This window comes from Malaclemys terrapin, chromosome 8 (assembly GCF_027887155.1).
Source record: "Malaclemys terrapin pileata isolate rMalTer1 chromosome 8, rMalTer1.hap1, whole genome shotgun sequence".
NCBI classification, from domain to species: domain Eukaryota; kingdom Metazoa; phylum Chordata; order Testudines; family Emydidae; genus Malaclemys; species Malaclemys terrapin.
Genome location: NC_071512.1, coordinates 48,201,506 through 48,305,305, shown reverse-complemented (window position 1 = coordinate 48,305,305; position 103,800 = coordinate 48,201,506). Strand labels below are relative to the sequence as shown.

Sequence of the window (103,800 nt, the reverse complement as noted above, 5' to 3'; positions counted from 1 at the left end):
AAGTCAGTGGCTAGGAACAGAACCTACATCCCCTGAGTCCTAGCCTGGCATGCTATCCACTGGACCGCATCAGTAACTGTTTCCCAGTGTGCTGCTTCAGATCTAGCCCATGCCTAAGCCCCTGGGTTATCCAGCCCCTTCCCTCTCCCAAACTCTGTGCCAAATGCATCCCAGTGTGACAGGATAACACACACTCGGCTCTGATCCAGGCCGATCTCTTATATATTATTTTAATTTATTTTTTTGCTTTTATTGTGAGTGAAAAAATAATTTAAACCGATTACATGTACAGGGGGAAAGGGTCTTGTTAGCGCTCTGATAAACTGCAGCGATTCCACAGCTGGCAAGGAGAGGGTCTGATGAGTCAATTCGTCTCTGTACAAATATTCCCACCTAAAAAGATCTGAGGGTTTATAAAGCCTCTCTCTTGATTACAAGTTGTCACAGTACAGGACAGGGGCAAGGAGACTGGGCAGGAGCTGATGTGGGTCCACGATATCCTAAACTGTCCTCTACCATCTCTCTCCCAGCGACAGGGTCAGGTAATCTGGAGTGGGGTCTCGAGCATCTCCATGAGAAAGGTGTCAATGGGCGTGTCCCCGATCAGCTTGAAGAAGAAGAGGTGCTCGAGGCATTTCAGCCCGATGGATCTCAGCGCCGGCAGCCGGAGGAGGAGTTTGGCAAATCTGGAAGAATATGCCATGGAATCACAGAAGTTAGAGATGGGAAAGGACTATTGTCATTATTATTCCAGTAGAGTGTAACCAAGATCAAGGCACCACTGTGCGGGGGCTGTACAAACTCACAGTAAGGTGCATCGTCTGCTCTGAAGAGATTACAATCTAAAATAGACAAGATATGTGAAAGAAAGGAAACAAAGAGGTGAAGCCTTTCCACCCAAGGTCAGTAGCAGAGCCAAGAACAGAATCCATGTCTCCCGATTCTCAGTCCAGTGCCCTATCCATTAGCTCACACTGCCTCTTCTACATGTACATCCCTGTACAGCCATAGCATTGTATCCCTGTCAATGTGTCCCCCACACTGCTACACAGAACTGAGCAAATAACTGATTTTTTTCCATTTCAGGGGGTGACTTGAAAAATCCGGGAGAAAAATTCAGTTAGATTCAAACAGAAACTGATTTTTTTTCAGTTTCTCTCTCCCAAAATCAGTGTGTGTATGTGTGGTGGTGGTGGGGGGGGGGGAAAGGGGACGAGACACCCAAAACAATACCTTTTTTTTGACCTGAAATGATTTTGTTGTTTTTCTTGGGTTTTTTGTTTCGGGTGCTTTTCACCATTTTTTAAAATAGTGAAATTTCAAAATGAAATGCTATTTTGAACCAAAAAGTCAAAACAAAACATTTTGATTTTTCTTACATTTTTTTCAGCCAATACTATTTGCCGATTTTGACCTGAGTTTGCAAGGAGTTTCAGTGCCCCAAAAAATGCAATCTACTATTTGCCGAAAATATTTCACTACATGGTCTAGTGTTCTGTCCAGTCTAGTTTTAAATAAGACAGGGATTCTATGACGTCCCTTGGGAGATTATTTCACAAGACAAATACATCTGGAAGCTGTCTGATGCTCACCCTACATTTTCCTTCTCATAATTTCATCTCACAGTGGAAAAGCCTGTCACTTAATTCAGCTGCTAGTTCCTTTGCTCCTCTGTTTAATCTGATCAGAATCCCAGGGACTTAACTCATCTGTGTTAAAAGCACTACAAACCCCTCTCTTTATTTGGAACATTTTGGGCAAATTCCAGCAGCTGAGCAGGATACATGGGGACAGCTGGATGGTGGATCTTCTTTCTTGCCTGGTAAAAACCAGCATGTCTTTGGAGAACAAAAGGGGGAGAAATTTTTATCCTACATTTTCAAACCTCCAAGGCAAAAAAGAGTTTGGAGTCTCCGCCAGCGAGGGCTTGAACTAGTGATCTAGAGCTAAAACATGCCATTGAAATCATTGTTGAACTCTGTTTAAAAATGGATGGCCCCTAAAAAACCTTCATAGCTTATTATCATCCTCCTCTGCCCACATGCTTCCTTTATATTATGGACCAAACATGGCCACATTTACAGCTGACTGACCTTTATCCATGTCCCACTTCCTGTCTGTAGCACACAAATCTGTAGCCAAAAATCGCAATGCTGGCAGCTTAAATAGCAATGTGATCTGTTATGTGCACCAGCATTTCTAGAAACTAGCCAGGAGAGGGTAGTGTTGTACAACCCAGGAGAATGAATTGCAATGGGCTCCTGTAGTGGTTTACATGAAAGCAAAAAGCCAAAGGCAAGAGGACAGTGCTCGTGTAGAGGACCAGAGATAGGATCAGGTGGGTTACAGAAATGTCTTCTTTCCTTGAACCAGCTATGATTTTTCATCAGAGAAACAACAAATATCAGCCAAAACCAGACTTTTTTTTTGGTTTTCAGCCAAAAATTCTCCAGTTTGGGGCTGAAATTTTGCTGAGACAAAGTCATTTTATTCTACTGAAAGTGTCGGTGAAATGGAACAATGTTTACTGTTCATCCAAATTTCCAGCAGGGAAAAAACATTTTCTAGCCAGCTCTCCACAGATTCCTGCACTCCTGTCAGAGGAGGAACAAAGAATTGCTTCGGAACTGCGATTGGTGCAAATCTCACTATTCCACACCCCCAGGGAGCGTGCCACATGTGTCTGCTGGAGACAGAGATGCAGCACTGTGCTACTCAATATTTACCTTCCAGGTTGTTCAGGGTACTTCTGCTTTGTATATGCTTCGAGAGTGGCATAGACCTTTTCTCGCAGGGACTCCACCTCGAAGGGACTGGACAAGCCCTTGGCATCTGGACCAGGGAGAAACCCAAAGCAAGAAGGAAATCATTGCAGAGTTGACGTTTCATACTTTGTTTGGTTCACAGCTGAACAAGATGATCAATCACTAGAAAAGAGCTGGAGATAGCTCCTGTGAGCTGGCAGCAGTCTCTCCCCTCCGGCAGACTTTCTTCATTAACATTATCTGTCATATTATACAATGGCACCTAACAGCTTCCCCAGGGTGTTAGGTGTTGTACATACACATCGTTAGGGACAGTCTCTGAGTGTGCATTATGCTACAGTCTTTAATGATACGATCTCATGCTGCCTCATTCCGCGCACAGGCTGGACAGAATCAAGGCTGTGTGTGAAAAACCGTAAATCGGATATTTCCTGACTTTCAAGTGCTTCCCTTTTGCACCCTAAATCAGGTTCTTTTTATGTAGATTTTAGCATATTTACATATATTTGTACACACACACACACAAAGATAATATCTGTCTATCTATTCCCCACCACACTGAAATGATCTTAATGGGTTTGGGGATTGAACCTACCGTTCTTTCCCATACAAAATAGCAGTTGCTCTGGAACATGAAGTGATCTGAAGTATGGCTGTAATTTCCAAAGTGATGAGCCCACCCCAGGCTGCCCCGTGCTGCTCCAATAGAGCCTGCAAGTGGACATAACTGGTCTCTGCAGGTAGCACAGTTGGTTCTGTTACAGGGTACCGAGATGGCCAAGGGAACAGAGGGCAACAATTCCAGCAGCACAGTACCCCAGCCACCACACTGGGGGGAGTGCTGTGGTCTGATGGAGAAAGCACTGAACTGACAGCGATGAGAGCTGGCTTCCATACCTGGATCTGCAACCTTGGACAACTCTCTGTTTCTCCTCCTGTCTCTCTAGATTCTCAGCTCTGCCATGTGTACGCATACAGCACCTAGCGCAGTGGGACCTCACTCTAGGTTGGTGAGATATTGCATGAAAGAAAGGTAAGAGTGCTACCTACCAAATGCCCAGTACCCTGGCATGGAATTCGGCCTCCTCTTCCACAGCTACAGAATGTACGATATCATGGAAAGGTTCCTTTGTGAGCAATGCTTTGGGTGCAGTACTGAGGTAGGGCACAAGCTAGGTTTCACCCAGAGCCAGAACATGTTCTTTGTCAATGATTAGTTCCAGGGTTGGATTACCCTTTTGTGGCCCCTCCCCCCACTCCACCCTGAGGCCCCACCCCCGCTTGACCTCTTCCCCCTGAGGCCCTGCCTGCCTGCTGCTCACATGGGGCGGGAGGGAAGAGGCAGAGAGGAGTGGGGCCCATGGTCCAGGCAATGACCCTCTTCTGGCACCCTGGCACCATTGTAAACCTGGTAATGATTAGTTCTTTTTCTTTACAGATTCAGTGAAGGTGGATGTAGCTCATAAGGCTACTACAGTGATTCACTGATACTGAGATTTAAGCACATTCTTTCCAGGCACCTGGTAACCTAGGACACAACATTTTTCCGGATTTTCAGGACTAGATGCTTGTTTTTGTCAGCAGTCCAAGGAACTAACTGGTAGCAACTTGCAGGGAGGGTGACATGAGATGTGTTCTTTACAATACAGGGGTTAAAAAGCCAGCTCCTGCGCGACCACTGGAGCTAGCAAACGGGAGTTTAGAGCGGCAGATACACATAATAAACATACTGTAAGGTTAGGCCAATGCCCATCCCCCAAAACAAAACAAATCCCTGCAAGAGTACAAAGACTGCAGGGAGACATCCAGCAGCATTGTGGGCTATCCAGTGTATTGCGCTGAATGCAGCAGGTATGATATCTGCCTTGTGGGCAGGTGGTGTGTGTGTGCATTCGGTGCAAGCAGCTCATGGCCCTCAGAGACTGAGTACAGGCTCTGGAGACCAGAGTGGTTGAACTGGAGGAGCTGAGGAAGACAGATAGGTACACAGAGGAGACTTTCAGGGTCACAGTAGAACGGTCCTACCCCCGGTCTGACAGTCTCTGTGCTGTTGAGGAGGATGAAAGTCTTGGGGAAGGAGAACATAAAGGTGGAGCAAAGAGAAATAATCCCATAGTTGGGACCCTCCTTTCAGGTGATGTCATGGTATCCTCTTGCACTGAGTATACCCTCTGGGGAAGGGGACCCCTGTTATGTCCCGAGTTGATAGGGACAGTCCCAATTTTTGGGTCTTTTCCTTATATAGGCTCCTATTACCCCACACCTCCTGTCCCAATTTTTCACACTTGCTGTCTGGTCACTCTAGTAATGGGGGTATTTTATTATTAGAAATATCGATAGTTCAGTTTGTGATGACCAGGAGAACCGCACAATGAATTGCCTGCTGGGTTTGGATTGTGCTCATGTCTGTATGTATACTGATCTTTTAACCAATACTCACTCTCTTTTCTTTAATAAATTTTAGTTTAGTTAATAAGAATTGGCTATAAGCGTGTATTTGGGTAAGATCTGAAATATTCATTAACCTGGGAGGTAATGTGTCCAATCCTTTGGGATTGGTAGAACTTTTTTATATGATAAATAAGATTTTCAGTAATCCTCATCATATTTGACTTGGGTGTCTGGGTGGAGGCCTAAGGCTGGGTTACTTTATGGGAAATGTATTGTTAGCTTCTGGGTAACCAGTGAGGTATTATAGAAGCTGTTTTGTGCTGGTTTGGTAAATCTAAGTATTGGAATATCCACCAGCTTTGGGACTTGTCTGCCCCATTCTTTGCAGTTCACCCTAATTGAGTGACCTCAGTTGGCTCCCCTGGGACTCCGTCACACCTGTCCATGACTTTTACTAAAAATACCCATGACTAAATCTTAGCCTTAACTCACAAATCTATCAGAATTCTTTGAGGGGGTCAAGAAACATGTGGCCAAGGATGATCCAGTGGATACAGTGTACTTGGATGATCAGAAAGCCTTGGACAAGGTCCCTCACCAAAGCCTCTTAAGCAAAGTACACAGTCATGGGATAAGAGGGAAGGTCCTCTCATGGATCAGTAACACTCACTTTTGTCAAGCCATATTAGGGCTTACATCTCTTGGAGGTTGCAGCAGCCAGATGGCAACGTGATCTCAACATGCTCTAAAGAAATCAGAGCAGTAGCATATGCACCATATTTAGCCACTAGAGGGTGACATATTCCTATACCCTTGAGAGAGTCTGATCTTCCTCCTAGTAGATGGTAATGGTGAAAGCACACCTTGTGGTGGGACACACTCACAGACACAGCATAGTATGGATGACCATAACAATAAGATGCATACTAATCCAGAAAGCATCTCCCCTGGATGTTGCTGAATGCCAATAAGAATTATTAGAGGGGGCCTTTGAGGGTGGTACCTGAAAGAACCTTGAAGCATCCATTACCACCAAGACTTACCTGGGTTAAACAGGACAATGGCTCGCAGGCATCCCAGCTCAGACTTATCCATCTGCATGTCTTTCATTTTAGACACTAATTCTGTCAGAACTCTGAACATCGGAGACACAAGGAAACAGACAGAGACCGTATGGATGGCAAGGTCTGCATCTAGCATTAAATGCAACACCATGGTGATCTAGGGTGGAATGCTCCATAGATCAGCGCTGGCAAAGCACTCAGATGACTCTTGTGAGATTACAGATTTATTGGCATAACCATTCTCTAGGCTGGTGCATTCAGGCATGGCCCAGCTGTGGGGTCTGCATTAGCAGCAGCTGAATAGGAGCCTAAGAAACATGGTGATCTAGCTTGGAATGGAAGCTGCTATCATCTTTATTATGGGGGCGACCATGGAGATGACATGGGGGGCAATGCTGCGTACGTGGCTTGTGAAACACCTGGGGACAAAGGCCCAGTGTCAAGGGGAGATGTTAGCAGGAATACGTGGCAGGTCTCCCTTAGGCGTGACCTTCCACGGAGGGGAACTGATGTCACTCTAGCTGATGGCAGAGAAACGGAGGCAATACCTGTCGAAAATGGAGCCCACGCCGGCACTGTGCGCGCTGCTGCGGTGCACATGTAAGCCTGTGGCGAGCAGGATGCCGTCTTGCACGGTCACTGAGCGATGGGAGAATGAGGCAATGAGCAGCTCATTCCAACCTGCAAGAGCAAGAGACAGGTGCATGTGCGATGCCAGCAGCTCCCCACTGAAACACAGGGCACTGTCCCTTTAAATCAGGGCTGCATGCAGGGACCAGTGCAGGCTCCATTACACCAGCCTCTTTGCAGAGATGTAATGGGAGAGGTGTCTTCGGCCCCATGGCATCTTGGGAAATCCCAGCCCTCCCGTGTTATTAACAAAGGGCTGACAGGGAGTCTGGGGGCAGGCAGAGAGGGGGACAGTGAGGAGTAGGCTGCTGGAACATGTGGGGGGCTGGAGACTATGGGGGAGCCCCGAGGGAGAATGTGAGGCCAGGAGGCTGACAGAGAGGAGTTGGGAGGGACGGACAGGAGTGTGATAAGGAGATTCTCCACCCCCAGGGCTTAGGAGAGGACTAGAAGGGCAGCTCCCTCCAGGGTTGGCTCTGGCTTTTTTGCCACCCCAGGCAAAAAAGCCTCTGGCCGCCCCCCGGTGGGGAGCGCAGCAGGGGAGGACGCCAAGCCCGGCCACAGCCCTGCTCTCCTCAGCCGGCCGGAGTGCCAGGAGGAGGGCGGAGAGCCCGGCCATGGCCCCGCTCTCCCCGGCCGGCTGGAGCGCCGGGGGAGGGCAGCCCCGCTCTTCCCGGCCAGCCAGAGTGCCAGGGGGAGGGCGGCGAGCCCAGCCGCAGCTCTGTTCTCCCCAGCGGCTGGAGCGCCGGGGGGAGGGCGGAGAGCCTGGCCGGGGCCCCGCTCTCCCCGACCGGCCGGAGCACCGGGGGAGGGCGGCCCCACTCTCCCCAACCGGCCGGAGCGCCAGGGGAAGGGCGGCGAGCCCAGCCGCAGCTCCGCTCTCCCCGGCGGCTGGAGCGCCGGGGGGAGGGCGGAGAGCCCGGCCGGGGCCCCGCTCTCCCCGACCGGCCGGAGCACTGGGGGAGGGCGGCCCCGCTCTCCCTGACCGGCCGGAGCGCCGGGAGGAGGGCAGCAAGCCCGGCTGGGGCCCCGCTCTCCCCGACCGGCCGGAGCGCCGGGGGAGGGCAGCAAGCCCGCTGCGGCTTCGCTTTCTACGGGTAAGCGCTGCCCCCCTCCAGGTGCCGCCCCAAGCACATGCTTGGTAGGCTGGTGCCTGGAGCCGGCCCTGGCTCCCTCATGCCGGGGCCGGGGAAGGCAAGCAGAGCCCTCTCTGAGCAGCCAGCGTTTCTGCGCACACAGGTAGGGATGAACTGGACCCTGAAAATGAAGATAGTAGGCATCTCCCGAGAGGCGCACGACTCAGAAACCAGGTGAAACCAATGGCTTTCAGGTTGACGGGGCGGGGGGAATCTGACTCATGATTTCTGAGCCCAACGGCTGGCGAAAGGACAGCCAGGAAGGGACAGGGGCAGGTTTCCCAACAGCCCAGAAAACACAGAAGAAGCAACAACAAAAAATGTTTGGAAAAAAAAAGTCTGCTTCTTCCTAAAATCGTGTCCCTACAATTTTCTCTTATCCTTGTACTAGAAGCTGTTTTTTCGTACAGGGGAAGGACACATTCCGTAGCTCCATTAACCAAACAAAATACACTTTAATGAACAAGGAAAGAGAAGGACTGAGCCATATTCTGTTAGCTGCCAGTCTTGCCCAGATGACATTAGTAAGTTACTGGGGCCCAATCCAAAGCCCCTTGAAATCAATGGGAAGACTCCAATGGGCTTTGGATCAGACCCTTTGCACACCCCTTTAGCACCTCACAATACCTGCATCACTAGCCCCAAGGCTGGTGGTTTATTGCTAAAGCCCAGTTTTCCAAGCTCTGCCAGTTTGGCTCATGGCACAATTAAAGAGCTCCTGTTTTATTATGGACCTTGCAACATTGCTATGTAGCACCAATACATGAGGGCACTGACACTAGAACATGTCACCATGGTGTTTGGTGCTGCGTCTTACCACAATTATTTTGTTCCCCAGGACAAAGCCATTAGGTGGCAGCCCAAGGATATCATTGTGACATACTAAAGCACCCCAAGGGGCCAAAAATCAGCAGACATCTCCAAGGTGCTGTAGGAAGAAACGAAGGAATAATACAAGATTCAGATAAACAGCAGCATTTGGGGATGCTGGGAACCAAAGAATTTTACCTGCCCGCAGAAGAATCACTTGGTCTTCCAGTGTCAGCTCTGAGAAGTGGGGGATTCGCTTGGCCCATTCAACTAAGGTGAAGAGCTGCTTGTCCGCTGCATGGCATATATTGGTGACAGGGTCATTTGTCTAAGGAAGGAAAGATATAAAGAAAGAGAATGTGCCACTGAGAATTTCAGCAAATCAGTGACAATAATCTTGTTCCCTGCAGCCAATATTGTGTCAGGTTAATATTACTCAGAATCACCATCCAGATGATCAAATCCTTTGCCAGCTACAATTCAAAATGTGCGTTTAACATTCTGGTTTATTACTAGGCTTGGCAGAATGAGATTTATATTTTTTATAATTTTGACTCATAATATCAGTTTATTTGTAAGCATTTTTTATTATTTTTATCTATTTAAATTTTCACAGTTGCAGTAAATTATGGGGCATCAGACAATGGGGGAGTTAGACAATAATTATTTAATATAGTCGACATTGATATAAAAAGCTAAAGCTTTATAACTGTTAAAACACAAATTGTCAACATCACATGTCAAAACATACTATGCAAATATCCTTAAATGAAACTCTAAAGTTTTCAAGCAGCTTTTTCCTTCCTTTGCCAATCTGAAATTTTGATCATCGATGGAAATATTTTTTCATCAGTCTGTGTGTGTGTGTACGGCAAAATTAACCTTTATTGACTTTGATAAAAACTGAATCCTTCCAAGCCTCTTTATTACCTACCCTTCTCAGGTGCCAGTTCAAATCCAGCCAAAGTTAGTAGCTGATTACAAACTGTTCCCTGTTTGTTCAGTGTCCTAGTTCTCACTATACCGTCCACATCACCCCACCATTGGCAGTCCTGGCCAGTGGTTAAACAAGCTCAACAGTCCTGTTCTACTCAGAAAAATGAGTTAATGAAATCAGACATCTTTCATCCAAATTCCACCCGCCATCTCACAGATGCCAATTTAACAGAACACCTGTGCTCCAGACACTGCAGTGCCCAGACCAGCAGGGCACACCAGAGCATGGTAGACTTCAAGATCGGCCTTACTTATTATTAAACGTTGAGTTGGTTGAAAAAACAGGGAAAAAAATTCACACCTGTGGTTTGCGACTTTCTTTCCACATGATTTTTTGTAAATAGCTGGTCGATGACTGTTGATGATTCTGTAAAAACTTTCTTGGAAAATTTCTACCTTTTTTTTTTAAATCAGGATTCAAATTTTTAATGAAAACTTCCATTGAGAAACTTTAATTTTTGGCCAGTCCTACTAAACAGTCTGTCAGCCACAGCAACTCAATAATGGCCATTGAAAAGTGACTCTGCTGCAGATCCCGGAATTAGTTAACAATCACGTTGCTTTGATCTGGAGCTGCCACAAACAAGATGCCCGTCTCACTCCCAGCGGTGGTTCCTTCCTGGATATATAGCCCCATCAATCAGTTACCTGCTGTCGGTTGTAAATACAGGGTAGAACGTTGCCATCACAAGGTGCAAGTGGCTTCATTGAACCTGATCCACATGCAAAGGCATGACTTAAGCAGACACTTACCGAGTTCTCAGCATTCACGTCGCTGTACGATTCCGTCTTTGGTTCAACAGCCAGTTCAGCTTCTAAAATCCTCTCCACAGGCATATCCTCATTGCCATTGCTCGTGGACTCGGCTTCATTCTCGCTGCGCTCTCGGCTTCTCTGTCTCTCCTCTTGCACAGCTGGAACACAGAACAGTCCTCTGTACCATACGGGAGCTTGGGAATGCTTCCCATCTTTCTAACTGAGCAACAGCAGGGGGACTGATCCCTCGGATAATACCCCACCCACTACTGAAGAGCTTGGTGAGGAGGATAGGAAACAAAACAGAGGCAGCAAGATGCAAGTCTCCATTGACATAGTAATACTGGAAGCAGACTTTATGGGCCTGATTGATCATTACCACACACCTTGTGTCATCAGGGTGGTGAAGCACTGGAATGGGTTACCTAGGGAGGTGGTGGAATCTCCTTCCTTAGAGGTTTTTAAGGTCAGGATTGACAAAGCCCTGTCTGGGATGATTTAGTTGGGAATTGGTCCTGCTTTGAGCAGGGGGTTTGACTAGATGACCTCCTGAGGTCCCTTCCAACCCTGATATTCTATGATTCTATGATCATTAACACCAGTGCAACACAACTGCAAAATATGACCATTCGTACAAGGGTGATGTGTTATACATGCCTGGCAGTGGGTTTAGAATGACTGTGAAATGTGCCGGGCACCACTCAATCGAACTCTTTTGGTGAACAGAACCAGGAGAGGTTTTAATTTGGCAAGCCTGCGTCATGTCCGGATTTGGTTTTGCAAACCCCAAGCCAGGCATGATTTGAACAAAAGGCCCACTTTTATCTGAAACCTCAAAGTTGTTGGGGGTTGTGAGGATACGGGAGAGTTCAGCTAAATGACTCTCACTTGGGGCCATCGCTGTTCACTAGAACGTTGCATTGGAAAAGCAGCCCACAAAAGTCACAGAGAAGCAGTTGTTCGAGAAGTGACATGCTGTTATTCCTGCGGGGTAGTATGAGAGCAGCAGCCGGCAACCCTCCATGGAGCAAAAGCAGAAGAGGATGCATTTGCAAATGTCAAGGATCCAATGGGGAAGTTTGTCAGGGCAGCTGCCTCAGTTGGTTGCAGTACGTCAGGCACTTGGAATCCATCATTTAAAAGAGTGCGGCTCAGCCTTTAGCAGTCAAAGAGCAACTTGGTCACTGAATAGACCCTGGGGAAGTACAAGAGAGTGAAGCAGGTTGAGACTGCAACCCACAAACGTACTTTATGTGTTTACTGTAGCTCAGCAAACAATACACTCATCAAACCTGCCAAGTAAAGGTGACAGCATGAGCTAAGCAACACAGTATCAGCGGCTAAATTAAGTGAAAAGTGCTAATACAGATTCAACACGCCTGTCTACGTGTCTCTCTTTCTGGATTTAAATTGCCACGCCTGCCATTACACACTGATTTACACAACAGCTAAGGATAAGCCCCAATACTGAACAACCCAGAGCTTTAGAGAAGAGCAGATCCAGGTTCAAATTTTGCTCATGGTCTCTCTCTCTAGTAAGCTGCACTGAACATCCCTGAAATTTGGGGCCTTAGCTCCAAAATGTGTGATGCAGGGAGACCCTCTGCTAGGACCAGTGTCATCCAGATTGGAAATGCGGTGTACATTTTTAACGCTGAGAGTAATTTACCACTGGGACAATTTACTGAGGGTTGTGGTGGATTCTCCATCACTGGCAATTTTTAAATCAAGATTGGATGTTTTTTCTAAAAGATCTGCTCTAGGATATTGCGGGGGCAGGTCTCTGGCCTGTGTTACACAGGTGGTCAGACCAGATGATCACAATGGCCCCTGCTGGCCTTGGAATCTATAAATGAAACTGGCAGAAAATGGGAAAATTTATTTCTAGATAATTATATCATCTCACAAACATTGTACTGAGTGAGCATTAGCACGGACAGCAGCGGTTCTCAAACGGCTCTCCAGGGATCCCATTCACAGGGCCACCAGAAATCCCAGGAGTAACCATCAAGGAGAAGGTGGGGCTTGTGAAGAAGAGTGGGAAAGGAGGTGCTCCATGATTGTCCATCTTATGAAAAATGAATTCCATCTCTCAATTGAGGGCAACTGCACATGTATTTCCCCCTAGTGGTTCAGCAAGGGAGCCCACTCTCAGGTTTCTGGCTCCTTTGGCTGTCAGCTCTCTTGGGCGGAGACACACATCTCACTCCCTCCTGATTAGGGTATGTCCAGGCTGAACTACTCTGTGAATTCAACCAACAAAGACAGGCTTCCTCTACAGACCTACTCGCCTTCTCTTGTGGGGTCTGATAACAGTGTAATGCCACAGATATAAGTTACTCCCACCGCACTTCCTATGCATGTCTATTTTATTCTTAACATAAAAGTACCACAGAATCCAAACATGGGAAGTGGGGGTTCTCTTTTCTGATATTCCCCCACCCCACTCTAGGAAATGCTAAGAGATGGGCTTCCCAAGGACTATCACAGAGTCTGGTCTGTTTCTACGGTTGTCACTCAGTGTTAATTTCCATCACATCTGTCCTGATGCATCAGCTCTAAACATGGCTTAAACCTGACACCACGTGGTCCAGTGTGTCAGGAAAGATCTCCTTGGAAGCATCTGAAGGTCTGCCTGTGTGTAAAGGGAAATGTTGCCCGAGGATATTTCCAATAAAGTGCCTGATAATGGATGACCCTCAAAACGTTCATTGGACCAGGATAGTTTTGAAAAATACCTGAAAAAATCTGGGTGCTCAGCCAAGCATTATTCAAACTCTTTGCCTCTCCTGGATCTGCATAATTGGGCTGGGAATTTCATAAGAGATGTCTTTCTGAGATAACCCTTTTCCATCTCAGCTGAACATTCAGAAATGCACAAATATTTTTATTAAAGGCATTTTTAAAATCAAATGTATGAAATCTTTTAAAAAATCTTTAAAGCTAGATATTCAGCCTGTGCAAATTGACATAATTACAATGAGGATGGCCATGGAAAATCTATGGTCTAAGATTTGGCGAAAGATTGAGGCAAAGGTTTGCTTCAGTTCTTATTTATCCAAATCAGTTCTATCTTAGATATTTAGATGACCCTCATCCCCACAGTACCTGAGCACCTCACAATCTTTAATGTACTTTTTCTCCCAACACCCATTATATTATATTCCTGTTTTAGACAGACAGACAGACTTGCCCAACTAAAGTATTTCTCTTGAGCAGTCTAATCTCAATGTCCGTTGGGCAGGGACACGAACGCCTTTACTCTAAAGGAGAATGACATAATCGGTGTGACATAAAACAATGTTAATGATAATTAAATGGCGCCCTGGCTTTGATTTTGATGTGTGTACACTGGAAGATGAGATCTTTTCACACGTGACCCTGTAGGCAGTTGTAGCAAGAGCATCAGTGTGGGGCGGAGCAGGGCTGGGCTGGGGATCTGGGTAGCTGTCATGTTATGACCAGATTTTTATGTTAACATACCACATTTTTCTGCACAATTACTTTTCTGCAGAGATGAGGCTAATGAGGAGATTTCCTGCAATGGGCTTTAGTGAGGTCCCCTCCAGCACTCATGGGCGAGGTGGTGATGCATAGTACCCATTCCTCACCCCTTTTGGGGGGAACAAATGAGATGTAACTGCTAATCTGCATGGCACGGGTTCCAACAGAAGTGGTGCTGTCACTTGGAATCAGCTCTGCCCTGACCTGCTCCTATGCATAATTGGCAGGTGTGCTAACTAATCACATGGCTCTGGCATGCCGGAGCCCACATCCATGAATAGCCATGGGATGGTAAAACTGGTTTCAGAAAAGCTTGATTCTGCTGGCTTTCCCTTTTCTGGCTGAAGGTGGGTCAATGGACTCAAGATCCTCCCTTTAACCCAGCAGGAGGGGAGTCCTGGAAGGAGGGGCTACATGAGTAACTGGAGCAGCCCGAGGAATGAGAGTGTAAGGTCCAGCTGGTATAAACCAGCATAACTCCTCTGTAGCGAGTGGAGCTCCAGGCTCCCCAAGTGGCTCAGTAGGAATAAAAGCCCTCTCTCAGCTCTCCGCCTTGCTCTGAAACGATCTGTGGCTCGCTTTGTTTTTTATTCCCGTATGATTTTGCACTCCTGGGTTCATGCACCAAGGTACCATGAAAAAGCCCATTCTCACGGCATTTCTCACCCAACCAGGAAGAGGAAGGACATGAAGGTTTACTAGAAAGTCTGTTCTCGTGAGATCTGTAATCAGCTGCGGAGGCCTAGGAGGTTAGCCAGCTAGGATGTAATTCTGGCCCTGTCGACATTAATGGCAAAACTCTCATTCACCTCAATAAGGTCTATCTATCTAAAATGCTTATATGGCCCTTGTCACCAGAGTATCTGAACGCCTCTATCTCTAATGTATTTATCTCTACAACATCCCTGTGCAGTTGGGCAGTACTGTTTTCCCCACTGTACAGATGGGAAATTGAGGCACAGAGCGATCAAGGGCTTGTGTACACAGGGAAATTTACCAGCATAATTATACTGCCATAGTTATACTGGTATAACTGGCATAATGCTCTCTGTGAATATTCCTATTCCAGAATAGTAGTATAATTGTACTGGTAAATTTCCCCTAGACAAGAAGCTAGCGGCTTGCCCTGGGGCACACAGAATGGCTCTGGTGGAGCAAGAATGGAACCACAGTCTAACTGCCCAGGCCACAACTCTAACCATTGAACCATCCTTCCTCACTCAGGTCAAGCTTTCACTCCTGATGTGCTGTGATTGCTGCTTATTACTCTAGTTGTAATGGTCTCCCTCTTCCCTTGTGCTTCCCCCATCTGCTTGCTTGGCCCATCCACCTGTGGTCCTAGGTTGTAAACTCTCTGGAGCGGGGCCATGTGTACCCAGCAGCTAGCACAGCGGGGCCCCAACTCCTGAGAGAGTTTGGGAAAGGTTCTGATCAGCTTCTGATCTTTTGGATGCTTGGCCAAACTCTGACCTTCCTGAGGTTCACCCATCAATATCTTCCAGTTCTGCTAGGCAGCGCTTGCCTCTGTCTCATGGGAAGCTGCCGTTGCCCCATGAACACCGACACTTTGGGATCCCGTATTCAACTTCTTCCTGTCCCGTAAGTCCTGGAACCTGGAAGCCCCAGTGACTATTGCAGCAAACCCCCGGCAATCTCACAGATCCTCCAGAGGGTCCTTCTCATGCTGTCTGTCTGTGGAGTTTATTCCTCCAGCACGCAGCCTGCTGTTAGCATTATAATTACTTTAAAAGAAAGCAGCAGCAATTTCTAACTCCTTGAAATCACTTGGCACCTGGCTGGTGTGGAGAGCTGTGCTTGGAATTAGGTTTTGGTTCACAACTGGCAGCGTAACCTCCCGCTGGCAGTGGCTGCACTAAGCCGCTGAGACAGAGCATCATTAATCACCCTGCAACTGGAGGAGTGGCCTAAAGATAGAGGGCAAAGCTCCAGTTCAGCCTTACCCTCCGTCTGGCTCTAAGGCCACCTCGTCAAGGGCTAGATTGTCCCTCCCCTTGCAGAGGAAAGTAGGGCGAGAGCGGGGACTCTTCTGTGTGCTCCCTTGTGCTAGCTCAGCTGGCTACACTGATTTTCAGCACCGGCATCCTCCAGCCTAAAGAATCACAGGGGGTACTAGAGAGAGGAGGTGGTCAGGGGTGTGGGCCTGCCCTCACATGCAGCAGGCTGCATCCATGCCCCAGCCTCTCACTTACCATGACAACAGCGGCTGGGAGAAGTGCAGTGGCAGAAGACTCATCCCCAGAAGGACAGGAGCATCCTGTCTCTCGTAGTTTGTCCCATCAGTGCCCCCATTCCCGCTGGCTGGTTTAGGATCAGCCCCGATTGGCTCTGAAGGGCAGTAGGGATAATCCTAACCAACCAACCATGCTCTTGGTGAGTGTATAACTGCCGTTGTGAGGCCTGCATAGTCCCTGCTACAGCAGTATCCAGTTCTAACATGCCTAGTCATGCCCTGAGCAGGAAACAGGCTATGCTGTAAGGCACAATTGCCCTTGACACCAGTGTCACAGAGTCACAGCAATCAAGGCCAGCAGGGATGACTGGATCATGTGCTCTGACCTCCTGTATATCACAGGCCACCACCACCACCTGCCCCCGCACACTATACCCCACAACTGAAATGAGACCAAAGTGGTACAGCTGGTCAGTGGTGGAAGGTTGCTCTATCCTTCTGCTCAGTCAAAGCGAGAGAAGAGGCGAGTGTCACAGGGTCTATCAGGCCTTCTCCGCCCCCAGGCTGGAGCCATCAGTGCCCTCACACATCCCACCCAAGGAAAATCCACTCAGACCAGGTGACCAGCAACACAATGTTCCAGAGGAGTAAATACTGACCAGTCCAGAACCAGCAGGCCAGATAAGAAGGCAGTGGCAGGGCTGGGTGAGAGGATTTTCTCCTCAGTTAACCCAGAACCCAGGTCCAGGCTAGGGCCTTGCCCTAAGCACTGCAGCTAAGCTCTTGTATTTTGAAGGATAGTTTTTTCCCTCTTTGTTTAAAGGTGCAGACAGACGAATCCTGAATTGCTGTTTCCGTCCATAGACTGATGCCAAGCATCCCCTGCGCCAAGCCGGTGACCAGAGTTTGCCAACTAAGGTGGGGAACAGCTGCAATACCACATGTGGCCCTGAAGGAGGCACTACCGAGCAGCCCTGCCTGCCACAGGGAGGATAACAACAGGCTTGAAATGTCCAGGATTGTACGGCACCTACCTACTTGTGCGGTGTTGTATAAATACCAGCTGGCTCTGTCTTTTGCCTACACCAGGAGACACCTGTGAAGCTGGCTAGCTGTTCATGCCTACTTTAAAAGGGAATAAATGCTTCTGAAGGTGGGGGTGGAGGACAAATCTCCTTTGAAAGGAGATTCACTGGAGCAGAACTCTGCTCTGGCGGCTCAGCAGAGCTGGGGAAGTGCATGCGGACTCAGTCGCTTTGCTGAAGTGGAAGGATGCTACTCCTGAGCTATTTTTGCATCCCCAAGTATTTCCAGACACGCGCTCTGGGCTGGAGAAGAAAGGGAGTCCTTTGAAACTATAGCAACAGGGTTCTCACCAAAAACAATGGAAAGGGACAAGGAGAACAACGTGCAGGCTCTCACGGGGTCAGATCTCAGCTGGACTGAGCTGTATGGCTCATTGCCTCGTTCCAGCTGGAAGGGGCTCAGCTCGGTGCTCTGACGGCAGCTATTTTTGTAGATAGAGCATGAAGAGTCATCAGACATTTGTGCTCTCAGTGTGGAGAAGTAGGAAAGGGCAGCATGTTCCTTTCGCCCCGTGCTCAGACAGTCTGCAACCGCCATTTGCTTAGAGTGTGCAGCAGAGAGTAACCGTACATACGTGTGAGCACAAATACAGCCCCCCGAGCTTTGCAGGTAAGGGCCTCATCCCCAAATTGCACCTGTACAAGGCTGCAATGCTGGCTGAAAGGACATTGCGACTGGCTAAGGGCCTGATCCAAAGCCCAGTGAAGTCTATGGGAATCTTTGCACTGACTTCAATGGGCTTTGGATCAAGCTCTCTATTAACATTCCTGACTCATGGCCAGATTGTGCCCAGCTGCCTGTATGGCCGTGCAAGGGTGGAGAAGCAGGTGCATGAATTCTCCTCCGTCTTGCGCTCCTGCCCAGTGCCCTAGCCCAGTGGTTCCAGCCCTGCTTGGGGCACAGGGGCTGCTCCCTCCTAGCTCTGCCTGCAGCACAAGGCTCCCCCTGAGGAGGAGAGAAGGGAGAGCTGGCTCAGCACACATGGGGAAGGGATGTGGCACCTCCTGGAGGGGTGGAGCAATGGCCACGCTGCCCCTGCACAAACCTGCGGCTGGTCTAGCTGCACCTCCCTTTACAGGGCTTGCATGAGACACAGCCACCATCACTGCACCCACTGGCTGCCTGCTTCTCTCCGTAACTGCTCCACTCATCCGCGGGACACTCACTAATCTCCCAGACGGCCTGGCTGGGTAACTCCCTGCCCCAATCACTCAGCGCCCTGCAGCTGGATTTCTGTTTTGCACATTTCCCCTTTCCTGCCTATTTGAGCTGGTCTTTGCATAATTAATTCCCCATCTAATTACTTGATTAACTCACCTCATAATTAATTTGTTCCTTAGTCGATCATGCCCCGTATTAGCGAAGCTCTGCCTGCCTGCCTGCCTGATTCTGCATAACTGATTTTCAGCCTGCTTGATTGACAGGAAGCCACCGCTTCATGGTTTCTCTACCTAAGTGATTGGTGCTGAGTCATAGGGGTGATGAACCAATCTGAGCAATGTCCACAATGCCCCTAACTCTCTCATCCTCTGTTGCACTGCCCACTTCTCCTCCCACCCTCTTCCCAGCTTTACTCCTCCCGTGGGTCCTATCTCCCTGTCTCATTCCCCTTCCCTACCACTCCCCATCCCACCTCCACACACTCCTTCACCTTCAGTATCGCCTGACTTAGCCTCGCTGCCCCCTCCAGTCGTTCCCACCTCTCACACGCTTTTCCTCTGCCCCACTGGTGCCTGCCTTGACATCCTCACCTGCATCCCCGCCTCCCTCCATCCCTTCTGCCCCCTCTGGAACGCTCGTTCCAACTCAGATGAGATCAGGGTCACCCATGAGCTTTTCATTTCCTGCTCCTTGGTACTTGCCGAAGCCCTGCAGCCAGGGTCTCCAGCCATGACCCCTCCTTTTCTCACATCCCAAGTTGCCCTCCAAGAACGGTGGGCTTCTCTCCCAATCATGATATTCTAACCCCGTCCCACTCCTCCTCGTCTGAACTCCATTGGACTCTCCTTCCCCACCCCCAGTTCTTTCCCACCACTTAGCTCTTCCCCTCCCCTCCTCACAATCTCCCTCAGTGACCACACCCTCCATGATGCTGTCCCATCTGACCCCTTAGCCCACCTGCCTCCTCATCTTGTGACCGTCCACATGGATTACCTTCCCCCGTCCCTAAAATGGTCCCTCCTGACCTTGTCCTCATTAAACACCACTCCCTCCCTCTCTGATAATGAGAACCAGGCCTGGAGGACAAGAGGGACATTGGGAAAGTCATAGGGCGCTTGAACCTGAGACATCAGTGCAGTGTGTGAAAGGAAAGGCCTAGCCAGGGCCGGCGCTTCCACTAGGCAACCCTAGGTGGTTGCCTAGGGCGGCAGGATTTGGGGGGCGGCATTTTGCCGTACTCGGTGGCAATTTGGTGGCGGGGGTGCTTCCGCTCCGCGTCTTTGGGGCGCTTCGGGGGCGGGTCCTTCACTCGCTCCGGGACCTGTCGCGGAAGCGCCCCGAAGATGCGGAGAGGAAGATCCCCCGCCGCCGAATGCTCTGAGGAGGAACGCTGCCGCCTAGGGTGGCAAAACCCCTGGCGCCACTCCTGGGCCTAGCACAGTCTTATTACCTGCAAGCCAATTTCTACATGTAGAGCAGCCTAAGGGCTGATCTAACATAGGCCTCTGAGAAATGGCTGGGCCACGCAGAGACGGTGCAACTTATGTGGCATGTGCTCAGTGCCTGATCCACAGAGGATGCAAGTAATCTTGCCTCAGTTCCCACCTTGTGGACATAGGTCCAGATCCTCAAAGGTATTTAGGCTTCTAACTCCCAAAGGATGTCCTCATGGGAGTTAGGCACCTAAACACCTTTCAGGCTCTGGGCTTTAGTCCTTTAGTACAAGCTGCAGAGACTCCTGCTTTAGCTCTAATGCTCCCTGGTAATGACTAAACTGATGGTTGTTGCAGACACATACTAGGGGAGGAAACCTCGGAGATGAGTTTCCACTGTGTGTGGGTCTGCCAAGAGGAATCCCTCAGAGCATGAAGCTGTGATGAACCTCGTTATAGATTTTAGACACCTCTGGGAGGCCACCGTCTACCTTCCAGAAAGGAGAGGGCTTGGGTTGCTATGAGAATCAGAACCAGCCAAGGGCTGACACAGCAGCGGAGCAGTACGCGAGGATGCTCTGCCTGGACAGTAGAACCTTTGGAGCAGAACTGGGACCCGTAGCTCCAAATCCGAGATGAGGCTGCGCTTTGGGTGCCTGCGCAGCTATGGCCGAGGAAAGGGTGTGTCCTCAGACTGTCTATAAAGCTCTCCTGAAATACCACCTGCCACTGTCTGGAATCCCACCAGACCTGGAACGTAATGAGGAGTCCACTTCTTCCTCAAACTAACACCCAGCATGTGTATTTATATACCCACCCCAGTGTATATTACTACCTACCTTCTCTCTTCATACCCATAGCCAGGCACTTCTGATAGCGGCAGTACTGGCAGCGGTTGCGCTGACGCTTGTCTATTAGACAGTCTTTGTTATCGCGGCATGTGTAGATAAGGTCCTTTCTTATTGTCCTCTTGAAGAACCCTTTACAGCCTTCACAGCTGTACACCCCGTAGTGCTTCCCTGAGAACACGAGGAGAAGAAGTCACAGATCAACGTACTGTGTTTTTCCCTTAGTCAGAGGTTCCCTTTAAATAAGACCGATGAGGGAGGAGTTTGGAATGGCTCTACTGATGCCGTTTTGGAGCCTTGCTTTTTAGTCCTGACTTTGGGTGGCAGCAGAAATGCTTTTTGCTGGTCTCGGCCTAGTCCCTGTTTGTGCACATCACAAAATCAGCACAGAAATAGGCAGCATTCAGCATACTTAGCAAGGCCAAGAGAGACCCTGGATTGGAATAGTCGGGCTATTGCAGATTGCAGTGGAGGTGCATTAGTACAAATTGTACAAAGTGTCATACTGGAAAAACAGTGAGTGCTGCAGGCCAAGATTGAGGTGCAGTGACAGGTATGGGTGGTGGGGGAGGGGGAGACAGGACTTGGGGCAGAAATGGTCTGGGATATTCCCGCCAGGATTGAGGTGCATTGGTACAATGCTCGCTAGGGGCCCAGACAGGAAGAGCAGCATGTGCTAGAGGGCTCGGTAGAGAGGTGCATTGATAAAACGATAATGCTACTGCTCAGGGGCAAGGTGCATTGACAGAGCTGTGTGCAGGAAATTTGCAAAATAAACCTTGTCGTGTTATTGTGGCATCAGTATTTTCTAGCAAGATCCCTCAACAAACCTCGTTAGTGTTGCTTCCTATGCAAATTTCATGTCACGGCCCAGGGAAGGCTCCCTTTGCTTACAGCTGCTCCACTGAAATAGCGAATCGGAATCATGTACCTGATGATCTGTCCCCGCAGATTGCACAGATGTGTTTGGCCAGGGACCCTGGGCTAGTGGAGGGATAATTCACGTTTCCAATCCCTGGGAGGCCTGGCAGGGGCTTAATGTCTTCAGAGCTGCTGGCATTGTTCATGACACTGAGCTAGAAAAAGAGGAATTTACAAGAGACAAGCCTGATTTATGGTTATTTAAGATTCACATTGCAGTAGTGTCCAAAGATCTAAACATTGTGCTGGGGCTGTCCAGATACATATCGGGACATATTTTTGGTTAGACCTGGTTGGCGTTTTTCCTGAAAAAGTGTTTTTGTTACAAAACAGTCTTTTGTTTAATAACAAGGTTTAAAAAGAAAAAGATCATTGTTGCAATTTTTCATGAAAAGTTTCATGATTTTTGATGAGAGCTGTCTGGAGGGCACCAATTCCATTTGGTGGCAATTTTCAAGGTTTCAAAATGTCATCTGTTCCTCACTGGGAACAAAAACAAAACCTTCTGGACATTTTCAATTCAGGAAAGATTTTTGGGTTAAGGGCTCCAATCCCAGCACAGCACAAACGGGTGGTTGGGACATGGGCCTGGGGGAGACCCAGGTTCCAAGCCGCTGCTCTGCCTGATTTAGAGCCCAGTTCTACATCCTGGATCACTCTAACTCAAACATCTGAATCTGATCTGCCTATACTCCAGCCTCTGGGTTATAGAGTGAGACTCTGGCTACATCTACACTACCACAGTAAGTCGACCTAAGTTACTCCAGCTACGTGTCTACACCGCGCTGGGTCGACGGGAGATGCTCTCCCATCGACTTACCTTCATCTTCTCATTCCCAGTGGAGTACTGGAGTCGACCGGAGAGCGCTCTGCCATCGATTTAGCGGATCTTCTCTAGACCCACTAAATCGACCTTTGGTACATCGATCGCAGCAGCATTGATCCCTCGGTAGTGTAGACATAGCCTCTGTCTTTCCACTCAGAAATGACCACACTCACCAGATTGCCCGGGACCCAAAAAACCTTCCAGAGGAAAACTTAGCAGAAACAAATTCCTCTCCAGGGAATTTTTTTCAGCTTCAATGTAATAGTGTATTTTGACCAAATGAAATTGGGTCAAAAATGTTCCAGCTCTCCTTTTTATTGACATTTTTAAATTTAACAAAATTTCAAACTTTTTCATTCATCGACAACAAGGTTTTTGATATATAAATTTTTTAGCCATTTTAATGCTGTTTTCTCATACAAAAAATGGAAATAATATTTGATTAAAAAAGTGTTGTGAATAATTTCTTTAAAAAATTGAAACATGGCTCCAGTTTGAACAATGCTTGAAAAAAAAACCCCTTTGAATTTTTTCATGAAATTAGTTCATTTTTTGACCCACTCAGGCCTGCACCTTGAAGAAATAAAAGCAAAAAGACACATTTACACATGCACCCCCCCTTAAGAAGTTAATGATCTTGTCAATGTTGCCCCACCTGCCAAGTGGTGGGGGATCTGGGGTCTCGCAGGTCAGCTTCCAGTGGAGGAGAAATTGGCAAATGGAATTCAGGCCTGGCCTAATTGTAACTTGCTTTATTTATGTATATACACCAATCCTGGAACAGAGGTGGTCAGAAACAACATGCAGGCAATGGATAACTCCAAAGCATGGGAGTCTTTAGAGCCATGGTTTTGGTTTGGTCCATTATAGAAATGAAGGGCCATTTGCAAAATTTAGCTCCAAATTCAAATACCCCTAGAGTGTTTGGATGAGCAGGTTTGATTCCTGATCGTGCCCAGCTCTGCTTTCCATCTCAGTCATTTTCCTCCCAGTTCCTGTGAGGTTTGTTATTGTAGGGCTGCTTTTAACTCTAGAGCTGCTGAAATTGACTTTTCTTCTTTTACAGAAAATGCTTTGAGCATGTCTGAATCCTCCTCTTGTTATGGCTCAGCTCAGTTTGAAACACCAGTAGAAGGGAAGCTCTATTCCAGCCTGCAGAGCCGTAGCTCTTTCATACTGAGAACGTAGGCGCATGACAGCCAGTTTACATCCTTCAGTGGATGGGGACACTTTGAATCCATGAATTAACACAGGATAAAGCTCTAGCATGTGTTCTGTCACTTGTGATGTCCCTGTGTTCTCTGCCTGTGCTCTAAACCTGAATTGGTGACTATGGCATTGCTTCAGCTTGCAGCAGATGAGTTTGTGGAATGCACCCCCCAGGCTGGCAGGTCGTCTGTGTAAAATGTGTCAAGCATCCATAGCCTCCGTATCCACGAGACCCAAGCACGGGCGAATGGCAGACGTGTATGCTCCAAACATCAACCCCTCCTCTTGCAACATCTGCAGGACTTGTTTAGAGACACAGGTGTCTCTCGCATCCCTCTGGGGCTTTACAAAGGGAGCTTGGTGCAGCCGGCCTGCTCTCTTCTGAGTGCACTGCCTGCTGCGCCTAGAGAGCTTTCCTTTGTGCAGGTCAGAGTGCACATTCCAGGCAGGATTCAATGAGGAAAATGACAAGCTGCCACAGGAGCAGATCAGTGCGTGTGCAAGCTCCAGGCAAGCGTGCAGACATGGGTGATAATCCGACATACCAGAGGCAAGGGAATTCCCCTGTTTCTAACACTACACATAGAACAGCAGCATGGACACTGTTCTATAGCTGGAATTTAAATCCCGACTCCAAGAGCATCTTAGCATTTAGGAAACTGGCTAAGAGTTTGCTGCTTACAGCTTGAAATGCTAACTGCTTAGCAATGAAGCATTTTATCCATCAGCAGGGCCATCTCCAGGCACCAGCTTGGCAAGCAGGTGCTTGGGGTGGCCACTCCGGAGAGGGGCGGCAGGTCCAGCAATTTGGCGGACGGTCCCTCACTCCCACTTGGAGGGAGAGACCTTCCGCCGAATTGCCACCGCAGATCGCGATGGCGATCGCAGCTTTTTTTTTTTTTTTTGGCTGCTTGGGGTGGCCAAAACCCTGGAGCCGGCCCTGGCCATCAGACAATCAGAGCATTAATTGCTCAGTGGCTGGTGGAGTTCCAGTCCACAGTGATTGTGATTTGTGAATAAAATGCCCTTTCCATGAATGTTCCCTTCTTAAAACAAAAACATTTTCAAATCCCAATTTTTTTTTTTTACCAGTTTTCAAAAATTGCTTGAAAAATCTATTTTATATTCCATGAAAAATGTCAAAGATGAAAAACATTTTTCGGTTTTGTCAAAACTTTTCTGGTTTTCATTGAAAAAATTGAAAATAATTTCCCCTCGTTTTTGAAAACCAAAAGTTTTCCAGGGTTTTGGGTTTTTCAACAAAAAACAAACAAAAAAAGATTAAAAATGGAATGTTTCTCATGAAAATTTCTGTGTTGTGAAAGTCATTTTTCACTGGAAAAAAATGGGCTTTTCATGCCCATGGTCAATTTTGAACTATCGCTGCACATTGCATTGGCAGATGTGCCCGCCCCCACCATAATGAGGATTGAAGTACAATCCTGTTTGTGACTGTGGAAACGGTCTGTAAACTTTTGAACACCTCATCAACCAATGTTTCAAGCAGTGATAGCCCTGCGATACTTTTGCCATCCAATCCATGTCACCCGAGGCAATTAATTAAATCGCCAACCTAGACTTGACAATCTGACATTGCTGTTTTTAAGGAATGAAGGAGAAGACTGGAAAAAGTTTGGCTGAAATTCTTTGACCACCCCTGTTCCCAAGAAACATTCTGCCTGAGAGAGGACTCGCCCCCATGAATGGACGGTAATAAACCCAAGTGTGCTGAGCCCTAACCTCATTCAAAAAGTGGAAAGAACAAGAGAAATTCCAGCAGGCCCCCCGGGTGACTTTCTCCCACCAGGACACTGAACAGAGAGGAATTCTTTATGGTTTTAAATGTTATGTGGGGATTGGTATCCTGATTTTTTCCTCTCTTTGGCTGCACTCATAGATCGCAACAGCAGCAAAGGGCGGGGTAGGTTTTAGCCATCAATGTCTTTGGAGCTTGGTTCCTGCGTGTTAAGTGCAATGATGTGTGATATTTGGGACAACTGCTTGAACCCAAATCCATTAGCAGCCTGCCTGCTGAATCCCTGAAGTCCAGCTGTCTCATTCCGTTAGAGGGAACACAAGTGAAGTGCACTCTTCAGAGTTGCTAACTCAACATGACAGGTTAGATCTGCTGCCCTGATCAGAGAAGCTGCTTCTGGATTTATCCTAGGCACTGAAGAAAGGACTCAAACTCCCTTTTTCCCCCCTGTGCAATAAAGTTTGACAGTAGTTCTGCCCCAGTAAAGTAACAGCAGCAACTTTCATCCTGAAATATCCTACTGTACAAATATAATCATTCACCCGTCACTGAAATGCAGCCACATCTGGGGTGCAGGCCAGCACCTGGTTAAGAACGCAAGGCTATACAAGTATTTAGGCCAGGAAGTGCAGAAGACTCTTCTACTTGAAATTACAGAAGAAATTTAGGCAGGCAGGATGAAATTAACCAGGATGCAATTTGACGAAGACACTATGGCTAACACACTTATGGATGGAACAATATTCTCATGGGCTTCCAAATTCAAAGTGTGGGGCGGTAGGAAACAGGTCTGGAGTGTCCCCATTCCTATACACTGGTTTCCACTCACACAAAGTGTCCACCTTAACCCATACCACCGTGTTGCTTTCCCCAAGGTCCCTGATGACTCTGCCCCGCCCCACAACTCCACCTCCACTCCCAGCTGGATGTCTGGCCTTTCATGGCAGTAACTGTCAAAAATGGCTCTCCTGGTTCTTCCAACATGTTTCGCCCTGGGCCATGCATCAGGCAGGCAGCTGTGTGTGCAGATCCAAAGCAGTGTCCAGTCACTTCCCCCCATTCCTTGGCAGTAGCTGGAGTGAGCTGAAGTTCAAGAAGAGATGTGACAGCCTTCCCCTCTACTTGCTGTCCCTCTGATGCATTCTCTGCCTGTACCTCCTCATGCCAACAAACCCCTTAGGTGGGATTCTCCCCCCTACTGTAGAGTAGGTCTGGAAGCATCCCTGGATGCCACTACCCTTCTGAAAGGCACCATGGGACTTCCAAGAACCTCAAGCCATCAGGACCTTCATTCACAGCTCATCCCAAAGGTGCATGGAAACCTTCAGCAGCTTTAAATCAGCATTGCTGCCATAGGAATGGTACCGAGCTGGCTCAGCAGGGTCAAGGATCTGGCCCCAGATGTTTATACTCTAACACTTGGATGCTATTGTTAGGAGTAGAGCTAGTTTTTTTAAAAAAGGAAAATGCAGAAATGTCACCATTGGGTCCCTTTCCAGGCTTGACAGAACAATTTCATTTTTTCTCATTTTTTTAAATTTTAATATGGACTAAATTCCTAATATTCCTTTTCCCCTCATCTTTTTGCCTCCCCACCCCACTGAATATAATCGAATTAATAATATACAGGTTCGCTGCTTTTCCCCCACTTTTTCATTTGTTCTCTTGCCATTCTCTTGCTGTTCACAAATTGAGGCCATTTTGAAAAAGCGACAGAGGCGCAAAAGGAAAAAAGAACCCCAGATATAATTCACCCCACTGCATTCCACAGGAGAAAAGGGGGAAAGAACATATTTCACATTTTTACATTTTGATTAACAACATTTAAAATAAAACTAAAGTCTGGGGTTTGGAAAATGGTCATTTTTCATGGGGAGGGGGTGAGGGGGGGGAGAGTTTTGACATAAAAGATTCCAAGTAGCTCATGTTAGAAGCAACTTAAAATTTTGCATTTCTGTAGTAATTTGCATTTGAGGATCTCAAAACCCTATAGAACAATCTAATCCAACTTTTCCTTGTTTCTCTATAGTCATGTTCCCTGTACCACCTCCCCCGAGAACCCTTTCTACCACCTGCTTTCTCTTACACTTACAGACAGTTACCTAATATGCAGCCTAAGCTTCCCTTTTAGTTTCAGGCCATTAGCCTTTGTCCTGTCATCATCTGAGCATAATTCTCTTCTTCCATTTATGTTACCTTGAAGCTATTTATACACTGTTATCCTGTCCTGTCCCAGAGCCCTCTCTTTTCTGGAGTATACAAATATAGCTTAGTCAGTCTTAGCCTCTTGAATCTTTATATTATTTTCCATGCCCTTATTTTTAGTTGCTCCACACACACAATATTCTAGCAGTAGACCCACCAAGGATGAGGTGAGAGACACTACCGCCCTCCCAATTTTTACATGTGATTCTACTGTGGCCTCGTGGCTAGGATGCTGAGACTTAGGAGACCTGAGTTCTAATCCTGGCTTTGCCATTGAGTAACCTTAGACATGTCACTTTATTGCTGTGGGCCTCAGTTTCCCCATCTGTAAAATGGGGACAATGATACCAACTTCCTTCGTCAAGTGCTTTGAGATCTAAGGATGAAAAATACAGTACAGGATCTAGCTATGTGTAGTGGGGTGGTTACCTCACTCCTGCCCTTAAGGGCTTAAAACAGCCCTGGGAGGGGGCTGTGGCAGGGGAAAGGCTGGGCTGATTGGAAAGTAGCCACAGCTGTGGCTGGCTTAATGAGGGCCCAGCTAGCCCTTATAAAAAAGCTGTGAGCAAGAAGCCCAAGAGAAGCCTCTCTCCAGGCTGGGAGAGAGCAGGGCCTGGCTGCCGAGAAGCTCAGGGTACCTAGAGTAAGGCAGGGCTGGGGAAAGGCCAGAGGGATGGGGCGCTCTCGGCTGGCAACTCCCCAGGCTGCAGGACCTTGTCCAAGGCCCCATAGAGGTACTGGGTTGTAGATAAAGGCAGCAGGTCCAAAACCCCCTTGCCTGTGATGAGTGGCTTATACTGCAGTCTGCCCAGGGAGTGGGGGCTAGTTGGTGACTGGCAGTAGCCTATGACTGAGGCGAGGTGGGGATAGGGGGTGGGGGTTCCCTGGGGAGGGGAGACCCCGAGACTGAGGGGTGTACTGCCAGGGAGCAGCATCCTAGATAACGGGGCACCCGAATCCTGGGAGGGACATGGGGGCCAAGCAGCAGCGGGACACTGGCCTGCAGAGGACGCTCTGGACTGGAAATAGAGTTAATTCCCTGAGAGACCAGTAGGAGGTGCCACAGGGGTGAGTCCGCATGCTTACAGTAGGATTATACAGCCAAGAATGCAGTGGGAGTTCAGATAACACCCTGGGAAGAAGGTTACAGTGAGAGGAGTGACTGCCTAAAGTCACACAGTGCATCTGTGGCCCAACCAGCACTGTGACCCGAGAGTCCTGCCTCCCCACCCCTCCACTAACAACTTAACACTACTCCCTTTGCCAGGCTGAAGAGACAGAGCAGGATGCAGCTGCGTAACTACAGAGTCAGAGCTGGCAGCACTTGCATTGTGCTGCAGAAAGTGACCCAGGACAGGCTGGAGTCAGGGATAAAGAAGTATATCGCTGAAAGACACCAGAGGACTTAAACCTTCTCTGTTATGAATTGTGGGGCTGTTTGGTGTGTAGGTGAAAGGGCTGTGGAAATGGTGGGTGCATGGAAAACCCCAACGGCTTAGCAAATTCCTTCCCCCAAGGTGTTAGGGGCCCTCTGGGGACTGCTCTGTGCTAGATTGTCCTTGGCCCTGGGACAGGTGTGTCTTAAGGAGGGTAGGCAAGGAGCCATGCCCCAGAGCCAAGAGCAGCTGCAGTCTCTGCATGCAAAAGACAGCAGAAGCTGCTCTTTCCTAGCTATCGGGGGAGGGGAGGCGGGAGAGGAGGGCACAAATGAGCCAAAGATGCAGCCCCCTTAGTGTAAGGCCACTGGGCCTGATTCTCCACAGCACTGCTTTAGCACACTGATGTCATGCTGTCAAGATCAACGGAGTAACACCAGCGTGTCACCAGGGTAGCGCTTGGAGAACAAGGCCCAGTCTCTTCAGTGGCCCTGTTGTGAGCACAGAACCCCCCCCCCCCCGCATCTACTGGGGATACATGATGTGTGGCGATGAATGAGGTGTTACTGGTGCTCCTTCGGGATGGCGTGCACAACTCACCACTTGTGAGTGACACAGCTGCTCCAAACACAGGCTAATAAAATGCATAAACCGTGCCCAGGCCATGTCCTCGCCCCCCTCCCCCCAGGCCTTGATCCAGAAAACCACTTAAGCACGTGCTTAAAGTTAAGCATGTGCTTAGCCCCATTGAAGTCAATCGAACCAGAGATTAGGCGGGTGGGGCAAAAAGAGAGGAACCTAAGCGTATAGCCCAGTACAAGGCCACTTGTGCCCAGCTGTGCCTTTCCTACTGCTGATAATTTGTGTATAGAAGCCTCATAGTAGCTGCTTGCCTGGGAGAATGTGCAATGGGCAGGTAAATTTAATGCTCACTTGTGTCACTCAGCAGCATTTCTCTTCCTCTGCTGTGCCTGTCTCTCTGGGATTTCTCCTTCATGACCTGTCCCTGGTGCTGAATATTAACCCCAGGCTATCTCCAGCCAGTCATTTTCACTTAGGCAAAATACCCTGGACCCGGTTCTCAGTTACTCTGTTCCTGCACTTGGGGCAGAGATGGAGGGTCTCTAAGCCACCTCATATTCTGGATCTATGTGCACATTTGATCCCTGGCGTAAATTAGAGGTGCCTCAGGGCTGCTGGAATTTAAACTATTTCCCATGATTCCCTATAAGCCCCAGGAAGCAGAGAATAACCACAGAGCACTGCACGGCCACTGCACGACCAATCTACGCCAGGGGCCAGGAGTCAGAGCTGGTGTGGATCCCTTAGGCCAGCTCTGAGGATCGGGAGCCCTTAGACCAGGGAGGTTCCCTGGACTGGGATTTTCTGAGGGGGGTGTTGATAGTCCCTTTATACGGCCAGAGTGGCCTAATGGGGCCTTAGTGTAACTGGGAATCAGACCCACCATTGTTGGCATTAAGTTGGGAAGCCCAGTTACCACATGGGGTATTTCAGTCCACTCTTGGGCTGTCTTCACTGGCATCGAAACATCTTCCAAGCCAATACAAAGTGCTCCTGGTCGCACCAGAAAGCATCTCTCATCATCTCAGCACAGTTACAGGGATGCCATCAAGGAGTGTAGGCCGGAAATGGACAATTGGTTTTTAAATAATAGGGTTCACACGAAGCTTAGTATGATAACAAATCAGCAACACCTACATACTTCTTCATGGCTGCCATAAAGCCTCTCACCTGCCAGTTTTAGCCAGGGCATGTATTTAACAATGGACTGAACAAAGCAATCACAAGCATGCTGTAGGGCAGAGGTTCTCAAACTGTGGTCCATGGACCACCATTGGGCCGCAAGCGCCATTCAGATGGCTCCCTCTAAGGTGCACGCCTGGATGGCTGCACACAAGACAATGAAGGGCCACCCACCTAATTAGTGGAGCCGCGCAGGGATGGCTCCACTAATTACCTGCCTGGACTCTGGAGAAGACGCACATGTAAGGTCAGGTGGTGGCCTTGGGAGGAATAGGGGGTAGGTGGGAGGGTGCAGTGAGGTGATAAGAGGGGGTGGGGGAATTTGGGATGTGCAGGGCTGTGGCAGCCAGAGAAAGAGGAAACTTCCCCAGCTCCAGGGCTGCAGCTGCCAGGGAGAGACGGCCCTCCTTCCCAGCCTCAGCTCTGTGGTGGGGGAGAGAACCCCCTCCTTCCCAGCCCCTGTTCGAGGGCTGCCACGGTGGGGGGGAGAAGGCACACCCATTGCACTAGAAAGCTAAGACTACTGATATTAAAATATGAGTTGTGTGCTTTTATATGTAGAACAAAAAAACGTTAATTAGTATTAAGGTTTTTTATATTTAGCACTTTTATCCAAAGTGCTTTACAATAGTTAGCTAACAGTACAAACAACATTCAGAAAGATCATTAAGTGGTCCCCTGAGACTCTCAGCAATTTTCAAGTGGTCCACGAAAAAAAAAAGTTTGAGAACCACTGTTCTACGGTTTGATCCTGCCAGGGCCAATTATAGGCACATAACTAAAACAGGTTGAAAAAACTGGAAAAAAAAATTTGCAAAATAAAATTCCCATTTTTTTATTTGAATTTGAAATTTTGAAGACAATTTTTCATCAGTGTTGCAAATTGTGAATATTTTTGACTGTCACTCTCTGAAAAGTATTATTAAACACAAACACAAGCTGAAGAAGTATGCAGTATGTAATGAAATTAAAGCTGGGCGAAAGTTTTCGAACAAATACTTTATCAAACCAAAAATGCAGTTTTGGTCAACCCAAAACGAGTCACGAATTTGACACAAATAGTTTTGCCCGGCCCCAAAATGGCCAGAGGAGGAGGAGATTCTGTTAATCTTTTACCCCTCCCCTGTGACCAAGAAGCCCAGGGGTTAGAGCTTTCAGCCGAGGTGTAGGCGACCCAGATTCTCAGCCCCCAGCTGAAACAAACCTGATTCCCCAAAAAATTCCAAAAGAATTCAGATTTGATTCAACCCAAACTTTTTTTTTTCATTTTTTTGGAATTGCTACCAAACTGAAAAATCAATTATTCACCCAGCTCTAAATTAAATAGAAAAGGGCCTATTCTCCCCGTCCATATTAATGGGAGTTATTCAGGAACAATCAGAGGGCCTCTTTAGGTCAGATCCTTGTAAATGGCTAAACATGCACAGCTGAAAACTAAGTGTTCAAACTCAGTCATTCATCCCAGAAACATAATGAGCTGTAGCAAAAGAACAGAGTCGCTGGTACCCACCTGAGGGCTGGTGTGCGCCACAAAATTCATGCCAGGAGCTGAAGACAGGGAAACAGAATGAGATCCAATGGATGAAGCGATGACTCTGTATGGCGAGCCTAGCGCACTTGCAGGCGACCCTATCGTGTTCATTGGAGACGCAAGAGTCCTCGAAGCACCCACTGGAGCCTCCATGTAGCTGGGATGGCCATCCACTGAATTCCCTGGGGAAAAGCTTGATGATGAGCTCACCGATGTAGAACTGGTGTGAACGGGGGAATCTAAAAGCACAGGAGAAAAGCCTTAGTAAAGGGCGGGGGAAGGGAAAACAGACCAATATCTTCTCCATATCAGTCATAGTCTGGATCACCCTGTCGGAGTGGCTCATGAGCATGAGTGCCAACCTCAGGGCAGACTGCTACAAACCAGGCCACAAACCCCAAATTGGTTGTGAGTTCTATACTTCGATTTCACCAACCAAGTATCAAGTGTGAACTCCTCAAGCACTGTAACAGCCTTTATAATGGAGTCACAGACAGCCCCCGTGGGTACGCCGATCTGCCTTGTCACCCAGGTGAGCCTGCCTTTGTCATAGATGGTCCCTTAGACCAAAAATCACAAAAATATTCAGGATCAGTCACTTACCCCGGGTCAATTTACCTCATGCCAAAGACTATACTTGTAGCCAATCCGATAGTAAGCTAACTAAAGATTTATTAACTAAACCCTGCTCTACACTACAAAATTACTTCAGTATTACTGCATCGCTCAGGGGTGTGAATAATCCACCCCCTAGCGAGGTAGTTATACCGACCTAAGCGCCCGTGTAGACATCACTAGGTCAATGGGAGAGCTTCTCCCACCAACATAGCTACCACCTCTTGCAGAGGTGGAGTTATTAAGCCAATGGGAGAGCTCTCTCCCGTCGGCTTAGAGCGTCTTCATTAGATGCGCTACAGTAGTGCAGCTGCAGCTGTAAATTTCTAGTGTTGACCTGCCCGAAGAAAAGAAACAAGACAGTTATTTACAAGGTTAAAGCAGGTAAATATATACTCACAAATGAGTTACAGTCTTAGGTTTCAAACAGTGATAGAAACTGTTCTTTATGTTCTTTAGAACTGACCCAAGCTCTCTATGTTCTTTAGAGCTGACCCAAGCTGCCCAGCTGGGGATACCTTGCTTCTCCTTAGAAGTCCTGCCCTTTCCCTAGAAGTCCAAGGTGCACAGGGGTCTTTGCTTATGTTAGGAATCTTTGCCCCTCAGAGTCCAAACAGCATAAGGGTAGTAATTTTTCTTGCCAGGGATTTTTATCCCCTTCCCCCAGAGCTCAACCTGATGGGACAAGGGTTTGTGCAGGTCTCCACTTCTTGGGTGTTGGTGGAGCAATCAACAAAGTCTTTTGGCCACTGTTCCAGGATGACTTGTCTGATGTCTGTGGGCCTTCTTTTCCTGGGCAGGAGGCAACACCTCTTGTGGTAAGCTAGTATCTCACACTCAGTAAGGCTTCTCGTCTGACTGGAGAGTTTGCAGTTTCAAAGCAAACACTTTTGTAGTTACAGAGCAAAACACTTAAATATTACCTTAGAGCATGGGATACAGATATTCCAAGTGAGATTAATGCAGGCAGCAACTCACAAACCGTTCAGAAAGTCCAAACACTAAACACATTTCTGTAAAGCCAATGCCTATTTTAAAAACGCTAACACACAGGTGAGCCAGACTGGTTTCCAGCTATGCGTTTGTCAGTGTTTAATGAGGCCTGTGCATGAGCTGGCACCTGGTCTGCTAGCATCACACACCCATGGCAGTGTATACAGAAAGGATTGGAGCTGCACTGGTTGAGACCATTGGGGCATTTTGTCTGGTACCTCGTCTGGCCTCCCGCCATACCAGACCACACCACTGACCCATCTAGTCTTGCATTTCACCCCTCCGTAACCAAGAGCAGATTGTTGAACCTTCTAATCAGCATCTTTCCTCCTGCAATTCCACATCAGATCACTGGTATCTCACCTCCTGCCGTATATCAGACCCTTGACCCATCTAGTCCGTATCTTGCCTCCCATGATACTGTTTGGGTCATTTGTCCATTTAGTTTGGTATCAAAATGCTCCAGTTTCAAGAGTTATTTCAGACTCTTATTACGACCTTTGCTTTGACTATCATGTTGGAAGATATGCTAAGATAATCAGTGCCAAAAAAGCCGGAATTGAAAACTCACGTCAGTTTGCAAATTATATATCATTATCCTCTTCTGATGAATGAATGTGGTACTGATAAAAGCTCTTTGGTTGACATATCAAGCTAAATCAGTGCAATGGATTCTGGGTAAGATTTCAAGTTACAGTACTTACAGTACCGAGATACACAGAGTCTGAAAAGTACCTTCATTTTTCTGCATTTAAAACTAGAACAAGTTAGCTGTGTTCCTCTAAATCCAACTGAACAACACAAAAAAACAATAAATGGATCTCTCTGAGCTGAACATTTTTGGAAAGTGTGCCATGCTTAGAACAGGCTGATTGATTGGAGGACAGAAGGAATGAGTTAGATAACAGTCAAGGGCCTGTCTCCTGAGGGGAAAGTGTTCTTACTTGGAAACCATTAGAGAATAGGACATTTTCCTTATAATTTCTCTTCCAGCTGAAGAATCACTATATCCCCCACTGAGGATACTGAGGAAGAAACAAGTGAAGTGACTCCCTTAAGGTCACATAAGACTTTGGTAGGAGAGCTCAAATGAGAACACAGAAATCCTGCTTTTCATGCCTTTGCTCTACCTATTAATCAAGACCACCTCTCTTTGCCTTGAAGGCTTCTGTGGTTGTCATTGTATCCTTTTGGTATTTGTTCCTTTCCCACCGGGAGAATTGATCCAAAAAGCAAAAGTAAGAATTGACAAAGACCTTTTCCCCTCCCTGTGCAGAATTAAATCTGAAATGGGTTGATAACAGCAAAATCCAGTCCTCCTTGACTCTGACAAATGTCTTTAATGTTATTCAGGAAGCTGACCTTTTCCCGTCTTTATTGTGCAGCTTCCCTCTGAATCAGATTTGATTGTTACTTCAGGTAAAATAACAAACACTGTCACATAAACAACTTTGCAGCAATGTTAAAAGGAGAAAAGCTGCCTTACTTGCAAAGCCAACAGAAACCAACAGTCATGCTCTAAGCCAGTGGCTCTCAACCTTTCCAGACGACTGTACCCCTTTCAGGAGGCTGATATGTCTTGCATACCCCAATTTTCACCTCACTTGAAAACAACTTGCTGACAAAATCAGACATAAAAATAGAAAAGTGTCACAGCACACTATTACTGACAAATTGCTGACTTTCTCATTTTTACCATATAATTATAAAATAAATCACCTGGAATATAAATATTATACTTACATTTTGGTGTATAGTATATAAAGCAGTATAAACAAGTCATTGTATGAAATTTTAGTTTGTACTGACTTTGCTAGTGCTTTTTATGTAGCCTGTTGTAAAACTAGGCAAATATCTAGATGAGCTGATGTACCCCCTGGAAGACCTCTGCGTACCTTCGGGGGTACACAGACCCCGGTTGAGAACCACAATGCCAGCCATGGAAAATCAGTTGTGACGACCTTTCCTCTATGCACCCTCATCTCTCCACTCAGAGTGGAATACTCTAGGCATGAGGGTTCTGCTTTGAGAAACCAACAGAAGAAATACCACTCCACTGAAAGGTTAATGGTAGGTAATGCAGACCACAGATGGGCCAGCTAGATCAGAAAACATTAAAGATGGAAAATCAGACAGCAAATCTAAGGCTGCTAGTGCGGTGAAGAGAAATGATCACACATTGTGAAATAAGAGTTCAGTCCCAAGCCTTGCTACAGATTTCCTGTGTGACCATGGGCAAGCTCATTTCACCTCTCTGGGCCTTGCTATCCCCAGCTGGCAAATGGGGACAATAATGCTTACCTGTGCCTTACAGGGTTACTGGGAGGCTTAATTCATTAATGTGTGTTAAAAGTATTGAGTCTCGCTGCTATAGGAAATGAGTATCTTGGTCTGATAAAATGATGAAATCTATCTATCTATCCAGGTACTTACACAGCCACCATCATTGCAGTATCTGAACCCCTTGCAAACACCAGTGAATTTATCTTCACATCTTTCTTGTCAGCTAGAGAAGTATTATTGTTCCTTATGCATATATAACAAACTGAGGCACAGGAAGATTAAATGACTAATGGCTTGTCCACATAGGGAAACTGACTCAAACAGCTATTCTGGAATAACTCCCTTTGTGGACTCTTTATTTCTGAATAAAAGTCACTTTATTCCAAAATAATTAGTGTGCTTCCAAAGGGGAGTAATTATTTTGGAATAAAATCACTTCTATTCTGGAATAGAGTGGTCATACAAGCATCTCTTCTACCATAGCTTATTCCAGTCCATTTCCCTATGTAGATGAGCCCTAAGGTCACATACCAAGACTCTAGGAAAGCCATGAATTGAATCCAGGCCTCCAGAATGCCAGTCCAGTGCCTTAACTTCAAGACCAACCTTCCTCCCTTTTGTCCAAAAAATTTACAAATCAGTTTATACACAGTAAAGCTCTGAACATCCTTCACAACACCCACCCATAAATTGTTTTATTAGGTAAGTGAGCCATGGTATGTGCCAAGTATGAGGACAGTGAGGGGACAAACTGGGCCGGCTCCAGGGTTTTGGCCGCCCCAAGCAGCCAAAAAAGAAAGCCGCTATCGCGATCTGCAGTGGTAATTCGGCGGGAGGTCCTTTGCTTCGAGGCGGAGTGAGGGACCATCCGTCGAATTGCCGCCGAATACCTGGACGTGCCGCCCCTCTCCAGAGCGGCCACCCCAAGCACTTGCTTGACAAGCTGGTGCCTTGGAGCCGGCCCTGGGGACAAAATATCTAATATCCTACACTGCAAACACAGATGCACTGCCACTCTTGTAGTCTCTAAGCATGCCTAGATCTGACATGGATCAAACTGATAATGACAATTGGGAAGATCCCAGGTCCAATGTCGCTAACACCTGCTAAAACAGAATACAAATATGTATTTCATGGATCAGGGAGGATTCCTGGGGAAAACGAGATTAAAGTGGACCTCGCTCTATTGGCTGAAGAAATTGAAGATAGAAAATTTAGGGGTAATTGTCAAATTAGATGACCCTACCAAGGGGATAAACTTCCTGGTGGTCATGCAGAAATCATGCACATTAGAATGATGACAGTGCCTAAATCCACAAGACCGGAACAGAGCTGTCAAGCAACGGGATTACATTTGATAAGGTAACAAAATTGGCTGATGCATCCTGTGTGCCAGATGGCAGATAAAACTGGACAAAGAAAGCTCACTGCTAACCACAGTTAATACTCCACATGTAGAGCTGGCTGTACTTGTTCAAAGTAAATGGGCTGAATTTTTATCGAAAAACGCTGTTTTTTCCACCCAAAGAATAAAAATGGTGAAAAAATTGTTAACATCGTCTACATTTTTTGGTCTCCCCTAAAATTTTCTGCAATAATTTTTATCCAAAATATTATTGAAATTTTGCATTTATCAAAAAATCTGGTTTCAGAAAATAAAAACGAAGCATTTATAAGCAGTTCGGTAACTGTTTTTATAGCACTTTTTATTTTTAGTTTTTGAACCCAGTGAAATGGAAACAATTAAAAAAAAATTACAAAATTAAAAACAGAAACCATTTAGATCATCTCTACCCACAAGGGCGATATGGATGCACCTGCTCATTCCTCAGTATTCATTCATCCTAAGAAGTGTTTCAAAAAGAAAATGGACTAAAGACACACTGAGCTCTGTCGGCTACAGCCATTGGTGATGACATACATTGGTGTTGAGAGCTGTGGCAGAGGAAATGCTGCGGAGTGACAAAAGGGAAGAACTGCTCCTGGTACTTTGTGCACCTTTTCAAGCATGCACTTTTTGTAACGCTTATCGGCAGAAGAGCATAACAGCAGCAAAGACCCCACTGTGCATCTGTGGTCATGAGATATTTTGCAGACAGTGTTGCCACCTCTCGCAAATTTATCAAGGATGTCACTTCTTTTTTGAAGTCTCTCAGAGTTCTGTGGGTATGGGGGAATCTCAGCTTTCATGAAAGACCAAAAACTTATTACAACATTTGTGGGTTGTTTTTTAAATTCCAGCTCGTGGTGTCATGTTACTATGTGAGAATCTCTACTTGCATTGCTTAAAAAAGTAACTTTCTAGCTCTCCTGACTATAGAGAAAAGCTTGAAAACATGAACCCTAAAGATTCAAAATCCAGACGGCAAATAAAAAAAAAAGTTTCAAAAATCTCATGATTTTGGGGGACTGACTCATGACTTTTGGGCTGGCAATACTGCACGCCATTAAACGTCTCCGTGCGTGCGTGCATGTGTGTATGAGTGAGCACCCATATAGGTGACTGGCTTCAGAGAACAAGAGAAAAGGGGATCAAGTGAGATCTAGCCAAAGCATCAGCAGAGCAACTGAGGATAAATATGTTGGTCACGTGATTCAGCAGTGGCTATCAAGCCCAACCCTGCAGTGATAGCAGCAATCACTAAGAGGAGGCCACCAGGGACTCGTGTAGAGCTAGATAAGATGTCAAAGATGTTGATTTTACCTCTCCACATTCACATCGCACCTTGCAGGAGTTTTGTCACCACTAAAATCTCCTTCTGAAAGTGTCAGTGTTTCAATCAGACACCCAGCAAGACATTACCTTGACCCAAATGAAAAAACTGATTGCCAATGCAGGCAAACACTGGCGTAATATGATCTCAATAAAGAGGCAGTCGTTCAGGTGGACATATCTAAGAGAGAACTGGTGGCTGCTACTACTGTACTGCAAAACACCACTGGCTTTCTGTTTATGTCCAAGTCTCTGCCATCCATGGAAATACAACTCTGCACAGATTGAAAAGAGCAGCGTGAAACAGCGGTCTGCTGGGCAGGGAGAGATAGCGCTGTGGGGGAGAAAATTCACAGAGAAGTTTTAGCACAAGCCTTTCAAAGCAATCATGGACAAAAAAAAGTACAGAAAACCACCAGCTCGCCAAAGAATGGTATTGCGCTTGCAGAAGTATGACACTGTGGTTAAACACAGAGCAAGAACGGATATGGCAGATGGTTTGTGTCAGGGTTTGACACTATGAAACAGTTGTTCGAGGCCAAGTGTATTTAGCTGAAGAAGAGCTGTGTGTAAGCTGGAAAGCTTGACTCTCTCACCAACAGAAGTTGGTCCAATGAAAGATATTACCTCCCCCACCTTGTGTCTCTCATATCCTGGGACTGACACGCCTACAACAACGCTGCAAATGGTTTGGCTGTGTCAGGCAAGACATTGTCAGTGAAGAAATTGGACTAAGCAAGAGCTCCCGGTGTCTACATGGCTGGAGACTATCAGTGCTGGTTGGTCAAAAGGAAAACAATGGGGGTCAACCACACGTGAGAGAGCTTTAGACACTGAGCAAGGAACTACCCTTCACAGAACTTTGTGGCTGCTCGGACAGGCTTCTGTGGAGCACACGGCAAAAAGAAAGGTTTATTTGGACTCCAGCTGCGTTGTTTGAATTACTGTTAATGCACAATGACTTATAGGAACCTGAAGAATGGATGGCTCAAGGAACTACCATTGGCACCCAAGACCCTGTGACCCACTGTTTCTCATCAGCATGGGGTTAGCAGCAACCAAAAGCTGCTGCTATTAGCCTCTTCAGGTGGCACCACACTGAAGCATAGGAATGAGATCCTTACCCCACTGAAGTCAATGGGAGTTTTGCCCAGCCATAAATAAAGAGAGTAGTCTCACACTTAGGAGTCAGGGGCACGCTTAAGATCTAGTTCCAGCAATACCGCTGACTCACTGTGTGACCCAGGGCAAGTCACTTCACCTCCCTGTGCCTCAGCTTCCTCATCCATAAAATGGAGACAATACTCCTGAGGTGTTAGGCTTTAGCATCTGTAAGGTGCTTTAAGATTCTCAAGTGAAAATGTCATAATTTGTATCACAGTAAGGCCTAGAGGCCCCAGTCAAGATCAGGGCCCCACTGTGCGAGGTGCTGTACAGACACATGGTAGGAGATAGTCCCTGCTCCGAAGAGCTGACAGTCTAAACATACACAGAAAGCATTATTGACACCATTTTACAAACAAGGAGCTGAGGCACAGCGAGACTAACTGACATAACCAAAATCACACAACAAGTAGGTGGCAGAACCAGGAATTGAATATAAGTCTCCAGCATCACAGCCCAACCATCTTGCAAGTGTAGCATGTATAGCATTGTTATGGTGGCAATCACTAGATGGCGCTGTAACACATAGTTTTGCACATTCTTTTTGTTAGCAGGCAAGCAGTGTACTTTCTTTGACAAAACACTGTAGTTGGTTGGCTGATGTAGTTGGTTTGGGGGAGCTATTGCAAACAGCAAGAGTGTTTGTCATTAGCCTTAACCTCTCTTGCTAGAGTCAATTTTTGGTGCAGATTTCTTTGCTGGGACCTGAGTAATGGGGTTTGGGTGAGAATCCTGAATGAGGGGATGGTCTGTGTGCAGTTTGCGACCACCCCTCTTCCAAGACAGGTGTATGTAGCGTAAATAAAACAAATTACACTAGCAAAGTACTCAGGCTCCACATCCCTGATTTTTCCAACAGGAAACTGATCGATCAACAAGACCCTGACACTTGTAACAGCTCCACAGAGGGACAGCAGGATTATTCTTATCCTTCAGTTAGCAAAGAGAAAATTTCAGCCTAGAGGGGATGGGGAGAGTCAAGTGGCCCAGCAAGAAGATGACTTGCTGTAGAGACTATGATGTTATTGTGGAGGTGAATAGACACTAAATCCGGGGGGGGAAAAATCCTCTGCACCAGCACCAGCCTCGAGGGATTGAAATCTCAGCCTTTCCCGACGACTTTGGTACACATGACATTTAAAATAGGCTAACGTGGTCCCAGAGTCTGTCCATCAGGTAATGAAACATGACAAGTGAATCCTGGAAATTCTGCCCGACTGCAACGTATCAGTGTGAAGGGGAAGGGCAGGCCATTGGCTGAGCAAAACAAGAATCCCAGCTCCATTGCAGTTTCAGGGAGGGGAAAGAGCTCAGATCTACCTGCCCCAGCTCTCACCCTCCTACAGGAAAGCCTGGCTTAATTTTCATATTTACTGGACTCCAGATTAGATTTGCAGCCACCCACCAAACATAAGGCCTGATTTTCCCTGACGCACGTTGGTTTCACGCTGGTGTAACTCTGCTGACTTCAGTGGGGTGCCTCCTGATTTACACCAGCATCAGAAAAAGATGAACTGAGCCCTTATCCTTCTGTAGCATTTATTAGCTCAGGAATGGCTGGACACAAGTTACAAGAGCAATACGATGATGTTAACTCTTTAGCGTCTGAATACTCTGCAGGAATACAGCCAGGTATTGCCATGCTGGAAGAGACCACAGATATTCTGGTATCCTGCCTCTGGCAGTGGCCAATACCTGATGAAGGAGAGCCAACGGTGCAATAGTGCACAACATTTCTTCCCATCTCCTAGAGATTAGCTGACACCCTGCAGCACGCAGTCTGGTGACCCTGTCTGAGCATGGATAACTACAAATGTGGTTAGCGCAAGCATAAAAGTATCCAGCCCTTTGTAAATGCAGCTCCAATAAGTTCCAGATCCAGGACTGGGTCTGTTTGTTTATTTATTTTCAGTCATTGATCAAATGTTTAAATGCTGAAGTTAAAGGGAGGTGTTGAGTGAGTACTTTGCCTGTCTTGGAAATTACAGCACATTTGTCTGCCTCAGACAGCAACAGTTGGTTTTGAAATTCATGTGTAGATTAAATACATTGCTACAGCAAAAAGATAGGGGCTGGGGAGGAGATTAGCGATGGCTAAAATCTGCCCTACTGGCAGAAAAATACCTGACAGGAAAGCCAATAAATGATTTTAAACATTTTAATAACATTACAGCTTAAGGCCAGCATGACCTATGGTACCACCTTTACCAGCCAGCTACTGAGACACAGGAAAAGAACAAAAAGCTTTGATTCTCAGGTTTTGTCGGAGGGGAGGGGGCGGGTTTAGCTATTGGTGTGGTGCTGGTGCACCCATGTAAACCATTTGAACCCGATTTAGGCTGCACCAGTGCAAGTCACGATTTACATCAATGCACTCTACGCTGGGAGTTTGCCGCAACATAGGTGTGCTACACAGGTGACTAATCCTCCATATGGACAAAGCAAAGGTGTCCAAATTCAGAGAGCTAAAAGATCAGCCCTTATTCACAAGCCACATTCCACCCATCAGAGGGCAGTCACATGTGCACGCTCACTCACACAAATATCAAACGCACCGTGCACCAAAACAAGCATATAATGCAGGGGCCTGAGTTAGAACCGATTAAACTGGCCAGGTTTGCACACCTGCCTGCTTCTTGACATGTGTAAAAATATCAGATGCCTCTCTCCCAGCCGCTGAGTTTGTAAATTCTAATCTTTGTTGTTGTCTAGCGACCAGAAACATAAATGGAGATTGCTTCCCAGGCACCTTCAAAGGAGTTGAAGCTGCTAAAGGAGACAGATTCAGTCAAATACATGAGCATATGCATATATGTGCTCAGGGATTCAAAAGTACAAGTGTGAGGGTCTTGATATAAGTGCATGCCAGTGGTGTGAGTGGGGCATGGTATGTCTTCTCTATCCCAGAAGAGTCTATAGTAAATGGGAAACTACGGAAATTACAGCTCTACAAGTGAGAAGTCACTGAAAGCTGAGCACTTGACCAGAGAAACAAGGCTTTTTTAGTCAGGCTGTTGTTGTCAAGTTTGCTTTTGCTAATGTCTATTTAACCATTTAATGTCCAATACCTAATATACTCTTGGGAGAAAGGATGGCTGTGTTAAAGATTCGACTGTCCCTTCAATTAAGTTGTAAAAGCCCATAAGAAACATCTCTGAGACTCTCTAGAAGTCCACCAGTAGGTCTAGGAATGACCAGATTTGCCAGTCCTGATATTTCTAAGGATCTTTTCGGGCTCAAGCTCTTTTTAAAAAATCATTTGTAGCTTGCTTCTAAGAGACTATATATCTTGGAAATGGTTAATTTCTATGGAGAAAGAGATCCAAGACTTTGCTTCCCAAGACAACTGTGCCTTATCTGACACATAACTAGAAAATATTTACAGCAGGTCTTGATTCTCAAAGGACCAGAAAGTACTAAGAAAATCCTTGGAGGTGTGCACAGAAGAACACAGTGGGAAGGTCAAAACAAGAAGAGAGAGCTTCTCAGACACAGGAAGTGTGGGAACCTTCCACTGAGTCTACTGCTTGACAGACATCCACCCTTATGGGAAAGTCTTGTAGAAAAAATAACCAGGATAAAACCAATAAGGTGCTATCAAAATGTAATACAGTTCTATTGAAAGGACTTTAAAAGCTAACTGCAATCCAAGAGGAGTTTTGCCATTGGCCTCAAAATGGCCAGGATTTCATCCATAGAAATGAACAGAAAACAAGACATTTTCTATACGTTTTTATAGCCATCCAACAAAATTCTATAGAAGAGAGAAAATTCTCTATTAAATTCTACAGGGTGGTTTTAAAACAATCCTATAGAAAGGTGATTGTGTAAAAAACAATACTACAGGACTAAGGGCAGCATCAATCTCTATGCATCAACTCTACTATTCAATAAATAATGCATACTTCCCATGACAGATGACCATCGCAGGGGGAAAGCGATGTTATACAGCACCTTCTTTCATACACATCCTGGAAATCTGAGTAGATCGTGCAATGGTTAGAAGAAAAAATAAAATAAACTTGAGGAAAGGAAGACAGTTTCCCCAGGTGGTCGTGCCTGTTTGAGTTGTGGAGATATCTGCATTCTCCTTTGGCACCATTAGAAGTAAAATATGGTGCACTGTTGTGATAAGAATATAGAGGAGATCACAGCAGCTCTTATGTGTTCCCAACTCCTTCTCTGCTGGGTTTCCCAGCTCAAACCATGCTAACCCTATTCGCTGAGTTGCCTCCATCTTTTGCCATCTTCCTCTGCTCAGGCCAGAGTTCCTCTCATTTCCCATAGTGTTCCTTTCTCCAGGCTCAGATCTGCACTGTCCCATTGAAAAGACCTGGTCCCCTCCAGCCCATTCCACTCTGAAGTTCAGATCCACTCTGCAGCATCACAGAAGCTGCCCTGCTCAGCCACGTCTCTCCGGCACTCTGAGGATGTCTACACTGCAGCTGGGCATGTGCCTCCCATCACGGGTAGCTGGATTTGTGCTAGCGTCACTCAAGCTAGCAATGCGGACATGGCATCTCCAGCTGTGACTCAGGCTATACCACAAGAGCAGCCATGCAGCCAATCAGAACGATCAGCAAATCTAGGATTTCCTGGCCTCTCTCTTCCTTCCCTGGTTTTCACAGTCCCAAAGGTCTCCTCTCCCTGATGCTATACAGTAGCTGCCTTTTATTCATTGGCTCAAGTGGGTGGAGAATAAAATTCAGGAATCCTGCAGGCAGCAGTAACACATTTGGACTTCATTCCAGAAAAATGTAGGAGGCTGAGCCCGCCTGTGAATTATAGCACAGTGCCAGCTCTGTTGGAGTTCAGGTTGAGCATCGCTTTTTGTAAAGGTCGCCCGTTATAAGCACTCTGAAGTTCACATTCTTAATGGGATTGTCTGGAAATTTGCTGTGTCTCATGTTGGTGCAGAGTAGGAATAGCAGACCAAGTTTGGGATAATTTAAGCAGGGGGTTTCCAAGAAACAGCCCTCTCCCCAAATCAGCTGTTTACAAAATCACCTGGTTCTTCTATTTATTTATTTATTGCATGCACCAGGGGCACAAACTGTGGCTCAAATTTTTCCCAAATTTGATCCCAATTGGGGACTGATCTCAGCCAGTGCGTGGCACCCACTGCCCTTTTGGGGGAAGCAATACTGGAAAAGTCAAAGGGTAAAGATTGTAACTCCAAGTTGGCACAAGCTGAACCGATGCACCTAGACGACTGAAATGCTTATGAGCAGCAAGACTGGGCTCTCTTGAAGCCAGAGGCTTTGCAGGCAGTCTGTTGTGCCAGTAACTGTGTGGCTCAAGGTGACATCCTGTGGGGGCGTGAACCTGAACTGACATTTTGAGCACTGCCCTTGGCAGTTTTCAGAGGACTTGTGCTATGCCTTGGCTACCATTGCACTGTGTGGGGGCAGCAATTTCCCACACAAAAGAGTGGAAACTCAGAGATTTTAAGGTCAGAGGGGACCGCTCTGATCATCGAGTGAGACCTCCTCCAGAAAACAGGCCAGAGGCCCGTCACTTCTGGTTGGGCAGGAGCATCTTTTCTAGAAAGAACTCCAGTCTTGATTTAAAGACTTTCACACATGCTCACGAGTCTACCACATCCCTGGGTAAATCATTTGAATGGTTAATTACTCCATTGCACCTTATTTCCAATCTGAATCTGTCCAGCCACTGCTTCTTGTTATGTCCTGGCCTGCTAGTTACAAGAGGCATCCACTGTTCCGTTACAAATGTGTGGCCACCACCACTTCGAGCTGCAGAGACCAGAGAATTCTTGTCCTTCTGTTCCAAACACCACAACCCTCTAGCACACAAGGTACAAGAGAATCTCTCCTGTGGCTGTAGCATTTGAACGTATATCTATGGCTACTGGAGGTATACGTTATGGAAATCCCATGTTAAAGTATTGATTTTTTAAGAGACTTTTATTGGTATGTGCATCTCCAGCACCACAATGCCCCCTACTGAATTGTTTGCAGCACCGCTGCTTGCAGCGCCTGGGTTTTCCTGGGAGTTTTCCTAGTCAAAGATTGACCTGGCCTAACCCTATTTAACTTGGGAGAGCTGACAAGATTTCAGCCTGAGGCGGCATAGCTGCAGGCCAAGCTAGATGAGTACTTATAAAGGGGACTTTGTGGCAAAGCCAAATAGTTCTCATCTCCGAGCGAGTATGCCAACGAGCATCAGCAGAAAATGAGACAGCCACTGCAGCACCCCTTGGAGCCATATTCTTTATCACATGTATCCTTTTAACAAATAAAAACGTGTACATTTAAAAAACTTTTCCGATCCTCCCAGCCTATACAGTGAGAATGGATGAGTCCATGGAACATCCTTATCACATGAGACGACACCTTGTGTCTAGGAGGATACGTTGCAGCAGGACAGCTAATGGAGTGACCCACGTGGCTGATGATTCTTTGAGGCGTTGTTTGCAAATAAGGCAAATTCCCACAATATTGCAGGGATCGTTGTGGTAAGAGCCTCTGAGGCTGAAGTAGAAAAAAACTGTTTTGTTACCAAGCTCAACAATGGACAAGTTTCTTCTGGGTTTTAGCTGGACTTCAGTCATTCCATAGTGAAACCCCAGAGCATCCACCAAGTCAACCCTCACTTCTTCCCTGAGGCAGGGAAATCTGTCCCTCCCCAAACAGAGTTCAAGGACATGCCACGAATTGGAACATCTCCTCTGTGTTGGTTATTCCCACTTAGAGAAGAATGGGCCCACAGTATCTTTGGTTTAGAGGAATTAGGGCAATCAAATGTAACGTCTTGGCTCCTGCAATGGTCAGGAAGGATTTCTCACCTCCCCCAGTACCTTTACTACCTGAACTGCAAGTTTTCACAAACAGTTGCCTTAGACAAATCCTCCACATCAGCTGGCCATAAAAAAGATCACAGATTAAGGGCTTTGGAAGAGGACAAAAACAATTGATAAGCCAGGAAATTATGGAAAGGCAAAGGTGGTGGCTAGGACACCCCTGGAGGAAAGAACCAAACAACGTAACAAGACAGGCATTGGACTGGGTTCTCCAGAGCAAGAGGTGACAGGGTAAACCCAGGACAACTTGGAAACATACAACAGAAGCAGAAAGGAAACATATCAACATGACTAGGGAAGAAGCTATGAGTAGGTCTACACTTATGGTGGTGTATAGGGTACCGACACAGCATGTCCATATAGCAGGGGTATAAAGAACAGTATAGATGGTGAGGCACAGCTTAGGCAGGAAGAATAGAGCAGAAGGTCCTACAGGCCTGAACCCCCTGGGTGCATACTCCACACAGCTCTCTACATGCCCAAGCAGCGCCCACCTCTGTGCTATTTTTAGCAGTATAACGTCCCGCTGCCTCCTGGCTACCGGAACCTCTTACTGACGCATGTAACTATACACCATAGTGCGTTTGGATGCAATCTGACTTTCACTGTGTCATGTAGCTACATGAACCCTACATGCCACCACAAGTACAGACAAGCTCTATGACCGCAGCAAGAAACTGGCAAAGAACGGAAGGCCTAGGTGAAGGCCCGAGGGTCTGCATGGAATAAAGCAAGTTTATCAGAGAATCTCAACGTACATTACCAACATTGACACATTCAGCCTCCCAACCCCCTGGTAGGCAAGTGTCACCATCCTCATCTCACAGGCAGGCAGCTAAGCTTCAGAGAGACAGGGGCAGGCAAGAAAGAGCTGAGGAGGCATCCTGCAGATCTGAGGAAGACATGGATAGCCTGGTGGGAAGGGGACAGGCAGGGAGCAAAGGGGTTACCACTTTTGCTCCTCAGCCTTGGTCGGGAGACTCTGAAACCAGCTGATAGGGGCCCTCAACTCATCACACACTGCTCCTGAGGGCAACATCACTTGAAGGTTCAGGGGGCCCAACTACATCTCACCTACAGCTGGAAGTGACTGGGTAGACAGACACCTCTGGTTTCCTGACTCCCCTGTCTGCCAGGTGGTGTTGCTGGGTTTTTAGCCAATAGTTAGCATGGAAGCGGCCAGCTTTTGAGACCCCATTTCCACTCTCGCCTGCCAGTCAACCAGCACCTTGCCGACCCTCAGTGCCTTCTCCCTACTCCAATGAGAAACAACTCAAAGGCCCCAGGGGAGAGAGTGCTTAGCCTCTGGCAGGGCTGCTGATGTAGCAGAAGCTGCAAAGAGGCTGACCCAGAGTGAGGGGGTCTAGACAGGGAAGAGGAGTTGAGGGACTGAGAGATGAGGTGGGTATTGGCAGATTTTGGCAGACAGGAACTCATGGATTTGAGGCAGGCTGTATAGTAAGGCATCTACTCCATAATGTATGCAGATTGCATGCACAATTTGTGCAAATGGGATTGGTAAATGCTGTACACTGTTTCTGGCTTTTTCCTGCCACTCTCTAGGCAGACTGGAGGTAGATTAGACAGACTCTGTGGGGTTCTATCCAACAGCAGCACATGCAGCAATTCTGACCACTGCAGCTCTCTCTGCATTGCTACCACCTGCCAGCTTTTGAACTAGCTACCTCTGAATGTACTTGCCCAATCTGCCTCTGGAAATCAGCCATTAATGGAGGTGTCCAGCCACATATCCAGCCACCTCTTCACAGTCCCAATTTCTGGCAGATTAGTTTTGAAAATCTGGCTCCTCGTGGGACATGCTCACTATTGTCCTTCAGTCTTTGGTATTAATGTAAATATTTGTACGCTAAGCAGTTGTATGGTATTGACTCTCAGGATGACCGGCAGCTACGAATAAGATCTAAAGTTCGTGGTTTAATAACAATAGTCCCGATTTGATAGTGTTGCTGTGGATTTTTTTCAGAAAGGACAAAACTGCCTGGCCTTAGCAAAGAGTGAAACAAAAGTTCAGGAGAGGACAACAGCAGTACACAATTTCCATGATATCCTAGTTACACATGCCCTAAATATATCAGGATTACCTTCTTTTTCTGCTTAGCCACTTTGCAATTAGCCTTTCACACCCAATAAGTGGAATTGCACAATAAATGAATTAACTCACAGCCAGAAAAAACTCTGCTTATGGCGGCCAAACAATTACATATGCTGCCTGGGGGGAAAGGTGTGCTAACTAACTCTGGATTACAAGTGGTTTGTAAGTGGCTATTTTATTATTAAACATAAAATGTTCACAATGAAATACCTAATGATAAATCATTCATAATATTTCACACTTGCAGTGCATTTCGCCTTCAAAGACAGTGATTGATTTGCTGATGTATGTAGGCAAAAAATGACATTAAGACAAAGAGATTTCAGGCCGGCAGGGGCAATATGGTGATAATATAGTCTGACCTCCTGCATAACACAGGCTGTACAATTTCACCCAGTGATTCCTGCATCAACCCCAGGTTGAGCTGGACCCTCTCTTTTAGCAAGACCTCCAAGCTTGAGTTAAAGAGTCCAAGCGATGAAGAATGCATCACATCGCTGGGTCAGCTGTTCCACTGGTTAATGCCACTCATTGTTAAAAATGTGTGCCTTGCTAGTGTGAATGGAATACAGGCGATATTAAGGGTGAGAGTACATATCAGTAACCTGAGGGTTAAAAAAAAACATTACAGGGAGGTGGGAATTATCCCCAAAACAAGCATTAGTAACCCAGGAAATTCAGAGCCACAAGAAATCCAACCATGTTAAGGTCTGGAAATGGCCAATTAGGGCCCCCAAACCACCAGACCTTTGCCTTGTAGTGATACCGTGCAATCATGAGGAAGACATTTTAGTGCTTGTGATCGCAAATTAAACCAATTTTTAAAAATAAATTAGGGTGGGTTTTTTTTTCATATTTTCTCTCATGGTGTCGGTGCAGGTAGGGGATATGCATGGGAGGAAGGGGCTAGTAGCAATGCCAAGGGCAGTGGGTGGAGACCAAAAATGTGCATGAGGTCTAGAGGGGAAGAGGGTTGTGTGTTGCAGGGAGAACAGGGCTATACAGTATGCAGGGATGGGGACAACGTTCCTGGAGGAGCCCTCAGAATGCAAAGACATCGGCACTCAGGCACTGGACTTCCTAGGCCCCCACTTCACATAACGCCAGTGCCCCTATCAGAGCCCCCCATCCGCTAGACCCACATACATCCCTGCGTCCCCATTCCATCTCCCCACTGCATCCAACACAGCTGCTTTATTCTTCCCCCATCCCCACAACACTCTCCTTGCTCCCCCTGTACCAGAAAGCAGCACTGTGGGGAGCCAAGAGGAGCGGGGAAGCAGCCATGTGGGGATACTGCAGGGAGGGGGGACAACTAGGAATGTGAGGAGCAGGGCAGAGCAAAGGAGCAGGGCTGTGAAGGCGCAGGGTAGATAAGCGGGGAAGTGTGGGGCATCATCCCTATCCCCCATTTGACGGCCACATGCTTCAGAGGAAGCAGAGCCCAGCAGGGATCCCACACCTGTCAGCCCAACAGCTCATTCAGAGCAGGGCTCCCCTCTGATGGAGCCCAAGAGCCAGCGTATGGCCATGGAACCTTTAAAAAGCTGTGACAATGGGGATTGAGCAATCTGCCAATGAGAACCCGTGACACATCTACAGACCCCCTCACGCTGACTCATTATGACTAATGGAAATGAAGCATGCAAATTAGTTAGGGAAGAAGGACCATGATTGATTAAGCTCCCATGTGACACTGGCCCCCTTAATTTAAAGGAAAGTTTAGAGTTAACCATTATGTGCAAGTCCTATAGAATTTAATAAACAATAACAACTTACTAAAGCAACCCATACATAACACATTGACAATGTGTGTTTGTATCCCTGTGCGGCTGATCCACAGCAGTTCGCTGCTTGGCCCAGCTAATCAACTTGGTGCCTTAGCTCAACTGATAGTAGTCTTTACTGAAGAACTAGAGGGCCAAAGTTTGATCTCTGCTGATGACCAAATCAGGGAATCCTTCCTTACAGATTCCTACAGCAGCAATATAATTGTCTACTAAATGCTATTGGGTGATACAATTGAAGACAGAGAATATTGTTTTCTAATAAATCCTAAAGCCCTATTTAATTTCTATACATCCCTATTGATTTCCTCCCTATTAAATTCCATAAGGCTTTCCCATAAGGGTGTGCAAAATATGTAGAATACAACAAACATTGCTGACAGATCCTTAAATTGCAGCTTTTATGATTCCCCTGTACACACAAAGCCATTGCTTCCTCTTGGTCCTGAAGCTGAGACAGGGTTTTGGAGAACTTTGCTATATGTGTTTAAATAAGCAGTATTGCCAGCTCTCATGATTTGATCATGCTTTGCAATATTTGGTGTGTTTCTTAAAGCCCAACTCCTGGAGTCACGTGAATACATAAAAATCTCAGCTTTCATAATAAAAGTTTCTAATCTTCAGAGTGGTAGAGAAGAGCTTAAAAATATGGCTCAAATGGACCCCATAGGTTCCAAAAAAATAAAGAAGGCAAATAAAAAGAATTCCCAATGTATTGTTTCTTTAAAATCATCATTTTAAAGACAATCATGATTCTGCGGAGCTGACTAAGAGTTTTTGAGTGCTCAGGATTGGCAATACAAGTCAGACACAGTCTCTCATTCACAAATTGTCCCAGCAGCAGTCCAGGCTCCTACCCAACCATGCGCTCACAGGCAGGGAGAATATGCTGTCAAACAACACGCACGGCTCATTGAGTATTCTCTGAAGTGAATTTGCAGTCACTTATAAAGCTTTCCATTCAATCCCCAACTCCCAAAAGCATTTATCTTTGTGTGGGTCTCTCTCTATGTCGGTGTAGAGTGCCTAACACATTGTGAGAGCTGCTAGAATACAAAGAAATTAATAATTATTAATAATGATATTGAGCGCTGTCAAACCCATTGACTTAAATTAAGGTGTTATAAAGACCAATTTCTATTCTATCCTTCAACCACTGCTGAGTTGGCATCACAGTTTATCGTGCCTCAATCGACAGGCGCCTCTCAAAGTGGACAAACAGATGAAATAAACTGGTTTCAGACAATGCTAGTGCTACCTTTTCCCTATCACAATTAAATTCCCTAAAGTATTGAGCTGTTGGTAGGGTGTAAAACACCATTATAACAAAAGCTGCATTGATCTTCGTGGGTGGAGCAAAAATATCTCTCTTCTTCCTCAAACAATTTCATTCACCTTTAAACCTCACTAACAACTGTCGCCCCAAACTCCTTGGCAGCAGAAAGTGATGCCCTGGTGGAGCTCACTTCAGGAGTAGGGCCCTACCCCGTTTTAAACTTCAGCATTTGTTTTATTCATTTATTTGGCTGTGTCACTGTTCAAAAACAAGGGTGTGACTTTTTTTTTTAATAATGGGAAAAGTATGGGCTCCCCCTCCCACAACTCAGAAATGGATTTTATTCTGATTTTCCAAACAAATTTCCCCTTTCTGCCAAAACCAAATCATAGAAAAATTCAGACTGAAAGGGGAATGTTTTGGGCAAGTTAAGGGTGCGTGAAAACAAGGAGACATCATCATCAGCTAGTGTAAAGTGATATGGAGCTATTGACTTCAGTGGAGCTGTAAGCTGGCCTGAGAAGACAAAAAAAGATTTGCTACTTCAACTTGTGAGCCTTGACACTAGCTCATATAACTCTGCTAGCTGAGAAATCGATGCTATGCATTGCTATATAGACACCTCATAGGTGCCCTCAAAGTATGGTTTGGAATCATTTACAGACTTAAGGTACATGTTTGGAGAATTACCCTTCATTAGCAATAATTTGCATACTTATGTTAAATGTTCACAACACAATCTACACTTTCACTTTGTCACTTAATTGCTGATTTTTTTTAAGCAGTCACTAGGAAAGTTTAAGTGTGAGAAATGCTAAATATAAATATTGGAAGAGCCAAATGAAAACCTCTCCAGAGCTTTGTATAATGGAACACAGTGGTCCCCGGCTCCCATCTAGCCAAGACCCTCTCCCATTTAACTCAGACACCTCTTCCCAATGTCTCTATGAAACTCAGATGCCAGGTTGAGAATCCATGGTACAACATATCAGTACATTCAACCCATTAATGGCAATATCTTCAAAAAGTGCCCAATATTTTTGGGCACATGCCCAATTTGAGATGCCTGCTGCATTGATTTTTGTGGATGTCACAAAAATACCCCCCAAAAACATTCATTCACGCATACACTTGAGTGCCCAATTTGAGTCACAATGGATCTGATCCACTATTACTCTGCTCTGCGTATGGTCATTTACTCTAATGCGAAGCAGGTGTAACACACAAATATACTGATCTGGCAGCATTTTATACCCACTCTGCACTAGTATAAGTGCCTGCACCAACTGCAGGGCAAAAATGAATTGGGCCCATTGTGTCTTACGTTTGGCACCCAAACTGAGCGGCTATAGCTGAAAGCTGTCCTTCATCTCCTTTGCTCACACACACAGAACAACAAAAATGATCAACCTCAAGAAATTCAAAGCCTATAGTCCCTGCAAGAGTTCTGATTCCTGCAGCTCAGAGTTCCCCACTGGCATGCGGCATATCACGGTGCATCACGAATTATAACCAAAGTCCATTGCAGACGCCTGCCTCACTTCGCTTGAAGTCCCATTTTGCTACATTTGTGAATGTGTCAGACTATTATTTATCAGTGTCCAGGGGGTGGGGGTAGTTGCGCTGGACAGAAAAGAGAATGTTCTCTATGGGGTTTTTTGAGGAAAAACTGCTGTATTAAAATCATTTGTTTCCTCCAAAAACACAAACAGGTAAAGAAGTCCAATTGGAAAGATAATTATGTGATATTATCCTATTGTTTTGATTAATATCCACCATTCACAGAACACACAAATAAGTACATGCATCTTTCAAATGTCTTGTCCGACCTATGCCAAACTTTAGAGAAAAATTCCTCTCTGACTTGGATGAAGCATGCATAATTTCTAGGCAGACTAGTTCAGTTGTGGTGCAGTTGATGGGGTTCATAATAATAAGACAGTTTCACTCTCAAGCATGTAGAGACCATTGTAAGGTTACGGCTATCTAGAAGCTAGGTAAATGCTTTAATACTTCCCATTCACGTACTCTGGCAATTTAAACGGTCTGTCTATCTAACCCAGAAGGCTAAGATTGCAAGTGCAAGTGTAATACTTACTGCCAAAGCCAGCAGGAAACTTAATGAAGTGAGGATAATTCCCATACATGTTTAATCTTCAGTTCATCCCTTTCTTTTTTTTAATACAACTGCCTCTCCTCCGACTTCAAAGATCCTTAATATTCAGCACGGTCTGGCAAGCTTGGGGCAGTGCTCTGTGATACCATGGAATCTCTGACAATGCCGGGGCAGCTGCCTCCTCGAGTCTATAAGAGATCCTCCAGACGAGAGACTTCATAGCATCTTCAAGACGGTAGCAGCTGCCGTCTGTAATTTGGCATACTGTTGTTCTGCTGCTTTCCAATTCAGCTCAGGGCTGGGCTTCCGCACTCAGCTGTTGCAGCTCCCTGCAAATTCACACTGCACTGTCCTGGTGGCATAATCTACCAGCTAAGAGAACAATCGATGTGTGACAGCACCGGTATAGGTCAGAAATTCAAGGGGAAGGGGAATGAAATTGTTTGGGGGGTTGTGGTTTTTTGCACCAATAAAAAGGTGATGCAGGTTATTGTAACTACTATTATTATTATTTATTTACAGTAGCACCTGCTGTGTGGAAGATTCTTTCAAAACACTTGGGAAGGAACAATCCCTGCTTTAACGAGATTGCACTCCGCAGACAGATGGATAGACAAATACACACAGGTTAGGGGATGGGGAATAATGCATTTCCTCCCCCAAAATTTCAAACAGTTTGATACATATAGGATTATAATTGTGACAGGGAAAAGGTCAAACTCACGGTATCGGAAACTAAAGTTCCTACAGTCCATCCATCCATTGGGTGCCCATCATAATGGCCTCAAGGTGCTAGACACTAGAATGCTAGAATTTGGTTTTATGTAGCACTGTAAGGTTTTTCAAACAGGTTTTACAAAGCAATTATTTATTTATTTTGGATGGGGTTTTCATAGGGGCCTAACGATGTTAGGAATCCAACTCCCACTGAAATTCAATGGAATTTGGGTAGGTAACTCCTTTACGCACCTTTGAAAACCCTGGCCTTGTTTATTTGCAATCAGTGGCTCCGAAACTGTGCAGAGCTCTGCCCATTCACAGACCCTGCCTCAACGTGCTTACAATCTAAGAAGCCAAGCAACACAGAAAGAGTGAGTGATGCAATATTTATATGTAGGGCCCTACCAAATTCACGGTCCATTTGGGTCAATTTCACAGTCATGGAATTTTAAAAATCATAAATTTTATGATTTCAGCAATTTAAATCTGAAATTTCACAGTGTTGTAATAGTAGGGATCCTGACCCAAAAAGGAGTTGTGGATTATTGGGGGGGGGACGGACTGCGGTACTGCTACCCTTACTTCTGCACTGCTGCTGGCAGCAGTGCTGCCTTCAGAGCTGGGCAGCTGGAGAGGGGTGGCTGTTGGCCAGGAGCCCAGCTCTGAAGGCAGAGACACCACCAGCAGCAGCGCAGAAGTAAGGATGGCATGGTATGGTATTGCCACCCTTACTTCTGTGCTGCTGCTGGTGAGCCATCGCTCTCCAGCCACCAGCCACCAATCTCTGGCCACCCATCTCTGAAGGCAGTGCAGAAGTAAGGGTGGCAATACCATGACCCCCCTAAAATAACCTTGCAACTCCCTTTTGGGTCAAGACCCCCAATTTGAGAAATGCTGGTCTCTCCCATGAAATCTGTATAGTATAGGGTAAAAGCACACAAAAGACCAGATTTCACAGTCCGTGATGCATTTTTCATGGCCGTGAATTTGGTAGGGCCCTATTTATACATATTATACAGCATGTGTTAAGTCTATATCTGCTATACCCAACTGCCCCTTAGCATAGCCATTTCCAATTTCTAGTAGGCATCCCAGCGGAGGGTGCTGAAGACGGGATCTGAAGGAGCAGGAGGTAGTAGAAGCAGCAGATGAGCGAGCAGTCACGGCTGGCAGAGTGGAGCAGGCCAGGGTGATGTGTTAGGAGACATAAGCAAGGAGGGATAGAGCTGTGGAGGGCTGTGAAGGCAAAGGCAAGAAGTTGGAATTTGAGGCAATGATACAAGAAAGTGCCAGTGGAGAGATTCTAAGACAGGGTAGGGGTGGCGTGTGAACTGGCCAGAGTGATGGGATAGGAAGGGGATCTTAGATGGTGGTGCAAATGAACTAGAGGTGGGGTGGGTGCGGGGCAGGCCAGAGGGGAGAAGGGCTGGATATTGAGGAGGTTGAGGAAGAGGTTGGGCACGTGTTTTAACTGTATGGCTAGGAGGAAAAGCTCAGATGCTGGGACTATTATGTAAGAAGCAGCAGTAAGCTCTAAAGGTAGCTTGGATGCATGGGTCAAGCAAGGCATCAAAGATGGCTCTCAGGCTATAGGTCTGAGTGATGGCAGAGTTGTTTGTAGCGGCAGGAACTGTGGGGGAGAGAAGAGAGCTTGGGATAATTCAGTTCAGGCCATGTTGCTAGCAAGTGATCTGACAAATGTCAAAGACAGGCTGGGCAGCAGGATTGCACGGAGTGTGGGGAATAGGGTGACCAGATGTCCCAATTTTATAGGGACAGTCCCGATTTTTGAGTCTTTTTCTTATATAGGCTCCTATTAACCCCCACCCCCGTCCCGATTTTTCACACTTGCTATCTGGTCACCCTAGTGGGGAAGTAGATTTGCAGGGTTTCAGTACAAGGATGGTAGCTGAAGCTGCAAGCAGATGAGATCACCCAAGGAATGGAAAGAAAAAGAAAGAAAGAAAGAAAGAAAGAAAGAAAGAAAGAAAGAAAGGGGGCCAAGAACAGAGCCTGGTGGGATAAATCAATGAGCAAATGGATTAAATCAAAGTTACATGACCTTTCGGACATCATGGACCATGCTGGCTACTTGCCAGCTGCCGTAGGGCTGCAACACGGTTACAGACATATTCAGCTTATCAGTCTACCTTTCCCCTCCCCAGAGAGTAAATGAACCGTGTACAATAGACAGGAACACAAGGAGCCAGCTCCTCAGCTCGTTGACTTCAATGGCCCGGTACTCCAGGAGTCCCTGGCTTCTCTCACTCCTTGGATTCTAGAGATGGGCAGAACGGATCTAATTCTTGGATGAAGGATGAGATCCCTATGAGGGTAGCCCTGGCAGAGGGAGGGAGGCAAGGGGGTGCAGTGGACTAATGCACTGGCTTCTGATCATTGGTGGCCCTTGTTCAAATCCTGACAAGGGAAGAGAGGTAACAGGACATTAGCTATTGGGGGATTTATAGGTGGGCTGAGGTACCGAGACAAGCTGACTCGTTTGCAGTGCCCTAGTAGAACAGAATGTAGGATGAGCGCAAGTGTTGATAGGGGCATGATGAATCTGGACCCACGTACCTACTTCTAAAAACAAGCATAGTACAGGCAAGCCAGGCGGGTCAGCAAACAGCACTGCTCCCATCAGGGAAACACATCTTTGGTCACATAGAGTTCCAAGCCAGGAGGGACCCCCAGCTCGTCTGGTCTGACCTCCTGTGTTTCATAGGCCACCCAGGCAACCACCGGAAGAAGATCGAAGGATTAGAATCCTCAGGAGACTAAACTATGGTGAGTCACAGCCAGAGAACAGGAGGGACTGAGGTGTACCAGGGCCCGAGGCCCTCTGGTAGTCAGGAAGAAATGAACCCCACCTAACGTGACACCCTTTGGCCAGTTCTGTAATCAGCGGTGATGGGCACAGCCCTGCCTGACTGGAGAAGAGGTTGTTATGATGCCAGATGGACAGAAAGAGGAAGAGAACAATGGGAGGGAAGGGCAGCCTTGAGTGCCCTGGGTGCAGCTCACAGTCCAGTGCTATGGGTTCACCTCACCAAGGCTCAGCCAGGAGAGCTAGTAGCTACACTGCTTGACCCTGCGGATGCTGTGCGGGGAGACTGCAGAGGAAGGAACACTTGACATGCAAGCAATAGTGAGGGAGAAGTTAATTATATGCAAACTAAACTCGGGCAGACCTGGTGCTGTCAGCCCTGAGGCGTTCTGCAGGCAGGAGAGGGAAAGGTTACTCTTCGCAGTTCTAGTTCTTCCGCAGCCCGCAGACAGCCCCAGGCCCCAGTGTCTCCATTAGCCTTAACCAGAGAGTTTAGAGAAACCCTTTTAAAAAAGAAAACACTGGCATCCTGGCCCTGTGTACTCTGTGCACGGCAGCATCTATTGGTGTGTCTCTTTGGGTATGTGGCGGTGTGTGCGTTTCAGCGGGTATCAGCCAATGCCTGTATGTAACTGTGTGTGTCTGGAAGTGCAGGTGTGTCTGTGTTTGCAAGTGTGCCACTGTGTTGCAGAACAACAAAGGGCTACTGAGATGAGCATTTGGAGCAAAAGGTGTAGCTGAAGATAGAATCCGTGCAAAACACTAATCCTACTAGATCTATTCTAGTTGAGTGGAGTCTATGCTATGGAATAGAAAATTGTATTCTGCCCAGGTTCTATTGAATGCAAAAACATGTCACTCCAACATTAAATCTGAGAAAAACACACACAGAGACAGAACATTTTTTAAAAATCAAGATTTTCAACAATACATCAGCAGTCCCATGGCCTCCTTGTACAGCCCGTTTATTTTAATGTATGTATGTAGCAACATAAATGACAATATAATATGGTTAGCTTTCAGTATGGGGGGAAAAACACAAATATAGGCCTGCTTAAGTGCTTTGCTGTATCGGGGCTATAAAGTGCCACTTGTGTGAAATGCAGACAAGTAAAGGTTCAATATTCCAGAAGAGAGTACATCTGTTTATACGACAGCATTATATTCTATCCCATTCTATACAGAAACTAACATTGTGATGTTTTTAACCAGCACCAAGCTGCTCACAAGAAAGGTCTTTCTCCTGAACGCCTATAGCTTGTAAGGCACCCAGGAACATGGATATGTCATTATTCTATTTTGGTGCGTACTGCTTTGCTTTGTCTCTACTGAATTTTATCTGCTATCATGATGTACTATTTCCTAGCATGGTTCGGTGCCTTGGAGTCCCTGCATCTTCTCCAGTTTTGACTAACCTAACTGATGTTGGGTCATCAGTGAGGGTACGATTCTGTCACGGAGGTCACAGGTCCGTGAGTTCAGACTTCAGTCCTGGGCAGCGGGGCTCAGGGAGCAAGCGCCACTTCCACCCCTTGACTCACCTCAATGGGCCACCCAGCCCATGGGTCAGTGTCAACGGCGCCACGTTACTCTGGAATACTTTATTGTTAAATTGTTACACATTTGTTTGCTGCTGTGACCATATCCTGATTTTTGTACATTTTTACCATGACTGTTCTGTGAATTTTGCCTAGTTTTACCGTGACAAAATCATCTCCATAGTCATCAGCAAGTTTTGCTACCTTATTGCTCATCCTTTTGTCCACATCATTGACAAGTATCTTAAACACCACTGTTCCTAGTGCAGAACCTTAGGCACCCCCAGGGTTGTTCTTCAGCATTTACCGCCACTTTCCATGCTGAGCATTGACCCTGTTCTCTGTCTGGTAAGTGCCAGTCCAGGCTTGTACAGAGGAAGCCTTCGTAGCAGACCAGCAAGCTCTACTTCTCTGGCAACTTGGCCTCCAACTCTTTCCCTCTCCCCGCCTATTTCAATGGCCCTTTCTTACTAGGAGGGGCTAGGCCGGGGGAAATGGGTAGAAGGAGACAGAGCGAGTTGTTGGCCAAGTTGCCAAAGAAATGGAGGTTGAAGGTGGGGCTGGTTGAAAAATCTTCCAGCTAAACTTTATTTGCACAGAAATTTGGGTTTTTCAACTGAAACTATTTTGGGGGGGCTGAAAAGCACCTGCTCTCTGAAAAATCTCCATTTTTCATCAAACCTGAACATCCAGTTCTCAGCCAAAAAGCAAAAAATGTGGGTGTTCACTTGCTGAAAACAGAAACAAAAATTAGTGTGTGTGTGGGGGGGTGTCAACAAAAAAGTCAACATTTTCCATGGGAAAACAACTAACCAACCTATTTTCCAACCAGCTCTACTTTCAGGTCTGCTCTAGAGGCAGGCACTCCCTCTGCCAAAGCTGCTATGGTTTGTCAGAACGGAGCCTGCGTCTGACATGCCATAGGAAATACATCAGACTGCCACTGATCTAGGGACCATACAATTCCACCTACTGATTTCTGCACAGAACCCATCTAATGGGGATGGGGGCAGTTAGCTACAGTGCCGATGCACTTCCTGCTGCACCACCGGAAGGCTTCTAGCCTCATATTTCTCCTGTACAAATACCACCACAAATGCTTCTTTGGGTGAGAGAATTTAACCTTGCGAAGGTCCAAGTTAATTTTGTACATCTGCCTGTGACTCGGAGAACTGGGTGAGTGCTATGTGAGTGGCTCTGTGTTAGAACTGGAAACAAGTCTACTGTGAAACTGGGAAGCATGTGAGGGCACTTGGCTACTGCAAAGTCTAGGTGGTGAAGAGTGCAAGTTGAGGTTGGATTTTAACAGGACTTGAACGGGGTTACCTTGCTTTGGAGAGGTTGCACGAGATCTGTGCCAATTTTTAGTAGTCAAATTGATTTTTAGTGCTTGCATGAGATCTGGGAAACCTTAACTTTAAGTTAATGAAGCTTTAGTGGGGAATTACATTATTGACCAGCCTCGAGCAAAGAGGCTGATCTAGCCAAGCCTTCCTTTTGCTCAGAGTCTGGAAAGAAGGAGAGAGAGAAGAAAACAAAACAACTCTGAGCTCCTTAAAAAGGCGGAAGGACCAAAGTAGTAAGTGGATTACTTTATTGATTTTTAGTGGATCTAGGTTAGCATCTGTCTGCTTAGTTACACACATTCTCTCTCTCTCTCTCTCTCTCTCTCTCTCACACACACACACACACGAAAGCCAGGAGAAATGCATCTCAAGATATTATTATATACTAAGGCCAATATTTTCAGTCTTTAGTGCTCAAAGCCGCCTGTCAGTTCATATTTAGGTACCAGTTAGTTCAATGGAAGCTGCAGATTATCAGCACCACAAAATAATCGGGCCACTTATTTAGGTGCTTGAGCAAGTTTGAACAGACTGGCTTACATCAGTCAATGGAGGTTTTGAGAACAGCAGCATGGGTGATCTAATCTAAGTTGGCCTGACCTGCATTAAATACCCCGCTAACACTGCCCCCTCCCGCCCCCCCACAGCTGCCTTCCCCTGCTTTTCCTTGCCCCCTATGACAAAGGGGTGTTAACGGGCCATTTCACCTTGGATGGTCCATTCAGATATGAGTTAACTACTTATGCTAAACAATCTGTTCCACCTGCTATTTAGCTGTGACACTGAGTACATTTCCCAGACCCAAAGAAGAGCTGTGTATAAGCTGGGAAGCTTGTCTCTCTCCCCAACAGAAGTTGGTCCAATAAAGATCTTACCTCCCCCACCTGGTCTCTCTGCATTAAATAACAAATACTCCAGTATTCCGCAGAGATAGCCCCAAATGCCGTAGTGACACTTCTCGAAGAAACAGCACAAAGAGCTATTGCTGCAGAATAGTGTCAGTTTTGTTCGTTTGTTTGTTTTTTTTAGTAAAGAGGAAGATTCAGGCTCCATCATCAACATCCAGGAAAAGCAAAACCAAAACACTGATCCCAACCTGCAGCCAGTGAAGCTTGCTGTTCCAGCCTTGTGGCCACAAGAGTCCACTGACTTCAGAGCAGCAATGCTGATTAGCATCAGCTGAGGATCTGTAAGAAATCTGGCTCTGAAGTTTGCAGCTCGGGCCCATGTCTAGCTCTGATCCAGGGGATGCTCAAGGCCCCGTAATTTTGAGGCAGATATAGTGTGTCTGATTCTCCACTCAACTCTACCAGTTGTAAGTCAATGTAATTGAGCGGAACATTAGACTCAATGAGTTCCACGAAGTTATTCAAGCAAGACCTTTAAAGACCTTGGGACAAGACCTTTAAAAACAGAGACAAACATCCTATCCCACCGCCTTGAAAGCTAGGATTCGGATAAAGTGTCATCCGTATGCCATCCAACCTGGGTTTGGTTTCCCAAAACCAGAATCTAATTGAGGAGTTTCTGAAGAATTCAAAAAAAAGATCTGACTTCCCCATCCCGTCTCTTCTTAAAGAGAGAGTGGTCCTGTGTGAGTTCATGGAGCTTTTCTAGTGCCTTTGGTGAGAAATATCACATCCCATCAGTGGCTCTACCAGATTCCTCATAAATGCAAATACCCTTCCAGGCAGCTGGCCAATTACAAGAGCCTTTGGGAGGAAATGTGGCGTGGAACATATTGCTTATTTTTATAAGTGGGCTCTATCTTAGACAGGTATAGTACCCCCAACCCTCATCATAGCCCCTCACAATCTTTAACGGGTTTATCCTTGCAACACCCCTGTGCGGGAGGGCAGTGCTCTGATCCCCAATGTACAAATGGGGAACTGAGGCACACAGCAAGTAAGTGACATGCCCAAGGTCACAAAGGAAATGAACCCCTGTCACCCAAGTCCGAGGCAGTGAGCTGACCACTGGACCATCCTTCCCCTCACTCAACCTTCTCTCTTTGTTCTGTTGCTTTCCCATTCAGAGCTCACCCTGCTGCACCCTTGGGAGTAGGGAGGGGATATAAAAGCCAAAGCTGTAATTACTGTCCCCAGGAAGCTGGGGGAGGAAAGGAAGCCAGCATGCTATCCGCCCCTCGACTCCTCAACCCAGGCTTGCCCTTTACCTCACCACTGCCTCATTGAGAGAGATAACTGTTGACATCAAGCTAATGAAATTACCCCCCCCAGCTAATGCAATTACTAACCACAACATGTTCAAACAACAGCCTCACGAATACACCTGCAAACAAAGCCGCCCCCTTCCTCCCAGTACCCTCACCCCACCTCCCTGTCCGCCTCCACCGCAAGCCCACACTGGGCCTGGTAATCTTGCGACACAAAGCTCCTCCTAAGTACGCAGAGCCAAGGACCCACTAGAAGCACTGAACTAAAAACAAGGCCCAGGAGAGACCCTGGGCAGCTCCTACCTTGCAGAACGCACCAGCCCGCGCAGGCAGAAGCGGACACCGAGGGGAGATAATTCCAAGTCCATTTAAACATCAGGGGACCTTCAATTCCTCCCTTCATAATGAGGCCCTGGACACTAATCAGCAGTGTCACTGAATCCTCTTATGTCTGCCTAAGTATCTCCAGCAGCTTTACCCATTGTGTGTCCAGCTGCCAGGGAATTACCTACTCAATCAGACACAGTTGGCGGTAGGAGGTTATTTTGACACACACTCAGCTAAGGGACACCCTAGCTGGGTTTTTTTTACATCTCCATCTGAAGCCTCAGGGATGTGCCATAGCTAGAGATGGGACACAGGGCAGGGAGGGCTGGGGCTCTGAGGTGGCACCAAGCGTCCTTTCTCTTGGGTGCTTGGCTGGCTGATTCTTGCTCACATGCTCAGGGTCTAACTGGTTGCTACATGTGGGGTGGGGAAAGGGATTTTCCCCCAGGTCAGATTGGCAGTTACCTGGGGGGGGGGTCGCTTTCCTCTGTAGTGTGACGGTTGCTCTGGTATCATGCACTTAGGGCTTGTCTACACTTAAAACGCTACAGCAGCACAGCTGCTGTAGCCTATGGATGAAGATGCTACCTATGCCAATGGGAGGGGTTCTCAGGCCAGCGTAAATAATCCAGCTCCTGGGAGAAGGTAGCTAGGTCGACAGGAGAATTCTCCTAGTGCGGTCTACACTGGGGGGTAGGTCGGCTTAACTGTGTTGCTTGGCAGTGTGGATTCTTCACACTCCTGAGCCATGTTGTTATACCAGCCTAGTTTCCTTGTGTAGGCCAGCCCTCAATCATTCCTCTGTCATTGCGGGATGCCTTGGGCACTGGCACACCTCGGTCCTGCCTGTTCTCTGCCTGGGGCATGTAGTAGTCTAGTCTCCATGGGGCTGGAATACTTTAGTCTCTTTTAGGTTGTTGCGTTTAGTGTGTGGGTGCTGGGTGGTGCTGGTGGCCTGTGATATGCAAGAGGTCAGACTAGATGATTTGGTGGTCCCTTCTGGCCTTCAACTCTATGATTGTGTTGCATGGTTAGAGGTTCTCAAGCAAGACAAGCTGCTGAACTGGTGCAGCATGAGCAGATGGGGTGGACAGCCCAGCTAGGTCTCCCGCCGGGGAGCACAGCCATTGGGACCCTGGTACCACATGGGTCTCTGCCCTGGATTCTCTGCCTGCTAGCTGGGATCATCATCCAATAGAGTCAGTCTAAATAAGTTACGATGGAGCACTGAATGAAATCAGTGAATTGCATTTATCCTTCTAAGTTAGTAAAACTCTAGCAAATCTACAGGAAAAGGAAAACCTGTTCATTTTCTGGCCTGCACATGTCCGGACGGGAGACCATGAATAACTCACGATGGTGTGGCAATAGATCAGCTCCATGGCCTTCTGAAAATCTGAGGGAAATTACCTTGCCACTAAGGCATGGCGTGATCTTGAATTCCCAACAGTACAGGAGGAATTCACAGCCCATCATTCATAAATTCAGAACAGATGAACTACATTCATGCCAGAAGAGACCCATCAAATCCTGGTGTAGTGAGGTGGTCACCCCACTCCTGCCTGAGGGGTTAAAAGCAGCCCTGGAGAGGGCTGTGGCTGAGGAAACACTGATTGGGGAAGCAGCCACAGTGAGGTCACACCCCAATCAGGCCACAGCTGCCCCTGTAAAAGGGCTGTGAGCCAGGAGCTCAAGAGGACACTCTCTCGCCTCTTGAGAGAGAAGGACCTGGCTGCCTGGGAAGCTGAGGAGGGTACCTAGGGTGGAGCAGTGCTGAGGAAGGGCAGAAGGAGCTACGGAGCTCCAGCCTAGCAAAGCCCCAGGCTTCAGGCCAAGTTAAGGGCCCACAAAAGGGTACTAGGGCTGCAGAGGGGCAGTCCAGAGATAAGCAGAGGCAGATGGTCCAACCCCCCTTGCCGATGATGAGTGGTTTACAGACTGCAGTCCTCCCCAGTGAGCGGGGGCTAGATGGAGACTGGCAGTAGCCACTGAAGCAAGGTGGGGATAGGGGGTTGGAGGTTCCCCGGGGAGGGGAGACCCAGAGAGAGGGGGTACTGTGGTGGGCAGAACCCCCAAGCAAAGGGCACCGGGGTCTGGGAGGGACCCGGGGCCAGCGGCAGGCGAGGCCATCAGCCGGCAGAGGGTATTCCGGAGCTGGAAAAGAGTGAATTCCCTGGACAACCAGCAGGAGGCACCGCGCCAGTGAGTCGACGCCCCGCCACACCTTGGTGTGATATTTAAGAGCCCCCTGGAGAGGAAATATGGTCTTGTTGTTAAAGCACAGGCCAACGAATCAGGAAATCCGTGTTCTCTCAGAATTCCCGTGGCACGTTGTGTCCCAATTTCCACAGCAGCAACATTTCTACTAATGTTTCTCTGCTTCAGAGCACTGTAAAGGCCAAAGTTTTCAAACCTGGATGCCTAAGGTTCAGCTCTTCAATTTGTCTCTAGGCACCTAAATAAAGGTGGCCTGATTTTTCCAAACAGGGCTGGCCTGGGATCTCAGTGATTCATGGTCTAGCACTTCTAGCAATTTCACCAGGCCATAGCAAACTCTCACCAGGCTGACAGTGGGCTCCGCTGGCGTTCTTCTGGAACGCCGCAATTATCGCCTGCCAGGCAGGTGTTTAGTGCAGTGCTCCCACAAAACCATCCCCTCCTCTGCTCTCCCGTCAGGAGAGGAAAAAAGGAATCGCCAGCACCCTCTATCTCCTTGCTTCTTGTCTTGCTACGACTGCTTCACACTGGGAGTTTACACATCGTGGATTCACGTTCACCTCTGCAATATTCTGGTTGCAGCCAAGGCAGGAGACATGGTGGGAATTGTGGGTCCCAAAGATCACAGGCAAGGAATGCTGGGGAAGGGGGTGGGGATATAAATAAGGGACATCAATTTGGTTGGACTTTGATTTAACCTAGAGGGGAGGAGGCTTGGCTGGAGCACCGCTGAACTAGTCTCTCAGGGGAGGGGAAATGAGGGAAGGGAGAAGGTGTAGTGGGCCACCATTAGCAGCCTTCAATCCTAACTCACCACAGGTGCAGCTCAGCTGGTGGCAGCCACAATGTCATAGCCAGGGCCAGTGGTGACTGACCAAGATGAAGAGGAATGGGTTCATTTCCCAGGTAAACCCTCTTTGATCATAGTGAAACGCTGATGATAAAAAATGACTGGGGTGGGGGGGAAGGGGGCAAGTTTGCTGTCAGAGGATTCAACTACAGATACTTTCATTTAAAAACAACCCAACAAAATAATTCCGTGTTAGGTGAAGGGGGAATGGCTCTTTGAGTCTGCTGCTATTCTGTGCGCTGTTGAAATTAACGACGGCACTCATGGAGCTACTGTCCCATGCACCATCGTTCTGATGGCCTCTGACACGCCAACGTTTTCCTCTTCTCCCTACAGCAAGCAGCCGTTAATACGCTCACCCTTTCAGTTTCCCAGCTCCGTGGCAAGGCTCGTCCGGGGGGCCCCCAGCACACCCCTTTTGACTCACGCTCTGCTTCAACAATGCACTTTTTAATATACTGGAGGGGCAAAAACAACAGGCCCACTATGACGCCGAGATAGCCTGAGGCAGAAAAGCCATTCGGAGCCCAGCTAGAGAGATCTGAGTCAGACACTTTCTCCAGCGCAGAGCTGCCAACAATCCCAGCCTTTGTGAGAGCAGAAGAATTGCAGCCTATGTGCTCCTCTGGTGACTCTTCTTTGCCAGAGCAGAAAGGTCAGCAACAGAAGCGTCATGGGAAAACATGCAGGAGAAAAAAATGTTCCCCGGGAAGGTGAATCAGAAATAGCCACATGGGCACTGTAGAAAATGCCTCTCGTTTTCCAAATATCCATGCACAGGGCTCTGGGCACATGGCCAAAGAACCCAGGCTGTGCATTGGGGTGACCAGGCTGTGCTGGGTAGCCTGGAAACCAAATGCACTGAGATTGAGGGCAAAGCATGAGGATGATTCACTGATTAGGGCACTAGCCTAGGAACTGGGAGCTGTCTCTGCTACAAGCTCCCCGTGTGAGTTTGGACAAATCACTTAGCGTCCCTGTGCCTTGGTTCCCCATCTGTGCAATGCACTTCCTGCCTGTTGTGAGGATAAATGCATTAAAAAAAGGCTGAGAGGTGCTCAGATACTGGGGTAAGGGGGTCCATGTAAATACCTTAGATAGGTAAGATGCAGAACAGCTGTTCAGATAAGCGCCTGGACTGCACTTTCGCCAAGAGCCCATGGCAGAGGTGCCGTCTTTCTAAATTGCCAGGAGGTGTTTGACCGTCCGCTCCACCTCAGGCTCTGCCCCCCCCCCTTCTCCCAAGCCCCACCCTGCCTCGCCTCTTCCCTCCCCCACCCCGCCCGCACCCCGCCCTATTACATCCCCTCCCTCGAGCACACACTGCTCTCCCTCCTCCTCCTCCTCCCCTCCAGCGCCTCCTGCACACTGCTGAACAGCTGATCCAGAGTGAGCGGGAGGTGCTGGGAGGGAGCTGATGGGCGCGGCCCACCGATTTACAGGAGGTGCTGGGAGGAGGGAGAAGAGCTAATGGGGGGGCTGCTGGTGCTACTACTTTTTTTCTGTGGGTGCTCCAGCTCCGGAGCACCCACGGAGTTGGCACCTACTGCCCATGGCCACCCCGAAGCTAAAATCCTGAGTTGGAATGAGGATGCAATAAGGTCAGCATTTTCAAACTCGGGTGCCTAAAGCACCGAAATCCATATGCAGGAATCTAAATAAAGGGGCCTGGTTTCTAGTGGCAACTTCAGTGGGAACTCGGGTCGAGTGCTCAGCACTTTGGAAAATCAGGCCATTTCATGCATGGATTTGGGTTCTTTAGCCATCCAAGTTAGAAAATATTGGCCTATGACCTCTCTGACATCGCTTTGCAAACAGACGTTCCTATCCTGAGTGTCAGCGAGTTGCTCCAGTGTCCCATTTTAATCCTCCTCCAGTGGCGAGTGATCCATGCACAGAGCCTTAGAGCTGGTGAAAAATAATTTTCCACAAAAACAAATTGAAGACAACGAAAGGGTTTGGGGTTTTGTTAATGGTTTTCATGGAAATTTTCAGATTTTCATCAAAAAAACAAACCAAGCATTTCCCGTTTGTCAAAAACCAATACTCTTTCAGTGAAAACCTAAAAACGCTTGACAAAACCCAGACATGTTCTTGTGAAAACTTCCAGGCCGGTCTACCAGACCAAGCTCCTAATGTTGGTGAGGGGGCTTGGTAGAGTTGCATGTACGGCAGGGCCTGGATTTTGGTACAAAATATTCACCAGACCTATGCAAATTCTGTCTTGGCAGGTCTCTCCGTGCATTTATAACCGTGCAGCAGTCTCGGACTCAAAGCAAGAAAGGGAACCTGAGGGGCACAGTATCCTACAATGTCGCCAGAAACTCCTCTGGGCCTTCAGTCCTTCTGATGCCATTTGGTGGCCCTGATGCACCCAGTTTAGATGCAAGCCATTTGCTTGCTGCTGTCAGTCGCTGCTTTTAGATTCCTCTGCAAGCCGGTGAGTGCAAAACTCCAGAGACAACCTGTCATTTCCCATCACATCCATCTGCCTCAAAAGTTCTATTTATACCGAATAGATGAGTGTGGATCTGGGAATTCAAGGTAAGAGGAGTTATTTATGGTTTGAATGGCTACCTCTTCCCTCTCAGGGGAACCAAGAGTGGAGGAAAGCCAACTGGATTAGCTGCCCTGCTGCCAGGCTGTCAATTATTTAGTCACGGCCAACAGCAGTTGAGACCTGCCATCCAGTGAAGCATTGCATGGTTCTAAGGGTCTGACACAACCAAAGGCAAGTTACAGCTTCTAGAAACAAGAAGGAAGCTCTGGTTCTGGGCAGCACATCACAGACGTCTGTGTGACCTGCCATCATGTGCTGATGGGCTTGCCCCAGGAGGCAGCTGTGTGGAGAAGAAAACCCACAAGTCTGTTGGGACCATCTCTTCTTCAGAGTGTGCCACATATAGAGGAGAAAAATGCAAAGAACCGTGGGGACAGTAGCTTATCCTCCCCACTCTTTTCACTCGGTCTCTCTCTCACACACACTTTTCTAGGCTCTCTCCCACTCCTCCAAGTGTTATCCTGCTCCACCACTTCCCCAGCCGGATGCCCTACCTTCTTTCTTCAGCACCACTCCGCTTGCTCTTTACTGCTGATTGGCTGGAGCACAGGAAGAAGGAGGAAGTAAATGCCACTCAAAGACCAGAATTAAAGTGTGTGTGTTGGGGGGGGGGGAGGGAGGAGAGTGTTGGGCACACAGTCTTCCCACAATGCTTTGCTGTCTTACCTAATGAATAATGTCTTGTATATTTGCATAATGACCATGGTCTTCACACTGAGAAACTGTGTCTCCAGTGTGATGGAAGGGAGACAGAGAGATGCTTTTTTTACTCAAATGTCCCAAACACGAGGGCATGCATGCGAGAAAGAGTATCTTCCTCAAACATCAGGAACCACAAAAGATGTCTCATCGAAAAGCAAAGAGGAAAAACTCTGCCCAACCCTGGGAGAAAGGAGAGAGATGAAATTGCACTATGGAGGCACCTGCCCCTGCGTCAGGAACAGAGAGTATCAATAAATGGACACAGGGGATCAAATCCCAAACATGGTGCGTGACCTTGTCCTGGATAGGTCCTACCTGTCTCTGACAGACTGGCAACATGCTTACATGATGGGGGAGTCTATGGGAGGCGGTGACTCTGAAAAAGATGTGGGGGTCCTGGTGGATAATCAGTAGAACAAGAGCTCCCAGTGTAATGCTGTGGCCAAAAGGGCTAATGAGATATGCCTGTTTATACAGTCAAGGATCACCGGGTAGGAGTACAGAAGTTATTTTACCTCTTCATTGGGCACTGGTGTGACCACTGCTGGAATCCTGTGCCCAGTTCTGATGCCCACAGTTCAAGAAGGATGGTGATAAATTGGAGAGGGTTCTGAGAAGATCCATGAGAATTATTAAATTCTGCCATATAGTGGTTGAATTCCTTGAGTCTATCTAATTTGCTTAACAAGGAGAAAGTTGAGGGGTGACTTGATCAGTCTATAAGTACCTACAATGGCTCTTCAATCTAGCAGAGAAAGGTCTAACATGATCCAGTGACTGTAAGTTGAAGCGAGACAAATTCAGACTGGAAAAAAGGCACGGTTATAATAGTGAGAGTGATTACCCATTGGAACAACGTACCAAGGATCATGGTGGGTTCTCCATCACTGACAATTTGTAAATCCTGATTGGCTGTTTTCTAACAGATCTGCTCTGGGAGTTATTTTGGAGAAGATCTCTGGTCTGTGCTATGCAGGAGGTCAGATGATATGATCACAGTCGTCCCTTCTAGCTTTGGAATTGATACCTGTAGAGCTTGTCAAGCCAATAGTCTCACTGATCTGAAAGGTTTCCCCATCCTTCTGTTACCCGGTGGGGTGAGAAGTTATTTGGGAGGTGAGGTGAACAGGCCTCATTCTCTGAAGATGGTTCCCAGGCCTTGGGAGAAAGGGATAGTGGCTTTTCCTAACCGCCCCCTTCAAAGGACAAAATGAGGTAGACTGCCATGCAGAAGGCTATGAGGAAGAAGGGTCCTGGCTCAGGGTGTGACAAACCAACCTTCCTGAGTCATGACCTTTTCTCGGTCTGATCTTTATAGATGCCAGACTCTAGTCTCAGTTCTATGCATGTGTGAATTAGCCCAGTCCTTCCCTTCCCCTATCTCACACCACAGGCTCTGGGCAAATACACATACTCAGCCCTCTTCCGTGCTGCCGTTTGTCTCTTATTGGTGCCTGAAATAAAAGGAACACAAGAAAGCTCAGCCTAAGCATCAGGAGCTGTGGACGCTCTCTAAAAGTGTGTGTGTGGGGGGGGCTCACCGGCACCTGAACTGTGGCCCCACCCCCAGCGTTGCTCCTTCCCCTTCATAGCCAGTATCTTTATCGGGATTTCTTTTATGTCAGAAGTGGCTTCAGGAGGCGTTTTGTGATTTGCACTTTTCCTCACTCTTGAGCGATGTTGGTGATATGGAGCCCATCTTGAATTCCCCATCTTCTGCTGAATGTATAATTTCAATAGACCTGCCTCCTGTTTAACGTAGAATCAAAAATGGCCAAACCAGCTCAAAAAAATCAAGGATCCACATGAATCATTGCTCTAGGCTCCAACCTTTGATTGAGTCTCCAACCCATTTGTAAGAAGCTTTGTTATCTTTTTTTCCTCCATGCACCTCTCTGCACCATGGTGCTCCGATCTGAGTGGTAGGTTAAAACGCCTGTACTTGAACTGGTCAACAATTTAAAAAAAAATATATTTTTCTATAGGGCTTTTTTTTTTTGTCTAAAGTTTTAATGTTGGCCAAAAAAAATCAGCACCCAAACAAATAGTTGCAGTGGAAATGTTCATTGAAATGATTGAGGCTGCTCTGTAGCTGGCTGAAGCTTTACAATTTTTGAACAATTTAATCAACATTTTGAAAAAATAGCACAAGATTTTTTTTTACTGGTTTCTCAGCTGGCTTTACTGTTCTCATGAGTTTTCTGACTCAACTGAGTAGCCCCAAGAGGCTCAGAGAAGCTGGAGCCATGGTTCTGAAACGCAGTGAGAGGGGTGGGCCGCAGCCCGCAGGGCCGGCTCCAGGGTTTTTGCCACCCCAAGCAGCGCAAAAAAAAAAAAAAAAAAAGGCGTGATCACGATCTGCAGCGGCAATTTGGCGGGAGGTCCTTCGCTCCGAGCAGGAGTGAGGGACCGGCCGCCAAATTGCCTCCGAATAATTGGACCTGCCGCCCCTCTTCGGAGTGGCCGCCCCAAGTACCTGCTTGGCAAGCTGGTGCCTGGAGCCGGCCCTGGCAGCCCGAGTAGGAATATCTACACTACTATTTTTAGCCCTGCAGCATGAGCACAGCGAGCCTAAATCAGTTGACTTTGAGATACTCTGCTGCCAGGATTTTTTTGCATTGTAAACATATCAGATGTTACCCAACTGTACCGCAGAACAGTCTGAAATTCACCCACTGATAGTGCCAATGTCAGACTGACAAACAAGCTGGTTTTGCCCTGGGCTTTGCAGTCTGTGCCTCCACGACTTTAGGTTGCAAAAGATCTTCATTCATTCAATCGAACTAGAACAGTGGAAGAACTGTAAACGCATTTATCAATGAGGACCTGCCCTTTTGCTAAGTGCCAGAGGCCCACACATTGAAAGGAGACATACCCAAGGATGAATGGAATCAGATCCAGTCCCAAAGGGGCCTAACATTCAATGAGGTTGTGTTTGTACAAACTGTTTTCGTTGTAGCAATTGCTGTTGCTACAATACCTGATAGATGGCAAGCGGTTAGTTAAATATATCACTACACTTGGAGCGATGCAAAACATCGTTTCTAAGACTGCCATTCAGTTTAAGTTCAAACAGAAGCGAGCAACCAAAAAAAGCTTTTTTTAAAGATATATCTGTGTGTGTGTGTGTGTGTGTGTGTGTATATATATATATATTTTGTTACCGGCTTGGTATATATAGTGGTAGAAGATACAGCAGTATGGCGTGAGTCTGCCCTATGTTTCAGCATTTTGTCCTGAATCTGGTATTCTCAGCTGTGACCCACTGAAGCACGGTGACACACAAATATAAACTGAAATAAAAAGTTCGACATCAGAGCCCTAGTCCTGCTGGACATGCTCACTCTCTTTGGCCCGTCAGTTTGTCTCCATGTAGGGTGTAGTTCCCAACTTTACCTTTAATGACTTTTTCAGCAGTGCTTGCCCCAAGGGGAACTGGATGCTGGTCACTAGCTGAGCTCAATCCTGAGATCAGTTTGGGGCAGACTGAGCCCCATGTGAGTGCATACCAGAACTAAGAACCGGAAGATTTTGATATCACAGGATACACAGAGGGGTGTTGTATCTTGGGGACCCTTTGCTCAAACCATCTCAAATTTGAACCAATAGCCTTACCCCAACCCCATGATGCAGAGTAATTTTCAATACAACCTGCATAATCCTGTGGATCTTAGAGCACCTAGAAAGCTGGCTGTTAAACAGTAAATGAGAACCTTAATTACAGTAGAGCTTCTGCTTCACTATAATATTGCAGCCATCCCCTAAATACTCAGCACACTTTTCATCCTTAGGTTTCAAAGCACTTTACAAAAGTAGGTAAGTATTATTAGTCCTAATTTACATATGGAGAAACTGAGGCACAAAAAGGTTTGACACAAATTCGCCAAATAGTTCCTGGAGGGAAAAAAAATGGGTCTTAGATGCCATTCACAAAATGGCTAGAGGAGGCAGCATCCTTATAACTTCTAGTTCAGTGGTTAGGGCAGTTAGCTGGGATATGGGAGTCATGGGTTCAATTCCTTCCTCTGCCTGATGTGGAGAAGGGATTTGAATTTGGGTCCCCAGTTTACTGAACTTCAGTTCCAACATGCAATGCCTTATTATTATGTAAGTGATGGCAGTGGGTCTCTTGGGAGGAAAGATGAAGAGATCAGTGTTAGCCATGCTGGGTTTGAGCTGGCAATGGGACATCAGAGGGAGAAGGTGGGCCACTTGTGAGTCACCAGCAGAGAGAAGACAGCTGGAGCAATGTGTAGAAGATGCAGTCACCCAGGAATCAGGGGTAGAGGGAAAAGTGGAGGGGGCTGAGGACACAGGTTGGAGGAGAATGTGAGACAGGAGTGGAGAGGAGAAAAAGCATCTCAGGAAATGCTGGAGAAACACGTCAGAGGAAAACGAGGAAAGGACAGACATAGAAGCCAAGGGAGGGCAGAAACTTCAGGAAAACAGAGGGATCGACTGTATTAAAGGCAATATCTAGATCAAAGGAGATGGAGAATGAGATGATGCCCTTAAATGTAGCCAGAAGGTGGTCACTGATGATTTTGGTTAGAGCTGCTTTGGTGGAATAAAGGTGGCACAAAACAGATTGCAGGGGATTTCAGAGGAATCAAGAGCTGAGGAAATCGAGGCAGCAGGAACAGACAGCACTCCCTGGGAGCTCTGGAGCATGTGGTGACATGGAATGTAAGCGGAGGAAATAGCTCTGAGGTGTGATCCTGGGCTGGGTATGTGTGGGGAGGACACAGAATTGGGGAAGGGGGGTGGAGCCATCAAGCCTTGAGGATGGGACTGGTGGTGGACACCATGGAACTAGGCAGGCAGGAGAGAGCTAATAGCCAAAGGGAAACCATGGATGTAGATGGACTCGAGATCACAAAAAGATAGTTCTGCCGATTCAACTAAATCATGGCCTGCAACACCCTCTGCTTTCCCAGTCCTGAGACTCACACAACTGCCAATGCACCTCAATCCTAATCTGTAGCATCTGCTGCTATTCTTGTCCTAGGCCCACATACAGCTCTGCCAATGCACCTCAATCTCAACCTGAAATAACCCTGGTATTCTAGTCTCACAGCCCCCTGTGCTTCCCAACTCCCAGTTCTCTCTAACTCTGCAGGTCAGGATGGAACTGCCTTGGCAGCAACATCCCCAGGTCTCTCTCAAGCCCCGAATGCCAGTCGTAGCACGTTCTACAGTATTTTTCTGACATGGACAAATGTCCACTAAAATGTTCCTTTTCCTCATCACTACACAGCAACAGCACGGACATTTCATTGATAGTCTTGCTCTCTCTCCAAAAGCCCCATGCAGACATCTCCTCTGAGCATCCATGTTCCTCGCCTTCGTCAAGAGCAATCAGCAAGGAAAGGTCAATTGCTTCAATCAATACGCGAGTAGCTGTGAGCTGGACCGTGACTGAAAGGACACACAGGTGAGGAAGAGCCCAGCGCTAGAGAGCTGTGAAGGAGACTTGTATTGACAGAAATGACATTGCCATCAGCTCACTCTCTTTCACGCAAGAGGGAAGTCGGCCTCTTCTGCACTGCGCTCAGAGCTGGGCAGTGGGACCAAATCAGCCCAGCTGGACTCAAGAGGATAGACCACGACTGGCATCGGGAGAGTTCACTAAGCAACACCATGTGGCTTTCTTGGCTCTCTGAAGTGCAATCTGAACTAAAGTTTGCCTTGCTAATCAGAGTCTCCACAGCAGGTTGACAGTAGAGCTGCATGGAGCTTTCATTCTGTTACACAAAAGCCAGACAAGACTTCCATGGTATTAGATTGGAAACTCAGAACTCATCCAAGATTTACTGAAAGCATGTTTGAGATTTGGGAGCCTTCTGCTCAGAGAGGGGCCAGAGCCAAGACCTCAGATCAGAACTTGGGGAACATTCACAGAACATTCTGAACTTCAGCCTTTCTCTAGCACAGTTCTAAACCAGAACCCCAGTTCTGAACTTTGGCCTGCACTTAGGGAAAGCCCATGTCCAATTTTGCTGTAAGTCTGGATACGACCTTTGCTCTTCTGGCCCATCACTGCTCCTGTGTTGAGCAAATCTGGGCTGAGTGTTGAGTGCATCTGGATACACTTTATGCTGCAGCATGCAACCCAGGTGATATTTGTCCATTTCATCTGTTTGGTTTGACTGTTGTAGTTCATTCGATCCTAAACTTGGAACACAGCCCAGAGGGTGCAAACCGCATGAACCAAGAGCAGAAAGAGACTGCTAGTTAACACTTAAGTGCTGGCATTTTCCAGACAAATTAATTCCTCAGGAGCATGTGTATTCTCTCCATAGCATTCAATGGGTCAATTTCTGCTAGATCCTCAAAAATTCTCTTAATTAGGCACCTAATGGCCCAGATCCTGCTTTTACTTACACTAGTGTAGATATCCAGAGTTTCCATGAGCCCTATAAATGGGAAGTGCAGACTCTCACACTGCCCTAGCGGGTCAGGAAGATGCATTTCTGTTGTACCTAGCATTTAACATGTGTTCCCATAGAGGTTACAGATGGAAAAGACTTAGGAGGACACTGTTTGACTCTTCTCTTGGCCAGTGCAGAATTGGTCCCTATGGTGTATTTTCCAGGCCTTCCTATTTGATATCTGGGGACTGCTCCATCCCTGTAAGCCCCTGTAGCGATGTGGGACTCACCCCTGTGGCGACCCCTGCTGGTCTCCCGGGGAATTAGCGTTCCAGCCATTGGAGCGCCCTCTGCAGGTCAATGTCCCGCTGTTGCTGGTCTCGTGTCCCTCCCGGACCCCGTTGCCCCTCTCCCTTGGGTGCTTCCCCCTGGCAGTACCCCCACTCTCTGGGCTCCCCTCCCAGGGGAATTTCCACCCTCTATCCCCATCTTGCCTCAGTGTTCACTGCCAGTCCTCATCTAGCCCCCGCACTCTGGGACCGACTGCAGTCCATATCACTCATCATTGGCAAGGGGGGTTTGAACCTGCTGCCTCCACCTACCCCCGGGCAGCACCTCTTCAACCCCAGTACCTTTTCAGGCCTTTGGCTAGGCCTGCAGCCTGGGGGGTTTCCAGGCGGGAGCTCCCCAGCTCCCTTGCCCTATTTCCCAGCACTACTCTACTCCGGTACCTTACTTAAGTCCCAGGCAGCCAGGCCCTTCTCTCTCTGCACCTAGAGAGAGACTGCCTGTGCTCCTGGCCCACAGCCTCTTTATAGGGCCAGCTGTGGCCTGACTGGGGCGTGACCCAGCTGTGGCTACTTTCCCCAATCAGCCCAGGTTTTCCCCTACCACAGCCTTCTCCCAGGGCTGTTTTAAAACCTTCAGGGCAGGAGCGGGTGGCCACCCTGCTACAGCCCCTAACTGATACAGCAATAATATGCTGAGATAAATTAGGAGCGGCCCAACTTATGAAATCTAGTGGGCAGATCCTCTGCTCTTGGCTTCACTGGAGCTGCTCCAGCGATTTATATCAGTGTAAAATAGGAAAGACAAAGCCTGTAACTATGAAAATAAGAGTTTGGGAGGGCAGTGTCTGGTCTCTGGCAGCATTTCCCCTTTTGCTCTACGGGTTTGACCCATGGCTGTCTTTAATGATCCCTTCTACTAGTATCCAGCGAGAATCATTCACTACAGCATTCAAGTACGAGACTGACAAAACGACACATTTGTCGGATCTGACACTAACTGTGGAATTGAGGATAAACCAATCCCACCTGGATGACTCACTTTAAATACATTAAAAAGGAACTTAAGAACATAAGAACGGCCATGCAGGCTTAGACCAAAGGTCCATCTAGCCCATTATCCTGTCTTCTGACAGTGGCCAATGCCAGATGCCCCTGAGGGAATGAACAGAACAGCTAATCACCAAGTGATCCATCCCCAATAGCCATTGATGGACCTAGTTTTCTTCTCCCAGCTGCTCCACCCTAGTCCAGCAGGCCCTTGAGCCACAGCACATGGTATCTCCCAGGCCCAAAGACCTGTTCCAGCTCCTCTGAGTGGATGCAGCTTCCATGCTTCTTGGGGAAGGCGGGTGGTGCTGTTTTGAGTCAGATGCAAAGTGATCTTCATCTGCTGTTCCAAGCTGGGTCTGGGCATATCCCTTCCATCTTTCCACCTCCAGATGTCCCCAGTCCCCGCTACGTGCACCCTCCTGACAACTTTCTGAGCTTAACGCTCTGCTTTCTCAGCAATTCTGCTGGACATCCCTACCCAGAACAGTAACGCATCCTTCCCCAAGAGGGCTTTCACTCCAAAAGTGCAGGAGCCCCAGCTGAACTAAGTGGATCTATTGGCCAACCTGACTGTATACAGCCCTGAGCACGAGTGTATTTCCCCAAGAGTGTACGCCTTCCTACCAGCCTGAGTGCCTGTCCCTTGCCTGCTACAGCTCTGACCCCTTGCCCAAGTTTGCGCTTCAGAGCCAAGGCCCCACAGAACATAGGCCTCCTCTTTCCCCTTCGTATCTTTCTCCTGCTCTTATCTTCACGCTGATCCTTAGGGCGGGCCCAGTTTCCTCTTCCTTGGTACTTCCTCTCCTTCAAACCCCTCCTCAAATCACCCCTCTTCTGCACACCTTTCCAACAGCAACTCCTCCCAAGTCCCCACGCCACCCCGGAGTTGCTCAGATGCCTAGGAGTGAGCCATTTTGGGTCTGTGTGTGCGCGAGACAGCTCCCTCCACAACTGCATACCGCGAACCGGAGACTGCACCGCTCGCGCCGGCTTTGGCATACACAGCCCCCTTCCCTTGCCATGTGTCTTTCCCCCACCCCCCAGTATACCTTTAACAGTTTGCTGGATTACTGATGGCCACTAAAATAACAAAGCTACAAAAGGAGAGAGGGAACAAATGAGACATTCTGCAGCAATTAGGGCTACAAGGGATAAAGGGGAGAGGAGACTGAATGGACAATGGCAAAACAGAGGACCCGGCAGGCCAGAATCCAGCCGGGTGTGCAAATTACCCTCAGGAGTCCAGGGTCCAAACCCACGGTAGTAAGAAAGCAGAAGGAGACAAAAAGAGTTATTTAAACAAGCACTAGGCAGTCCCTGCTGGGCCTCCCTTGGACTGAGCTCCATCACACTCTCCCCAATGAAGACCTGTTAACAGTTTCCTCTTCACTGAGTCCTTTCAGGTGGGTCTGTGTGTGGCTGGGCACCGGGGACACTGTCAAGCTAGAGTGGGTATGTTCTTCCTTGCCCATTCAAAGGGAAGAAATCCATTCATCTCCCTGGTAATTACTGGCACACACGGGTTTGCACAATTACCCTCTATTTAATTGGTCATCGCAGGCCAACCAGATTGATTGGGCAGAGTGCTGAGGCTTTAACTCTTTTGCTGCCACTGCAGGTGCATGTCACAGCCGCTCGCCAACGAAAGCCTCCTGTAATCTTGTTAGAGAAGCATTTCAAGGTTATCTTGACCCTCCTACAAAATGTTGCTCTAGTTCCTTATCACCTGTGCAACCCTGCAGAGTGGCTGAGGACTAGTACAACTTTGTGTTTTGCTTCTGGATCCCCCCTCACAACCCAAGACACACAGGCCAAACATTTCCAGAGTGGCCTTTGATCTCAAGTGAGATGTCTGGAGCCTGATTTCCCAAAGGTGCTGAGCTCTCACAGCTCCTACTGCCTTCGCTTCAAGTTGTGGGTGCTCAGCACTTTGAGTGTCTCCAGCTCAGAACCCAAAAATCCAAGGCTGCTTTGGAAATGCCCACTCATTCAGCCCGAGGAATGGAGTGGGAGTTAAAAATTAGACACCTGAGGCTAGGTTCTCTGCTCATGTACCCTGGTATACAACAGGAGCAATTCCATTGAAGTTAGAATTACATTGGTGTGAAACCAGAAGAGAATCTGGCTCCTGTATTTAAAAAAACTTTCTATAAGGAAATTTTTCCTTCTGGAACATGCCTATTAATTTCCTCTCTCCCTCTCTTACTAGCCTCTCTCATGACAGATGCATTAATATTAGGGCTGTTGATTAATCGCAGTTAACTCATGTGATTAACTCAAAAAAACTAACCACGATTAATTGCAAGTTTTAATCACACCGTTAAACAATAGAATAACAAATCAATGTATTAAATATTGTGGATGTTTTTCTATGTTTTCAAATATATTGATTTCAGTTACAACACAGAATACAAAGTGTACAATGCTCACGTTATATTATTTTTATTACAAATATTTCAACTGTAAAAATGATAAACAAAAGAAATGGTATTTTTCAATTCACCTCATATAAGTACCATAGTGCAATCATGAAAGCACAACTTACAAATGTAGATTTTTTTTTTGTTACATAACTGCTCAAAACCAAAACAATGTAAAACTTTAGAGCCTACAAGTCCACTCAGTCCTATTTCTTGTTCAGCCAATCGCTAAGAGAAACAAGTTTGTTTACATTTACAGGAGATGATGCTGCCTGCTTCTTATTTACAACATCACTAGAAAGTGAGAACAGACATTCACATGGCACTTTTGAAGCCAGCATTGCAAAGTATTTACGTGCCAGATATGCTAAACATTCATATGCCCCTTCATGCTTTGGCCACCATTCCAGAGGACATGCTTCCATGCTGATGACGCTCCTTAAAAACATAATGAATTAATTAAACTTGTGACTGAACTCCTTAGAGGAGAATTGTATGTTTCCTGCTCTGTGTATTACCCACATTCTGCCATATATTTCATGTTATAGCAGTCTCAGATAATGACCCGGAATGTTGTTCATTTTAAGAACACTTTCACTGCAGATTTGACAAAATGCAAGGAAGGTACCAATGTGAGATTTCTAAAGATAGCTACAGCACTTGACCCAAGGTTTAAGAATCTCAAGTGCCTTCCAAATCTGAGGTGTGGAGCATGCTTCCAGAAGCCTTAAGAGAGCAACACTCAGATACGGAAACTACAGAACCCGAACCACCAAACAAGAAAATCAACCTTCTGTTGGTGGCACCTGACGCAGATGATGAAAATGAACATGCAGCGGTCCACTGTGCTTTGGATCGTTATTGAGCAGAACCCATCATCAGCATGGACTCATGTCCTCTGGAATGATCATTGAAGCATGAAGGGACATATGAATCTTTAGCACATCTGGCAGGTAAATATCTTGCAACGCTGGCTACAACAGTGCCATGCGAACGCCTGTTCTCACTTCCACGTGACATTGTAAACAAGAAGCGGGCAGCATTATCTCCTGCAAATGTAAACAAACTTGTTTGTCTGAGCGATTGGCTGAACAAGAAGTAGGACTGAGTGGACTTGTAGGCTCTAAAGTTTTACGTTGTTTTATTTTTGAATGCAGTTATTTTTTGTACATAATTCTACATTTGTAAGTTCAACTTTCATGATAAAGAGATTGCACTACAGTACTTGTATTAGGTGAAATGAAAAATACTATTTCCTTTGTTTATTTACAGTGCAAATACTTGTAATCAAAAATAAATATAAAGTGAGCACTGTACACTTTGTATTCTGTGTTGTAATTGAAATCAAAATATTTGAAAATGTGAAAAAAATCCAAAAATATTTCTATAAATGGTGTTCTATTATTAACAGCGTGATTAATCTTGTAATCACTTGACAGCCCTAGTTAATCTATTAATGCACAAAACTTTTCAGTGTGAGGCAGCTAGCAGTGCTACACACATACCATATCCCACACAAACATTAACCCACCAAACAGCCCATGCCATCTGCTCCTCCACCCACAAACATGCACGTCAGCATTACCACAGCTAATGTACACCATAGATTACAATTCTCCCCTTGTCACACATCTTTGTATTGGATCATTTTTCCACAGCGCCAGGAGCTGTGGGTGTTCCATGGAGTAGTTGATTGCATTGGACTAAAGTAATTCATTAAAAGGAGGGTGTGCAAAAAGATGGGTAAAGGAAGTGACTAGCATCCCTAGTGGGAAGAGATAAGGTTGTGGTGCATGGTCCATGGTGTTCTGTAATTGTGGTACCAGTAAGGTGTGTGCTTATGGATGGAGGGTATATACGCTTAGGTAGCTTAAGTTCTCATTTCCTTGGTTTCGTGGGTTGTGTCAAGTATGTTGTCTACTGCTTCCAAACAAAGTTTTTGTGTATTAATTTCCTAGTGTTTTTAAACGTTTAATTGGAGGGGGATTGCAATGAGGGGGTGGGGGGCAGATCAGGGAGGGAGAGGGGTAGAAGTGAAGCTGCACATGAGCCCTCCTCTATCATAGGATAAAATCTGACAGAAAAGTGTAGCTGCTGACTTAGAGGGTTTTATGAAAGCTCAGCCCCGACAATCAAGTCTGTGTGCACCCAGCCTGTCCCATTTAATCACACTTGTGTGCACTGCCCCTCCCCTCCCCATCAATCATGTGCGTGCAGCACACAAACATTCAGCTGCAGTTCAAATAGTGAATAAAATTAAGCCTAAACTCAACATTTAAAAAAAAAAAGAAAAGGAAAAAAAAGTCGTCACCTACTTTTTTAGAGGAAAACCAGGAAATTATGCCTCACTTTAGAACATAATCCTAACGATGGAGTCCTGGTCTGTGCCTCCAAAAACCATCACATATCGGGCCAGATTCTTTGGCCCAATCCAGTGTCTTTACACCATTCAAATGGCACCAAGGGGCTGGATTCTGTCCATAAATGTCTAACAGAGGAGTTCCATGGAAGAGGGGAATAGTTCACTAGCACAAACCCTTCTCAGATACCTCTGCTGGCTGTAAGTTACAGCCTGTTTGGTTCTTGATCATTTGCGAAGACAGTTAGTACAAAAGGTACAACATGCAATGAAGTTGCAGGGGAGTATATCTTACTGCCGGGAGCTTTCCTCCATCTGCAGCCCATGCTTCCCAATTTCACTCCATAATCTACCACCTTTGTGCTTCTAATTAACAAGAGCAGTTTTCCCTCTTTCTCATTATAGCATCACTTTTATGCACTCCCGTCTCATCCTCTCTTCTTCCCCATTGTATCACGGAGAGCCTAATACTTCATTCCAAGAGTATTAGGCTTAGGTCAGTTTGCACAAGCATGGGGCAGAACCAGGCTGTGAATTAATCCACTAGGAGGAAGAAGGTAACGAGTTCACAGGCAGACTGCCCTGGTTGTCAGCAATGCCAGGACAGGAAACAGAGAAATGAAGCAGGCTGGCTTCATTGGGCATAGACCCGGGGAGGCACAAAGGGGATTTAAGAATTCTCAGCTGACGCACATCAGGATGGTGCTCTGAGCTGCTCTATGGGGCACTACATCCCCACCCAGACCCAGCCAACATCTTACCGTGCCTCCTCCCAGCACACCTCCCACCCCAGGTCTCAGGAGGGGTCCTGTATCAGACAGCCGTAGGCCTGCATGTCAGGGAATTCTCCCCTGGCCAGCTAAGGGGCTTACTGCTCCTAGATCTTACCGCCGCAGCATACTGGGACCAGGCCAGTGTGGGAAGAATCCTTTAAATAAATGCTAGGGGTCAAATTCTGCTCCCATTGAAGTCAGTGGGGTCGCACCCATGAAAACGACAGCAGAATTTGGCCCTATGCTTTTAACAACAGTGCCAGAGTGGGGCATTGTCCCTTTAAAATCAAGGAAGCAAACTGAGTTGTGAATGTCTTTCTATTTTAGATCCCTCCCCCTCCCCTACCCTCCCAGCCCCTGTTCTCCATACACTCACTCCTCCCTCCCCCAGCTATCAGACAGCACAGGCTGCTCAGAGTGACACTGTCCCAAGGATCAGAGTACGATTGTGTCAGCATCTCTTGTTTAAACAGTTTGTGTGGCTGGGAGGTAGATCTCTGCTCAGGGTCACAGGTGCTGCTGCCAAAAGCAGCAGGACTGTGGAGGAGGAAGACTGAAAGTGGGTCACCGCACTGACCGACCGGCACGCAGGAGAGAAAAAACCATTCTCCTTGTTCCACACCAAAACTTGCTGAGAGCCGAGGAGGCAAAGCTAAGCCGGGAGGGCGGGCCAGTCATCCAGAGATTTGGCTGGGCTTCCCCGTTTATGGGAGGGGAGAGGGGAAACATTGATTTGATCTAATATTATTTAAAAACTAAAAACTCGTGCATTTTCACAGACCACGTCACTCATAAAGGAACGGTGTAGCCACCTGCAAACGAAGCACCACAGCTGTGTGTGAATTTAGACAGATACCCCGGACCAGATCCTCAGCCAGTGTCAATCAGCACCAGCTCTAGTTTACACCTACTGAGGGTCTGGCCCAGACTCTTGATAGCTCAGCTCATGCAGGGGCAGCAAACAGTTATCCAATAATAAGCTTATTTGCGACTCACCTGAGTTTCATTTGCCCCCTGGCTGCTCCTCCCAATCTCTAAATTAAGTTTAAATCCTGGAAGTACAGGATTTCACTTGCGTTAAAGATGACCTACAAAAGGAATTTTTTTAAAAATAATTAGGTTTCTGCCTTTAGTATGGTTATTATTCTTTATGGTAGATAAAGGGGGCCCAAAAGGTTTATTTTTAAAAGTCTACTTTTTTTTTTAATCTTCAAAATATCAGGAATGTCAAGTGGTCTCTCCCCTGGCTTTGTTGGAGGACTTGTTTGCCGGCATCAGACATGTGCACTGTGAGCTCGCATGCTTTTGATGAGTCTTTCACAAAGGCATTCTTTCTCCAGGATGTTCATTAGGCATTGACGTTAAATAACTGTTTGCTAAAACACAGGGAGTTTAAGTTCTCTGACAATCCCACCCTCTCTTGATTACTCACAGTTCACTCTCTTGACTGTTGTAGTGTCATAATTCGTCTAGGTTTTCAATCGCCAGAGAGTTCTCAGTCCTCCTGCTGCTCCCGGCTCAGATCCCCCTACCTGGGGAGTCCCTGCTCCATCAGCCAGTGAGGAGGGGGAGTGTCCCAACTCCAGAAGGGGGAATGCTATCTCTCTTTTTAACAGAGCAAGGAGAGCCATACAGCTCCTTACCTTCACCCCTGCTCAGCACCTGGAGCTTGCAGGGCTGGTGACCAGTTCCATTGGAACAGCACCCCTAGCTTGTTGTGCCTGGGCAAAATGCCCAATCTTCCCAAGGTATTTGGTGCAGCACCCCTCTCTTCTTCAGCTGATGTCAAAGCTCAAGCCTGCAGGTCTTTGGCTCAACTGCTTGCTGCAAATGATGGTCAGGCTCAGGCCTGCAGTGGCTCAAACTTGCTGGACTTACACGAAAGGTGACTCATGCCAGACCTTGTGCTTGCTAGGCTGATTTCCACATAAGGGTCTTGTGAGCTTGGTGGGTCAGCAACAGAAGTATCCAACACTGGTTTGAAGGCGCAACCCCTGCAAAGTGACTGACTCAGCCCCTCTTCCTTGCCAATAGAAGGTCAGAAGGCAATCATAGAATCACAGGGTTGGAAGGGACCTGAGGAGGTCATCTAGTCCAACCCCCTGCTCAAATCCTCTATACTGGCACTGTTCAATGCTTCTAGCTCGCTGGCCTGATGTCAAGGCACAAGCCTTTGTGAGCTCACTGGCTCAATGTCCCTAGCTTGCTGGTCTGCAGCTGAGATGCGGGCCTTTGTGAGGTTGGCTCAGCACTGGAGTAACTCCATCGCCATAAGTGGATTTGCTCCTGATTTGCACCAGTATCCGGGAGCGGAGAACCAGGCCTTTCTGTTCACTTCACTCTTCTCTTGCGTAAGTGACGAATAGATGCACTGGAAGCTGAACTGGCGCTGACTGAGATCCCAGGGGAAATGACTGACTTTCACTGCTGAAAGAAACTGATCTTGGTCCTCCGAAACGCTAAGGAGAGCACGACAGCCTGTGCGTGGCAAGGGCACCCAGAGTTCGGCACAAGCTGCCCTCCAAAGCAGAATGACAGAGGGATTCAGAGTGGAAAATATCCGAAGGGTGCCAGGCACTGTCACCACCAGCCCTGCTCAAAGCTGCCGCATATCTGCACATGTTCTAGCTACAGACATGGAGCCCTCTTTAGAAAAGTGTGTGTTTGCCCGCTGTGTGTAGGTATCACTGGGAGATCTGGCAATATCCAGCCATCTGTCACATGCAAAGAAAGGGGCCCCTTTTATTGGGGCCCGGAAATGCAGCTTTAGTGAACCATGCCATCTCCCCAAAACCAATAATAGTTGCTCTGTTCAACATGAATCTTCACAGCTGTCAAAGGAAAGAGCCGGCAGAATCGGAAACCATGGTAAAAGGTCACTTGGTAAAAGTCATGCCGGGAAGGATGAATGCTTTATTGACAAAGACAGAGTGGAACGGATTAACCTGTAAATCCTTGAGACTTGGTCCTGGGCGCTCTCAGCTCACTCTAGACTTTACGTTAATTCTCTGCTGTTTGCCACACTCCATGATGCATCACACAGCAGTACCTTACAGAAGGGAGTCTAAAACAGTGGTTCTCGCTTGCACCCCAATCAGCACACAGCTGCAGCCCATATGACATCCTCAGGACCAATCAGGTAGTATATATATATAGTGTGGATGTGGCCCACATAACACATAGAGAGTTGTATATGCGTCCCACAATGGTAAATAGCTTGAGAACTACTGGTAGAACAACAAGGGCTTGGGGCCCCTTTCCATCACTGTTGTGTCTCCACTACAGTGCAATGACGACGTAGACAAGACTGCTCCAAGCCACACAGGCAGCTGAACTCGTGTATCCTAGGCAAACCATCCTTCCCCTTAGATAAGCTTAGAACAGGAATTTTTAAACCCACCACACAAAGAAGATAATGTAACAGCTTATAACCACTTCCATCAGCTGATTGTACTAACACGAACTCAGAGAACAGAGGGTTGAGAGAGTTGGGAATTGAAAGATACAGTGAAGGTTATTTCAGGTGTTTGGTTAATATTCAAGGTCTGGTGAACAGACAAGCACCTCAGTAGGATGCATTTGGCCAGGTGGGCTGTGATTTCCAAAGGGTCCTAAGGAAGGGAGGTGCCCACTCCCACTGGCTGCCAATGGGATTTGGGTGCACGAGGCCTCGTCTACACTGAGATGATTTGCCAGTGTGGCTATAGTTATTAGGAAAAGAGTCCTTTTGCCAATATAGCTTATATCAGTTCTCCTGTGCAAACTAAGCTATACCAGCAGAAGGACATTTTCCCCAGGGTAACTGTTAACATGAGGGTTTTTGTTGCCATAGCTATGTTAGCCAAACATCACATCCCTACCCAACATTACTATGCCAGCAAAACTTTAAGCGTAGGCCTGGCCTCAGTGCTCCTTTGAGAAATCCCAGCTTCAAAACAGCATTTCATCATGTATGCCTTCTTCAAGCATCTCTTTAAAGCAACATTCTCCCATGAGGCCTGTACATCTGGGTACTCCTCCTCCCTTAGCGACAGTGTCATGGAAAGCCAAACCAAACCCCAGAAAACACCTTCCCAACCTCAGTCACTCAGGCACAGCTCATCCAAGCAACCACATGGGTCTCACACCCTTGTCCTCTGCTCCCCAAACGCTAACATTTGTTACCTCCCCATATTGTGTCTTTGCTCTGGGCCGGAATCCCTATGAAAGCTAATGAGCATCCTCAACTCCCACCAGCTTCTGTGGGACCACAGGGCGCTCTGCACTTCCTAGGAGTCACTCAGCACCTCACAGGATCAGGGCCTCTAATCATCTCAAAGCAGGGACTTTGGACCAAATTCAGGGATGATTCTAAAGGAGTCTACACTGGTGAATTTACATTTCCCTCTGACCCCATCAGCAAGTCAGTTACACGAATGTACTTAGACTCTCACCCACTTATCAATGCATAACTTTACAGCGCCTTGCACATCACCTCTGCAACCAGCTCACTGAGTCTAGCTGAGCCTGAGAGAAGTGGTTCTCAGGAGGCACGCAGAGATCTTCCAGGGGGCACATTAACTCATCCAGATATTTGCCTAGTTTTACAACAGGCTACATAAAAAGCACTAGCGAAGTCAGTACAAACTAAAATTTCATACAATGACTTGTTTATACTGCTCTATATACTATACACCGAAATGCAAGTACAATATTTATATTCCAATTGATTTATTTTATAATTATATGGTAAAAATGAGAAAGTCAGCAATTTGTCAGTAATAGTGTGCTGTGGCACTTGTATTTTTGTGTCTGATTTTGTAAGCAAGTAGTTTTTAAGTGAGGTGAAATTTGGGGTACGCAAGACAAATCGAACTCTGGAAAGGGATACAGTAGTCTGGAAAGGTTGAGAGCCACTGCCTTGAGGAGTTTAAGGGTTTGTCTAAACTGTTATAAGATAGCATGTGAATTTAAACCGACACAGTTATACTGGTGTAACCCCCTGTGTGGACTAACTTATTCTGGTACAAGAGAGCCTTTTTTCAGTTTAACACATGTTGCTTTCGAAGAGGTTTAAGTAAAATGGAAATAGGCCACTCTTACACTGGAATAAGAGTAACTCTCTTATAAAATCCTGAGCCCTGTTGAAAAAGGAAAATTGGCATCAGGCTGGCAACCAGCCATAAAACTTTGCCAAAGAAATCCATGACATGAGTCCTGAACTTAGAAGTGGATAGTTAGAGAACGGTTGGAAGACCCTAAACTAGACGGATGGATGTCAAAACAAAAGCATTTGATTGGCTGCAAAGTTTCTGAGGAACTGCTTCAAGTCAGGCTGTAATGGAGAAGGATTTGAAGAGCCAGCCCCATAGAGATGGGACTAAGTCTGGAAGAAAAGGATGATGCTGGAATGAGAGTGTCCACATGAGGAATATTACAGGTTTAACTAGATCAGTTTAACAATCCTGGTATAACTGGTAAAATGTTCCTGTATAGATAAGCCCTAAGCTGGTGTCACTCACACACCCAGTGGCTGGCAGAATGGGCTGTATCAGGTAAAGCAACTAACATGAGGGGGTAAGAAGGTGCCAACTAAAGTAGGGTATGGCCAAATTTCAGATGGCAGAGTTCGTGGGGTTCTCAAGCTTTTTCACAGTGTTATTCACGTCTCTTCATACAGTTTGAAGATACCCCCTCCTATTCATAACTGAACCCTCTCCTTCCTCCTCCCGTGCATGAATGATCCAGCAGATCACTTCCTCTCCCATTCGTGATTGTGCAGACCACCTCCCCTCCCATGATTATTGCACTATGAATCATGAATGAACAGACCACGCCCTTTGCCCATTCACAATCCCACTACATCCCTGTGGCAACTACAGCAATTTCTTAGAAGGAGAATGACATAAGGGATGTACGTACAATAAACTTTAATGCCACGTTTTGCCCATTTGTTAGAAAGCCAAATCACATTGTCTATTCTTGCTCTTAATTTCATCTCCCCCTCCCATCTGTTCTGTCCTCTCTTCCCCCATTGATTCCTGCCATATTTGCCTGACTTCTGCTCCTTCCCCTCTGCCCTTGCACATGTTTCCCTGCCATGTGGTTCCCTTCACCCTTGGACATGCTGGCCAGGTGCCTGATCCTGTTTCCCCCTGAACCCCACATCATGCTGCCTGGTGCCTCTCTCATTGAACATTCCTCTCTTTGCAAATAGCTAGCAGCTATTGCTCCACTCAGGGCACCAGTCCCTGAGGGCAGCTTTTCTTTCCTCTCCTCTTTTGTAGTAGCCCTTAAAGCCACCTGGTTTGATTCCACCTCTTTGTTTCCAGCTGCTTTTACAAGCATCCAGTTTCTTATTTGCAAGGAAGGAAGAGAAACCAGCCCCTTGCTGCTAGAAAGCTCTCCACAGGCCACAGTTTGGGAACTACTGGAATAATTAATTATTAAGATAGTCAGTGAACATCTGGGACTTGAACTCAGGAATTCCTTATTCCTAACCATACTCCTTGTCTGGTCTGTAAAGAGGCACTTCAGTGGAGAAGGAATCATCCTGCTAAGCCCATTTTAATTGATCCTGGGTTTCCCAAAACATTTGCCTGGACAATTACATCACTAGACCAAGCACTTTGCCACATGCTTAACTTTAGTGATGTGAGTAGTTCCATAAATGCTTAAAAGTAAGTATGTGCTTCAGCACTTTGCTGGATCAGATCCTTAATATACATGCACAACACAACCAGCATCAACACCCCCGCTTATAAAGTAATGGACTTTCCTACTGGTCGTGTGCTGGGACACATTTTCAAACGTTCATCCTTCTTATTTTACACCTGATTTAAAATAAAGTCTGTGCAAAGCTGCAGACTTACTGCTCCCTAGGGAATTATTCAGAAAGCACATTTGGGCTTGAAAAGCTCAAGCATCTAAGGGCTTCTGTTGATGTAGCTACTATCATTCAGGGAAGAGAGTAGCTATGCTGGCAGAAGAATGCCTAGTTCTCCAGCATTGGCTCTGTGGTGTGACGTGCGCCAGTGACTTGCCCAAAATCACACAAAAAGAAATCTGTGGCAGAGGACTTAAATCCAGGTCTCCTGAATCCCAGTCCAGTGTCTTAACTACAAGACTATAGCTGCAAAGTTAAATTTCAGAGATTTATGTGTAGTTCTAATGGACACTACTTTGCAAACTAAGGTATAGCATTTGCCACCAGCTATAATACAACTAAGCTAATACAACTGAATTGCTCTTCGATACAAATCTCAAAGCTATAAGGAAAAAAATCATAAGGCAAAGATGTTCTAAATTAGGGGCAAAAGATGAATAAGCTTCAATGCATCTTACATTTTCTATTTGCCTTAACCCTCCCTAACTATAGCGCGTTAAAAAGACTTTTGAGCTGTCACAGGACAAGCTACTTAACTGTCCCCTACTAATGATATGGCATCAAAACCTTTAATATCCTCCCTCAGGACAAGATGCATATTTAATTATTTCTCATAAATCAGCTGAATAGAAAAGTGTTACTTTCATTGGAGATCATGGTAGGGTTTCAGCCAATCAGAAACTGAATTTTGACCCTTTGCATGCATACATTTTGTTTGCAGGAATGTGACTGGCAAGCTGTGTAGTCTTGAATTGTATTGGAATGTTACATGTAATACTACATAGGATGCGGGGGAGGAGATTGGCTATCACCCATAATTTTAGCAGGCTGCCTTAATTGGCATCAGGCCTATAGTCTCAACATTGATTTCAACCTGAGAGTGATCTAAACCTCCATCTATCCAGCCATTCAGCTGGAATAAACATACTGAGTGGCATGGAGATTAATAATACACTGACTTTGGGTGCTGACAGCTATACAAAACTGCTACCATCCCAAATTAGTAGATAAAGCTTATAAATTGTAGGTTTACTTGATACAATTTAATCAACCTGATAAGTCAATTCAGTTAAGGATTTGATATAAACTCACTCTGTTAATTTGATGTGTTTAGATGAATTTTATTTTATGCTTTTTACTCATTGATTTAGTTTTGCTAATAAATTATATAAAATTGGAAACCAGTGGGGTTCAGATATTTCTTCCCCAGATGTCTGGGGTCCAGACCTGAGGAGTCCCAGGCCAGATGACAACTCTGTGACCCAGTTAGAGGCAGTCCATAGATCTGTCCCATCTTTTGAAGGGAAACCAACATATATATTAGGGTGACCAGACATCCTGATCAAATCAGGACCGTCCCTATAAAATTGTCCCGATATCCACCGGCAGCGCTTTTTTTTTTTTTTTGCCCCGCCCCCAATGTGTCCCTTATTTTTGCTTTCCCTCATCTGGTCACCCTAATATATATTGGTCATGTCTTTCAAAAGCAACAGGGGTTCCAAAACCTTTGAGGGCCTGGGGTGGTACATGCCTAAAAGCTGACCAACTCCCCTCACTAAGGCCTAGGGTGACCAGATGTGCAAATTTTATAGGGACAGTCCCGATTTTGGGGTCTTTTTCTTATATAGGCTCCTATAACCCCCCCACCTCTATCCCGATTTTTCACATTTGCTGTCTGGTCACCCTACTAAGGCCATGGCTACACTACAAACTTATGTCAAGGGCCACTGCTGTGAGTATCTCGCTTGTGCACATACATACTTGGTTCCTTATGCGTACTCACCAGGAGCGCTTGTGTCAGTGCAAGGGCAGTGCACCACAGTTAGGAACCCAGTGTGCAACCTGCCACCGTCCAGTGCTCTGTCTTTTGAGAAGTTGTGGCAATGCATAATGGGGCCAAAATGAGTTGCGCAGGGGTGACTGGGAGCATGGGGTCAACTTCCCAGTGTGCAAGTCTCCAATCCATCCCATAATGACATCTGTATCACATAATTTTCATGCCTTTTTTCAAAATCCCACAAACCCACTTGACCCTCCTCACTGTCCACCATCTCCAGCAGAAGCCTGGAGCCTGCATATCTCTGCACTATTGCCATGAGCACTGCAAGCACAGGACGCATAATCCTGTAGTATTTACAAAGCCACAAGAACCACCAAATCAGCAGGGAACATAATGATTTCTTGGAGGACAGATTGTTGTGGTTGGTGGCATTCACAGAGCAGCTACAAATGGTAGAGTGCCACTTCTGGGCCTGAGAAATGAGCACTGACTGGTGAGATTGCATTGTGATGCAGGGTTAGGATGATGAGCAGCAGCTGCAGAACTTCCAGATGCACAAGGCAACATATCTGGATCTATGCACCGAACTTGCCCCAGCCCTCCAGTGCAGGGATACCAAAATGAGAGCTGCACTGACAGTGGAGAAGCAATTGGGGGTGGCACCATGGAAACCTGCAATGCTAGATTGCTGCCAGTCAGCCGGAAATCAATTTGGAGTCAGGCAATCCACTGCAGGGGCGGTTGTCATGCAGCTGTGCAATGCCATTAATCACTTCCTGCTACGCAGGGCTGTGACTCTTGGCAATGTGCAAGACATAGTGGATGGATTTGCAGCAATAGGATGCCCAAGTTGCAGTGGAGCACTAGACAGCATGCACATCCCTATTGTGGCACCAGACCACCTTGCCATAAAGTACATCAACAGAAAGGAATACTTTTCTATGGTTACACAAGCATCCGGGGATCACTGGGGAGGCTTCACCAACATCAGTGTTGGTTAGTCAAGGATAATGCATGATGCTCGCATCTTCAAGAACACAAGACTGTTCAGAAAGCTATAAGCAGGGACTGACTTTCTTGACTGGTGGGTTGTCATTGGGAATGTTGAAGTGTCAGTAGTGATCCTGAGCAACCCAGCCTACCCCTTGCTCATGAACCCATACACAGGCCATCGACAGCACCAAGGTATGATTCAACTACTGGCTCAGCAGGTGCAGAATGACAGCTGAATGTGCATTTAGTCGCTTGAAGAGACGTTGGCGTTGTTTACTCACAAGATTGGGATATTATTGGTCCAATGGTTATAGCTGCCTGCTTTGTCCTGGATAATATCTGTGATGCAAAGGGGGAAAGTCTTTCTGCCAGGGTGGAGGGCAGAGGTGGAGTGGCTGTCTGCTGAGTTTAAACAGCCAATACAAGAGCTATTAGAAGAGCTCATTGAGTAGCTATATAGCTCAAGGAGGCTTTGAAAGAGCATTTTAACAATGAGCCATAGTAACGTGTTTTGCTGCACCATGCTCTCCCTGGCCCTGCTCTTTTGTGGCCTGTTAGGAATTGTGTGGTGATTGTTGTACATGTAGGAATATAACATTGCCAATACCTCTATTACTTTTGTTTGTGGCTTATCCTATGAGTTGTGTCACACTATCAGTGACAAGTAATTGGTTACTTTCAGGCCTGCTAAGCATTCGGTAGCAGGTGTTGCAAACTAATAAAGATGAGTTTTGTTTTAAATAAGAGACCTGTATTTTATAACAGAATTCAGTGCAAAAAAAGAAACCATTAAATTTTAAAACAAATGTATTTAAAACTTACTAAAACTTAATAAATTAAGAGTGAAGAACTTATGAAGGGAAGAGAACATTCATGTCCATTTCAGCTACACATACATGATAAGTCTCAGGCAGACACAGAATTTGCCCCCCATGCACGGCCCCATTGGCCTGGCTGGAGCTTCCTCCCACCCCCAAAATATAGAGGTCAAACTACGCCTATGAGGGTGGAATAGGGAGGTCCCAATATTGAGTTCTCAATGGGCTGCAGAGGGAGGCGAGCCCAGGATTGTTGAACCTGTAGGTCCACCAGAGTCTGCAGCATCTGTGTTTGCTGCCGGAGAAGCCCCATTATGTTCTGTTGCTTCTCCTCTCCATTCTTTCCTTCTCCAGGCTGTCTGCAATGTTCACTCTCCAGGCCTTGTGCTCACGGTCCAATGCAGCCCTGGCTTGCAGGATTTCATTGAACATGTCATCCCAAGTCCTCTTCTTTCTCCCCCTTACCTGGCTCAGGCATTCCGCAGGTGTGGTGGAGGAGGCTCAAGGCCACAGTGGCAGCAGCTGCACAGGTACCATTATCACTATCATCATGAAAGAAAGCAAAAGTTAAGAGGCAGAACTCACTCCCTTTGCTCCCTAAAGTTTTAAGCACTACCTGCTCATTCACAATTCTGCTTGGGATTACTTGTGCACGGCACCAGTCACAGCACCTGCCACGGTGAGCATGGCCCACAGAGGGTTAGGGAAATGAGGAGGGAATTGCTTGGAGGCCTATAACTAGTACCATAGGGCAATGGCACTGAATACTGGCATTGGTGATTTTAGCGGATATCTCACTCCTGAGGATAGCAAAGGTGCGGAGAGCACAGCTGCTGCTGGTGTCCTGAAGCTGCCTGGACCCATATGTTGCTAACTTCTATACTGCAATGGGGCCTGCTGAAGTTATCGCTGACTGGCGTGGAAAAGTATCCTACCATGGAGGAAGAAATAAAGCTGCCATCCCTAGAAACCTTTGAGAGAGGATTGCAAAGGACCTCCATGGAAGTTTCATTAAGATCTCTCCGGAGAATTCAAGGGACATCCCTGTGTGCATAAACAAACTGCTCCACATAGGTGGGGGTAGGGGACGGGGATGACGACTAATTCTATAGGCGACTGAAAAGCAGATAGCAACTCTACCTATCTTGGTCAGGCCACTCTGTCCTCTAGCACAAGTAAATTAATGAAAAGTCAATTTAATGTGTTCTGCTATTTGCAGGGGCTGGGGGAGCATCCCTGTAATGGAAAATGTATGTATACACTTACCCGGGGTTCTTTCCCCTGCATCGGGCTCAACTGTGCTTGACTGGTGGAGTCAAAAACAGATCCTGGTTTGCTGAGCAGCTGGATTCCCCAGTTGCCATTCTCCTCCTTTTCCTCATCCACTTCACAGTTCATGGCAGAGTCCTATGACTCGGGCTCCTTGGAGGAATCAAAGGTGTTGTGTGGAGTGGTGGTGGGGGTCTCTCCTGAGGATGGCATACAGCTCCTTGTAAAAGCAGCAGGTCCGTGGCTTGGCACTGGATCAATTGTTGGCCCTCTTGATCTTCTGGTACATCTGCTGCAGCTCCTCGGCTTTCACGCGGCTCTGCTGCTGATCCCTGTCATAGCCCTTTTCCTGCATCCCCCGAGGAACCTACTTACAGAGGTCCACATTTCTGTAGCAAGTCCAGAGCTGTGCATGCACAGCCTCTTCTCCCTACAGGTCCAGAAGATCCAATATCTCATCTACTCCAGGCAGCAGCACGGCTGGAGCGTGCACCTGGCATGTTCGGCTGGGCAGTTGCACACAACAATGAAGAGCTGCTAGGTGTGCTCACCAAGCCAGGCAATCAGGAAAAGGAAATTGAGAAATTCACAGGGCTTTAAAGGGAGAGTAGCTGCTGGACTCCAGGACCCCTGGGCAGTGAAGTTCACAATGGTGACCAGAGCAGTCAGTGTCAGGCATTGTGGGACAGCTGCTGGAGGACCGTTAGGGTCAACATAGGTAATGCAATGTCTACACTTGCGCTGTATCTACCTCTGTACATCGACCTTAGCTCAACGCTGCTCAGGGAGGTGGCATTACTATGTCGGCATAATGGGCCACTTAATCGTACACATATGCACAACTAGGTCAACGCAAGGCAGCTTACAACAACCTAACTTTGTAGCATAGACCAGGCCTCAGCCTATATTCCTCCCACTGTGTCCGGCCTCAGATGGTGACAGAGAAGTTTATACATCACCTGAACATCTCTAAGAACACAGGACACAACAAAAGACTAGCTGAAGCAGACACGGAGCATTCAACTTATACTGGGAACACTGGACACTCAAATGACTAGACTGAGGGGCAGGGCATGAAACACTGGACTTGGCTTTAATGTCTTGCTTTCTTCGTGTTTAGTCCAGTGTCTGAGGCCAGGTTCATGAGAGAGATTTGTCAATCACTTCCTATGCTGAAAGGTGCTTATGGCTGGTAAGTCTTATTCAAAAACATCACAGACCTCGTTAAGCCAATGGGTGACAAGCACCCTCCTCCAGACTCAACAAAAGGAGAAAGCATAAACAGCCAGGGGCAGTGGGGATCACCTAAAAGCAAGCAATAGGCCATGTGGCAGGTCAGAGCTAAGCTGTGTGGACTGATGGGTTTCCCCACTTGCAAAAGCAGGGCTAGGTTATCAATTGCAGGCAGTGTGTGTTTGAGCAGGAAGTCTCTGCTCTGATCATTTCCTGTATGATCTTACTCTTCCCATGACTCAGTTCTCCATCTGTACAATGAGATTACCAGCAGGGTCCTATCTCACCAGGGTATTGTGAGGACAAGTATTTGAAAGATTGTGAGGTGCTCAGACACTCTGGTGACAGGGGCCATGTAAGTACTTTAGGTCATGTCTACACTACAAAATTAAGTTGATCTAACTTGCATAGGCATATAGCCGCCACTGTAACTACACCGCTTCTGTGTGTTTACACTTTGGCCCTTGTGTTGGCAGTGTGTGTCCTCACCGGGAGCACCTGTATCTATTGTATTGTTGGTCTGGGGCATTGCGGGATGGCTCCTGAAAGCCAGTAACAGTTGACATAAGCAACACTGACACTGTGGTGACCTAACTACATCGACATTAACTCTGCACCTCTCATAGAGGTGGAGTTATTAAGTTGGCATAGCAGGGCAGTTACGTTGGCGGGAACCACATTTAAGTGTCAGCACTTCCATAGCTAGGGCGACGAAAGCTGCCTTGCATTGCCCTAACTCTGTAGAGTAGACCAGGCCTTCGACGGACACAGGAGAAGGTGTTGCAAGCGTGATCCTGAGAAAAAACAAAGGCAGAGGGCTTCTTGAGCACAGAGACTGCTGGAGAGGGATCTCAGCAAGGAAACTGCCTGGCATTGTTTGTTCCAACTATGTTCTGGGAAAGAAGACTGTGAATAAACTGCAAGAAAATACCCAACTCGCATCACTGATTTCTCAACCTAATGCAAACAACCCTGCAAGACCCTGAATTGTAGCAAACCACGCAAGCCAAAATGGCAACACACTGGTCCTTGACACTCAGAAGACCACATATCTTACTCCTCGCAGCATGATGCTTGTCTGTTCCACACATGCACAGTGGATAACCAGCTTGCTGCTGCTAAGATTGACTCAAACATCCATAGGGAACACAGGGGTGTTCTCCCATCCTCATATCTCTCATGGGCAAAGCTGGCCTCAACTTTCCTGGGAGGCCTACAAACCTTACACCACCAGCCCCCTCCCCTGCAAAAATACTACTGATTCCTGTGCCTATCCCCCCAACCCAAATTTAACTGGCTGTTTTCCACCATTAACCATCCCACTGTGTTAGTGTGAATGAGCAACAGAAACACTGTCTCCGGCTATCAAATGATCGTAAAGGATTGCAGCAACTCAAACAACTCAGCGATGCAGACACACCTTTCCGGTTTGTGCACAAATTCATCTAGCACCCTGGTGTACCGAGGGCTTTTAGACAGTTATTACTGCAATTGAGTAGCCCTTGCAGGCCCTGAGAGCAGGGCCCCATGCTGCTAAGTATCCTGCACACATGCTAAGGGACAAGCCCAGGATCTTACAGTCTACATAAACAAGGAAACAGGCACAGTGACTTGGCCAGGCTTACACAGCAAATCAGTTGCAGAGCCAGGGACTGAACACCAGGTTCTTGACTCCCACTCCAGTGCCTTCTCCGCTAGACCACATTAGCTCTCTTTTCTAACTGTTATATTCACAAATCATGAATTTTGCTTGACTCTACAGCCTGGCAGACTTCCTCCTATCTTCCACAGTTACCCAGCACACAGCCTATTTCATGGGGTGGGGTCAGAGTCCCTGGATTTTGGACTTATATCTTTAAGGTGACTAATCAGGCAGCAGTAACAACAAAGAGGAAATACAACCATCAGGCTCAGTTTGTAAGCAATCCAAGGGCTGAAATTTGTTTGCTCGGAGCAATCACTCAATCACCGATCGCACACAAATTCATAAAAATCAGTCTGTTCTCAAACTAGAACCCAGATGAATTTTAGTCAAAAAAGCATAGCCTACAAATAGCTCACCCCAGTTCTACTCTTCGTACAGTATTCTGCATCCGGTTCAACCCTCTGGTCCTGATTCCCCACTGCCCTGCGCCTGGTGTAGCCATTTACAGCCATGCCAAGTGACTGCAAAATGCTGCTATGATCACATGGCCAGACTAGTAGTTATGTTCAGTATTCACAGGGTGCAGTTAAGGTGGAGAGGATATCCAAAGGAGCAGCTTGCAGCTACTTGATTCTGAGTCTAGTTCTACACTGGGTTTAACACCTGCCTAGTTCAGAGCAGCATCAGAGCTGCTCTAAACTAGGCAGGGTGATTATGGACAGCATAAAGGGGCCAGATCACAGAAGGAATCTGACTTGTTAGTGTGACACCTCCGATTTGCCATCCATTTGTGCAGGTGGGAATTAGACCACAAGGTACAAGACATAGGGCCTGGTTCTCCGCTGTATGACCAGCTCCCATCAGTCTTAGCATCTGAAAAACCAGCCACAACATTGCATGACAGGTGAACTCTACTCACTCCAATAGTTTGCACTATATAAAGCAGGGGTCGGCAACGTTTGGCATGCGGCTCGCCAGGGTAAGCACCCTGGCGGGCCGGGCCAGTTTTATTTACCTGCTGACGCGGCAGGTTCGGCTGATCGCGGCCCCCACTGGCCGCAGTTCGTCGTCCTGGGCCAATGGGGGCGGCAAGAAGCCGCGACCAGCACATCCCTCACCCGTGCCGCCTCCCGCTGCCCCCACCCGTGATTGGCCGAACCTGCCGCGTCAGCGGGTAAATAAAACTGGCCCAGCCCGCCAGGGGGCTTACCCTCGCGAGCCGTGTGCCAAACGTTGCCGACCCCTGATAGAAAGTACTGATTTGAAAACAATATGTACACCTTGCATATTATCCACCAGGAAATTCTGTTGACTATCTTGTGTCACACAACTATTAGTCAGTTTACATAACATAAAACAGCTTGTGAACCAATGAATCTTTCAATGCACTCATTGATATCTTTGTTAACCTGACATTAACAAAGTTCTGTAAACATCAGTTTACAGAACTCGATTTAGCAAGGAAGCAGTGAGTTTAATTGCAGCTTCAATCCATGTGAGCTCTGTGATTTGGAACCCTTTACTGATCCAAGATGGGTCATATATTTAGGGTGCATTTATAAATAGTTAGTAAAGGGTCAATAAATGATTGTCTCTCTCACCAACAGAAGTTGGTCCAATAAAAGATATTACCGCATCCACTCTGTTCCCCTAATAAATGATTGACAGTGTAATAAGCAGTTAGATCAATTGTTACTAATTGTTAGAGTCCAGCAGCTCAACAGGTTGCTTATTTAAGCATCTATACCCCCTCCTATTGATGTACTTAGGGAACCAGGCTTGTAAAAAGCACCAGGGTAATGCTAGGCATAATATTTTTTTCTATTTTCCTGTACCTCAGCTTACCTCTCTGCTGGGGTACAGACCAGGAGTTTGATACATATTACAAGGTGGATTGATTTAAATCAAAGCTATTTTAATCATGATTTAAATTAGCAAGTAGGAAAACTTGATTTAAATCATCAATTTTAATCTTGTTTTAATTTGTACTTAGTATTATTTTCCTAAAGAAAAATCACCAGTTGATAATCATTAAAAAAACATTGATTTGCAACTAAATAAAACTTTTACACTACATTTGGTACCTTTTGCTAACCAGGACACTATAGTATATCTATACACATTTATTTAAGCAATGATATAATTTACATACATTTATTCAGATTCATAATCTTTATATTTTATGTTAGAAAATGTTGAATGATGCATTTCTTATTTACTAGATGATTATTAATTTTTTACTTGGGATTTGTGTCAAGCCTTATTCGGATAGAAATTAGAATTCATTTAAAAATGTCAAAAACAGCCTTTTTAACAGTTAAATAAAAAATACCTTAAATGTGCTGGATACATCAAGAAAAAAGAGGATCAAAATATGTTTTGCATTTAAAACTAACTGATTTAGTAAACAAAGTAAGTATTATCTGTAGTTAGTGAATTTAACTAATGGTCTCTGGTTGCCATGCCCTTTGAGATTTTAGAACTAGTAGATCACATCCCTTATACCAGGTTTTTATTCATAGATTGGAAGAAAGGGGCAGGGGGGAGGACAAAACAAGCTTTCCTGCTTTTTCAACTTTCAATCAGTGTCTTAACTTTGAATAAACTAGTCATTGAACTGAACTAATTGAATAAACTGAAATAAACAAAATCGTCTCTCGGCACCGGCAGAAAAGACTACTGCTGTCAAAAGCTGGTTTAGCACTTTTTCATAGATTCCAAGGCCAGAAGGGATTCATTTGTGATCATCTAGTCTAATTGTAATCAAGTCACCCCTTAACCTTCTCTATCACTTGAATCTAATCTATCACTATCAGGCAGATTTTCTAATCCTTTAATCATTCTCATGGTTCTTCTCTGAACTCTCTCCAATTCATCCTTCTTCAACAAACTCTGGTTCCAGGTGCTTAGCCAGACTTCCACCAGATCAGTGATGTGATCTGCTTTAAAACTTCAGAAGGAAATAGGTACTGCTTAGCATTAGTTTTATTTCATTTAAATTGTAAATTATTGTAAATTTAGACCTTAACATAGACTGTCCTACTTTCAAATTTAATTTTAAGTAGGTTTATTTTTAATAACATTTAAATTTAAAAACTGTTTTAAATAGTCAGATTTAAATTAAAAATTTGATTTAAAAATATATTTTTTCCCCATGCTGATGTATAATATAGCATTAAATATGTAACTGGAGAGTGGCTCAAAATCACTAAAGATAAACATTTACTAAAGCTATATAAAGTTATGCATACATAACAGTTTGCTTATAACCCTTGAAACAATTATGAATATTATCAATAACAACTCTTGCTTATTGACTACACTCCTTCAAGGGGGCTTTCCCCCCCTCCCCCAAGTTTTAGTTTTGTTACTATCATGAGTATGCAAACTATAATTAAGCACATGCACATACATACACTTCCCCGGAGCGCTTCTCTTCTCAGTTTCTGTGGAACAGAAACTAAACTCTCTCTAGGGCATGCCATCTCCTTAAAGCGAGGAAAGAAGTGCTAGTTCCCCAGTCTCCTTCAAACTCCCCCTGAGTCTTTGCCACACCAGTCTGCAATCTGCACAGCCTACAGCCATTTTTAGTCCTCTTCTTCTTCTTCTTCTTCTGCAGAGGGGTGGGGGAGCAAGCAGCCTGCTATCTAAATCCCACAAAATGGGTAAAGTCCCTGGAATACAATCCCTATGGTACAGACTACTGCTCCCACCATAAATCCTCCACTCTAATCTGGCTCCCACTCTTCCTATTTATAAACTCCTCCCCTTCCCCTTGAGTTCCCATTGGCTCTATCAGAGAACAATTCTGAGCATGTCTTGCCAGGCTACATGCTCACAATGGAAATCACCTAAGTAGCTTCAAAGAGCCTAGTGACTGCCATGCCTCATTTGTGGAGGATTCTGACCCATCCAGCAGAACCACCCCAGCTAGCCCCAGCAAATCAGAGTGCCCCAAAACAAAACCAAGAAACTATGGATCCTCCCCACTGATTCTTCACTTGTTTCCACCACTAAATGTTGCAATGCAAGCATGGGCTTACACTTACAACCACCTGTGCATGCCCATAACATCTATGAATCATTAACCCTTTATAAACTGTTTTATAAATGTACCCTTAATACAGTGGTCCCCAACCTTTTTGTGGCCAGTAGCACATTCATGTTTTCAGAAGAGTGTGGCGGGCGCCAACAATTTTTCAAGGCTTATTTTGTATTTGTACATTAAATAATACGAAAACCATCATATTTAATATTACATAATATATGAATCCAGAGAGAAGAGAGAAGCCGCGAGGACAGAGAACACCGGCGCCCGCAGCCCCGGAGTACTCTGTACCCGGCAGGCACGGAGCCGCAGCTTTTCTCCCCTGCTGGCCACTAGGCGGGCCCCACGCCTGCCGGGAACAGAGAACACCACACCCGCAGCCTGAGTTCTCTGTCCCCGTCAGGTGCGGGGCCGCGGCTTCTCTCCCCTGCTGGGCATTAGGCGGGTGCACATAAATGCCCCGCCGGGTACCATGGCGCCCGCGGGCACCGCGTTGGGGACGACTGCCTTAATACAAAGTGTGAGCCCCAAGCTGTATGCGTACATTACAGAATTGCATCCCATTCCCACTTCTTTTTCATGCATGTTATTGTTCATGCACTATAAGAGGAAAACATTTACTGAACACTGTGTCCCAGGCTCACCTCCCATTTGTTCTTTTATGAACCCAGGCTTATCAGGGAGAAATAAATCAAACCCAGAGCAACCTGGAGCAACCAATGCCACAAAAGCTTGTTTCTTTCCAAAACTTGCATGCTGGCACCCGAGTTACACTGCGACAAACCTCAACTTGCAGGGTTTCCAGGACTGTTACAGGAGGGCAGAGAAGAGCCATGCTGTTGCAAAACCCCAGGGAAAACAATGGAGCGTTGCTATTTGTAAAGACCCCAGGCAGCCCTTGTGTCTCATCAGCCCCTCTCCTGGTAAAGTCGGATTCAAGGCAATGTGTATGGCCCTGCTCGCTCGGCTTGACAGTGTCAGCTCAGCACCATTCGGCTTTACATTTTAAGAAAGGGTGAGATGGGGACTTACGGAAAGGAGGAAAGGAGCCCGTCGCCATGCACTGGGGGACCTGCATCTCTGAGCTGTGTCCCTGGCCTCCAGCTCACTAGCCTGGGAAGGGCGCTCCAGTCACCCTGACAAAGGGGACCCTCAGGGGAGGAGGGATCGGGAAGCCTGTTTGCACATTATAACCTGCTTCCCGACAGTCTGCCCTGAGTTACAAATTTACCTCCCAGACCTTGACCTGGGCTGGGTTTTTGGCCTTTTTTTTTTTTTTTTTTTGTGCATGGGCGCGTGTTTGCTTTTTTGGCTCCTCTCTCTTTTGTGTTGCAACGCAGTGCCAACAGCACAGCCAGACAAACCAGCCAGGGCTGTGATCTTCTCAGCCGGGGCGGGGGAGAAAGCGAACAGGGGGATGAGTTGTTTTAAAACCTGAGTCATCGGGAGGGAGAGGGGGCAGTTTGCTACTTGAAAGCAGGGTCTGTTTCTAACCATGCCTGCGGCCCCCCCTCCAATCTCAGCTTCCCCCTGCGAGATAACAGCTGGCCTTTGAACCTTTAGCACAGGTCCATAAACTATCCAGTCACATTTCTTCTTCTTTTACCGCTTCCTCTCTCTCTCTGGCTCTCTGCAGAAAGCTAACTAATGCACATTAGCTCTCTTGCTGTTAATTCCTAGGACAGACGAAGCACAGGTAGTTTTTACCTTGCTATTGCTACCAGAGGTCAACACCATACCTCCACCCAGAGTCGACCTTGACTAGCTACATCAAGGTAAAGCACTACAGAGCCTTGTCTCCCCCAGGATTTGCAGCTAACACATGCTATCGCCTTATTTTGGCAGCGAAGGCCTAGCCCCTGTCTTTGATTGCAGCACATGTAGTGGCAACCTGCATACAATGCAAATAACTCTTCACAGCCCCTTTCAGGTCCTCCCAGAACCCTCACATTGTTTGCCAGCTCTCTGTTTCTGGTCCGCCTGCCCCAGAAAGCGGGAGGATAACCAAGAAGTGCTATTCTGAGGGCATTTGACTTTCATCTCTCTTCACTTTAGGTCAGCTCCAACCAAGTGAGATGGGCAGTTGTGCTGTCAATTCAGGATACTGACCCCTCTGTCTCCTTGGGCCATTTCCTAGTGTGCCCTGTGGACATGCCTCTCACGCTCTTCCCCAGCTGACTCTTCGGCCGGGCCCAAAACAAAAGGGGAGCCAAACTAGTTACAAGCTTAAAAAGGTCCTGCCCCAGGCCTACCTGGCCAAGACAGCTTTGACATTAGATGTCTCCAGTTAAGCTCTAGCCCCAGCTGGTCCTTCCTTCGAGGCACCTTCAAGGCAGTCTCTAGTTAAAGCTAGCTCAAGAGGTCTCCTCTCTCTCACCAAG

General features: G+C 46.7%; 1 protein-coding gene across 4 annotated transcripts; it reads right to left on the bottom strand.

Annotated features, from left to right (window-relative positions):
• Positions 1-231: 231 nt before the first annotated feature.
• Positions 232-102,561, bottom strand: RXRG (retinoid X receptor gamma). 4 transcript variants are annotated; one of them, XM_054038640.1, is made up of 10 exons: positions 102,452-102,561; positions 32,339-32,598; positions 21,703-21,847; positions 20,763-20,942; positions 10,546-10,706; positions 8,995-9,124; positions 6,769-6,901; positions 6,200-6,291; positions 2,727-2,832; positions 232-686 (listed from the first exon to the last, which is right to left on the bottom strand). In XM_054038640.1, the coding sequence occupies exons 1-10, from the start codon at positions 102,495-102,497 to the stop codon at positions 539-541; spliced, it is 1,401 nt and encodes a 466-aa protein (XP_053894615.1). In that variant the 5' UTR covers positions 102,498-102,561; the 3' UTR covers positions 232-538. The 4 variants fall into 4 exon arrangements, with proteins under 4 accessions (XP_053894615.1, XP_053894617.1, XP_053894616.1 ...); XM_054038642.1 differs by lacking the exon at positions 102,452-102,561 and adding an exon at positions 100,788-100,841; XM_054038641.1 differs by lacking the exon at positions 102,452-102,561 and adding an exon at positions 97,788-97,871.
• Between the last annotated feature and the right edge of the window lie 1,239 nt (positions 102,562-103,800).

What these genes read in the sequence shown, in the direction of transcription:
- RXRG (XM_054038638.1), bottom strand. Translation starts at nt 54,273, where the DNA reads ATGTATGGGAATTATCCTCACTTCATTAAGTTTCCTGCTGGCTTTGGC. An exon ending in GTTTCCTGCTGGCTTTGGCA is followed by an intron (nt 32,599 to 54,224) that starts GTAAGTATTACA and finishes CTGTGCTTTTAG; the next exon opens with ATTCCCCCGTTCACACCAGT. An exon ending in GTGGGCTCCATTTTCGACAG is followed by an intron (nt 6,292 to 6,768) that starts GTATTGCCTCCG and finishes TCCGATGTTCAG; the next exon opens with AGTTCTGACAGAATTAGTGT.